Raw genomic sequence first — 104,976 nt, 5'->3', positions numbered from 1 at the left:
CTCAAGGTCCTTGACACATCTGTCCTCTCTGTTTAACCTCTATTGAGGCATCCCATGACTAATCAAGCAACCTACTTACTATAAGATAGCTTCACTGATCAGCTCCATTAAGATAAAAGGGTTTGCTATTTCTGATACCAGGAAATCCTAGATTAACATCTTATCAACCTCTGCTTTTATAACCTCTCTATAATCTTCTGGTGGTACACTATCAAATTTCTGGAGCCAGGAACCCTAATATTCATAATCACAATTTTGGTTCAGTCACCTACCCATGGTTTTCCCTTGGTCAAATCACTTAACCTCAAGCTTCCTCATCTATGAAGATAAGGACGAAAATCCCTTTCTGACAAGGCTGTTGTAAGCATTAAATGAGATACCTGTGCTTAGCATAACGACTGGCACACAGTGAGTGTTCCAAAATACAAGATATCACTTTTATTAGCATAAGCTCATTACACAAAACCCTAATAAAAGAACTATCAAAGAGCTGATGTGAATAGCTTAATTAATAGTTTTATTTTTATCATCATGTGTGGTTAACCTATGCCCCTGGCATTACATGACTCGACAGTTTCATTTTATCCTCAATTATATTCTTCAGTTGCCCTCTTTTTAATTTATAATTTCAAGAGATATTGGTGGATAAGTAAACTTCTTTCACACAACATCTTAACAGAAGAAAATTAAACAGGGAAGAGGATATAGAACAATGGTAGATATAGCAAAGATAGAAAAATAGTGACAAAACTCAGTTTTGCCCAAAGTAAAACTTGAACTTACATGTCTTGTTGGTGGGAGTGTTAAGTTGGATAAAACTTGAAATTTCAACAATAAGAGTATTAATGAAATTACAGTTACTTCAACAGTGGTATAATGCTATCATCAAAACTATGAAATAAATCTGTATTTAACGACAAAGATATCTACGATATATTTGTTGAATGTGCAGACTGAAAGACAACACGTATGGTATGACACTATTTATGTAAAATTATGTTTGCACAGGTTGATAAGTGATATATTCACCAAATATTAACAGTGGTTTATACTGTAAGATCTGAGGTAGTATTACTTCTTAAGTACTTACATATTTACTTTTGCAATTGTCTCAAAGATTTTATTTTTTTATTCCACCAGGTATTTTTAAATTGAAGTATAGTTAATTTACAAGGTTGTGTTAGTTTCTGGTGTACAGCAAAGTGATTCAGTTTATGTATATATATATAAAACTGTCTTCCATAGTGGCTGTACGAATTTACATTCCCAACAACAGTGTTGGAGGGTTCCCTTTCCTCCACACCCTCTCCAGCATTTGTTATTTATAGACTTTTTAATGATGGCCATCCTGACTGGTGTGAGGTGATACCTCACTGTAGTTTTGATTTGCATTTCTCTCCTAATTTGGGAAGTTGAACATCTTTTCATGTGCCTATTGGCCATTTGTATGTCTTCTTTGGAGGAATGTCTATTTAGGTCTTCTGCCCATTTTTTGATGGGACTGTGTTGGTTTTTTGTTTGGTTATTGAACTGTATGAGCTGTATTTGTATTTTGGGAATTAAGCCCTTGTCGGTTGCATCATTTGCAAATATTTTCTCCCAGTCTGTAGGTTGCCTTTTCGTTTTATGGTTTCTTTTGCTGTGCAAAGGAAGCCTGTAAGTTTGATTAGGTCCCATTTGTTCATTTTTGCTTTTATTTCTATTTCCTTGGGAGACTGACTTAAAACACTGCTACAATTTATGTTTTGCCTATGTTCTCTTCTAGGAGTTGTATGGCGTTATGTCTTCTATTTAAGTCTTTAAGCCATTTTGAGTTTATTTTTGTGTAGCGTATGAGGGAGACTTCTAACTTCATTGATTTACATGCGGCTGTCCATCTTTCCCAACACCACTTGCTGAAGAGACTGTCTTTTCTCCATTGTATATTCTTGCCTCCTCTGTCGAAAACTAATTGACCTTAGGTGTGTGGGTTTATTTTGAGGCTCTCTATTCTGTTCCATTGATCCATATGTCTGTTTTTGTGCCAATACCATGCTGTTTTGATTACTTCAGCTGTGTAGTATTTTCTTAAGTCTGGGAGGGTTATGCCTCCACCTTTGTTCTTTTTCCTCAGGATTCCTTTGGCAATTCTGGGTCTTTTATGGTTCCGCATAAATTTTAGGATTACTTGTTCTAGTTCTGTGAAAAATGACATGGGTAATTTGATAGGGATCACATTAAATCTGTAGACTGCTTTGGGTAGTAGGGCCATTTTAAAAATGTTAATTCTTCCAATCCAAGAGCATGGGATATCTTCAAAGGAAGATTTTTTAAAAGCTGTCCTGACTTGACTGTCAGCTAACAAATCAAATACCAGCAACCATCAACATGGTTTGAGGTATCACCTTGCTAGACAAGGTAAAGTACAGTATAATATTTATGAAAATACTATCAAGCCAAAATTCGTCAACTCTAATAGTGGAAGAGTGCCCAATCAAGGATCTTCCTACCATTTGGATTACATCATCATTTACTGTGTACAAAAATGTAAAGCTATGCTAATACTTACAAACCAGTATCACCTTATCTTTAGGTCAAGTGCCATGGAAAACTTCCTACATTTCTAAGCCAAGAACACTTCCCAGCTTCAAAACATATTACAAACATATAGTGATCAGGACTGTGTGATACTGGCGTAAGGACAGACATAGATCAATGGAATAAAACTGAGTTGAGAAATTAATCCATACATTTATAGTCAACTGATTTTCAAAAAAGGAAGATGGGGGAAAGAATAGTCTTTTCAGTAAATAGTGCTGGAACAACTGGATACTTACATGCAAAAGAATGAACTTGGACCCCGATACCTCATACTATACATAAAAATTAACTTCAAATGGATCAAAGACCTTACCTAAATGTAAGGGCTTAAATTATAAAATTCTTAGAAGAAAACATAGGTGTAAATCTTTCTAACATTGGATTAGGCAATGGTTTCACAGATGACACCTAAACACAAGAAGCCAAAGAAAAAAATAGATAAAAGTGAACTTCATCAAAATTAAAATCTTTTGTGTTACAAAAGTCACTTATCAAAAATGTGAAAAGACAACCCAGAAAATATTTAAATATTTGCAAATCATATATCTGATAAGGGTCTAAGAATCCAGAACATATTAAAAAGAATTCTTGAAACTCAACAATAAAAAGACAAATAATTTAAAGATGGGGAAAGGATCTGAAGACATTTTCCCAAAGATATACAATAAGCCAATAAACACATGAAAAGATGCTGAACATCGTCATGGAAATGCAAATCAAAGCCACAATGAAGCACCACTTCACAAAGTCACTAGGATGGCTATATTAAAAAAGATGAACAACATGTGTTGGTGAGGATGTGGAGAAATCGGAACCTCTATGCATTGCTGGTGGGAATGTAAATTGATGCAGCCATTTTGGAGAAAGTTTGGTAGTTCGCAGAAAGTTAATCACAGAGTTGCCATATATATGACCCAGCAATTCTACTACTAGGTACATACCAAAGGTAATTGAAAACATACTTTTACAAAAAGACTTGTACACAAATGATCGCAGTAACACTATTTAAGATAGTAAAAAATGGAAACAACCCAATGTCCATCAAAAAAATGTGGTATATCCATACAATGGAATATTATTCAACCATAAAAAGAAATGAAGTACTACTATGTGTTACAGCATGGATAAACCTTGAGAACATCATGCTAAGTGAAAGAAACCAAATACCAAAGAACACATATTCTATGATTCCATTTGATGAAATGTCCAGAACAGGTAGATCCATAGAGAGAGAAAGTAGTTTAGCAGTTACCAGGGGCAACGGGGAAGGGGACAACAGGGTGGGACTACTAATGGGCATGGGGTTTCCTTCTGGAGTAGTGTAAATGTTTTGGAATTAGAGAGTCGTGGTGGTTGCATAACCTTGTGAATATACCAAAAACACTGAATAGTACACTTCAAAATGGTGAATTTTATGGTATACTAATATTACGTCTCAATTAAAAAATTAAAAAAAAAGAATGATGGCAAACCTCTTGCCTGAAGCTATGTAAGAGAAAAGACGATGAAGCAGTATCTTTAAAGTACTGAAGGAAAAAAAATTACAATGTAGAATTCTATGCCCAGCAAATTTTTTTTCAAAACTGAAGGCAATGATTTAAGACTATAAATCTACAATAATCAAGACAATGTAACATTGGCATAAGTAAAGACGTATAGTTCAATGGAACAAAATAGATCCCAGAAACAGATCCACACATATCATTTGATTTTCAACAAAATGCCAAGTTAATTTCAACAAAATGCCAAGTTAATTCAACAGGGAAAAGAGAATCATTTCAACAAATGATCTAAATCAGCTGGAGAGTCATATGGATAAACATAAACCTCAATACTTACCTTCACACCATATACAACAAGTATCTCGAATTGTATCACAGATCTAAATGTAAGAGCTATGGAGAAAGATCTCTGTATTAGGCAAGGATTTCTTAGGACACAAAAAGCATAAACAGGAAAAAAATAAGGAAATTGAACTTCATCAAAATTGAAAACTTTTGCTCTTTCAAAGACACTGTTAAGAAAATGAAAAGGCAAGCCACAGACTGAAAGTATTTGCAAATCATATATCTGATTACAGATTTGTGTGCAGAACATATAAAGAACTCTTGCAACTCAATAATGAAATGATGCACAACCCAATTTAAAAATAAGCAGCCCTGTGAGACTTTAGGAATAACTGGGTAAGAAGTATGGCAAATTTCATCCCCACAAAATAATGATAAAATTTGACAAAACTATCAAAACTATCATTTCAAAACTGGAAACTGACCAAAGGCATGCAACAAACAGGCGACATTTACTTAAGAAAACCTACTGAATCTTGGCAAAATCAGTGGGAACCCAGCACTTCAGCCTGGAGCAGCTCCACCTCTCCCCAGAAATCTCCCAAGTTGGTGGCACTGTAATTCTACCAGAGTGGGCAGGCTGTATCTGCAGCCTTCCTGCTGCAGGGGTTGGACTGATTTGGAGCAAAATGTAAGAAAACTCATGCTCAGGGGTATTGTTGGAAAAAGTATCATCTTGGGGGCAACCAGATTAGGCCAAACATTACAGCTAGCCTGAGGATGAGACACTACTTGTGCCAAGCAACAGGTGAACAGAACAGCAGAAACTTAACATAGTGATATGGGGAGGAGATAATAGTGAGCCTCCAACATATCCTCAGGCTGGGATGGGATGACGGCTGCATGCATATAACCCAACAATTCTACTTCTAGGTACTTACCTAAGACAAATGAAAAATATATATCCACACAAAGACTTGAAGGCGAATGTTTCTAACAGCATTATTCATAACAAAAAAGAGTGGGAACAATCCAAATTTTATCAATCAGTAAATGAACAAATGTGGTATATATCAATACATACAACAGAATACTATTCAGCAAAACTAGGTAAAGAATTATTAATACATGCTAAACATGGGTGAACCTCAGAAACACGTTAGGTGAAAGAAGCTAGATGCAAAAGACCATATTTTGTATTATTCCCTTTATATGAAATATCCAGAAAAGGGAAATTATGGAGACAGAATATAGACTAGTGGTTGCCTAAGTGCTGAGAAGGGGGAAATGAGGAGTGATTGTTAATGGGTATAAAGTTTCTTTATGGTGATGAAAATATTATAGAATTAGACATGCTGAGGATTGCACAACTTTGTAAATATACTAAAAGCCATGGAATTGTGCACTTTAAATGGTTGGATTTTATGGTTATGTAAATTATACCTCAACAAAACTGTTAAAAGTAATAGGATAAATATTTGAACAGACCTTTCACTAAAAAAATATGAGTGGCAAATGAGCACATAAAAAGATGCTTAACATTATTAGTGGTTAGGTCAATTCAAACGAAACCAGACGATACCACAACATACCCACTAGAATGGTCAAAATTAAAAAGACACTGATGTGGCAAAATCCTCATGCATTGCTGGTGGAAATGTAAAATGGTACAGCCAACTCTGGAAACAGTCTGGTGGTATCTTATAAAGTTAAACAAATATTTACCATACAATTCAGTCATTCCACTCCTAGGTATTTATTAAAGAGAAATTAAATCACATGTTCACATAAAGATTTATATATAAATGTTCATAGCCACTTTATTCATAATAGCCCCAAACTAGAAATAGCTCAGGTGTCCACCAACAGGAGAATGGATAACACACTATATGATATTCACATTCATATACTACTACTCAGCAATAAAAAAGAACTGATTCAAGCAACAACACTGATGCCCTCACAAATATGCTGAGCCAAACAAGCCTGACACAAACAAAGTACACACTGAATGTTTTTCGTCTAATCCATAGTGGCACAAAGCAGATCAACGGCTGTCCAGGCCTGAGGGTGGATGGGTGGAAACTGACTGTAAAGGGGCTTGAGGTAACTTTTGAGGGGGGATGGAAATGTACTCATCTTGGTTGTAGTGATAGTTTCACAAGTATATGTGTGTGTCCAAACTCATCAGAGTGTATACTTACAATGGATGTTACTGCCCTATGTAAATTATAAAGTATTAGTTGCTTTTAATACGCTGAGAAGAAAAAAATTTGATTAGAAATATGACACTGTTCTCATTGAGGAAACAGGCCTCTAAAAATGGAAATGAGTTAACAAATCTGTCTGGTTGTCTTTACTGTAATCCTAGTGTTTGGAGCACTTTCATCTGTTTTCACCTTTGTTTTAGCAGTATTGACACATATCCAGGTCTGGCACAAGGTACACAACTGTTACCAGATGCACAAATATTTTCTGATGACTTTAATAATCTTATGCCTTGAAAGATCTGACACAAATGCTTATTCAAGAACCAGGCTAGAAGGTGGTCAAAAGGCACAAACTTTCGGTTATAAGATAAATAATTATTAGGGATGTAATATTCAACATGATAAATATAATTAATACTGATGTATTATATATGAAAGTTAAGTCAGTAAATCCTAAGAATTTTCAGCACAAAGAAAATTTTTTTCTTTTTCTTTTATTCTGTATCTACATGAGATGATAGATGTTTAATGAGCTTATTGTGGTAATCATTTCAGGATGTATGTAAGTCAAATCATTACGCTGTACACCTTAAACTTACACGTGCTTGATAAAACTGGAAAGAAAGAAAAAGAGCTAGATTTCATGCATCCATCCATGTTACTTATATATCTGCTGTGCCATAGCTGATTACCAACTTCTGCTAGGAATACTGAACCATAAGCTCCCTAAAGGCAGGATCTATCTTTTTTCCTGATCAGTGTTCACAAAGTGTCTCACACAGTATCTTCCATCTCTCAAATGTTCAATCAATATGTGCTAAATGAATGAACCACTTCAGTTAACCCTGCATTCTAGTTCAAGTAACTCCCACACATTCTTCTTCATGGTGAGAAGACTTCTGAAGATTACCAACATTAAGAATGAAAACTATACGAGACTATAGCTACTCACATGCCCACACAGTTACCACAGTGCTTTCTAGTGATTGATGTGAGTGTAATAAAACACTATCTTTGAATTATTAACTGGTACATTTTTCATTCCGTGCATTCCTGGTTGCTTATGGCAGCTTACTCAGTGACTCACTGGCAGCTGCTGCTTCAGTAGGGAGAGACAATATGGATTAAAACAAAGACAATTTCAAGTGTCAAAGCTGAGTTTTTGAAAGCCAAAGGAAGAGACGGGAGCCTGAAAGCCAAAGGGCTTTTGATTTATCAGAGCCGTGTTCTGGAGGCAGAAAGGGCTTTTAAGAATCTATAAACTTTGCTGGGCAAATCAAGGATGTGAGCCTGGCTGAATAAAGTAGTTTATTCTACGAACCACAGAGCTGGGAAGAATGCATAATAATACAGGAGCAGTTTTCTCATTCAAAAAGATCCAAGAGTTCGATCAAGCAGGAAAGAGAATTGGAGGGGATGAAGCTACAGCTTAGTTGCAGAGGTCTGAAAACATGTTTGGCACTCTCCTCAACGGCTGATACCCTATTTTGGGGGTGTGAGGAAACCCTAGATAAGGGCTGTACACTGGCTACACAACAGGATCACACCAGAACAATCAACTCAAGAATCTCTGGGGTGGGATCTTTAATATCTTTAAAAAGCTGCCTCTGCCTTCCCTTCCTACCTTCTGAGTTGATCTAATGTTTAGCCAAGTGCTGAGAATCACTGGCTTATGAGGATCCCAAAGCAGAAGAGTATAATATCTGTCTTCCCTCGGTGTAGTCCATTCTTGCAGACAAACTCCCTGGCAATCCCACCCCGACTCCTTTCAACAGCTCACTTGAGCACAGAATCGCACACAAACTAGAGAACATCTTACTGAAGAGAGCTTAGAATTGACTACTGGTGACTCTCAAGCTGGATTTTGAAGAGTCTCAGTTTTGTGAATGAGGGTCAGGTGAACAAGTTTAGAAGTTTAAGCATGGATGTGGTAAAAAAGTGAACTACTGGCTAGAAGGCCTGAAACTCATGAAACTGCCCCCACAGAGCTCAACACAGGGGACAACTTAGACTAGTGCTATCATCAGCACTGCTCACAATTCCTACTCATTTGGCTAAAACTTCATACACTAATTCCTAACTATCAAACTGACCAGTTATTCAGAGCCTGTGTGTGCTCACCAAAAAAACTGATGATGACAAAGGCCAGTGACATCTATGAGAGCACACAAAGAGGATTCATTAGACCATCAACCTTTTCAAGATATCTCCAGCCCTTTTCATTGAAAAAAATCTGGCAACTCTGCCTCAATTTAGTAACAACATAGGACCAGCTCTGCTCATGCGTAGTAGCTACATTAACTTTGAGAAACTCAGGTCTTCACAAAGTTGGAATTACAAGGCTTTCAAAAATATTCAGGTTAAGGACAGAGTAGAAAAACAACCTCCCAGTCATCTAGACCTGTGCGTCCAACACGGTAGCCACTGGTCTCATATGGTTCTTGAGCACTTAAAATCTGGCTAGTTCTGAATACAGATGTGCTATAAATATAAAATATATACCAGATTTCAAAGACTGAAAAACAAAAAGAATGTAAAATATTTCATTGATAGTTTTTAAACTGATTATATACTAAAATGATAATAGTTTGGATACTGAAATACCTCAGGAAGGCCTTTATAGCCTTTGCAATGTTTGAGTTCCAGCAATGGTTGAACCATATACCGTTTGACTTCCTTGACGGCTATCCTCTGAATACCTGGACATGAATATCCTTAACATTTACAGATTTAATAACATTTCAAATATTAATGAGTTACTCTGAAAGGCTCATGACATACAGTAACTTGATATTTTCCCAAAATACAAATTTACATTGCTAATACTGTACAGTTTGCTTTCAGTTATCCAGCTACTAAATGATCAAGACAATTCAAAAGCATTTAAATCTCAAACTGATTTTGTTGGGAGGATATTTTTTGGTCAGGTACTTTTAGAAATCTCACAAAATAATGAACACTGAATTCATAAGTTTACAGGAAAGAACCACAGAAATAAGGCACTGTATGGTATAACAACTCTGTCATTAAGGTACTTACTGCAGAAAAACTGTTTTCACTCTATGTGGGAAACCAAATTTTAAATCATGTGGTAATATTTATGAATATAAGCATTTTTGACATTTTAGAACAATTCCCTTTCAGGTGTTAAGTTTCTATTATTCTCACAGGCCTTCCTTGTAGAAACTCCTAGTCTAGGAAGTTCCAAGTTGTCTTCAGGAGCACCTTTGAAACAATTTGGAGATTTTGTGAAAGTTCCCATGGATATGCTGTTATTAGATTAGTGAATGGCGGCGGGGGGTGGGGGGCTTGACTCTTTGACCTAATCTAATACAAGGATATCCCAAGGTCTTTCAGGAACTAATAAACCTCTTCTGGCCCTCCTCTTGCATAGCCTAACCCTCTCATCCCAACAGCAATATCCATCAGGAAAACAGGATTCATCCTTCCTATTACTAAAAAGACTCTGCTTCCAAGAGTAGTAGAAGACTGGTACAACAGACAGGGTATGGGACAAATGAATCAAAGAGAAAACCTCAAGAATGCTTCAGAAAAAAAAAAAAAGAATGCTTCAGAGTACATCTTGGCATTTCACTAAGCAAACCTACTTAGTGAATGGCTCTACTCCAACAGGTATCTGAGGTTAAGGGGGAGATTAGTGGTGGAGGAGTCCAAGTCACCCAACCCAGATGTCGTTTAACTAGTTCAGTGTAGCCCACTTACCATGAACTTCTAACAGTGTTGGCCACATTTTTGTCTAGACACCCCTTGAACTCTAATACACACACACACACACACAGAGCAAGCAATTCCTGTCTGGCTTCTCTCTCAAGGCTCTGCCTCCCATTTAAGATCTTTCATGTTAGAATTGTTGTTCTTTATCTCTAGTTCTCCCTCCAGCAGATACTTCTGGCATAATTGGCTTTTCCCAGGGAGAGACATTCTGTCCTTAAGATTCCACCCTTCAGGGACTTCCCCTGGTGGCGCAGTGGTTAAGAATCCGCCTGCCAATGCAAGGGACGTGGGTTCGAGCCCTGGTCCGGGAAGATCCCACATGCCATGGAGCAACTAAGCCCATGCGCCACAACTGGGCCTGTGCTCTGGAGCCCGCGAGCCGCAACTACTGAGCCCACGTGCCTACAGCCCGTGCTCCTCACAAGAGAAGCCACCACAATGAGAGAAGCCCACGCACCGCAACTAAGAGTAGCCCCTACTCACCGCAACTAGAGAAAGCCCGCACGCAGCAATGAAGACTTAACACAGCCCAAAAAATAAATTAATTAAATAAATAAATTTATTAAAAAAAAAAAGATTCCACCCTTCAAGATGTGGAAAAAGTACAGCTGGGAGTTGTCTTGGTCTTATCTGTCATCCCTTACATCTAAATGACTACCAAGATGAGTTAAGTTCTTCCATCTTTGCTTTCCCTATTGTCATTGCTTTAGTTTTGCCCCTCATCATCTTGCCTGAATTACTATAAATTTTCTACAGGTCTCTCTGCCTCTAGTCCCATTCGTCTTGAACCTGAAGGGTAAATCTGATTGTCTTTTTCCTGCTTAAAATCCTTCAATCATAGTTTGGCACATACATCTCTTCATGATTTGTCACCTGCTTACCTCTCTAGACATAGCAATCCTCCAAGAGTGCCATGCTTGTATGTGCTAAGCTTTCTGCCTGGGAATCCCATTCCCAGCCTCCTGCTCCACATGTCCTTTTATCCATATCCCTTAGAGCTATGATTATTCTTAAAGACTTAGTCATTCTCTTGCCTAGTCTGAGTTTAATGACCCTTCTCATTACCTCCACAACAGCCTTTGTGTGTACTAATGGCTATCACGGCATTTATTACTCCTTATTTGCTTCACCCACTAAAGATTAAATTCCTAGAGGTCAGTTTTCCTTGATTTCTGTATTCTTGGCTCCCTAACAGCCCACAGAACCAAGCAGTGCTTAATATATAACTGCTGAAATAATAAATCTCTAGATTTCAGCAAGAGCAAGATCAGAATCCGCACTGTCCCCTGGAATACTTAGGTTTCTTCAACATGTCAGTTAAGGTTTATGAATTACTCCTACATATCATGAATGAAGAGAATAACAAAACTTATTCACAGATGGGCACAAATACTTTTATTGTTTATAAAAACTACTAACATTATTAAGTGCTTACTCTGTGCCTGGTGCATACACGTTACTTTCCCATTTAATCCTCACAACAACCCTCTTTTTATTACCTCTTTTTATAGGCAGAAGTATTACCTCTTTTTATAGGCGAAAGCGAGGCACAGAGAAGTATCTCGTCCAATGTCAAGGAGATGGCAAAACTAGGCAGTCTGGCTCCAGAACTCATGTGGTTAACCATTATGCTACAAAATTCAATACCTCTTCCATCATGAAAATTGTGCTTCAAAAGATTAATAACTCTCCTTTTAAAAACATAATGAAATGTTACTAAAATACAATCTAAATTTTAAAAGTTATGATTGTGCACTGGCAGACCATCCCTCCCCAAAACTTAATAGCTCTCCAGTAATATTTCAATTACAAATTTACAAAATAGGTTTTACATTAGAAATTTCACAGTACATCTTTCCTAACGGTTACGATAAAAAGGCCTCTTTGTCCATTACCACTACAAACAGTCGTTTATTAAGCTATTGCAGAATTTCAACTAATATTTTTAGATCCAATTTTTGTGGTAATGGGCTGAATTGTAAAAATTCAATTTTTTCTGTATACAAAAATAAAGAAACTGTGACATCAGTTAATTCATGGTAACCTTTCAGCATTCAGGTAATTCTGTTTTATTGTAATGCACTGTCAACTTCTAGACATAAGGGTGGATATGATAAACTTCCTTGAAAACATTCTTCTCTTATTTTCTACTTCTAAATAATGGGATAATTTGGCAAGATCATTTGGAAGTCTTATTTATTAAAATATCAATAATGAATTGTTCCATTTTAGTTTAGAACACACTAATACAAGTTGTTCCTAACACGTTTTCTATATTTCTTGTGATTGATGCTTTCGATACCTTATTTAACAGGAAAATATTTTCTAATAGAGGAAATTATAAAGTATTACAGAAGAGTTGAGGAAACCATGAACAGAGCAGTAGAGGTAAATATCTATCATTATCATGATTTTCAAATAAGGAAACTCATATAGTCATTGCAAAGCAATAAAATGTAACGCACTGCTATAATACAGATCAATATCATCATCAAGTTCCAAAATCTCTTTTGTATCTCTCTATAGGGTCTGCTAACTGTATTACATGCACACAGATGCTCAAAATGCTTTTGACTAATAATGAAAGCTTTTCAAGACGCTGGCACCAGATTCACTGGTAACAGGATACTGATAGAACTCTAAGTTTATAAATATAAATCATCAGTATTTATCAATCTCAGCATACCAAATCAAAAAGGAAGTCATGAGAATTTAGTAATAGAAGAAATTAATAATCACTTCTGATTCTAACACTCGGGGTCCTGAAAGGTGCCTCACAGTCCAGGGCAGAGTTAAGAAGTACAAGGTTGGTTAACAGATACTATAATATCACTTTTTAAAATTTCATTTATTTCTGGGATGTGAGTTTATGCCATGCCTCTCTTTACCTCTCTATAAACAAGCAGCCAACAATCTATCTTATTATTAGCTATTGGTCTAAAATTAATGATGGCTTAAATATCTGAAAATATGTCAACTCCCCTAAGTATAGTAATGTTGCATTTTCAATAAAACTCAACATTAACGTATCTGGTTTTCTTTGATGCCTTTTACTTTCCATAGAGAATCAGATAACTTAAAAAACGAGGTATTTCCCATTCATATAATACAGGGATTCTGTGATTTGAAAAGAACATCCAGTTTCTTAGCTTAAGCACAGCATTCACAGAATATGGTATTTGAAGTATTGTCTGGGTAAGTTATTACCAAAAAAATTTTACCAGCTGTTCCTGAATAAGGATCACTACTAGGAGTATACCAAGTAGCAATTTCCTGTAAAGAAAACCAAGTAACAATTTAGTTTCAGAATGAAAAGACCTGGGTAGAGAAGGAAAGTGGACAACACAGATAATGTAACTACCATAATGTTCCTTACAGTATGTTGTAGCAAAGAAAAAGATCAGAAGTTACATACTTCAGAAACAAAGGGGAATGGGCCAAAGACAAAATATTGGCATGCTAGAATTTTTTTTACCTTAGAAAATATCTAAGAAAGAACAAGGGGCACTTCACATTTAACCACCCACTGTCAATATGTTCTGAGTTTACCTCAGGATAAATCAAAATGCAAGAAAATGGCCCAAATGAATTAGAAAACTTCCTGTAACTAACAAACTGTACTCATATTTAAAGCAATATTTACCTCTATGTAGTTTTATAAAATTCTTAATAATCTGATTTATATGGAAACTTTCTCTTTGAAAACATAAGATGATTGGATATTAATATCAACATATAATGTGGATGTCAATCAGATGGTAAGTTCAATTATTCTTTAATTTTAAAAAAGAGTTTCATGCTTTGTTCAAATGTAGCTTATTGTTAGAAAATTTCCCTTCTTTAACTCTCTTTTAGTAAATAAAATTAGGTAATATTTACATTAAATTTACAGTCTCTTTTCATTTAAAGGAATACCCCTGTGACTTGCTATAATATGTTAAATAATTGCTCTTAAACTTCACTAAACCCAAATTTGGCAAGCGAACTAAGCTTTGAAAAAAATCTGGTATTTTCGTTAACTCATTTAAACTGGAATCTTTTTGAAATACATACTGCAAGTATGCTCCTCAGGCATTTGGGGGCTACATTCTAGTAGACTGTTTAGTAGGTGAAAACTGAAATAACTGTGTAACATTTAAAAGAAATAGAAGACTTGCACTAAGAAACTAAAACCTACCCAGTACCCAACAGTTAACAACATGACTTTTTTAGTTGTTTTGGCTACCACAAAATAATGAGTTATAGAAACCATTATTTATATTTCAATCAGACACTGCTCTTAAAACACAATCTATATCTGATTTATAACCAGATCTGAAAAACACAGATTAAGACTATTCTTAGTTTATTTCTCTGGGAAAGAGCCAAAAGAAGACAATAATTGTACTCATATACATTCTTACACTCTCTTACACATTTAGGGGGAAAAAAAGCCAGATCACCGTAAGATGAGTCAAAATTGGCAATAAACCCATTATGAAGAAAAGAGCGGCACTGAAGTGAAATTTCAGAACACATTGCTTTCTATATACCCAACTGTGATCTTATTTGAAAACAAGTATTTACAAAGATTCTAGAAAACTATAACCAACTTGATAACTAGGCTTTCATTCTTTGTCTCCATAATATTCAGTTGTCAGTAGTTTCAGCTACACATTTAAACATGTAACGTGATTTTATGTCCTACTTACACTATTCAGTGTCTGTATATAAATTTACAAATATTATAAGTGACATTATATACAATATTACTTATAATATTTTCCAGATTAGCAATTTTGAATTTAAATAAAAACTGGAGCATCTGGGCTTTAAAAAAATTTCAATTTCTAAATTCTTCTTTTTAGGAAGTCACTGATGGAGACTGAATTTAAAGTAAAAAAAAAAAAAAAGCTAACTTTTGTAAATTTTAACAAAAAAGGGATCACTATAAACAGATTTAAGTAGATACTGTTCTAGACAAATAATCAAGTAGCACTTGACACTGACAAACACTGAACTTTCTCTTAAACCACAGGAGCTTCTACTGTAGGAGCTGCAGCACAGAACCATATGACAAACAAAGGCTAAGTGAATACGACTGTGAGTGTATGGTACAGGATAAAGAAGGAAAAGGGAATTTAGGCCAATAAACTTTAAAAGTCAATGAGTAAATTATATCAGAAAATCAACTTCCAAGAGAATATCAATAGTTAACTACCACAGCTATAGTAAATCTTTTCCTTTAAGAATGGAAGACAACAAAATAATTCTTACCATAACAATATACCAGTAGAAAAAAAATTATTCACATTCTAAGAGGTTTTTCTTGGTGTGTGTGTGTGAGAGAGAGAGAAGGAGGGAGAGTGAGAGGGAGAGAAAGCTTACAAAATTGAAAATGTGAACTAAAGTGTATTCATATTAAGATTTTGTGATAACAGAAAAAATTTAAGGAAAGAACATTTTCTTTGAGGGAAGAATATTTTCCATAACTGGTTAAAAAAAGCACCTATGAAACTGTGCTGTCAGCTGTCACAATGGAGGTTTTGGACTCTTCTATCAACTGCAGCATAACAAAAGACATTTCACAGTATAACTTTAGGGAAAACATTACCTGGTTTAGGATCACACTGAAAGCAATGAAAAACTCTTTTAATTGTTTATAATATACATATTTTTCTGGGTAGCAGCAGTTGCTCCTGTACGTGCCCTTTTAAAAAATATGAAACAGAAGCAATAGAGTAGAAAAAAAATTGAGAAGGATAAGAATAGCAGCAATAAACAGAAAAGCAAACACTTAAATACATTAGAGTAAAGAAAAGCTTAAAATAAGGAAACAGTACTGTGTAACTCTCAATTATACTGAGTAAAGTACACTGCTTAAATTGTTCACTGATAATATTTTCCCTATGTTGAAAACATGAAATCTATTTATTGGTATTTTTGATATTAAAAAAAAAAAAAAGACATTCACTGTTGCAGCCCTGATAGCTCTCTTCCAGTATTTTTTAACCATTCAGATGTATTTTGTGGGAATATTTATTCACATAATTTTGCTTAATACATTTCTTTCTAAACAAGACTGAATTTAAAAGTCTCTAACATTTTCAATTATAGTAATAACACATTAATAAATTATAAATTAACAAAATCTTCATGTTTGCTTTAAAAAATCATTTATCAAATGCTAAACCCCAGATTATCTGGAAAATTAAAGATGCAAATTGCTATAAATCTGGCATCCCAATTAAATTCTGATTTTTAAAAGTATATAAAAATGTCCCTCAAATTATTCCAAGTTCCACTCAAGAAAATTTTATTTTACCCTTTTCATAAGTTATTAAGTTTACAACCTGCTAAACATTTTACCCAAATGTAGGAAAACTGCCTGGAGATGCAAAGCACAATAAAATAATTACATGAAAAGAACAAACAAAAATACCCATCAAAACAAAGTTACTGTAGCTGGAAGCACTTAAAATTGGTAATTAGTATTTTTTTAAAGTTGCATAGCTGCAAGATGATTCATTGCTGATTAACTGTTGAGCAGTTTTATTTAAAAAGTAAACAACATATTTAATAAACTGCAATTCTGTAGACAATCCAAATTTAATTAATTAAAATGTAATTATGTAACTTGATTTTTTTACTCTTTGGACTGCGTTCTGATAATGTTAAACCTTTAATTTAAAGTATTAACATACTTTAGCTTTCCTATGTAGAAGTCTATTTTCCACTCTTGGGGGAAAAAAAAGAAAATCAAAGAACTTGAGATCATGGTCTACATTCAGAGAATGTTTTACTGCTTGATTACATTTCTTGGTTTCACATTCAAGACTTTAATTTTTAAGAAGTAAATTACGTGGTCTTCAATTTAAGAATAGATGAATGCAGGAACATCATGTTGGGGAAAATAAAGGGACCCCAAACTAAAAACCAAAACAAATTAAAAACAACTAGTTGCGCAGCTCTAGAGAACTTAATAAAAAGTAAATCAACTTTTAAATCAGTTAACTTTGGTGTCTGAATATAAAATGTTCATCAGTATTACCTATGTAGATGACTATTAAGGGATGTGCAGCATTTTCAAAATCCCTGTGTGTCCTTTATATGCATGTTTGGTACACTGAGTTCTGTGACAATTGTCCTCTCCTCAGCAGGATTTTTTTTCCTGTATGATTGTCCATCTCTGCATTACTGAGTCTCACAGAACTTAGATTTCTGGCTGAGTGTGCCTGCATTTTTGTTTTTGCTTTTCCAGAGATAAATCTTCGTATCCTCTCAGTTTTTCAAGCATCTTGAAAAGACAAGGAAACCTGTGTAAAAGTGGATACATTTAGTTTAAGCAATGGTCCATGATAGTAATACAAATCAAAATACAACATCCATTTCCCCATGAACATTGCTTTAGACTGTAAATTTTTCATACACTTACTTAGTATTTTAAAAACATAAAATTTGTTTTCTGCAAAAGAACAAATCAAGGACACAGAAGGACCAATTAAAGCTTAAAATAGTTACCAAAAATAGCCACTAAGTAACGTTCATTCCCCCTCCACAATAAAGACTACACCAAACTACAGAAAACACACACACACAAACACACACAATTTACTAAGCCCTCTCCAAGTAACTAAAAACCTCGAATTACAAATAGTGAACAATTTCCTAACTAATCAAGACCTTAGATACTCATGTATCTCTGTTTTGGGCTGACTACTAAATTCATATGCTGAAGAGTATCAGAAGTGCTACTTACATGTTGCCTTTAAAAAAAAAAAAAAAGTTTTAACAACACTGAATCCTCTTCAAACCCACACATTTTTTTTTTTACATTTTTATTGGCGTATAATTGCTTTACAATGTTGTGTTAGCTTCTGCTGTACAACAAAGTGAATCAGCTATACATATACATATATCCCCACATCCCCTCCCTCTTGAGCCTCCCTCCCACCCAAACCCATACACTTTTAATCTAGGACAGCAAAAGGGATAGGAAGAATTTATCATTTGACAAATAAGGGCAATCAGAACAAAAGCAAAAACGTGAAAGAGTTGAGATATTCCATGTCTACACATTCTCAGAAATGACTCTTCAAGACCCATAGAGAAAGATTCCATTGGTTCACATTTCTGAGGGCAGCTGCCACTGAACTCAGGTTCCACAATGAAAAAAAAAATGAATAAGAAGATAACATTGATATATAGGGTAAGGAAACTGAAATGCTGTTTAAAACCAACAGACATGCATATTGACCATGAGATGAGATGAGATGCATGTTCCACATATCCCATAACCTCATTGTGACACTAAAAGAAAAATTTAGCTGATTAGACCATGTAATAAAATATTTTATATCATAAAATTCCATTTTCACACAAAAAAGTTTATTGACTAAAAAGATAAATTTTATCTACGGGTGAAAGATTTAGACATATTATTTTGATATGTGGAATACTAAGGTAAAAATTTCATTTTATTAGCATTGGTTTTTAGTACTTAAAAAGCTTCTAAAATTTTAGCTATAGCTTTACTTTATTGGCCCAGATGTAAGGTGACCCTGAAGACATTCCAAAGCATCCTCCTCTTCAAAAAACCCTTTACACAGTAAAATAAAAACACATACATGCATGTATCCTCAAAATACCACTCCATCACCACACTTCTCTCATACAGCAACCAAATCCCAATTCATACCTCAAATGTGTCAAGGTATGATGATCTGAATCATCTCACAGTAAAAGGTTCAAAAGCTGATACAGTTTACCCAGGCCTTCACATTTCACAGGCATAACCCGAATGTTATTAAGACAGAGGTCTCTCTCAATGTTGCAGCTCTTATTTCAGCTGCTATAGCTGCTATTAAGTTATATCAAATATATTTTGCCAATATTCTAATCTGCCGCTATTAAATGACCCTCATTAAGAGGGAACAGAATTCCTTGAATGTGTTTATTATCTCAACACCTCAAATTTAAGACCAGGAGTTACTGAAATAAAAGGAAATGGGGGAACAGCACAGGACTAGATCTCAGGTATTATCTGCTCTAGTTTCCTGCCTCCAGTCTTAGACATTGAGAAAAGATTGTTGTCTGTGACTATCTTGAGTCTCTCAACACAGAGGTTCTAACTCCTTCCAAAACAATTCCAAGATTGGCTAAAATATTCTGCCTTCACATAAAACACAATGTTTTATATCATTTTTGAAATGATAAAAATAAGAAGCTTTTCATATACACGAAGATAGCAATTAAGTTAACTATTTTTTCAAAGCTAAATGATGGACTATGAAGAAAAGCAATACCCAAGTGAGGTTTTCATTTCAATTCGCTAAACATTTTCAGAAAATGCAGAGTCATGAATAAGCTACATCAATAGTGGAAAACAAATTCTGTATTTGGTTTAAAATTCAATTTTTTTTTTTGTCTACTGTATAGGTAGGATACAAAAGTGAAAGATTAAATTGAACGAATGAATACAAATGCAACTTTCTGAAGAAACTGTTCCTACCTAATAATAGCAAAATAGCAAAGAACACAATCTTTTGATTCAATTCCCAGCTCTACTAAGGAACTAGCTATGTGACCTTGACAAGTCAAGTTTCCCTCTCTAAAACTTAATCTCCTCATCATCTGCATAATGGGAGTAGTTAAGAGTACTGAGCTCAAAGGGTTGTTATACCAATTAGATGAATTATAAATAGATGTAAAATGCTTAGACCAATCCCTGGCACATAATAATGCAATATAAATGCTAACTAATTATTATGATTAGAATTATATTATATTGCATTACCTAACAACACACCTGGGAACTTATGGATAAGAGTATGGAATTTGATTCTGTTGCTAACTACATGTCCTTGGACTGTTGGTGCAACGTGCTTCTTAATGTCATAGAACTTAATTACTCTGACCCTCAGGTTTCTCATTGGTAAAATGGGGTCATGATATTTACTTCATGGGGTTTTTTAACGTATTAAACTAAAATTAAATAAGCTAAAGTGTTCTAAAATACCAAAAATGTAGAGTTTACTTAATATATGACTCTCTTCGGGAAATCAAGAAAGTTGTTTTTATGTATCTTTTAATGTGAGTTTTCTATACAGTAGCCTAATACAATGTCTGGAACACATATATACACACACACACCTTAATTAATAAATGAGTGAATAAAAACGGTGGTTGAGAATGTATAACTCAGGTAACAGTTTAAAAAGCAATTAAAACAGAAAAAGGGAGAATTACCTATAAAACAGGAAGCTGATGCTTAATCTGAAGGGTGCTCAGGGCAAGACCTATTTACTTCAAACCATTCATCTATGCAGCTAGAAAAGAAATAAACCAGAAAAATTGAAACACTTATGTTTAATTATTTATATCATAACAGTCATGATAAAAATGCTTACTTCTTGACATTAATATATCTCTGTGGAAAAAAATTCAATATTTTTAACGACCATATTTGGCATATAGAAATAAAAGATAAGAATATGTTTATTACATTCTGATTATTCTAAGCAGTTAGGGAAATGAATCTTTGCAAAATTATCCTATAAAGTACTTTAAAGTTTAAACAGAACAACCATTCCCAAAAGAGAACCTAAAGAACTACCACTTTACCAATATTCAAAATTAAAGGACAAATCTGGACAGATATTTCTCTCTTCAAACTAGTTGTTCATTTATGCAAATGTCAACCAGTTCATGCCATAGATCAAACTTTTAAGCTTTAATTCTTGACAATACTGCATTACATTTTAAAAGACCATATTTATGTGATGTGAGTATTGAAAACTTAATTCTATCCCTTCCTTCCTGCAATACATATACATACACAAATAAATATACCATCATCCATTTGTATTTATAAACTATTTCATGATTTTATAGGAAGTTAAATATTAGGAAGTTAAATATTAGTTAAATATTTTATAGGAAGTTAAAGTTAAATAATACTATTTCATGATTTTATAGGAAGTTAAATATAGGAAGTTAAATATGCCCCAAGTTATATTAGGGCAGCAGAGCCTTTTAATTTTAGTTTTATAGATCTGCACTGTCCAGTGCAGTAAGCCACAAGCCACACGTGGCTATTTAAATTTAAATTAATTAAAATTAAATAAAAGAAAAATGCACTTCCTCAGTCACACTAGCCACATTTCAAGTGCTCAACAGCCACATGGCTAGTGGCTACTCTACTAGATAGCACAGATATATAACATTTCCATCACTGCAGAAAGTTCTAATGATAAACTCAAGGCCTTAAGAAGGTTAAGTAACTTGCTCAACAGCTAGGAAGCTACCCAAGCAGATTTTATACTGTTCAACATTCTCACTGTTGACACATTGCAAATTTGCATATGCCACAAAGCTAGAAGGCTTGGCTAATATGTTGAAGGGTAAAATTAATATTTATCCAACCTCATATCCTGACAGGTTGGTTTGATAGGTAAAAATGATGGATAAATTTAAAAGGAAAGAAGGTAAAAGATCTCAACCATATGACATTCTTTCAATATCTAAAACAATTTCTGTTGTCATTAAGACTTTTGCTGTCTTAAATAAACATGCCCAATTTGGCTTATGACACTGTTTTCATTCAGTCTGCTCTCTATTCGACTCACTTGGCTCTAGACGTCCTCTGGTCTACCAGAATACCTCTTACAACAAAGTACTGAGAAATGAACAAAATACTCCAGATGTGTTAACAATTCCCAGTACATCTGAATAGTACACCTCTGTGATCTAAAATGGGTACTTCTTATTTTACAATCATATGATTTCGGCTTATCTAGGCAAAGAAACCATTTAAAATCCCAGGTCCATCTTACATAAATTGCTATCAACCCACGTTATTTAAAATATTATATTCCTCTCTCCAAAATCCAGCAGAAAATCACTCTCCTGATTTTGGTGCTTTACTTTCTTAGGCATTTTCTTACTCTAAAACTATATATATGCGTATTCCAAAACAATGTATAGTGCTGTTTCCATGTTTTAAATTTTATTTGAATACTACTATAAGGTATGCTTTTTTTTTTAAACATCTTTATTGAAGTATAATTGCTTTACAATGGTGTGTTACTTTCTGCTTTATAACAAAGTGAATCAGTTATACATATACATATGTTCCCATATCTCTTCCCTCTTGCATCTCCCTCCCTCCCACCCTCCCTATCCCCATCCCTCTAGGTGGTCACAAAGCACCGAGCTGATCTCCCTGTGCTATGCGGCTGCTTCCCACTAGCTATCTATTTTACATTTGGTAGTGTATATATGTCCATGACACTCTCTCACTCTGTCACATCTCACCCCTCCCCCTCCCCATATCCTCAAGTCCATTCTCTAGTAGGTCTGTGTCTTTATTCCCGTCTTGCCACTAGGTTCTTCATGACCTTTTTTTTTTCCCTTAGATTCCATATATATGTGTTAGCATACTGTATTTCTTTTTCTCTTTCTGACTTACTTCACTCTGTATGACAGACTCTAACTCCATCCACCTCATTACAAATACCTCCATTTCATTTCTTTTTATGGCTGAGTAATATTCCATTGTATATATGTGCCACATCTTCTTTACCCATTCATCCGATGATGGACACCTAGGTTGCTTCCATGTCCTGGCTATTGTAAACAGAGCTGCAATGAATATTTTGGTACATGACTCTTTCTGAATTATGGTTTTCTCAGGGTATATGCCCAGTAGTGGAATTGCTGGGTCGTATGGTAGTTCTATTTTTAGTTTTTTAAGGAACCTCCATACTGTTCTCCATAGTGGCTGTATCAATTTACATTCCCACCAACAGTAAAGCTATTGTTTTTTAAGAAATGGGGAAAGGGAGTTTCAATGAAGAAGAAATCTTTTCAGCCCTAACTACAAAAGTGTGAAACTTGAGAAAGGTCTTTTAGTCTAATATCAATTTGGTTAACATAAAAATAAACTTACCCTTTATGATATATGCATAGACAAGGCAGTCGTGCTATAGTATCTCCCTGCTGCAATTCTTCAAGGCATATTGCACATTCCCCAGCATCTTTACTCAGCACATCCTCTGAGAAAAAAGAAAATGAGTTCAGGACAATAAAACTGAAAGAATTATGTGAATGCTAATTTATAAAGAGTGGTGACTGGCATATTTTGTCAGAAATACATAAAACTCAGCACCTATATTTGAAATGCTATTCACAAATCAGTGAATAATGTTTACCTTTACTTATGGACAGTGTCTCTCATTTCCATTTAGATTTCATTGAGGCACTGCAGTCAGTAATTAAGAACAGTATGGAATCCTCCAACTTGCAAAAGACTTTGCTATAAAACTTTATCAGTAAGTCAGTTATTTGGAATTTGGAATTTATTGTCCTTATCCTACTAATCAATATTAATTTGGTGCCCAAGCTAGTTCAAAAAAGTGTATAGAGTATAACATGGCAGAAAGACATGAAAATACTATTGTAATTTTTAAAATTATAAAATAACAAAATTGCATAAGTTAAAGAAATCATCTTGAATATAGGACTTTAAAAAAAATCTGCTTAATTCAAGAAAATACAAAGGTAAATCAAAGCTTTTGTGTAGATTCTGAAAGGGATTTTTGGAAACTTGAGGATTTCAGGCATTAGGCTCAACAATTCTTCTTAATCCTTTTTTATTTTAACATTAAATTTCCCAACTTTAATAACTGTACTATATTTAGGTCTTAATCCTTTCCCATGACAATGCCAAGTCTACTCCAGGCAGCAATTAGACTAACTTGCACGGTATTTTAATCACTTTGTTTAAAATATTCCTATGGTGAAAGCCTTTATAAAGCAAAAATTCCTTTCGGGGAAAAAAAAAAAAAGCTTCTCTCAATTTATGTTTTATACTGAAAATTTAATTTAAATTACATTTTATGAACGTTAAATTTTAATTTTAAAAGGATCTTGCCTAAAATAGAGTATATTAGCCAGACATACTTTGTGACTCTTTTTAAATGAGGAATAACTAAAACATGCCATTAAAACTGTTGAAGAATACACATTCTTAGTAAGTTTAGAGAACAAAAAGCAAAAGCAGGAACATGCAATATAAATTTATATCACAAATAGATAAATTACTGGTTTTGGAAATAAAAACCAAACAAGCTAAAGGGGAAAGGCTGCATTAATCTCTACCTAAGTGCTTAAACACAGAGCAAGGTAGGAAAGTTTCCTAAAATTAAGTACTTATCTGCTAGTCCCATACCTCTTATAAACACCAACAAATTTAATTGTGCACATATCTGTAATAGTTCCTTCTAGAAAAATCCAATCTATAAGTAGTTCCCCCTTTAGTTATTCATTTTGAAATAGCACATTAAGATGAAATACAGACTCTATTTGGTCTACAGAAAGTAAGGTACCAGCAGATGATTTACCCATAAGGCTAGAGGGGGTAAGAGGGCAACTTCCACAGAAAAAGGAAAGGCCTTAGCAAGAAGGCTTATGCTTTCAGAATCTAGGGAATATGGTTGAAGTAATTTTAGCTAACTATTGGGTAGCTCACAAGCTAATATATCACATCAAAGACTTAACCAGAAAAAGATTTTTGGGCAAGTGGAACTGGGTAAACGAAAAATGATGCCTATTAACACTCCCCTCAAGAGTCCTCTCCCCATTTTTCTTTTCTTGATCCTGGAGGTCCCAACCGCAACCCCGACCCCACCTGTAACCCCAAGTCTTTCCTCCTTCTCTTGATCTCCATGTTCCTCTTATTGTTCTGGATAGCTTTCCACAGATAGGGAACCAGTTTAATGTAAAGCACCTAACTAGTGTTAAAGTTAATTGGTATACTGGAACCCACAAAATGGAAGTCATCTCAGTGGCTCTGACCACGTCCCAAACCTATACCTAAGTCAGCCTGCACTACAGAAAATACCTCACTCTCAAGGAAACCCAACACCAATCACAATCCTCCAACTCAGCTTTAGCTAGCCTACCTTGCCCTAGAAAATAGAACCTGTAAGCCTTATAAGGAAACCCCCAGCCTCCTAGCCAATCATGTCCTGTTTTCACAGTGCCTCTTCTAAGGCCCCATAAAACTCACTCTTGCCCAAAATCCCCTGGGGAGGTGCTTATTAGGCACTGTAGTCCCCCAATCTATGGATTGTTTTTCCCTTGAATAAAGGACATCAAACTTGTTACCAAATTTTTTAGTTTTATCATTTAACACTAGGATGATAGCAATGAAAAAAAGAGGAAAAGACCTGAAGGAAACACTAAAGGATCAAAGTACAGGTATAATTCCAAATAATGTGGAATTTTTTGTGGTATGTTCTCACCACTTAGATTTTTTTCACCACAAAGATATACCACATCATAACATAAATCTAAGTCCCACAACTAACTTCAAAAATTTAACCATCACTTTTTGTCAAGCCTAAGACATCAATAATTATAAGATGCACCATGAGTTTTATATTTCACCAAGAAAAAAATTCTTCCATTAAACTATGACACAAATCAATTTTAAGACACGTCTCATTTTTCAGAGTTGTTAAAATTTATAAAAAGAAGTGTGTCTTAGAATTGATGGACTAGGGTATCAAATTTTCTACCTTTTGGAATACAGTAACAATGCATCTAGATTTAAGTATAAAGGAACCAAAAAATCTCTATTAACATAAATTAGATAGACCAGCTTTTAGAAAATAAAAAGTATTGTCACATTTTTGCCATATAAATCTATGTAACAGATTCTCAACACAAAATAAAAATAGGTAGAAATCCACGAAGTAAAAGCTTCTGAATTCATTGTTCACAGAAATGTAAGTGTCCTACAATGTTTTTATGTTGACCTATAACTACCAACTCTCATTTCTTTATTACAATAAGTTTTAAAAATCTTTGCGTTGGGAAAATTTTAATATTTTAAAAGGCCTTGGTTATCCTGTTTATAAGAAAATTTATTTACAGTACAACAAAGACAAATCCAATCTGCATATAATTAACAGAATAATATATATTTTAAGAATATAATGATATGCTTTGCAGGTACTAATTTAAAAAAATCTTTTTAGTTTAATATAGAATGACATATTAATGTCAGTCATTTTAATCAGAAGGTCCTAAAGCCCAAGTAATAAAAAATATGCAGAACTGTACTTTCTATGTTAAGATATATATATATATATATATGTACACATACATATATATGTGTGTGTGTGTGTGTATATATATATATACACACACACACACACACATATATAAGAACATTCCAAACACATTAATTTCAGTGCAGAAGCAGCCCAATATCCAATGTAAACAGTTTCTAATGAAATGATCTCTGCTCAGAAAATTAAAAGTTAACATTAACATATTACAGCCACTGCTCAACTGCATTTTGATAAGCAACTCTGAGTTAAAAGACAGTTCGTTCTCAACAGTTACTGCCCCAAGTAGCAAATGCTTAATTTTCAAATTTGAAAGTCTTATTTCCAATAGAATCTGTCTTTGTATGTTTGAAGGTATTTTTTATTTTTGAAAAGTTACTATGCAACGTGATTAACTTTTGACTGGAGGTTTTCTAGAGTATGCCCCTCCCCTACCCCATTGTGACATTGTACTTTCTTTCAAAGGGAAGTTTTCAGCTTAGTAATGAGATACATGCAGAGTTAAATAGGGCCTAGAAATACCACTAAATCCAGGACATTGAAGCATCTTTAAGACAGCTGAGAAAAGATTATTAAAAGTCTTTAGCTAATCAATTGAAAACATTCATGAAGAAACCATCTCAGGCAATAAGGAGTCAATGTTTTAGGACTAGAATACCTTAAGGGTAGACTACTAACTAGCCAAAATTAATATGAGAAAAGCAGAGAAGGGAACACAAATAGATTTAACTACCATGGTTGGCTAGTATGGAATTCCCGCTCTCCACAAGCACTGATTAGTGGAGAGATACTCAAGACTGTGAACAGGAAACTAAACTTGTGTTGCTTTTTCAAAAGTGTTGATGTCCCACCTAACAGCTGGAATCAGTGTATTCCTTATCAGTCTAATTCTTTGATTTATTCACATGGTCTATGCATTAATTTAGAGGTACTGATACAGGAAAAGAAGAATTAAACCTGGAATAGAACAATGATTTTATCAAGAAGTAGGCACCAGAATCACTTGGGTATGTATTCTGCTCAACAGAGAAACAAAACAAAACAAAACAAAAAAACATATACCTGGGCCCCATCCCTAGAGATTCTGAAATATACACCTGCTTCAGAAAACAACTGCTATCAAGGAAAGAGCATGCTGAAATAGAAAGAGCATAATAAGATTTAAAGTTGCAAGCGATATATGAATTTCCATGCTCACTATTAGTTAGGTACATAACCTCCAAAATGTTGGTCACCCTTGAGTTTCCTTTTACTCTTCTTTAATACTAGCATTAATAAAGGTATTCAAAATATTATAGAGATGAAATTTTAAAGACTCTTGTGTGAAATTTCATGTTATAAAAACACTATACAAAATATTAGTTTCTATCATTATTATCAGAAAAACCTTTATGACTTCTTGAAAAACAAAGTTGGTCATTTTTCTCTTTCCTCTTCTCCCCATTCTGGTTATTCTAGTTGTTGCAATTTTATAAAATGTCATAAATAATCCCATGGCCAACAGAAACTTCTATAGGATACTCTTGACCCAGCCATTTCTAGAGACCTATTATAATTGCCAGACTGGGAACAACTCCATACAAATGATACTGCCTAATTAACTTTTAAACATTTTGGCTTCATTCTATATTTAAAAGTATTATAAATGTCCACTTTGCTACATGCTTTTAGAAGTACTTAAGTCTTTTATTAATCCTATGAGGTAACTAAGGTTACCTCCATTTTACAGATAAAGAAACTGAGGCTCAAATAAATTAAGTAACTTACCAGAAGTTACTAAACTAGTAAGTTCTAGGGTCAGGATTCAAATTTAGGGTGAGTCTTTGGCCTTTCTACAACTTCATGAATTTTGCTACAAAACAATTTCACTTTAAGAGTATAAATACAGAAGCAAACTGTTTTAGGCAACGTTAGATTTGAAATATTAAAGGTGAGGATGGCTACCTATTTAGAGGAAGTATGCTTAAGACTGGTCATATGCTTTATCTTCTGGAGTTATTAAACTGCTATAAAAACTGGTATCAGAAATGAACTCACACTTTACCGCTTACTTCCTTCTATGGAACAGGAAAACAGCCCTGTCCAACAGAACTTTCTATGATGACAGAAATAATCTTTTATCTGTGTTGTCCAAGCAGTAGCTACTAGCCACATATGGCCTGAAAATAGCACTTGAAATGTGTGCAACTGAGGAACTGAATTGTAAATTTAATTTTTGAAAAAAAGTGAAATCTATATATTTCAATATAGTAGATAAGAAACATACATTTATAAACTAAAAACTTCTGTAAATTGTTATTTTACTTATAGCCTCAAGCTCTTAATTTGCATCACCCAAAGAAATTACTTAAAATTCAAGCAGCCAAATATGCAAAATTAAAATATTTAGCAAGTACAAGCACATATCCATATAGTTACTGCAGATCAAGACAACATGAACAAAAGCAGACAGCCAAAATCCTTTGGGGTGGTGGGGGAGAAAAACAACAAATAAGACCAAATTTGTTAGAGGCAGCCAACAAAACTCCATGCGAAAATTTCATAATCATCACAACCTTATTTTCAGATCAAGCATCCAAAGGTATATGATCTTTTCAGCAAAATACAATGCCAAGCACTATTATGGGTCAGGCATTTTACCTGAAGACTTATTTTTTGTTCTTGAACCCTCAATGATAGCAGTAGAAAACAAAAGCAGCTGAAATGTGAAATAATTCCTAGAAAAATCAAGAATTAAAAAAATTCACAACATTAGTAAGAAGCAATTACTCAAAGAATGAAAAATTGTGGCTCACAAGGTTTATTAATAAATACTTTCAGATATAAAGTTATATCTAATGGACTTAAGAGAAGTTAACATTAATATTCTAGATTATAGATCCGTGAGATGTTACTGTACTCAAGTATCATTAAGGGGAGTTAGAAATGATATTTAACAAAGGAAAACAGTCATTTTCACTGTAAGATTAATATATCAATAAAAACATGGGGATAACCTTTACTAAACTGTCTAAAACTCAAAGTTCATGGTCAGGGTCAAATTTTACCCTGTTTGGCAACTTCTTATTCTGGTTCCACGAGAAATTGCGGGCTTCCTCTGCCTAGATGCTACTGACATTTACTGCATCAATGCTTTCTTTAGTTTAAATATAATTGAGAATTGGCTAAACACATAGCCACTTTTCATTTGCATTGTTAGAAACTTACTTTAAAATTAAGACTATTCTTCAAGAGGAGACAGAAGTTGTGACTCTTCTGATGACTTTTAGGGAAAGATGTGTACTCTTGGGAACATTTTGTAAATTGACATTTGGCACCTTCTCCAAGAAAATGTAAGTAAAATAAAATGGAACCCAAAGTATATACTCTAAAAGGTAAAATATACAAAAACAACACTAACTAAATACTTATAGATTTAGCTTTCTTGGACCTTTTTGTTTCTAACTCGCCTAAAAAAACAGCTCAGGATTAAGTATTTTATGAAACCAGCTACCGGGACTTCCCTGGTGGCGCAGTGGTTAAGAATCCGCCTGCCAATGCAGGGAACATGGTTCAATCCCTGGTCCATGAAGATCCCACATGTCACGGAGCAACTAAGCCTGTGCGCCACAACTACTGAGCCTGCGTTCTAGAGCTGGCGAGCTACACTACTGAGCCCATGCGCCACAACTACTGAAGCCCGCACGCTTAGAGCCATGCTCCGCAAGAGAAGCCACTGCAATGAGAAGCCCGTGCACAGCAATGAAGACCCAACGCAGCCAAAAATTAATTAATTAATTTTTTAAAAAAAGGTACCTAATAAGCTGCAAGAAGTTATACAAGTCATCTAAGAAATTTTTAAATTACCAAATTACTCCCCAATCTTCATACCAAATTAAGATGACTTTCCTTTACTCCCTCCCTGTTACAAATCGCTGATTTGCTAAACCCTGAACAAGTGTTTACCTAAATGAATTGTCCACATTAAAAAGTTAAAAAAAAAAACCCCAAAACCAAACAAAAAAATACCCCAAAACACAAACAGAAAAGAAAAAAAAAAAGAAAAGAAACTGCTGAATATATACAAAAATAAAATAAAATATACTTTGAATTAAAAAGTTTCAGGTCCATTTTTGTTTTGAATCAATGCAGAGAGAAAAACATCAGTCCTAAAAAAAACAAAAAAGCTGATTTTCAAACTTAATTTATGATTGTATACTTTTAGAATTAGATTAATGTATTAAATTATAATGTAGGCTTTAATGGCAATAACAAAAGAGTCAAACAATCTGGGTAATATAATGTAGCAAATTTTAAAAAAGTGTTACTTATAGAGAGTTCTAGGTTCAAATTCCAACTCTGCAACGGGTTTAGGAATATAATGGGGCAACAATACCTACTTCATAGGGCAGTGGTAAGAATTAAATAATATCTGTTAAATACCTACCACTGTACCTGGCAAGGAGCAGGTATGTTCTGAATACTAGCTATGTGATGACTGGCAAGAAAGGACACTTCCTCTGAGTTTGTTTTCTCCAATCTAAAGAAATGATGAAACCTGCTAGACTTGTCTCTTAAAAGTGTTATGAAGATCTAATGAGATAACGCAAATGGAATGCAGTCTTACAGAAAAGAACATGTCTGAATTTTGGACAATGCACAAAATTCTGAGTCTCGTTTTCTTCAAATAAATTGCAAGTCATAATACCTGCATCTCACAGTCTTTCATATTGATGATTAAAAACAAAAGAACTAATGAATGTAAAAACGCTTAAGGCTCTAAATGTTAGCTAAATTAAACAAAATTCTATCGTATTGAAACTGAAAAATGTCAATACAATGGTATTGTATTATAGCATACAACAAAACATATTATGTCAGAACTATTATCAGATTTATGAACTACGATTCTATCCTTCTGTTAGAATGAATCTGAGAAGGCGTATTACAATGTGTATGTATACATACTGAGGCTAAAGCGTGATGGTCTTTCCCTGCTGCTTCCCCCTGAGGCTACAAGGTAATTAGCAGGCTGACTGGTAGATAATGTACAGGGTCAAAACTCAAAATGCCTAAAGGGGGATAAGCCAGAAAACGTTCAAAAAGTAGCTCATCTTTTAAACTACTTCATAAGAAAAAAGAACAGCACAGTTGTGACAATAAATGTCAACTGAATTTGGCCTTAGTTTTAGGGGTTAACAGGTAATTGTGACAAACTGGTGCCCACAGTCCTATCTAAAGGGGCGGTTGCTACTATAGCAGAATGCCATGTGGGAATAAAGAGCCAGTGTGGCTAGGTATATATAAAGCAGCTGCAAATTTAGGTTTTTAGATGAAATTTCTTAATTTTCAAAATATTGACTCAAAAACATCTTTGATACTGTGTAAGCAAACAAAAAAAGTCTGTGAGCCTGATGTAGCCATTACTTTGCAACCTCTGTATTCAAGAAACAGTAAATTCCATGAGGGCAGGGAACCTTGTAGTTTCTGCTTACTCCAGCACGTAGCATAGTGTTTTGTACACAGTAACTGCTTGATAAATATTTTCTGAACAGCTAATGAAGCAAAAGATCTCCGAAGACTAAAGAAAGCACCAAGCAACAAATGAACCAATGGCAGAGAAAATGCCCCAAAGCCAGGGCGTTGGTGTTTCAGTGACTTGGGCACTGCACTTGCAGTCTGGTGACTCAGCTGAGCTCAGACCTATTTTTTTTTTTAAGTGTACTGACTTCTTCTTTATCCAGTGGTTCATATCAGCCAATCAACCAGAAAGCACTGAATATATGCGGAGTTTGCCAATAAATAATTATAGGTTGATTAGCATGTATGCGTAAAGAATTAAAAGCACTATGTATGCACAGGAGAGAGATTTTAAATGTCCACTCCTAAGATAAGAGAGCGAAGAGTGAAACTCAAATGTACCTGAAGGAAAAAGCAGGAAGGTGAGAACCAGTAGCTCTGACAACAGTCATGTAACATTAACAACTCAGAGTTCTTTCTTGATCCCTCTTCACCCTGCTACTAAATGACTAAATACTGTGACTAAATTACTAAAATAACTGTAACTAATTGCTGGATCCTGGAGAATCTAAATCTAGATTCATCTGAAACTTCAGATAATGAAACCTCATGAAAAATCAAGAGAGAGCAAGTGTAAAATGGGTTTATAAAAAAAATTGTTTTAAGAAGAGGGGAAACACAGTGATTTTGAAACAGGTTTATTTCTTTCTGCTCAAAGTTTACCAATCCTTCAGTTGCCCAGGCAACTTCAGTACCTGAGTGAATCCCACTGGAACAAGGGAAGAAGGCTGCTCTGACAGTGAAAGCACTACTGAAAAAAAGAAGCTACTGAGTTGGCCTGAGGACAGAACTCTCTCTGCACCCAAGAACAGGGAAACTTCTTTACTCACACTTTTAAACAAAAAGGGCTAGTGTGTGCCAAGCTAATGACCACAAGGCTCACAAGAGAAGAATATCCTACATTCTATCCACTTCTATTTGAGAAAGAAATAATAGTATGATCTACATGTGTGCTAACATTATGGAACAGAGAAAGGTCATAAACCAAGTATACACAACAATGTGAATGAAGGTGAAGCAAGCTGAAAAACTGAAATAGACACCTACTATAATATCAGAACAAATGAATGAATGGAAGAAAGGGAGGGAGGAAAGGGATGATGACTTTACAAGTAGAAATTCCTAGAACCAAAACCCATTATTTTTTAATTTAGTATTTCAGAAGGGAAAAAGGAAGGCCAATGCAGAAAACTAAGTTAGTAATCTAGAATAAATATCATGTAACTAAAAAAAAAAAAAAAAAAAATTAACAAAAACATAAGACACAGAGGATAAATCCAGGAGCTCTAATGTTGAAATTATAGGAATCACAGGAAGAGAAAAAGGAACAGAGAAAGAAATAATAATCAAAGAAATACTAGAAGAAAATAATCCCTGAGCTGACTAAACATTTGAGTTGCTAGACTGAAAAGGTTTATAGAGTCTCAAGCAGGATTAATAAAGATGGGAGTCGAGTGAAAAAACACTTAAATAGATGCATCCTGGGAAAAAAAGAGGATTTCCAACATTCAAAAAAAAATTAACCTGTAAGCTTCCAAATGGAAAGAACAGGTAAATTAAGATGAAAAAACAATGAGACCCAGCAAGACTTCACATCTATAATAATGGGAGTAAGACAGTACACAATTTTACAGACTTAAAGGGAAAAAAAAAAGAAAAAGAAAAATATCCTATATTCAGCAAAAGATAGTAATCATATATGAAGGTGAACAAGAAACACTTGGGAATCCAACAGCTCATTAAGTATACCATCCATGAAAGGCTTTCTAAGGAAATTATTCATGAAAATGCTTTTAACAAAAAAGAAAATTAAAATAAGAACAAAACCCTCAATATACAGAAGGAGAAAATTAAAGAGTACAGAAAACAGCAGTGAGCAATGAAATATGTGTAAGTGAAATTTAAATCTAAATAGATAATACTGTGATTGAAACTGTAATATAACTAAGGATTTTTGAAACAAAAGTAACATCCTGCCAGTGCAAACTTAATATGTAATGTAGAATGTAAAGTCTAAATTATTTCATAATATCCAGGACTTGGAGATAGAGGGGGAGGGGAGTAGGAGACAGGAAAGTGAGCAAGAATAATATATTAGGGGGATGAGCACAAAGAAAACTCCTAATTTTGATAGAATAAAACAGAAGTATATGTTTAAAAATATATATTAAAGTAAGGTAACCAACGAAGGAATGAAAGATGTATAGTAAAAGTTCTGAATTAATCTGGCGGAAAGGGAAAGTAACTTGATCAATCCAGAGAAGGCTGGGAAGAACAAAGTAAAATAGACAATAAATATAAAATAAGGGAAAGAACAACACTAAATTTACCAGCTATAATGTAAATGTATGTGTGTTGAACAGTATAACAGGACATCATATAACTACTATCTAGCCTCAACAAATCAACTTATTTACTATGAATTAAAAAGAAAAAAATAAACAAAACAGGGAAACATAGAGAAGCAACTGTCCTAGAACACATGCCAAAATATAAGAGCTCAGGAGTGAAGATGAAAAAGAAGAGGGAAAAAAGCCTATTACAAAATGAAGGTGAAACTAGAAGGAGAACAAGAAAGAATAGACATACCTGATATCACAGTTAGGAACACAAGGGGTCAAAAGTGAGAATAGTAAACTGGAAATGAAAAAAGCTTTAATAATTACAGAAAAAAATGTTACCTAAGGAAGACAAGAAAGGGAGATCCTATTACACACCTACAGTATTGTAAAAAATAAAATTACATCACAGAAACAAAAATAGATCTAGATCTATATACTTAAATCCTAGAATTGAATTGAATCCTAGAGAAAACTAATCATGAAAAATCAACACTATTTAAAATATATGCTGGTAGATATTGGTCATAAAAAATAGAGTTCTTTGGGCACCTTGGCAAAAAGACTGTCAATTCTAAAAGGAGGTGAAATCAGGTTGGTCTCAGACATCTCCAGAGAAGCATTTTACACTGTAAGACTGGAAGAAAGCTTATAATATCCTCAAGTAAAGGAAGCGTAACCCAAAGATTTTACACCCAAACTGTTATTCAAAAACAAAAACAAAAAACACAGACAACCAATATTAAACATGCAAGCAGTCTAGTGAACAGTTTCCCATGAGCCCTTCTCACAGGATTTATATGAGGATAAACCTAAGCTAACCAAGAGATGCCTGGAATAGCTAAAGCAAAAGGATTTGCAGTGAGAACTGAATCTACTTAACTGTAAGATTAAAACAAATGTGGGAATTATGATTAGATAATATATAACTTATATACCTAAAAAATTAAAAGTTCATTATGAATGAACTTTTCATGGTACATCCTTTGTACCTCTCTGCTTTGGCAAACATATTACCTATTCAAAAATAAAATTTAAGTTGATTAAAGAAAAAAAGGAATAAGCAAAGATAGGCAAGTACAAATAAAAACAAACTGTTGGGTAACAATTCTCCATGGGTCTCTCCTGTTCAAGTCTTGGACTATCTTTTCAAGGATCTTTGTAGAGCAAACAGCCTTGAAAGATACAGTGTCCCCTCCAGTGCGAGGGTGGACCTGCTTACTTCCCTAAGCTCAGGGTTCCTCTTGTGTAATGCAAATCGCTGAGCATGCAGATATCCCCTTGCCCTCTTCACCATCACCCTGTGGGAATAGGGACTTTAGGAAGTGGCACAAGAAAATGCTGATACTCTGGCTGCTGTTATTATTAATAATAATAGAAGTCCTTTGATTCTCTTTTCTGCCAGAATTCATGAAACTGTGGCAGGCTGATATGTTAGCTTACAAGTAGGGTAAAATCTCAGACCCTTCGCAGTTTCTGGTAAACATAAGTCAAAATAATCTTGGAGAAAGCAGAACAGAGAGAAGTGTACTCCAAAACATAAAAAGATTCAACCCAAATGGAAAATAAGTCATAAATAGTTTTTCAAATAACACAGCTATGAAATATATAAAGCCAGAAGACTGTTGCAAGGACACTATCACCAAAAGGAACTTTAAAAAAAAATAAGAAAAAATTAGTAAAACTATGGCCACAGAGGAGATAGATATTTGAACAAACTTCTTCCCAAATTTGTCAGACTATGTAAACCAAACATAAGCAAGGATACAGAATATTTCAATAATAAAACCAAACTCAATTTACTTGAAGTACTTATATACCTATGAATTAAAAAGAATAATAGTAGAAGTAAATTTTTTACTCTACAGAAAACATATATGCTTCTCTTATATTCATGATTTACAGAGGTCAGTGAAGTATGTGGTCACAAAGAAAACATCAATGAATTTCAAAAACATAGCTATTATGGGCAGCATTCTCTAATATCAAGATCAAAAAGACTTCCCATCACACATACCCTTCCCCTCATAAAAAAATTTATCTTCAAAATTCAGAAGGATTTTTTTCTAGTTAACCTTTGAATCAAAATAAGATTAAAAACTGAAATGAGAAATTATCTAGACATTAACAAAAATAATATTTCATATTAAAACCTCAGATACAAATAAAGCTCTTATAAGAAAATATTTCTATTTCTAAAATGCTTTTATTAAAATTTAAAAATTGAAAAGAAATAAGCTTTATTCAGTACACAGTACTAATAAATTAGTAGCTTTATTTACAACTCTAAAGTAGCTTCTTTGAAAATATCAATTAAACATAAGCCCTTTTAACTAGCCTAAGGTTCAAAAGTACAAAAATATATAACATTAGAATGAAAAGGGCAATATAATAAAAAATATTGTAAAAATTAAAATATTTGTAAGAAAATGTTAATGCAATGCTATGGCAATTAATTAGGATATTTAGAAGAAAACAATTATTTTCTAACAAAATATAAATTCCCAAAATTGACTGAGGAAGTAGAAGAACATGAATATACTAATAATCACAGAAGTTAAAAGGACTGTCAAAGATCTACCTTAAAAAAAGGGGCAGATGGTCTTACAGTCAAATTCTATCTGATATGAAAAGAACAGTCCTTCCTGGGTTTTTCAAATTATTCCAGAGAAGAGAAAAGATGGAAAGCTTTCCCACTTACTTTACTAGCATAATCTTTAGCTAGCACAAACTTGGTAGCATTGTTTTAAAAGAGTAATAATCCATGATCAAACAGTTAAATCCAGCAACATTAGAAATCAACACAATTCAACTAAAACATTAGAAAATCTACCAATGTAATTTATCAACAAATAAAAAGGGGAAAAAGCATTTACTAAAATTAGGCTGTTTCTTGCCCTAAGTAAAAGAGAATGAGACAAGAATGACATACATACAATAAAGATGATTTACCAAAATTCTAAGCAAGCATCTATGAAACCATGAAACACTACAGACACATAAGATGGGCATGTCCACTGGCACCACTATTATCAACATCATTTGTAAGCTTCAAACTAATGCAGTAAGACAAAGAAACAAAACGTGTGCATAAACACTTGAAAATATTATCTTCATTTGCAGATGAAGTCATAAATCTAGAAAATCCAAAGACTCGCCTACAACCAGGCTTCTTTTCATACCAGCAAAACCAATTTGATATTCAAATGGTAAGCAAATGCCATCCATAACAGTAGCAAAACTATACAATACTAGACAAAAATTTAACAAGTTTAACACTAAAGATATAGGTTCTCAATGAATCAAAACAAATGTAGAGACAAATCATGTTCCTTAATAGATAAACTGAAAATCTTAAAAAAAAAAAAAAAAAGCATTGAGCAAGACAGTGAACATCTTTCTTAGTAAGATTTAATAAAGTGTAAAACATGTGGAGTCCAGTTGAGTCTTATGTTAATGAATAATAGGCTATACTTTATATTCACTCATCTGTATTCTGTATATAATAAACATAAAATGTCTGAAGCTAGAAAGTAAGACTTCATAATAGGAGCCCTTCACTATGAGAATTCCACAATATAAAACTTAAGAAAATTAACTCGCATTTTCCCTCTAAAACCTGAGGAAGAGAAAATTATAAAGTCTTTTGTTGCCGGGGCTTACAACAGTAGCTCTCATCCCCCTAAAAATCCCTTTCATCCACTACTGAAATGGTGATAATAAACTAAGATTACGTATTTCAAGTTATATCTGTGCCACATACAATATGTCTTAGTGTGTCTTGGGGATACTTAAGATCAGAGAGCACATATGGCCCATTAAAAAATTCTTTTAAATCACCACAAATAGGAACGTTAAAATTTTTTTTTTAAAAACTTTTTTTTTTTTTAAAGAAATGTCTCTTAGGCTTAATCTCCAAGTTAAACTTTTACTCTTCTGTATGAATTTACTGACTGATTGATGGAACCAGATATATTTATTTTATACTTTGAGTTATAATCCAATACCATGCTATATTAATTTTCTTGCTCAAGTTATTCACTGGGAGCTCATTCAGGTTGGCTCCTATGCCCTCATCTTTTTGATTTTTGAGCACTTCTTTGCTTTCAGACAACACAAGATCTCCAGGCTTTTATTTTCTCTGCTCCAGCCCTCGAATCAGCCATTTCTCCAAGAAGCCCTGTTTTCTTTTTACAGGAGAAAGGTATTTAGAAACCAAGATTTGGGTACTGGGTGTCAAAGATTTTTCAGCTACAGAAAGGTCTCTCATACCAAAAAGCATTACAAGGAAAGGTCTAAGAACTAAATACCAAGAAATACAGTTTAAAGCAATCAAGATAAAAGGAATCCTAAGTAACAATAATCTAGGAGGTATTGAGAGGTCAAGAAGCCTAGAGATCCCAAATCAGTCCAGCAAAAGATGGAAGAAATCAAGCAAATCATAAATATTATAAATATTTAAATAGCAAAGGAGTGAAACTACCTAAAATATTTTTATTATTTTTATTGTTCTATTACCTTAATACACTGTTAAAATGTTAAGAGTTAAATACAATTCACCAAAAAAGGCAAAGCCACTCTGTTAATACTGCCTTCCCTGAAACCAAACCACTCGGTAGCTGGGAAGATATTTCTCAAGGCCATCTCTGAGGCAAATGCAGGGCAGTGTTTTGAATTATCAGGGCCAAGATGACTTAAAGGAGAGAGAAAAACCATTAAAAAAAAAAAGTTATACAAGTAATAAATGGTCATGGAAAAAATATTCACAAGCCATTCCTTCAATAGTCCTCTGGAAAATCTTTCTTGAAAGCAACAAAATACTCAGTGACCTTAACCCTAACCCTTACTCATTTTGGAAAAATCCTTTGAAAAAAATCACATTTCACAACTTTCACATTTTGCAAAGACCAACATCCCTGGCACAAAGTTTAGAGCAGCTAGGTACTCCCTTACAATCTCTTTACCCGAAATTGAGTCCTCCACTGACAATCCTCAAGTCACCTGTGACACCTCCCTCCCCATTTCCAGCACTCACTAAACCCAATTCATTTTCTTCATCTGTCTCTTTCTCCTGTAATGTATCATCTAACCACTTCCTACATAAAATACCACACCACTCTCCAAACTGGTCTTTAAAGAAATTACTTTCCTTACAAACATTTCTGCACATGAACGCAAGATTAATCTTCCAAATTCCACATAATTTATTTAAAAACTGCACTAAATTTATCTTCTCACCTACAATTCCCTTTTATCATGCTCTGCTCCCCCAAACTATACCTACCTAGTTGTTATTTCTGAGCTCACCTGCATTTCTCTCCAAATCTTATTAACCCTTTCAAGGTCTAGATTAAATATCTAAATAGACTACTTTACCTTTTACTATGTACATACATATAAAATATTTTATGAAGGGGCAAAACTGTTGATAGACTTGAGCTGAGTCCTATGTTTGCTCTAATATAGAAGAAACTTAAAAATGAGATAAATTTGGAAATGCATTTTATTAATTTACATTAGAATTTCTTTAAGATGAGAGTCTGCCAATACCACATCCCAACCAAAGTAAGAACTGGGACCAGAGGAAAAAATCATTTCCCTCTGAGGACAGCTCTAAAGGTTTACTGGGTTTTATTGCACTCCAAAAGTCTTTTCAATGTCTCTGTGTTGTTTCCTCTGATTTCTTATGATCAGGAAAACTTGCCTTGAATGTTGGAATGATTAAAAAAAAATTATGAAAGTAATATGATAAGAAAACAAAAGGCAAGACATAAAGATTTACGAAGTGGAACTACAATCCTGCAGCCTGTGGAACAAAAACCACATTCACAGAAAGACAGACGAAATGAAAAGACAGAGGACTATGTATCAGATGATGGAACAAGATAAAACCCCAGAAAAACAACTAAATGAAGTGGAGATAGGCAACCTTCCAGAAAAAGAATTCAGAAAAATGATAGTGAAGATGATCCAGGACCTCAGAAAAAGAATGGAGGCAAAGATCGAGAAGATGCAAGAAATGTTTAACAAAGACCTAGAAGAATTAAAGAACAAACAAACAGAGATGAACGATACAATAACTGAAATGAAAAATACACTAGAAGGAATCAATAGCAGAATAACTGAGGCAGAAGAACGGATAAGTGACCTGGAAGGCAGAATGGTGGAATTCACTGCCACAGAACAGAATAAAGAAAAAAGAATGAAAAGAAATGAAGACAGCCTAAGAGACCTCTGGGACAACATCAAATGAACCAACATTCACATTATAGTGGTTCCAGAAGGAGAAGAGAGAGAGAAAGGACCTGAGAAAATATCTGAAGAGATTATAGTCGAAAACTTCCCTAACATGGGAAAGGAAACAGCCACCCAAGTCCAGGAAGCGCAGAGTCCCAGGCAGGATAAACCCAAGGAGAAACATGCTGAGACACATGGTAATCAAACTGACAAAAATTAAAGACAAAGAAAAATTATTAAAAGCAACAAGGGCAAAACAACAAATAACTAACAAGGGAACTCCCATAAGGTTAACAGCTGATTTCTCAGCAGAAACTCTGCAAGCCAGAAGGGAGTGGCATGATATACTTAAAGTGATGAAAGGGAAGAACCTACAACCAAGATTACTCTACCCAGCAAGGATCTCATTCAGATTCGATGGAGAAATCAAAAGCTTTAAAGACAAGCAAAAGCTAAGAGAATTCAGCACCACCAAAACAGCTCTACAACAAATGCTAAAGGAACTTCTTTAAGTGGGAAACACAAGAGAAGAAAAGGACCTACAGAAACAAACCCAAAACAATTAAGAAAATGGTCATAGGAACATACATATCAATAATTACCTTAATGTGAATGGATTAAATGCTCCAACCAAAAGATGCAGGCTCACTGAATGGATACAAAAACAAGACCCATATATATGCTGTCTACAAGAGACCCACTTCAGACCTAGAGACACATACAGATTGAAAGTGAGGGGATGGAAGAAGGTATTCTACGCAAATGGAAATCAAAAGAAAACTGTAGTAGCAATACTCATATCAGATAGAATAGACTTTAAAATAAAGAATCCTACAAGAGACACGGAAGGACACTACATAATGATCAAGGGATCGATCCAAGAAGAAGATATAACAATTATAAATATATATGCACCTGACACAGGAGCACCTCAATACATAAGGCAAATGCTAACAGCTATAACAGAGGAAATGGACAGTAACACAATAATGGGGGGGCACTTTAACACCCCACTTACACCAATGGACAAATCATCCACACAGAAAACTAATAAGGAAACACAAGCTTTAAATGACACAATAGACCAGATAGATTTCACTGATATTTCTAGGACATTCCACCCGAAAACAGCAGATTACACTTTCTTCTCAAGTGCTCACAGAACATTCTCCAGGACAGATCATATCTTGGGTCACAAATCAAGCCTCAGTAAATTTAAGAAAACTGAAATCATATCAAGCATCTTTTCTGACCACAACGCTATGAGATTAGAAATCAATTACAGGGAAAAAAACGTAAAAAACACAAACACATGGAGGCTAAACAAAATGTTACTAAATAACCAAGAGATCACCGAAGAAATCAAAGAGGAAATCAAAAAATACCTAGAGACAAATGACAACAAAAACACGGTGATACAAAACCTATGGGATGCAGCAAAAGCAGTTCTAAGAGGGAAGTTCATAGCAATACAATCCTACCTCAAGAAACAAGAAAAATCTCAAATAAACAATCTAACCTTACACCTAAAGGAACTAGAGAAAGAAGAACAAACAAAACCCAAAGTTAGCAGAAGGAAAGAAATCATAAAAATCAGAGGAGAAATAAATGAAATAGAAACAAAGAAAACAATATCAAAGATCAATAAAACTAAAAGCTGGTTCTTTGAGAAGATAAACAGAATTGATAAACCATTAGCCAGACTCATCAAGAAAAAGAGGGGGAGGACTCAAATCAATAAAATTAGAAATGAAAAAGGAGACATTACAATGGACACTGCAGAAATACAAAGCATCCTAAGAGACTACAACAAGCAACTGTATGCCAATAAAATGGACAACCTGGAAGAAATGGACAAATTCTTAGAAAGGTATAACCTTCCAAGACCGAACCAGGAAGAAACAGAAAATACGAACAGACCAATCACAAGTAATGAAACTGAAACTGTGATTAAAAATCTTCCAAAAAACAAAAGGACCAGATGGCTTCACAGGTGAATTCTATGAAACATTTAGAGAAGAGCTAACACCCATCCTTCTCAAACTCTTCCAAAAAATTGCAGAGGAAGAAACACACCGAAACTCACTCTACAAGGCCACCATCACCCTGATACCAAAACCAGACAAAGATACTACAAAAAAAGAAAATTACAGACCAATATCACTGATGAATATAGATGCAAAAATCCTCAACAAACTACCAGCAAGCAGAATCCAACAACACGTTAAAAGGATCATACACCATGATCAAGTGGGATTTATCCCAGGAAGGCAAGGATTCTTCAATATATGCAAATCAATCAATGTGATACACCATATTAACAAACTGAAGAATAAAAATCACATGATCATCTCAATAAGTGCAGAAAAAGCTTTTGACAAAATTCAACACCCATTTATGATAAAAACTCTCCAGAAAGTGGGCACAGAGGGAACCTACCTCAACATAATAAAGGCCATATATGACAAACCCACAGCAAACATCATTCTCAATGGTGAAAAACAAAGCATTTCCTCTAAGATCAGGAACAAGACAAGGATGTCCACTCTCGCCACTCTTATTCAACATAGTTTTGGAAGTCCTAGCCATGGCAATCAGAGAAGAAAAAGAAATAAAAGGAATACAAATTGGAAAAGAAAAAGTGTAACTGTCACTGTTTGCAGATGACATGACACTATACATAGAGAATCCTAAAAATGCCACCAGAAAACTACTAGAGCTAATCAATGAATTTGGTAAAGGTTCAGGATACAAAATTAATGCACACAAATCTCTTGCATTCCTATACACTAGCAATGAAAGATCAGAAAGAGAAATTAAGGAAACAATCTCATTCACCACTGCAACAAAAAGAATAAAATACCTAGGAATAAACCTACCTAAGGAGGTAAAAGACCTGTACTCAGAAAACTGTAAGACACTGATGAAAGAAATCAAAGATGACACAAACAGATGGAGAGATACACCATGTTCTTGGATTGGAAGAATCAATATTGTGAGAATGCCTATACTACCTAAAGCAATCTACAGATTCAATGCAATCCCTATCAAATTACCAATAGCAATTTTTATAGAACGAGAACAAAAATTCTTAAAATTTGTATGGAGACACAAAAGACCCTGAATAGCCAAAGCAATCTTGAGGGAGAAAAATGGAGCTGGAGGAATCAGACTCCCTGACTTCAGACTATACTACAAACCTACAGTAATCAAAGACAATATCGTACTGGCACAAAAACAGAAAGATAGATCAATGGAACAGGACAGAAAGCCCAGAGATAAACCCATGCACATATGGTCAGCTCATCTATGACAAAGGAGGCAAGGATATACAATGGAGAAGAAAGTCTCTTCAATAAGTGGTGCTGGGAAAACTGGACAGCTACATGTAAAAGAATGAAATTAGAACACTCCCTAACACCATACACAAAAACAAACTCAAAATGGATTAGACACCTAAATTTAAGACTGGACACTATAAAACTCTTAGAGGAAAACACAGGAAGAACACTCTTTGACACGAATCACAGCAAGATCTTTTTTAACCCACCTCCTAGAGTAATGGAAATAAAAACAAAAATAAACAAATGGGACCTAATGAAACTTAAAAGCTTTTGCACAGCAAAGGAAACTATAAACAAGACGAAAAGACAACCCTCAGAATGGGAGAAAATATTCGCAAACGAATCAACGGACAAAGGATTAACCTCCAAAATATATAAACAGCTCATGCAGCTCAATATTAAAAACAGCAAACAACCCAATCAAAAAATGGGCAGAAGACCTAACTAGACATCTCTCCAAAGAAGACATACAGATGGCCAAAAAGCACATGAATAGATGCTCAACATCACTTATTATTAGGGAAATGCAAATCAAAACTGCAATGAGGTATCACCTCACATCAGTCAGAATGGCCATCATCAAAAAAACCTACAAACAATAAATGCTGAAGAGGGTGTGGAGAAAAGGGACCCCTCTTACACTGTTGGTGGGAATGTAAACTGGTACAGCCACTACAGAGAACAGTATGGGGTTCCTTAAAAAACTAGAAACAGAACTACCATGTGACCCAGTAATCCCACTCCTCAGCATATACCTGGAGAAAATCATAATTTGAAAAGATACATGCATGCACCCCAATGTTCACTGCAGCACTATTTACAATAGCCAGGACATGGAAGCAACCTAAATGTTCAAGAACAGAGGAAGGAATAAAGAAGATGTGGTACATATATACAATGGAATATTACTCAGCCATAAAAAAAGACCAAAATAATGCCATTTGCTGCAACATGGATGGACCTAGAGATTGTCATACTGAGTGAAGTCAGACAGAGAAAGACAAGTATCATATGATATCGCTTATATGTGGAATCTAAAAAATGCGTACAAACGAACTTACTTACAAAACAGAAATAGAGTCGTAGATGTAGAATACAAACTTATGGCTACCAGGGGGTAAGGGGATAAATCGGGAGACTGGGACTGACAAATACACACTACCATATATAAAATAGATAACTAACAAGGACCTACTGTGTAGCACAGGGAACTCTACTCAATACTCTGTAATGACCTGTACGGGAAAAGAATCTAAAAAAAAGAGTGGATATATGTATAACTGATTCAGTTTGCTGTACACCTGAAACTAACACAACATTATAAATCAACTATACTCCAATAAAAATTTAAGAAAACAAAAAAACCAAACAAACAAAAAAACAAGTGTTTCTCAGGATTTCTTCTCCCCCATTAGGTAGAACAGGATGGCCAGAGTGGGCCCAAGTTGAGTATTACCCTTCTCCCAGGTCAGTTAGGCTCTGGTTAACTAGTTTCCCTTGAGGCAAACCTTTTTAAGAGTCCTTTGGCATATTTCAAGATAGTTCATTTTCCCTTCCCCCTGCCAGAAGGAGAAGGGTATTTTTCTCTGACATTTACCATGGGAACCTGGTTCAGCTCCTAGTGGTAAATCTTAAAATATTGTGGGGATCTCCCTGAAGTTTTTAAACTCTCAGATATGTCCACGCTGAGCCCCCAGCAATTCAACAATTTACAGTCCAGGTTTTCCTTACCCTGGCACTGGTTCCCACTGAGTCTGCTGCAGTAAGCTGAAACCCGTGACTCTCTGTATTTGCCTGTCTCCACAATCTGCGGGGGCGGTGGTTTGCCCTGTGTCTTCCCATCTCTTATGGATCTAAGAAGAGTTGTTGATTTTTCAGTCTGTTTGGCTTTTTACTTGTTTTTAGGACTGAGTGGCTACTTCCAGACTTCTTACATGTGGAACTGGAAACCAGAAGTCAATTCCATCTCTTTTTAGGAGATTACTGTATGTATGGTGGATCTTTTGTTACAGGCTCCATGCCACGTACCCCTCTATTACACTCTGTGTAATTTCCTCAGATCCATCTTATACTTTACTAATTCTCCTTGCAGCTCTGTCTAATCTGCTGCTTAACCTATCAGTTGAGATTTTAATTTCAGTGACTAATGTCTAAAGAGTTCAATTTTCATCTTATTCACAATTTATCTTACTTTTTACTTACTTCCTATTCATTTTTTAATGATTTTTAATGATTTAAAAACAAACATTTTGGGCTTCCCTGGTGGCTCAGTAGTTAGGAATCCGCCTGCCAATGCAGGGGACACGGGTTCAAGCCCTGGTCCGGGAAGATCCCACATGCCGCAGAGCAACTAAGCCCGTGAGCTACAACTACTGAGCCTGCGCTCTAGAGCCCGTGAGCCACGACTACTGAGCCCATGAGCCACAACTACTGAAGCCCACGCGCCTAGAGCCCATTTTCTGAAACAAGAGAAGTCACTGCAATAAGTCCACACACCGCAACGACCCCACTCGCCACAACTAGAGAAAGCCCGCGTGCAGCAACAAAGACCCAACGCAACCATAAATAAATAAATAAATAAATAAATTTATTTATTTAAAAAAATAAATAAAACCACTATTAGGAATCCACATTTTGTGGTTAAAACTCAACCACAAAAATTAATGCAAATAGATGAACGGAGTCATCAAATCAGACAGTAGATATCTTCCACAGAAGGCAAAGGTCACACAAACTCAGGCAATGATAACTACCTCCTTATTTAAAATTCTGCTCCGTAATTGACAAATATATTTTTTAACCTTAATTATAAGAGACATGCCAATTTCAGAAAGCCTCCTGAATTCAGAAAGATTAAAATGTGTGTGTTGGAGTGCCGGGGGCGTGGGTGGGTGGTCTTAAAACCAAGAAAATGTAGTATGTAAGGCAGAAAGCAAGTTTATAACTTAAAATGAGACCCACAACTGCCTGGAAAGCCAGACAGTAATTACAGAGGGAGAAAATACGTACTTTCTTGCAAACATGCTACACGGAGGAAAGCCAGGTCATTAGAAGACTACCTGTACGCATTGGAATCAAGCACTGACTGTCTGTTGCAACTTTTCTTCAACATCCAAGTAAGCAGATAAGATACACTCTCCCACCGACAGCACAAAAGATGAGGTCCTTTTCCCTCACTTTTATTACAGCACAAGTTCGCTTCGAAATTGACTCAATCTTAGGGATTGACATGTACACACTGCTGTATTTAAAGTAGATAACCAACAAGGCCCTATGTATAGCATAGGGAACTCTACTCGATATTCTGTAATAAGCTAAATGGTAAAAGAATCTGAAAAATAGATACATGTATATGTATAACGGAATCACTTTGCTGTACACCTGAAACTAACACAACATTGTTAATCAACTATACTCCAATATAAAATAAAAATTAAAAAAAAAAAAAAGAAATTGGGGCTTCCCTGGTGGCGCAGTGGTTAAGAATCTGCCTGCCAATGCAGGGGACACGGGTTTGGAGCTCTGCTCTGGGAAGATCCCGCATGCAGCAGAGCAACTAAGCCCATGCGCCACAACTACTGAGCCTGCACTCTAGAGCCCGTGTGCCGCAACTACTGAAGCCTGCACACCTAGAGCCCGTGCTCCGCAACAAGAGAAGCCACTGCAAGCCTGCGCACCACAACGAAGAGTAGCCCCTGCTCGCCGCAACTAGAGAAAGCTGCGCGCAGCAACAAAGACCCAACACAGCCAAAAATAAATAAATTTATAAAAAAAGAAATCGACTCAATCTTTCTTCAAAAATGATTACTTTAAAAGAGTAATATTCATCTTACTCTGTCCATAAAGTCAGTCTTCTTTCTGATGATTTTGAAAAGCTCTCTTTTGATTCACTATATAGGTTTATAATTAACTCTCAGAAGACAAACTTATTTCAAGTTACACCTCCTTTGGGTGCACATGCACACACAGAGTACTAACTACAAATAAAACACAAAGATTTCTTAAATACAGAGTTCAATCACAGAAGTCTAAAATGAAAACTGAACTTTATATGATGCAAAACATGCTATGATCCAGTAAAGTTTAAAGACCAAGAAAATCAAGAGTAAAAATTTGCTATCAATATTTATTTCACTTTTGTTTGTTCTGAAATACTGTAGAAGATGAGGAACAAGGAAATAGAGACTCTATGCTTGCAACATGTATATTATGTTCATAAGACCATACATCAAATTACTAGGTCCATGAACTAAACAATGAAGCCCATGAAAGAGGGGTAAGTATATGAAGCAGGCAGTCTCTGACTTAAGGGCTATCTATCTACGAACACTCATTGTGTCATTCTGAACTTTTTTCCCATTCTGCCAAAAATACCACCTGCAAATACATAACCACTCACATCACTCTGAATCATTCCCTGCCATGATTGCTTTGGGCCTCCTACCTGAACTTCTGCTGAGCCAGTTGCCTAAATCCTGAGAGCTTCCACCTGGCGAGTCAATTTTCTTCTTCAGTTGCCAGGACTTGGGTATTTGAATATATTACAGACTAAAAAACAATAAGAAAGCTTCTGTGGGCTAGCCTGGTAAGTCAAACCAACATTCAGAATATCATCTCTGTGAATATGAATTTGAAACTCCGAATCACCAAGTTATATTCAAATTTCTGGAATTCATCCTATTCAGGAGTTTGACTATAAATAATATCCAGCCTGAAAAATAAGCCCAACTATTCTCCTTGCTAACTGTGAATGTCTGTAGACAGTTCAATTAATATACATTTAACAAATTTAAAAATTATAGATCTAGCTACTTTAGGAAAGGCTGCAAAAGGTTTTAGTTAATAAGCACTACACTGAATAAAATTCTTGTTTGAGTATTAACACAATTTAGAGACCCAATCTCTCTAATGCATCTCTCTCTACAAAATCAACTTTTAGGAATTAAAATATGAAGCTGTGAGGAGTCCAGCTGACTAAAAAGATTCCATTTCAGGATTCTCCAACTCACCTTGCTCTAAACTTCATAATAATCCTAGATTATTGCTTAGGTGTTAAAGGGGCTGGTTCTCACACAGGCTCATATCCTTGACAGATCAGATTTTGGTGACTGAAGGGTAGCAGAATATGCTACCCTAAAATATGCTTCTTTGGCATAAGGATTATTTTTTAAATGGCTGAGAAATAGCAGACTCAAGAGAAGCTCTGAAAGTAGAAGTTACCCTTCAGTAAGGGAAATTTACATTTTTAAAAAACTCTTTATTTTATATTGGAGCATAGTTGATTAACCATGTCATGATAGTTTCAGGTGTACAGCAAAGTGATTCAGTTATACATATACATGTGTCTATTTTTTTCCCATTTAGGTTGTTACATAATATTGAACAGAAGAACTCTCCATTTGCAAGGGTGTCTTCCTTCTCTCTACCAGGAAGACAAGGAGGGCTGCTCTAAATCACAAAGTTTACTCCAAGAGAATCTTCTCAGTGGAGCAGGCACTAACCTATATCCCTGTAACAGACCTCTTGTTTGTCATGATTTTCCTGGTGACCCCCCACAACTGGCCTCCCCACCCTCACTTTCTTCTTTGTCTTTAGCTGAAGATGCTATTTAAGCCCACACTCTAAACCACCTTGGAGATCAGCTCATTTTTCCCCTGGGTACCTCCTATGTACACCAGGAGGTACACTTGTTAATAAACTTGTATTTGTTTTCCTCTTGTTAATCTGTCTTTTATTACAGGGATCTCAGCCAAGAACTCAGAAGGGTAAAGGGATTATTTTTCCTCCCCTATAGGGCTCTGCCTTCAAAACCTTAGAATTCTCCTAGCCTGTGATGGGAAAGTACATTACCAATCTGCCACCTCTATCTAACCTAAACCCGTCAATCACAGCTCCTCCTTCTTTTAACTCACAGTTGGCCACTGTCCACATTTAAAAAATTCAAGAATCATATATGTTTATAAAGAAGCTGTTTTTGCTTCTTGTTGTGAATGTTTATAGACGTTAATCTATAGGTAACAAATTTAAAAATTTCAGGTCTAACTACCTTAAAGTAGGTAGCCATTCTTAAAAATGGCTGCAACTTTATTTACTTTTTGCATTAAGTTTACTAACTTCTAAATTGGAATACTGTCAAATATTTAAAACCTGAATTCTTGGAGCACAGTATCCCCAAGCAGAAGGTTACATATTGCTTTTTAAGCCACCAAACAAGTGATCTAGTAGAAAACTTTAATGACTTGAGCACAGTTAAATCAGGAAATTAAAAACTGCCAAATATCAACACATAAAAAGACTATACCCAAATACACTACACAAAAAGTAAATAAACAGAATACTAAGATTATATGCAAATATATTATATGGTAAAAGGAAATACACTTGGCTTTTAAAATTCAAGGCCAGAGTCTTAAGATTTAAGGATATTTATTTTAAAAACACTTGTAATAAACATAATAATTATGGAGGGTAATGATAAGATAATAGAGTAAGTATAAGAAACAAGCCCAATCAATTTTACCTCAAATTTTGAACCTGAATAAAAATGTCTTTTCTTAAGTAACTAAATCTCAATTAGATTATGAAAAGTAGCCAATTCAATTTCCTAATGCAGAAAGGTTTATATATAATAACAGGTACATTTACTATTCAAAGGGAATGCTAAAAGCTACTTTTACTTATACACTGGAAAATGGGAAAAAGTGCTCAATTATTACTATAATAGTGTGGCTGAAGCACTACCTTATCAAGACAGAGATTCCTAAATCATTTTGCAAAAAAGCTACTCAAAATAACGTGTTCACTTCAGTGTTAAATTTTACCCCGACAAGATTTCTGTAATCTGAGGAGAAATCTCAGATTATTGACTAAGTGTTACTACATTGATTAACCTTTGGTTGATCCTAGGCTGTAGGATCCATCTGTTTTATTCATTGCTATATTCCAAGTTCCTAACACTATATACCTCATACCTGACAGGTACTCAAAAAACATTTGCTGATCAAGAAGTCAATCTTTCAATTGGCTTCATTGTTTACTGGTACTCTTCTTACTCATTCTATTTCAAACCAAATTTTACATTTGAAAAATCTAAAATTTCTCCACGGATTTTGAAGTTTGTCTTTTTATCTATAAAATTCTGAAAAAAGCTCTCATTTTTCCTTTATTTCATTCTATTCATCTAAAGTCACGAATGAACTATTCCTTTTTTTTTTTTTTAAGTCTGTTTCAAAATGTACCAGGACTACATTGAAAATCTCTCCTACGGTTTTGAGTATCTGGAGACTGTGGTCAGGTAAGAATGGCACAGCCAAAGCACCACACCTAATTAGGAAACCAGTTAGCTCAGGGCTCATAGATAGTCCTTCCCGGCCTTTTAACTTTTACCTGAAACATGAAATTCATGAAATCTAAGATAATTCTAATTTAAAGTATTATTTTAAAGCACTGGACTTACCATTATAGGTTATTCTTGGCTTTGTCAAACACATCACAAGATGCAAATCCATTTCATCTGAGGGTACAAATTTTGAGCATACAGGACACTTAAATCCTGAAAAGTAAAAGAAATCCATGTTACTTCACTATTTTGAATATCCAACTATGCTTTTTAAGAAAGCAGGGAAGAAGAAGAATTTCAAACTTCAATATTACACTTACACTAATACACTACCTATGTGCAACTTAAGTTGGGAAAACAGTTTGTGACTATAATATCTGACTTAAATCAGTTTATAAACAGCATCCGATTGCAAATAAAACAAGCTTAAATGAGGAGAATTTAGTTCACTACAAAACTCTCACACCCTTTTCTAATGTATGGGTCCAATCATTCTGGTTTCTAATTTTTTACATTAATCTGAACTTATGATTTCATTATAATAGTTGTGTATTCTGACCATCCTTGCGGAAAGTACCTTTCCCAGCTTGGTTATAGTACACTTTGAGTCGCAAGGTTTTATAGCTAGGTAGTACCTTAGAAACTATTCTACTCCACTGACCTTTTAAAAATTTATCTGATGAAGAAAGTGAAGCCTTTCACAGAACAGCAAAATCAGGTCTAGAATCTATCCTGACTCCTAGTATAGTGGTCTTACGGCCATACCATGCTACTAAAGTCACAATGCAAACAGAAAATAGCACCAAACAGCAGATTTCTCAGTCAATTTTGACACAAATATTAGCTAGTTTCCTATAATATTCAATCTGTACTAAGAATTTGCCTGAAGTACTCTATTAAAAGTAAACTGGTAGACTGAAGGAGGAAATGTTATGCATTCAGCTATATCCTGCTCCCTCACTTACCAAGGGTAACTGTCCATCCATGGTTCCTTGCTGCTTCCCTGCTGACCTACTGCTCCCTTCTCCAACATCCCCAACCTGCTTGAGCAGTGAACTGATCCAAGAAAGTCCATTTATGGTTTGGTTAGGAACAACAAACCAGGGTGGCACAAAAAGATGGTCTGGGCCAATTTGTTTTTATTGGAAATATGACTTAAGAACAGCAAGAGAGTACATTGGTCAGCTGTAGACAGCTGAAGCAGAAAGGTCACATGTAGGTAAAGGTAAGAGAGACTGGGGTGGGGTGTCTATTCTGTAGGCTGAATTTGTAAGAGAACAGAAACTATCAGTAAGCACAGGAAAATGGTTCACATGGAGATCTTAGAGCAGATGTGCAGAGAGGAGCAAAGTGCTGTGAAAGACAACAACTAATAAGAAGGGTGGTGAAAAAAAAAAAAACAACCAAAAAAAAAAAAACCAGTCCCTAAAGCTGCCTCAGATTCTGGTAGCTCTACTTCTAGTACATGTGTGTTCTTACAGACACTCTCCTACCTTTGTAGTGACATGAAACTCACTGCAACCCAACATGTCAGACTAGAGTCATACCTCGTGCAAAGCTTTACTGAATACGAAAAGGTTTTGGCATGGGTACTTAATCCAGTTATTCGACTTCTTAAATGAAATACATGTTTTTGAGCACTGTTTTTCACACTGTATTAAATACATTTTAAAAGAAAGGAAAAAAGGTATGTTTACTTCCCACTTCTTCAAAACCACTAAAATGAAAAAGAAGAAAAAGCAAAGGGGATTAATCTAAAATTAAACTACAAAATAGCTATAATCCCCAAACACAGACTATAGCAATACTGCAAAATATGGATCAAATGGGGAGAAGACAAAGAAACTCTCAAGCAGCATTCCTATTTCCAGGACCAATAACAATCTTTTGCTTAAAACTGTAAAAATTTTCTTCCCTTGAAGTTACACAGGACTTAAAAAAAAAAAAAAAAAAAAAAGGTAACCAATTTTCCAACTGCTGATCAAAATCATCTGAGTACTGGCACATAAACTCTAAATTATCAAACAAAAGTGCAATACCATGAACCACTGAGAGCCATCCAACTGCCCACAAAGTACAGCCTAAGGAGAGAAACTGTATGTATAAAGAACCACTGCATTTCTAATTAAATACAATAAATTGATGTGTTTCTTTCTCCTTACGCCTAAAACCTACTAAAAGTGAGAATAAATATAACAAGATAAAGAACTTGAAAGGAGACAGCAGCAGATGAGAACAGATGAAGGAATTAACAGGACTGAGAAAACACATCCTAAGTGTCTGCAGAAGTAAGCCAATTCTCACTACATAATTCTCGAAGGACTCAGGAATCTATACCTCCAATAACTTCCCAAGACAATGGTGAGGCATGAGGTTAAAATCTAGACTGACTGAAAGACTTAATAAAAAAGATCCCCAAGTCTCCAACCCATGACATATAGCCAAGCAACTACAGTTCCCCAAATAGAGCAGGAGAATGAAGGTCTACTACAGGAAAATAAAGACCCAAAATAGATTGGCTTGAGGACACCAGGCACAGCAAGGGGAAGGGAAAAAAACAAGGGAATAAATAAATATCTATGTATGGAAAAGGGCCCTTCCCAACAATCTCCTTTTCTCTATCTCTACCAAGAAATTGGTAGAGTCTTCTCTTAAATCAAAAGTTCCACAGAATGAAACAGCAAGAGATCCTTATCTGTTGACAAGTCTTAGTCTTACATATAAAGCTTCCAAATAGCTTTTCAGGGCTTCTCTCATAAACATAATGCAATAAAAGAAAAAAATTTGCACATGAAAACACAGCAGAAACAAATTCAAAAGACTAATGAAAATATTTACAACTCTTATCACAAAAGGACAATATCCTTAATATACAAAGAACTCTTAAGAAAATGAGGAAAACCAAACACCTGTTAGAAAAATGGGCAAATGTTTTAAACAGACATCTCAACAAAAAGAAAGATATGCAGCTAACCCTTAAACACATGAAAAACTGCACAGTGTCATAATGAAAGAAGCACTTTCCTCTCAAGTTCTTCTGTTTATTTCTTTACTCTCATTTTAGTGTGTTGAGGAGGGAGGAAAGAAACACATGTGTTTAATTCACTCTTTTTAACTAAAAATCCAGGTGGTTCTTTGTACATACTGTTTTCTCTCCTTGGGCTTTACTTTATCTCTACATTAAGATATCATTACTCATCCCAGATTGGCAAGAACTCAAAAGTTTGACAACACATGGTTGGTGAGGCTGTGGAGAAACAGGTACTTTCATATGTTGCTAGTAGGAGTGCAAAATTGTACAACCTCTACAGAGGGTAATTTCACAACATCTAACTAGATTACATGTGTATTTACCTTCTGATCCTGCAATCCCACTTCTAGGATCTCTCCTTGAAGGTATGCCCCCAACAATACCAGAAAACACATGCACAGATAGAGGATTATGGGAAGATGGCAAAGTAGGAAGCACTGAGGGAATCTACCTTCCCACCTAGACAAAAATTGAATGGGCGGAATTTGTTTGAAGGAACTATTTTGGAAGTCTGGAATCTGTTGAAGGCTTGCAACTTCCAAGGGAAGGAAGCCTTGGACAATACATTGCAGTTAATTTCAGCTCTTAGTACAGAGGCAGTTATCCTTCCCCCCATCCCAGCCACATGGCAGGCAGTGGTGCACTTGTTCCTGGAGCACCTTGCACACAGATTATAGGAGTGAGGGTAGGCAAAAAGGACCCTGTGCTCCAAATGCTGGGAATCTGTGCTCTGATTGCTGATTGCTGCTTCTGATCCAGGAGGTACAGACAAAGAAAAAGACAGTCACTGTTGTTGGACCTCCCTCTATTGTTGTAAGCCCCTTCCCCTCTAGCTGAAGAGACTTCAAGGGGATTTAAAGGGATTGTGCCTCTCTGCCCCTCTTCATTTTTCTCTTTTTCCCCTTTGGAGAGCCAGACATTAAAGACTAGCACATTTCAAAACAACTGGTTATATGAGGAAAATTAGAAAGTGACTACGCAGATTCAGGAAAGAGTCTGAAAAGACCTGAGAAGTTTATACCTCAGGCTGATGATCCTTAGCACAGAGACAGCCTACAACACCCAAAAAAACAATAATAAAAAAACAGCAGACCCCAGGGAAGGGGCAGAATCTGATTTCCAGAGTTACATTATTAGATTTAAATATCCAGTTTTCAGAAAAAAACAAAAAATAAGGCATACAAATGAACAAGAAAGTACGGCCCATTCAAAGAAAAAAAAATCAGAAACTGTCCATGAAAAAGAACTGATGGCAGATATACTAGAAAAAGACTTTAAAATGCCTGTCTTAGAGATGCTCAAAGAACTAAACAAAGGTGTGGAGAAACTCAAGAAAATGATGTATGAACAAAATATCAATAGATAGAAAACTTAAATAGAAACAAAGAAGAAATTCTAGAGCTGAAAAGTATAATAACTGAAATGAAAAACTCACTAGAGGGATTCAAAGGCAGATTTGAACAAGGCGAAGAAAGAATCAGTGAACGTTAAGATAGGACGATAGAAGTTATCATGTCTGAGGAACAGAAAGAAAAAAGTTTGAAAAAAGTGAACAAAGTCTAAGAGAGACCTCTGGGACACCATCAAGCAGACCAAAATATGCATTTGGGAGTCTCAGAAGGAGAACAGAGAAGACAGTAGAGAAAATATTTGAATAATAGCTGAAAACTTCCCAAATTTGATGAAAGACATGAATATAAACATCTGAGAAGCTCAACAACCTCCATGTAAGATGAGGCCACATCAGGATACATTATAATCAAACTTTCAAAAGACAAACAGAAAATATTGAAAACAGCAAGAGAGAAGTGAGTCATTACATACAAGGGATCCTCAATAAGATTACAAGCAGATTTCTCATGATACACTTTGGACTCCAGAAGGCAGTTGGCGGATATATTTAAAAGTGCTCAAAGGAAAAAACCGTCAACTAAGAATCTTATATCCAGCAAAACTTCTTCGAAAGTGAGGGAGAAATTATGAAATTCCCAGATAAACAAAAGCTGAGGGAGTTTGTTAACACTAGCCCTGCCCTACAAGATATGTTCAATGGAGTCCTACAAGGTGAAATGAAAGGATACTAGATAATAACTCAAAGCCATATGGAGAAATAAAGATCTCTGTAAAGGTCTTCAGGTCAAGAGAAACTGTTTACAAGGTGCTGTACTGGAGGAACTGCACCTAAGAAGCTTCAACCATATCTGGACCTGACTTAGGTAACAAGATCCTGGACTTCAAATTGATCCCTTAATGGGATGAGACTGTCTGGGTCTTAGGAACAAAGTGAGTACGCTTTACATGTGGAAGGGATGTGAGTTATGGTTGCTAGAAACCTCACTAGCAACCTACCTATATAGAAAAAATATATACATACACACACACACACACACACACACACACAAACATTTAGCTCAGTCCACTAAAAGAGCCTAGAAGCAATGACACTTCAGTAGCAAAAAGGATCCACCCCCAGATCTTGGGTTCTAAATATCATTCCCCCTACAAAAAGCTATCCAGAGATAGCTGCTGTCAATTTCATGTATCCTGTTCCTCCCATTAAGGAGTCTAATTCTCCTCCCCTTGAATCTGGGTCAGCCTTAATAACTTGCTTGATCAATGGAATGCATAACTGATACTCTGGGATTTCTGAGATAAATCTTAAGATGGCTTGCAGCTCCCATTTGGGCCTTTTGGGATGCTCACTTTGGGGACATTCCCTCTCAAACCCAGCTGACATGCTCTGGGAAGTCCCAGGCACACAGAGAGGTCATGGGTAGGCATTCCAGCTGACAGCCCAAGCTGAACTCTGAGCTAACAACCAATATCATTAAGTTCCAGGCATACTGAGTGAGCTACCTTGAATGTTGAGTTACTCTGACTTTCAGATGACTCCAATCCCAACTTCCAACTGCAACTGCCTGAGAGATCCCAAGTGGGAAGCCCATCTACTGGTCCTACCTTACTCACAGAACCTCAAGACATAATACATTTATGTTTTAATTAAAACACACACACACACACACACACACACACACACACAGTAATTTACTGTGGCACTCTTTGAAATAGCATAATACTGGAAACACATAAGAGATTCGGTGAATAAACAATTATGCATCTATGTAACGGAGTTACTACACAACTATAAAAAAGAAGTGAGAACAGTCTCTATAAACTGGTATGAAGAGATACCCAGACTATATTAAGCGGAAAAAACGTGAAAAAGCAGGCATATGTTATGCTTGCTACTAGGCAAGAAAGAAGAGTATCTAAGAATACATGTGTATGTGTATACTTGCAAAAAGAAAAACAAGGAAGGATAAATTTCAAATTAAGGTTTACAGGGGGCTTCCCTGGTGGCGCAGTGGTTGGCAGTGGGAATCCGCCTGCCAATGCAGGGGACACGGGTTCAAGCCCTGGTCTGGGAAGATCCCATATGCCACGGAGCACCTAAGCCCGTGTGCCACAACTACTGAGCCTGCGCTCTAGAGCCCACGAGCCACAACTACTGAGCCCATGCGCCTAGAGCCCGTGCTCTGCAACAAGAGAAGCCACCACAATGAGAAGCCCTCGCACCGCAATGAAGAGTAGCCCTCGCTCGCCACAATCAGAGAAAAGCCTGTGCGCAGCAACGAAGACCCAACGCAGCCAAAAACAATAAATAAATAAAATAAATAAATTTAAAAAAACAAACAAACGAAAAAGGTTTACATACATGTTACCTACAGGTGGTAAATGAGAATGTAGTGAAAGAAAAACTTAAAGAAGGTACTCCTGAGTCCATCTTTTAATAAAGTTTTTAAAAAAATATTTATTTATTTATTTGGCTGCACCAAGTAATAAAGTTTTTGACTTTTGAACAATGTTAATAATATATGTAGTCAAAAATTAAAAATAAAAAAGGATGAGGAAAGTCCCTATTAAAAGTAAATATAAATGGAAACAAATGAACTTAACTATACATCGAATAGATAAAAAGAAAAATATATACATACACACACACACACACACACACACAAACTTATTTAGCTCAGTCCACTAAAAGAACCTAGAAGCAATGACACTTCAGTAGCAAAAAGGATCCACCCCCCAGATCTTGGGTTCTAAATATCATTCCCCCCACAAAAAGGAACCAGGGATCCTTGAAAAAATGGCTGGTTCTAAGTCTGTGGCAGGGAGTAAAAGGTGAGCCTTGAATATCTTGTTGTGCCAGATTAAGGAAGTGCTCAAAAACTGATATGGACACACAAAAAGGCACAGAAGTCAGTTTCAAAGGGCTTCTCCCTGTCAAATCTGGACAATCTAAACATCAAAATGGATAACATAATAAATTAAATATTTTAAATTTAATAAGAATGCGAAAGTACAAATGGATAATTACACATTCTGAAATATCAACCCCAAATCACTTAATTAACAAAGATTAAAAGGTACTTTTAAAATGGAGAAACTAGCTGACATTACCTTAAACAAATGTCTAAACTTAGTATCACCAACAAAAGGGCAAGCTGACTATCTGTGCTCCCTGATATGACACACTGAGAACATGATACTTAAGTATATTACTGCCAAATATAAGTTGAACCTAAGTATGAGGAAATTTAGAAAAAACCTCCAACATATAAGATGTACACCAAAACAAATTAATAGAAAAGGGAAACTATGATAAAACAGTCAATGCAGAAAACAAAAAAACTTCAACACTGCTGACACCCCAAAAATCTTATAACTAATTAAAAGATTTCTATTTATTTTTGTTTCTATTTATTTAATTTTGTTTCTATATATTTGTTTTGGTGTCCACCTTATATGTCGGAGGTTTTTTCCAAATTGCCTCAATTGTCCCAATAATTCAAGATGATACTACATCCATGAAATAAGAACAGGAGGCTATAAAACTAGGAACAGAGAAGCAAACAAAAGCTCTGGAAAATTAAACTTTTGGTAGAAATTAAGAATTCGAATAGGTGGTTAAAGTATTAACTTTGAGGTAATAATGATGCCAAACGATAATAACAATTAACATTTACTATGTACCAGGAAATTATCTAAGCACTTTGGATGAATTAACTTATTTATCCTCACATCCTTTGAGTTAGGCACTGCTATTCAATATTAACCCTATTTTACAGATAAGAAAGAGAAAGGGTAATTAACTTATATAAGATCACACAGTTAGAAATTGGCAATGCGGAATTCAATCAGGCCTTCTAGATCCAGAGCCTAATTCTTAGCCTAATCCATTACTCATCTTTTTTAATCTCCCAGGAAGTAAAACCAAAAGTCAAACAGGAGAGTAAATAATAAAATAAGAAGATCAATCCAGGTGGTCTAACATCTAATCAGCTAGAAACAGAATTGAAAAAAGAGGAAGAAACTATCAGACATAATTTCCCAAACTGAAGCTCATGAGCATACAGATTGAAAGAATGTACCCATACAACAACTGAAAATAAAGAGCCATACCAAAGTACATTACCAGGAAATAACAGAGCATTAGGGAATAAAGAACAAAATCTAAAAGTTTTCAAAAAGAAAAAAGATCAATGTAAAGTATCTAAAACAGTTTCCCAGACTTTTATAATGTCTTTCAAGATAGTAATATTTTTGGAGAGTCTAGTCCAATTGTTTTTCAAAATCAGAATGGCATTAAGTGTTCTCAACAGCAACACTTGAAAGAAGATGTGAAGCAATAACTTCAGAATTCTAAAAAAACTATTTCACTTAGACTATATATACAAACTATTACATATTCACACTTGATTGATAAAAACATATTTTCCTGATTAAAAAAGCATCAAAAACTTTCCTTCCCATGTGTACTCTTGAGAAATTTCTAAGAACATGTGATCCACTAAAACAAGGGAGCAAACACAGCAGAGGAAAACAAGACAAAGACACCAAGATCAAGGAAACAAGATCTCTCATAGGAGAAAGGTGAAGGAAAGTCCTTGGATAGTTGTATAGCAGGTCTGGAAGGTTATTAGTCCAGATTGTAAGGAGAGTAGACTGCTCAACAAGGGCGAGAAGGCAGAGGAGAGGAGGACAGAGAAGGGGAAAGGAGGGGAAGGGAGGGGAAGGGAGGGGAAGGGAGGGGAAGGGAGGGGAAGGGAGGGGAAGGGAGGGGAAGGGAGGGGAAGGGAGGAGAGGGAAATGCGCGGGAGGAGGGGATGGGGGAGGAGTAGGGAGTGAACTGATAAGGTTTCTTGATGTGTTTAATCATGTGGAAAACAGTACTGTACTTAGTTTTATAATTCTTTGGGCAAGTTTGGGAAAAACTGATAGGAACTTAGAAAATTAAGTAAGCAAATAGATGAGGCAATTATTAACTATGAGACAAACACATAAAAGGAAATGTAATCCATAGTCATAAACAATGAGCATCAATTTAAGCAAACTGTCATTTAAAACGACATTCAAAAGGTGGAAGGATAAAAATAAAGCCAGGTGAGGTATGTAAATCCTCATCTTCCATAATAGGCAGTTAATAGTTAGCATCTAAAGTAAATTAAAAACAGGAATATAGGCACATTATTTATAAATAGTAATATTCAGTAAATATAAATAGTAATATTTATAACCAACCAAAGTAAATGTTATAACCAACACCTACAAGTGTTGAAAATAGGTGTCCCCAGAAATTAAAAACTCGGAGTTGGGGAAGGTTGATGCAAGAGAACGATGATTTTTATTATAAGACTATTTTATATTTTCAAAATATATACATATATTACATTAGTTTACTTTTTTAAACTATTTTAAAGGAAGAAAAGCATAGAACATATTAGCCAAGTGAAAATGTTTCTGTAGGAACATGTCTCAACTGAAGCTGTAGGCTGCCCCAGATCACTTCCTCTGCCCCCTCTCCCCCACCCACACACAATGTCTTCACTTACAACAGGCCCAACTAGAATTGGCTCCATTCTTTGATGAATAATAAGAAAGAATTCATTATGGGACCTAACCATTGAATCTACTATTTAAAGAAAACAAAAACATTTAAAAAGCAGATAAATTAGACAACTCAGAAAATTAACTCAAGAAACAGCTGTCATAGTTCAGGAAATAAATTAAATATAACAATATACCGGTAACAGAAATAAAAACTACAGAAGAATCAGAAGGAAGTAGAAATAGCTAAGGATAACATCACTGACATGGACTGCAGACTTATGAAAAACAAAACAGAGATGACAGTGATTTGAAGAAAGATGAAATGTATGGAAAACAAAAGGCTAATTGGTTCTCTCAAAGAAGAGACTTGAATCCAAAGCACAGAACAAAATTACCAAAGATAGTAAAAGAAAGAATCCTAGTGAATATCTAGACAGAAAATGTAAGATGTCTACAATTGACAGTGAGGATGGCAGAAATAATACTGGTCTCAGAATTATCCACAGAATAATATACAGATTTTACTTGGGACACATTTTATGTGTGAGGGGATGGAGGTGTCTTCAGAACTCTTAAAAAGGGGGAAAAAATTAGGACTCAAGTAATCTATATCCTCAAAAGTTCAAAGACTCAAGACCCAATCAAGATCAGAAAGAGAAAAACAAATATCGTATATTAACACACATATGTGGAACCTAGAAAAATGGTACAGATGAACCAGTTTGCAGGGCAGAAACAGAGACACAGATGTAGAGAACAAACGTATGGACACCAAGGGGGGAAAGCGGTGGTGGGTTGGGGGGGTGGTGGTGGGATGAATTGGGAGATTGGGATTGACATGTATACACTGATGTGTATAAAACTGATGACTAATAAGAACCTGCTGTATAAAAAATAAAATAAAATTCAAAAATTCTAAAAAAAAAAGATTCCACATAAAAGTGAAAGAAAAAAAAAGACCCAATCAAGAGATTAAACAAAATAAAGCATTCAGGAATGGACAAGCTGTGGTGTTTTATATATATATATATATACACACACACATACATACATACACACACTTATATGTACATATAGACACAAACATACACACATACACTGGTACTACACTAGACACATTATTACTTATTTAATTGAATAGGTATAAAGAATGGTAGGAATTATTGCTACAGTATATAAATATTAGGAATGTCAACAATGTAAAAATGATATAACTAACAAAAATTGAGAAGAGAATGGCATGATCTTGTTGTGTATAAAAGGAACAAGAAAGACTGGGATGCAAGAAGAGAATGAACAGTAGAAATGAGCTACATCACCCTGTTCTTTTAAAGCTAAGTACGGAGGTACTGAAACACTAATGTTATTATTCTCTCTCTTCTACCCTAGAGAACTTCTAGGTTGTCATCAAAACCCCACACAGGAGTCACCTTTCTCCAAGAGTCTTTCTCTAAAGGATATAGAATGCTCCACCTCAATGCTGATTTAATCATCCCCTCCCTTTGTATCTCTTCTGTACTTTGATGATACTTCCAATACTGCAATATAGCACATGGCACACTAATTACTTACTTGTATGTCTATCTTCCTTACTAGCTTTAATGGTCTAGTGAAAATACAGTCTTTGAAGTCCAAAAGACCTGGGTACAGACGTGGATATGTAGTTTCTACTACACACAAACTATGTGACCCCAGGGAAGGCAAGTACTTAAGTCCTCCAGGTCTGATTTTTTCCCTATAAAACATTGATAATATCACTTACATACTGGCAATCTGATGAGGATTAAAGATTACAATAATGTATATAAAGTGCCTAAAACATAGTAGGCATTCAATAAACAGTGGCTATTATTTATTGAAATTGTCCCTTTTTCAACTTTTAGACAATTCACTTACTCTTCGTTAAGTTCTTAAAACAGTACTGTTCTAAAACGACATTCTTTAATGGTAAAATCCAGATTCTTTGGACTGAAGGAAAACTTCCTGTAACAATTCAATGAGATGTACCTGCGATATCAAAGTTACTTTATACAGTAAAATAAACACCAGTAGCACCAGTAACTGCGAATACCTATCGCTTTCCACTTTGATGACTAAGGCAAAAAGATTCTTTATATTTCCTGTGACCCAACCCTACATTTACTTAGTATTTGTACATTTCCTCCTTCCACAAGCAAAAAGGATTGCTCCTACACCCAAGTCTGGTAAATACAGTAGGCCCTCTGTATGAGCAGGTTCCATAGCTGCAGATCCAACCAACTGGGATCAAAATACTGAGGAGGAAAAAATATTCCAGAAAATAAAACTTGAATCTGCCATACCCTGGCAACTATTTACACAGCATTTGTATTGTATTAGGTATTACAAGTCATCTAGAGATGATTTAAACTGTGCATAGGTTATATGCAAATGCTACATCATTTTTTATATAAGGGACTTGAGCATGGGTGGATTTTGGTACCCATGGGGGTCCTGGAACCAATTCCCCTGTAGTCACCAAGGGACACTGTACACCAATCAACAGGAAAAATCTGCTACCACAGTCAGAATTTGTTGGGTAAGACCAAAGATGAAAGAATCAGGTCCTATTATGAGATTTAAATATCAAATCGTCACTCTACAACTGCAAACAAGTCATCTAAATGCACTTGCTTAGTTGATAGTTATAAAAATACGAAATAAAGAAACCAGCCAGAAAGGGTCATACTGGAAAAGCTATCCTCTCAACCACTACCAGAATTCAGGGGGAAAGAATAGGAAGATAAACTGTGCTGGCTGCTGTGGAGATAAAATAGATGCCTGATTTTAATACTCTTCTACTTCAACCTTTATTAAAAATCCAAATATTCTGCCCCTCCCCAGGTGTGCTCACCCTTCTATTACCCCCAGTGGGTATCGATGTTCTCTACCCAAAGCTGGCACTCCACGTTACCCAAAATCAAAACTATTCATCTACACTTTCCCTTAAACAAAGCTCTATTCCTTCTAATCTCAATTAGGTGATTTAACTGACTAATATAATTTCTAAAGAAAACTATAGGCTTAAAACTCCCTTAGGTATATGTGCACTGAAAGTGACAGACAATGGAATGAATCAATGACAGAGGACTGTATTCTGGAGATTTTTACAGCAGGTGACCTCAATTTGCTACACCAATCTCTCCAAGTAATACAAAACAGTAGTTGCCATTTTCTATCTTCAATATCGGAAATGAAGAATATTAAGCTAAAGGAGTCTACAGACTGTCTTGGTCTAAACTGCTCATTTAAAGAGAAGAGCAGTCTAAGTGCAAAGAAATCAAGTGACAGAACTCAGCTCTTCTGATTCCTAAGCTATCAAGCTTTCTACCACAGCATCCTGACTTGTGATCATCTTTTACATTACTGCACACACACACATGCATACCGTGTTTTCCCCTACACTAGACTTTTTGCATAATCACTATTACCTTAATACAAACTTGGTGCAGGCAATTTAATCCTCTTCTTCCAAAAGAATACACCCATTCATACCTCTAGGCCTTTGCTCTTAAGTCCATATGCCTTTTCTCTTATGTATTAAAAATCTACTCCCATCCCTTCAAGCCCAGATTGTCTTACTACCTCAATAAAACCTTTTAAAAGAATTCAAAACCATGTCCTTCTCTGTCCTACTATATTCCATTTACTGATAACACTCATTTGATATATATCAGCAGCTACTACATTTCTTCTGTGTAGATTTTATCTCCCAAGTTTGATAATACCTGTGAGACAGAAACTGTATATTCTTCTAAGTATTCTATACAACCACCCTGCCCCAGCATCCAGGTAGACCTATAGTCAAGACTCGATAAATATATCTAAATGCATGTATGAATGAATTGCATAGCTGACCTGAGTTCTACACAGGCAAGAGTGGTACAATTAAAGGCAGATTAAGAAATTCTAATTACTGGTAATTCTAACTGCAATTTAATAGTCCTAAGCATTGTCTGCAGGAATAAACTGCACTTCTTTTTTTTAGAAATTTAGTTTAAAGGTAAAATTCTAAACATGCCAATAAAAAGAAAGGTAAATAAAGCAACTTCCATAAGCAAAGTTTCATACAGTATATGACATACGCAAAAGGTCTGGAGTGTAAACCGAGATCTCATTTGCCAGTAGGACATGTTCAGAGCTTGGCAAATATAGAATCATCTGATTTGAAAAATTTCCTCAGAAAATGTAAGCCAGTTTACCTAAAAAAAACCAAGATGAGCTGTAGACTCTTTTCTCTCTATCATGGTTTTCTAATTGGTAAAACTTCTGCTACAAGAGAAAAGATGCTCAAAAAGTCAAAGGGAAACACTTAGGTAAAATCTATATTGTTTAAAAATGACAGCTACTTAATAAAAGACAAAAATATCTCTAACAAAACTAAAATGGCAGGATAGTAAATGTTTCCACAAGATAGTAGAATACATTTTTTTACCTTGCTCAATAGGCATATTTCCCAGAGTAAATGTTTAAATATCTAATTCTATAAATCATCGAAAACAATCCTTGAGAACCTACAAAATAACATCAGTGTATATAAATTTGCATAATGAACGTTACTGAAGAACTTAGTTTATGTCAGGATCAGAGTTTAAGTCCATTAGGGAAAGTCATTATTTTCTACCATGTACCCACTTGTGATCATTGTTACTTTATTATTTTTTCATATACTATCTTTTTAAAAAGAACTATTTCCAATGAGAATGGAAAAAGGAAATGGAGCAATTTTAAGTGAAAATTATGATCTATTTTTTGTAGTCCCAAAGCCATCAGTATGCCTATTATGACACTAGCAGACATTCAAATACTGGATTGAATGAAAGGCTATCCAAAGAAGTTTTATTTTTTCATGTTAAATATGAGCACACTGAAATGTTTCATAAAATATTCTACAAAGGTACCTTAAATATGTCCTGAAGGTTTCTTTGTAGTTTAAAAAGGGGGGGAGGGTATAATTTCTTTTCCCTCTTTTGGTTCCTGATTTTAAAACAACAAAAATACTTATGATTTGGACATTTTTATATGCTTTATGCTGAGTTCACCTAACAATGACCTAAGTGTTGTTTAAAAAGAGCCACTTCTCCATACTCACTATAGTACTCCCACGTCATTTAGATACAACTTTATGAGAATGTGACTGGGTCCGAAGGGAGCATCTACTCTAATCTTCTATAGATACGAAAATCCAGAGAAGTAAAAAAATGTTGCCAAAAGTTGTAAAACAAGTCAGCAGTAGGGCCAGAACTAGGGCTCTTTTCATTACACTCCCCAGTCTATTCATCTACCAGACCTCTCCCATAAGTATCTATAACCAGTTAAACTAACAATTTACAATACCTTATACATAAAAATGTTATAACAACCATTCAACCATTGTAGGGGATCTATTTTGAACTTGTTTGTTTTCAAGAAGAGGTGATATTCCTTGTGTACAGTGGCAAAATTCTACAAAATGAATGGCTAGGATTAAGAACATACACCAGGAACCACAAGCAAATCAAAACCCATACTGGGACCAATTACTGGACATCTTAAAAAATGTACTTCCCATATTTGGGAAACTGTTCAGAAACCCAGAAAAATTACTGGAGATTCAATAATTTTCCTCCACCAACTGAAAAAAATTTTGTAGTCATAAAATGAAAGAAAAACGTGTCTTTGGCATGTTTATGTCTTTGGCATAACCACAATCCTAAACAACACTGCGAAGATGCCCATCTTTTTACTTTTGTTTCCTATTATTTATTTTTCAGTATTTTATTATTCTTTTTATTGTCTTCTAGCTTATCAATCAACTCTCCGTCAACTTTTTTCTCTTCCCCCACCCCACTTCCCCAAAATATCCCATTACCTTTATTTCTCATCCTATATTTTGTCTTTTTTATTGTCTAGACTATTTTAAATACATATAACCTACAAATGTGATAGATTAGAGTAACTATATAAGATCTTAATGGAGGGCCACAACTGACAGAGAACGCTTCTCTGTCACTGTAATTTGTGTGAGCCCTATATTACAATATACATAGAAAGATAATTCTGTTATGGAAAATTACAGCTTTATTAGAAAATAAAGATCTTCAGCAACATGGATGTTTTCTCTGGGAAAACTAACAATTAAATCTTTCTCTTTTAAACTTGTATGACTGAATTAAGAAATTAATCTACCTTACATAAGAATGCCAAATAAGATACAATTGTCTGCTCTTTTTAAACACCTGGAAAGGGGAACAGAAGAACCAAACGATATTCAGAATGGTAGAAAAGTAAACAAACTACGGTAGTATGCAGCAAGTCTGCTCCTGTGGAAAATTAAATAAATTCCATGTGGCAATATAAACAAGGTGTCCTTAATTTATGAGTATGAGTAGTATGCCAATAACAGTATAAGGACCTAGGGATCAGTGGTTTAACTAGTACAAATGAGTCTTGTAAAATTCAATATATTGAACATCTTTCATCAGTGAACCTCAAAATGGCCACATACTCCCACTGGGGGAGGAGGGTAGTGAGACAGGGCACTGAATGACCAAAACACAGACAAAGGCCAAAGGGAGGTAATTAGTTTTTATCTTTCATTGATGGAAACAAGTTCACTATCAGAATAGGAGGAGGATGCCTCAGTGCCAAGGGTAACTTAGTCTCTGAATTCTCAGTTTCAGAAACTTTACTAGATACATGTCTTAGTGCAATCAGGCTGCTATAACAAAATATCAGAGACTAGGTAGCTTATAAATAACAGAAATTTATTTCTCACAGTTCTGGAGACCAGGGTGCCAACATGGTCGAGCGAGGACCCTCTTCCTGATTGCAGGCTTCTCACTGCATCTTCTCATAGTGGAAGGGGCTAGGGAGCTCTCTGGAGCCTCTTTTACGAGGGCACCAATCCTTTCCATGAAGCCTCCATTCCCATGACCAAATCATCCCCCAAAGGCCCCATCTCCTAATACCATCATCATTAGGTTTTCAACATATTAATTTCAGAGGTGGGGGCCCAAATATTCAGATCCCAGCAGTATGCATGGCACTTTTGGAACCGAGCTTCAACAGTAGTCAGAGTTTATTCATTTTTATAAATAGGGCAATAACCTCTGCTCTGGAATTCTTCTCTCAGTTAGGGGAAGAGGGGAGGCAGGGGATAGAGTAATGGCATTTGCTCTGGGAATTCACATACTAGATGGAGAAATGCACCTCTGAGCCACAGCTTCTCATCCAAGACACAGTACCACTGCATAATGCCCACTAGCCTATGGCATCACATGTAACATATAAGCCACATGTTAGTTTTGTCATGGCTCTAGATTAACAAAGAAATCAAATGAAGGGAAAAAATTTAAATAACTATAGATTTCAGAATAATTATTACAATGAACTCTAACCACCACAGTTGCAACTTTTTACACTCGTTGCCTTGAAGCAAAATACTATGAAAAATCTGTACAACTAAAATTCTCAATAAGCTCAATGTCCCAAAATAGTTTGCTTCTAAACAGACATGTTTCCAGTTCCCCTGAGTTGCAGAAATCATATGACCAAAGCTCTAGAAACAGAGTATCAACTTGGGTACAGCCCACATGGCTTATAATTGTTTATCACCTGTTTCATTTTAGGTTCTGCAAGATACACATATTGTTCCTATCATATTTATATGTTGTCTTACCATGTGTTAGCTATTCCAAAACTGATTTACTAAAGGTTCAGTTGAATTTACTGAGGCTCTTTAGGTCTTTTCAAAATGTAAATGAGACCAAAATTACTACTAGCATAGTAACCAGACTTCATTAGACTTAAAATCTTTTCAAGAACTACAAGCAGTTAATTATATTACAGTCTTAATGAAAGTCAAATGTCTTTAGAACTTTCAAATACAGATATAAAATATACAAAATATTCTGAACTAAAAAAATAAGGAATGATTTTAAAATATATCTTCTTGTTTCATATCAAGATATGTACCTCTCAGCACCACGCCAAAGTACAGTAGACACTCAATAAATATTTATTGGATGAATGAACAGCAAAGTACTCCCTCTAATGTATCCTTCCTCTTGCCCAAATTTGACGATGAAGTGTGGAATTTTTTCTCTCTCCACAATTCTCTCCTTAGTGTTCAAGTTAACAATGGCAGCTCTGAAGAGCTAGCTAGATGACATTTTTAAAGCATGGCTCACTTATGTTTCTCTCTTTCTCTCCCACCCCCCCAATTCCTCCCTCCTCCTTCTGCTGCTCTCTCTCCCTCCCACCCACCCTCTCTCCCTCCCACCCTCTCTCCCTCTCTCACACACAGAGGAACACCCACACACAACATGGATGTTTTACCATGCTGTCAACTATCAGAATTAAACCTAAATTAAAGACAAAAAAATATGTGACACTTAATTTTCTAGAAAGTAGGAGAAGATGGAATGAACAACAGTTCACTGAATAACTATACAATAGTTATTTGGTGAACAATACCTGGCGTCTTTCTGTTTCTGTTTCAGGTAAAACATACATTTAAGTGGTTTAATGTTCCACTCAGCCACGAAACATGAGGGAGAAGCGGACATAATGAGGTACATATTCTTCTGATAAGTAATCATAGTATAAATTCTCCCTCATCGACCATAAAAACATGTTTTTCAAAAAAGATCAGGGAATGATATACACATTACATTCTTAGAGGACTTACTTTTTAATAAAATCCTAAAATTTTTAGTGCGCACTTTATTTCTAAGGGAGATAATCTTTTATCACTCATCCTGATCAACTAAATTTAAAAATCTTTAATGATTCCATTCACTCACATGGAATTAGAGACTTAAAGAATTCCCCAAGAATAGCTACTTAAAACAAAGAAGCAAAAGAAGAAAGGTTAAGATCCAACTGGGAAGGCTTAAAGAGCAAGAGAAAGTATAAGAACCTGGTGCACTGGCTAAAGCAGAGCTGTTAGAACACAGGTGAGAAAATATGAAGATAGAGTGAAGAATAAAAATAATATATCCTCTCTTCTCACTGTACTCTATACTGTCCAAAAATGAAAAAAGAAAAAAAATACTTTAATTGGAAATGCAAAAAAAATGTTGAAAGAAAAAATACTGGGGCACACATTATATACAGTGACAAAGTATTCAAAATATTTACATTTTTTAAGCTTCTAGAATTAGAGTTAAATTATATTTGTGCCATCACAGTTATATCTTACACTTGAATGAGTAAACCTACTTTTCCCCATGTACTAATGTACTAATTTGAAATGTGAGACAAAAATAATAATTAAAACAAAAATTATAATTTAAATAGTAGCAGATATTTTAAAATATTATTTTAAATATTATATTGTTTTCTGTTAAAAGTAACATGGCTTTGATGTTTAGAGATTTTTTATCAACAATAAATATTAATAAAGTAATTCACAAGCATGTGAAAATTTAACATAAATCTATTTATCACTTTCTTTACCAAATAACTGTTTTTAGATACCCAACTGAATACAAAATGTAGCTAACAAAATTTGACAGGATTTTAAAAAATACTCTTTTGGCAATTGGGGCTTTAAAATCTTACACGTGTTTGGTTAAAAGTATTTTCTGTTATTGTCAATAATTTAATTTTTTTATGGCCACCAGGACAAAGAGGTAATTACGAAGAGGTAATTGTTAACATACATTAACAATTTAGTATTGGGAGTTCCCTGGTTGCCCAGTGGTTAAGATTCCGGGCGTTCACTGCCATGACCCAGGTTCAATCCCTGGTTGGGGAACTGAGATCCCGCAAGCCACAACCAAAAAAAAAAAAAAAAAAAAGAAAGTTTAGTATCACAATTAAAATCAAATGTTAATTACAGCAGTTGGGCACCTAACTGTAATCAGTATTGCTTTTTCATAGGTAAAACTCTGCCCATTATGTTTGTACTCAAAAAATCGGACTCAATGTTGCCAGTATTTCCTAATACCATGCATACATAAATTAAGTCTCATGATTTACCATGTCGAATTTGATTTACAATTAAAGGCTGATTCTATAAGCATTTTCAAGTTTAGCAGAGGATGTGAAATCACTAGTCTATGGTATTCCAAGAGAAGAGCAAAGGCTAAAAGAAATGCCAACTCCCAAGTACAAATCAGGTTCCTTACTACTACAATATAACCCAACTCCACTTTCTTAACACATCTGCAATTAGTCTGACAAAGTTACTGACTTTCCTTCCCATAAGGGCTGACCTCTGGAAACTACTTCTCATTGGTATGGCGTTAATTACCTCCTTAAAGATACACTTCTTCAGGGAATTCACTCTGCATTAAATATTTCCCCAGCTATACTGAGTTTGCTGGGAGTTCCCTTGTTGCTATGTGTATTCCCTGTCTCTTGGATCCCCCCAACCCACAATGAAAGGATCAAATAGTAGCATTACAGACTTAAGGATTTATGTATCCTCAGGAATGAAAGGAATTAACATCTTACAGAAACCGCACCTGGAGTAACTGGCAAACTATGGGCCTACGAGGTAAATGCAGTCTGCTTTCACACAGCCCTTGAATCAAAAAGAGTTTTACATTTTTAAATGCCTGAGGAAAAAACCAGAAGAATATTTTGTGACACATGAAAATTATATGAAATTCCAATTTCAGTGTCCACTAATAAAGTTTTATTGGAACACAGCCATGTGCGTGCGTTTAGATATATTCTATGGCTGGCTTCACACTACAAAAGTGACAGAGATCAAATGGCCTGCAAAGCCTAAAATATTTATTATCTGTCCCTTTACTGAAAGCTTGCTGATCCCTGGAATAAGTCATTAAAAATTGTTCAAAATGCCTGAGTATTTGTTTCAAAGAGGGAGCTAGGAAAACCACTTCAAAAATTTTGGGTTATGACAAAAACTGTTTGTAAGCTGCCAGTGAACTTGATTAAAAAGTTTAGACTATGAAAGAGTTGAGGAATAATGATGATATTCCAGGCAGGCCAATATTATTACTGCTTCCCTGAAGCCAAACCTATTTATCCTCAATCCATCACAAACCTGTAGATTTTACCCCCCAAGTATCTGTCAAATTCAACCACTTCTTTAGACATCACTGCTCTGTATCTAGCTACTATATTTCCTGGACAACCGCAGTAACCTCTATACACATCTCTGCTCTAGCCCTCCCCTTCCCCAAACTGTTTTTATAGCCCATCTTCATAACGCAGACCCAATCTTGTCACTCTCCTGTTTAAAACACAGAGAGAAGGAATTCCCTGGTGGTCCAGTGGTTAGGACTCCACGCTTTCACTCAATGGGCCTGGGTTCCATCCCTGGTCAGGAACTAAGGTCCTGCAAGCCAAGTGGTGTGGCAAATAAAAAAAAAAAAAATACAGAGAGAAACTTTTTATTCATTACACAATGCCTGTCCCCTCCCAACCTCAGCCTCATTTCTCTCCCAACCATTAACTGACACTTTTTAAAATAACATATATTATTACATACTATGAATCTGTAGTTTCCTGATCAGCATGATTCAGTATTTAACTGAATCACAATAATGCAAAAATCAACCAAATATTACTGAGCATTTTTTGTACTGAGTAATAACATACAGTGATAGAGTATCTAATTTTTGCCTTCCCATCTACCCTGAAAGTTACCTATACTTTCACTTTTATTCAACAATGACCAACAAACTAGACCCACTCAAAAAATACTCACTGCTGATTCATTATAAAACCATGCATGTGTTCTTAATTCTGCTGTAAGTTTAGACTGGGCTATGCAGATTCAGGGTACTAAACTCAGCACACCTCAACAGTAAGCCAGTAGCAAATGTGGAAGATTGTATGTCTAGGCTCTTAAAGGGTTGTTTTTAAGAATAAAGAGTCAAAATATTAATAAAATCTCTTCTAGCAGCCTACTCTGGTCACCTACTAGGACACCATTACACACGTTGAGTTTTATCAGAGAAGTAATACATTTCTAAGCACTCAAAAGATTTTCTTATCCCTAAAAGTAAAACCTAGTTAATCATTTTAAGAAAGCTAAATTTCTGACTTTATTGGTGAAAGAGACAATATTCAGGAAGATTATCTAATTGAATACATTAGAAGAGTGTAGAGAATTGTTGAAAGACTGTAATTCATTCAAAATCTCTCACTCATAATATCCCAAATAATAACAGTTTATAAACTGTGCTTTGTCATTATTTTAGAATTTGTACATGTTTTTAATATGTTGTCTAACTTTTTAAAATAAAAAAAAGGCCCTCTAAAGATAGTCTCATCATGTAAAGAAAATGGTATGTATTTCAGATATGCACATTTGAGTATATGGGGTGAAATGATACAGCATCTGGGATCTGGTTTAAAATATTTCAGAGAAAAGAGATAGATAAAGCAAATATGGAAAAACATAATTAACTGGTAAATGTGGATGATGAGTATATAAAGCTTATTATTAGTTCACTGTACTATTTCTACTTCTGAGAATGTTTGAAAACTTTTCTAATAATATTTTTAGAAAGTCTTCAGTAAATCTAAGAAGTAATTTTTTCGATAAATCTGAAAAGGCAAAATTCAACTGCAATTAAAAGTGAACTCAGAAAATACTGAAATTTTAAAAAAAGCAAAAAACAAAACCCCAAAAGTTTGACAATATTCTTACAGAGCAACAACAGGAGTTCTCAAACACCATAGGCCTAAGTAAAAACTGATACAACTACCCTGGAAAACTGTTAAATAAAGCTGAAGGTATACATAGTCTCTAATTCAGCAATCCACTTCAAGGTATAAATCTCAGAGCAGTGATTCTCACTCTAATGGGCATAAGATTCACCTGAAGAGCCTGTTTCAGTTCGCTGGATACCAGAGATTCTGATGCAGTAGGTGAGGGTGTGGCCCATGAATTTGCATTTCTAGTAAGCTCACAGGTGATAACACCAATGCTGCTGGTTGGAGGACCACACTTTAATACTGTCCTACAGAAATCTGTGCACATGTGCACCAGAATGCATGTTAACAAAATATTCACAGCAGCAGTGTTCATAATAATGAAATGGAAACAAATATCCAACAATGGAATGGTTACATAAATTGTGGTATATTTATAAAACGGAATGATGAAATTAACCAGCTACTGAAGGGTAGCAGAATATGCCACCCTGAAATATGCCACTTTGGCATATACTGATTTTTGAGCTGTAGGCACTTGAAAAACAACCAATCCATGGAGAGACTCCCTCCGAACTCCTTTCATCTGTCTAAAGATGTATCCTCCAGAAGGAACTCAACTGGGGAGTTCTTCCTCCCTGCCCCAGGAATTTCATCAACCAGAGAAGACTGACTCACAGGAGAGAAGACTAGAAGTTGACACCACATCCAGACAAACTCTGTCACAAACTATCGTATCTTCCATCTATTCTTCTAAAAGCCCATTCATTTTTCTTAAAAATCATTTCTCTCCCCTGAGAGACCTACAATCCCTCTCCCCTTTCCCTATAAAGATGACACTTAAGCCTCAATTCTAAGCCATCTTGGAGAGTTATTCATTTTTCCCTGGGTTCCTCCCATGTATACATAAAGCATACATGTTAATAAACTTGTTTGTTTTTCTCATGTTAATCTGTCTTTTATTACCAGAGTCTCAGCTAAAAACTCAGAAGGGTAGAGGGAAAATTATTATTCCCTCCATATACTACACACAATATAAATGAATCTTACAAAAATAATACTGAAGAAAAAAGATCCAAAATAAGAATATGATTCCACTTATACCAAGCCAGCAAAATTAAAGATATTCTTTAGATTGCATATGTAAATGATTAAAACAGACAAAAGGAAATGGTTATCAAAAAAATGATTATTCTAGGAGAAAGAAAAAGTTTCATAATCAGGAAGACACAGGGGAGGGTTTCTGGGGTACTGGCAATGCTCTATCTACTTCGGGACATTGGCGATAGCTGCATTGGTATTCATTTTGTAAATATGAATTACTCTACTTTATGCATCTTTCTTATGTATAACAAAAAAATTAAGATATTTTCTTTGATAGGATTTTATGAAAATTACTTCCCAAAGTTTACTACTTGAAGCTCAGTGCTCTAAGTCTAGCCTCATCCTTTTAATCAATTAAATTATATTTCATAATCTAAGTTCAAAGAAATAAGTATCAGTTTTGGTGGTAAATGCAATGGTAATTTATCGTTAAAGTACAAAGCTTTGAGGGAACAGCATAACAAATAGATACTGCTATGATAAATCCTAAAAAACCTATTTCTACCTTTTAAAAATACTTAAAAGGCTCAAATACCTTGAAACTTGAAATGAGAAATAAAGCAACACAAAATCTGATTGCAAATTTAGCAGTGAAGAGTCAACAGATGAAAGCAGTATCACTTAATGGATATTGCTCAATGGATATTGAGCAGAATCACTCAATCTATAACTCTGCCCAAAGATAATAGTAATTATGTTTTTAATTTGTATAGAACAAACATCTTACAGATATCTAACTGGCAAGATTTGTAAAGATTCCAAATACTGTAGGAGGAATAAAAGTGCAGGTGTGAGAAAGATTTTTCTTCTTCCCACCCCAAAAGCCCCCCTCCTGCTCCCCCCCAAAAAAACAGAAGAAGGGGAAAAGGAAAGTGCAAGCTCCAAGAGAAACATCACTATGAAACACACAAACAATGGACGCCATTTGACACAGCATGCAAGGACAGGAGTACCTCAAAACTAAAGTTCATCAGTCTACACACACACAAGGCAACAATGAAAACCTGGGAAACCACAGAGACCATCTGGAGTCTACAAAGTTTTCACCAACATAGGTGAGGGTAAAAAATTCCTCACTAGGTCAAAAACTTTGTAAATCTTATTTAAATACTTACCATTAACCTACTGGTTCCAGAAGGAATAGAGGTAGCAGAGCAGAAAAAAGAGGGAAAACCCAATCAATACTAAGAATACAAAGTGGCAACACAATATCAACTCTAGGCACCTAGAATAAAATAGCAAATAAATAGAAAATATGAGGTTAAGCAGCCAACTTCCTAAAAGTATTGAGAGGTGGGTTATTGGTGCCCCCTTCTGCTTCTTACTCCTGTTTTGCTTGTTATTTGGACACTTCCTTAGCAGCTATACTAAAGAGCAGACTTGGGAGGGCAAAGAAGGTAAAGTCTGTAATTTTCATTACGGCCAACAAGTCAATATGAAACTTAAATTACTAAGGGAACCAAGAATCCTTAAATTCTATTCTATAGCAATTGGACTACCTAATATTTTTGGAAAATCACCTAAGTTTATCCAGAATGTATCTATACAACTAAAGTAGTGGTTTAACATTTCAGTGACTAAAATAGATGGTTTTCTTATTTGTTGGTATGGTTCATATCTAACCATTACTCTGAACAAATGAAAGGTGACAACACTTAATCACCTTACTTACATGCACGTAATGTGCAATAAGACTGAATTTTACTCACAACTTTGCTTCAATAGCTTTTTTTATTTTATAAAGTATATCATATAATCTTTTACTTACTACTAGTTTTCATACCCACCATTCAAGGCAACTTGTAGATAGGAGGATTTATTATTTTGGTAATAAGGATGTTAGCTCACATTGGCAGAGCACTTTACTATAAGCCAAGCAATATGCTGAATGTTACATTACCTCATCTAATCTTCAAAACCACCACATGAGGCAGGTACTATTCATTATCACCACTTTAACTGAAGAAATAGAGGCTTAGAGTATTTAAATGATTTGGCCAAAGTCGAAAAGGCCCAACTACAGATCCAAAACTGTAAACGACTATGCTACAGAATAATAAGTAAGCAACTTAGCATAGTATTTTCACAATATTTCAATGTTATTTTCTTATTCCTCTGAGTGCTGAAAATATGTATGACAGATCAATGTAACATGAATCAAAAGTTTTATGGAGAATTTTCTAATTCATTGATTTTCTAAAGTACCTGAACATAAAGACACCAAATATACAAGTAGGAAATAACTAAACAATACTACTTTAATCTTATTTAAAAAAATCAAACTCTAGTCATAAATAAAAATACTAGAGAAAAAAAGTTTCTTAGTGTTAACTGGCCAACTTCATCAATAACACTGCTATAAGAATTAAATCTCCCAATCTCTCTCTCTCTCACACACACCCCCATGTTAAAAAGGACAAAAAGTATATTCTTGCTACAAGGAACTCAATAAATGAAACTAATGGCTTACAAGAAAGACAAAGATTTATCAAGATACCTTTAAACAACGATGTTTTAAAAGACTAGGAGAACAAGTTTGCAAAAATACAGTCTACATACAAGTAAAAGCTAAATAAAAGAAGGCGTACCTTCCTTTAAATTTAAGATACTTCTAAAACAATTGAGTATTTCCCTAAGAACAGTTAAAGCTTTACACATAATATTGGAAGGCCTAAAACTTCAGAAAGTAAGTACATTTACAGAGATTAAAAGCAATCGGTATCTCAAACAGCAAAATGTTATACCCAATGGTGTCCTGGTGAATGTGTAACAAATGCTTTCCACAGGGAAAAAAAAGTCCTGACTTTTGCTATTTGCTGATTTACATGATTTCTATGTCTGATTTTAAGCCACTGAAGTGTCATCACTGAACACAGAATTGGGAAGAGATGAGCAGTAGCACATCGTTATATAGTATTTCCACCATACAGGTACAATCAATAGATGTCAATAACCTCAAGAACACATTAATAGTAAAATGTAATAAAATAACTAGGAAGTGATGAGTTTTGATTATTTATTATCTTTCTCCAAAATGTAATTTATCTAATTGTAAGTTTATATAATTTTAATGATGGCTACCAAAATCCTGAATTTCACTATCAACTCCACGAAGAGCTGGTTCCAGCACACCACTGGCATACAGTTCCCTTTTTAATTCACCCCAGTCCTTCGTTCATTTCCCTCACTTTCCTATTATACTTTTTGATGGATTAGTAAGGAAGACATAACAGTTTAATCCATCAGTGCTTTCAATTACTTCTTCCGAGCCTATGAAAATGTCCCCTAAGTCCACCTACTCTTTTTGTTCAGTTAAGCAAACCCCACCCCTAGGCCCTAAACATAAGACAAACCATTCATTTCCAGTCCTCACCAACGAAAAATGAAAGCAGTGGTCAGTTGCATTTGCTGGAAACATACTTCCCCCCAACCTATTCCTTCGACATGATGGTTTTTGCCTGACACGAGCTGTTTTTAGGTCTAAAACACCAGAACAATTTACATTCACACCAGTATCACTTACAACCCCTGTCACCTGCAATGTGTCTTGCTACCACTTTCCCTTCTGCCAATCTGACAGGAATAAAGTGCTATCACATTACTACTTTAGTTTGCATTTCCCTAGAAAGCAATCCGGCAAAATCTATTGCATTTAATAGGGAATGCTGTTCCAGGAATATAGTAGAATAGGTACTTGGGCCAACCCTAACACCCACAAAAAATCAAAATCCAGGATTAAAAAAAAATCTTAAAGACATTAACAAGCTGGCAAGAAAGATACAAATTCCTAGGCCAGAATATGAGAGAAGGCTGAAAACCCAAAACAGTACAGTGAACAGCCATAGGCTTTTGCCTTGAGTCAGGATACCCTCGAATGGCTGCAACTTCACTATTACAGTAAATTAGAAATAACCTTCGTCTCCTTACCACCATCTCCCAAGCAACTTCAAGGAAAATCCACTGAACCTTGACACTGGGTGGGGAGGAGATGGCAAAGTCACCACTGAGAATTTAGAACCACAAATAGAACTCTTGCTGCATTTGCTGTCTGAATTCATAATTCCTGGGTGATCTAAAAACACTACATTGAAATTCTCACACTTTAACATGCATCAGAATCACCTAGATGGCCTATTTAAACAGATTGCTGCTGCCCCCCCTCCAACAGATAAATATATATATAAAATTGGTGTAATTTCCATGTTATTTTTGACCAATTGTCTATTATTATCAACTGCAATGTTTAATATCTAGAGCTTGATGGCAACATAAAATTTTTAATGAAATTTACAGTATATTTAAAATATATTAAGTTTTATGTATAAGTACTACATAATATACACATATGTGTATATAAATACATGAAGAGGAGTATGATAAAGTGATCAATGAAGACTCAAACATAAAAGTATGCTCCTCTGGGGTAAAATTCTGTGGGGGGAAATAAAATACAAATATGATTTCAAGGTGAAAAAGGAACAATGTAAAATATCCAGCAATTATAGACTAGCTTGTTCATGGATGTTTTAAAGGATGCAAGCAAATCTCCAGACACTAGAGTATTTATATTTATATTCCATTGGATACATTTAGGAGTGATATTAATATTTTAAAACATCAATTTTTTAATATTCCTGAACTTACATCCCTAGCAACTATTTAAACATGATGATAAAAAAATTAGATGCCAACTTAAAAACATAAAAGGAGGTAGATAGTTTAAAAAATTATTTGGGCATCAAAAAATGGGCAGAAGACCTAAATAGACATTTCTCCAAAGAAGACATATAAATGGTCAATAGGCACATGAAATGATGCACATCGCTAATTATTAAAGAAATGCAAATCAAAAATACAATGAGGTACCACCTCACATCAGTCAGAATGGCATTCATTAAAAAGTCTACAGATAATAAATGCTGGAGAGGGTGTGGAGAAAAAGGAACCCCCCTACACTGTTGGTGGGAATGTAAATTGGTGCAGCCACTATGGAAAACAGTATGAAGGTTCCTTAAAAAACTAAAAATAGAGTTACCACAGGATCCAGCTACCCCACTCCTAGGTATATATCCAGAAAAAACTCTAACTTGAAAAGACAGATGCACCCCAATGTTCACAGCAGCACTATTTACAATAGCTAAGTCATGGAAGCAACCTAAATGTCCATCAACAGATGACTGGATAAAGAAGATATGGTATATATATACGAGGGAATATTACTCAGCTATAAAAAAGAATGAAATAATACCATTTGCAGCAACATGGATGGACCTAGAGATTAGCATACTAAGTGAAGTCAGACAAATACACATCACTTACATGTGGAATCTAAAATATGATACAAATGAATTTATTTACAAAACAGAAACAGACTCACAGACATAGAAAATAAATTCTGGTTACCAAAGGGGAAAGGGGGGAGGAGGGATAAATTAGGAGTTCCAGGGAAGCAGATACGAACTACTATATATAAAATAGATAAACAACAAGCTCCTATTGTATAGACAGGGAACTATATCCAATATCTTGTAGTAAACGATGATGGAAAATAATCTGAAAAAGAATATATACGTATATATAACTGAATCACTTTGCTGTACACGAGAAACTAACACAACACTGGAAATCAACTATACTTCAATTTTTAAAAAATTATTTGGGGGATAAAAAAGCAAAAGGGTTTAAAGATCACTGCCCCAAAGTACTTTTGAACATGTGCAGTAGGAATCATGAATAAAAATGTTCACAGCAGCATTGTTTATAATAATGCAAAATCAGAAACACCACCAATTCCATCAACAATAAAAATGGATAAATTGTGGTATATTCATTCAACGAATACAATGTATCAATGAAGATGACTAAGCTACAGCTAGAAACAATAACATGGATGAAATGTACAAATAATGTCATATATTTAGAATGAACCCTATAATATTCATAACCAAGCCTATTATTTGAGGATGCTTACGGTTTAGAGATGCATAACTGAGTGGTGAAGCTATAAAGAAAGATAAGGGGACTTCCCTGGTGGCACAGTGGTTAAGAATCTGCCTGCCAATACAGGGAACATGGATTCAAGCCCTGATCCGGGAAGATCCCACATGCCGTGGAGCAACTAAGCCCGTGCGCCACAACTACTGAGCCCGTGAGCCTAGAGCCCGTGCTCTCCCGACAAGAGAAGCCACCGCAATGAGAAGCCCGCGCACCGCAACGAAGAGGAGCCCTCGCTCGACACAACTAGAGAAAGCATGCACGCAGCAACGAAGACCCAATGCAGCCAAAAATAAATTAATTTTAAAAAAAAGTAACACACCTTAAAAAAAAAAAAAAAAAGGTAAGGAAAATATTTGTTTTTCCCAGAAGCAAGGATAATACAATAGAAGGGCACAGAGGAAGATTCTAAAAAACACCCATGCTATTTCTTAGAATGGGTGATGGTATGAAAGGATTCACTTTCTTAGTCTTTAAAGATGTATATATGTTTTATATACTTTTCTGCATGTAAAATATATTTCATAATAAAAATTATTTTTAAAAATTACCCTTTGATCCAGCAATCTCCACCTGGTAATTTATCCTAGGGATAACATCAGTATACAAAGAACATATGCACAATAATTTTTATTTGTTTGTAGTAGTAAAAAAAAATTGACCGTCAATAAAAACAGCTTAATAGTTTGTCCGACATCCCTACTATGGAATATCTTGCAGTCATTAAAAAGAACCTGAAGTATATTCCCTGAGGATTTTCAAAATGTTTTAAGTGAAAAGAGCAAGATGCAGACAAGTATTCATAATACAATCCACTTTTATAAAACAACCACAAAATCCCTATATATGTGTATATATTATTATACCCATGCATAGCACAAAGGTTTAGAAGATAAACACCAGATTAGTTTATCTGGCAGGTAAAGGTGTGGGGGATAAAAAGAAGAAAAAGAAAACAAACAAACTGGTGTGCACATATATACATGAATAAAGAGATGTACCAACTAGTGTACCAAAGTGTCAGTGGTGTTTATCTTAGTGGATTTTCAAGTAATTTTTCAGGTAATTTATCTTAGTGGATTTTCAGGTAATTTTTATTTTCTTTGTTATACTTTTATGTGTTGTTTCAAGATTTTAACAATAGAATTCAAGATTTATAAATAGCATACATTACTTCACAGACAGGAAACACTAAAGTAGATATCATTTGAGACAAAGTATTTCTAAGCTCTAGAATAAATAATATTCCAATTGGTAACATCTATACAGAAACAGCCCTGGATGGTCAGTTTATAAAGCGGAGAATAAGTCACATACTGCACTAGGGAAGCTTTTTTCAAGGTGTATGCTACCATCGGTGCCTCCCATGTGGTAATGTGCATACAAATCACCTGGGCATTTTTAAAATGCAGATTCTGTTTCAGTACGTCTGGGATGGGGCCCGATATACTGCATTTCTAATAAGCTCCCGAGTGTAATGTCATTGGTCCACAGACCATACTTTGATTAGCAAGGTGGTGAGCACTTGGAATGTGAGCACTAGGTGGTGAGTACTAGGCACTTTTGCAAATATTACATCATTTAATCCTTACTACAACTTTCTGAGGTAGGTTTAATCATTTCCATCTACAGATGGCTAAACTGAAGCTCACACAGTATCAGAAGAATACTGATGATAAAAGGGAAATAATGCCCCTTGGGTAATTTAGTTAATGAAACCCCCTTTGAGGGCTCTTTCCATGCTAAACACAATTATTTCCAATTTTTAGATACCTTCTTTCATCAGGAAAACACGAGCATCATAACCTAACATAAAAGTTCTACAAGTTTACATCTCAAGGCAAAATGGGATTGCAAATCACCTAACAAAGACGGTACTAGGTGTGATTCTCGGACCAGCAGCCTCAGCAGCACCTCGAAACTTGTCAGAAACACAAATTCTCAGACCCCATTGCAAACTTACTGAATCAAAAACTCTGGGGGTGGGGGTGATTCTCATGCCCACTAAAGTTTGAGAGCCAGAGAACATCAATAAAGGACTAATGAAAAAAAGAGTCAAACGACTGTTAAACTAATTTGGTAAATACTGAATTAAAATGAGTTAACCAGATTTTTTTTTTACTGCAGAACTTGTTATAAAACATGCTTGGGGGGCTTCCCTGGTGGCCAAGTGGTTAAGAATCCGCCTGCCAATGCAGGGGACATGGGTTCAAACCCTGGTCTGGGAAGATCCCACATACCGCAGAGCAACTAAGCCCGTGCGTCACAACTACTGAGCCTGCGCTCTAGAGCCCACGAGCCACAACTACTGAAGCCCTCACGCCTAGAGCCCGTGCTCCGCAACAAGAGAAGCCACAGCAATGAGAAGCCCACGCACCACAACGAAGAGTAGCCCCCGCTCGCTGCAACTAGAGAAAGCTCGCGCGCAGAAATGACGACATAATGCAGCCAAAAAAAACCCCAAAACTTGCTTGGCTACAGGACTCTCTCTTCCAGGAGAATCTTATGGGACCAGTGTTTAATAGGATTAAACTCTCAATGATACTGTCCCAAAGCAGATTTTGCTCCATGGGGCCTGAGGGCTAAAGGCACACACCTGAAGTCAGATAAACTTAAGTATGAAAATGAGCTCTGAAAGTATGAGTAATGGTAGTACAGGAGTAGTAATAGTAAGAATAGCAATGATGATGATACTACTAACAATACTACTACCAGTTCTTTTCTGTTTATAAAAGGTATACAGGCATTACTATAAGAAAACATATGACAAAACCTAAGAAGAAAATATAATAGCAGTATTCCTACCAGCCAGATAACCAATATTTAGTATATGGATATTACCTTCTGGTCTTCTTTTCTTATGGACACAGATATACATGAATTTGGTAACAAAATTACCAAAACAAAACCCATACTACTTTACACTTATTTTCATAGTGTTATATTTTTGTTTCCAAACAATCTGTCCACTAGACCTCTTGAGGACAAAGGTTGTTTTCACCTTTGCATTCTCAGTACCAGAAAGCCTACCAAGCCTATTGCAGCTGGTACTGAATATTTTTTGACTGAGTGAATAAGAAACAAAGAAAAATCAGATGCACAGACTGTGTATGATAATGAGAACAGTTCAAGTTTCCTCCATATTCAATTTTAAAGCCAGCTAAAATACAAAAGAATATCTAAGTGCTGTGCTTTGGCTTATAAAAGTCCACTGTCACATTTTCATATATAGTATAAGAAATATTTTTTTTTCTAGTCCTTGCCACTTTATAAAACTACTTTCTTAAAAAAACTCTTAAGACATTAAGTATGTGGATACATAGCAAAAGCAAGAATAACGTCTATGGAGTGATAGACAATTTGGTCCCCAACGGACCTCAACTTTCTGTGGCGGAAGCCTGTCAGATTTCTCAAATTCCTCTAGGGCTCTTGACTCTCCGACAGAGGAAGATCGCTTTCAGAACACCAAGGAATAATGCTGACAGAACTAGTTCACCACCCCCTCTGAAAAAAGTGAAACCACCTCCTTCTCTGAACAAGCAACAACATGCCCCTTTCTACAAGTATCATTATGACTCTCTTTAGTGAACTAACCTACAAGAGGATATGCCTTTAGGCTGCTGTCCTAATCATTTGTTCTTATACAGCAAATTTAATTACCTTTTTGGAGTTTGTAATAATGGGAACTGTCTGCACTAGTATATTCAAATCCAAGACATGGACATAGTTGTAGTTGTTTTTTTAAGCCTCATTATTCTTTAGTCTATCCTGGAAATTGAAGCCCAAGAGAATGAAAGATGAAGGTCATAAAACAAGTTTTATTGACCTCAAAGTAGACTTTTCCCACCATAACCAATGACCCTTCCAAAAATATTTAATATATAAAAAGTGAATGCAGCTAACCGTGCCCCAGATTGCTTTTAGGAATTTTAGTCAGGCCCTTTTACTAGCTTTTTAAGAATACTCTTCTCCATAGGTACTAAAGGAATCCCTAGGCAGAGGTTCTGCCATCTTAATCACCTTTCTCAATCCATGTAGCTTAATACATGCATCATATAAAAAATAAGCAGATCCTCCTGTTCTCATCCTTGGTGAATATGGAATCCATATTCAAGACTTGGTACATCTGTCTCATTGTCACAACAGCCATAAGAACTCCTTTTTCTGGTTCTTCTTGCATAAGACTGGAATTTCTACAACCGAGCTGTTATTTTAGATTACAGTTAAGTTGTACACAAAACTTAATACGATCTTTGGCTCATTTATACTTCCTGGACTCATATATGAAAATGAAATACACAGGCAGAAAGAAAAGTATGTGTCTAGCCACTGTCTACTTGATTTTTAAAAGATTTAGACTAAACCAAAAACATAATAAATTCCCAACTCCTGCATCTTTGTTCAACCACTTCCCTACATTCCTTGGACAAGTTAAATTTCTCCCATCCTTAGAAATACTGACCCTAAAAAAACAAAGTTTCCTGAATTTTGTCCTTTTCCTGAGAATTGACAATCTGCAAATAAATAAACCACTATATCCCACTTTGATATAGTGAATACCATCTAAAACATTTAGTATCATTCAAAAACTTTGCCAATGGACAAAGTATAAGGATAAATAAATTTAAGCATTAATTTTAAAATTAAGTTTCTCTTTGCGATATTTATACACTCAAGTGTTCTATTATAAATCCATCATTAGTTAAACACTTTGGGTATTCTTAGGCTTAGTGTCCACATATTACAGTGTTACTGTACAGTATCTGATTAGGGAGGGAGTGGCGTGAAAGGGATAGAGAAAATGTGAGTGGAAAGAGAGAATTTTATTAACCTTTACAATGTCTCCCATTTTTAACTTACTTTACAATTACCCCAAACCCTCAACATGAAAAAGTACGTGTTATATGACTCCATTTATATGAAGTTAAAGTACAGGCAAAACTAATCTATGATGATAGAAATAGATAGTACTAATCAGCCTCTTGGAAGTAGTGTGGAAATGACTGAGAAGGAGCATAAGAGAACTTTTGGGGATGAAGAGAGTGCTCCCTACTTTGACAGTGTGTTGGTTACACAGTGTATTGTCAAAATATTTGTCAAAACTCTTCAAATGTACACTTAGGATCTGTGCATTCCAACATATGCAAAATAATCCTAAATTTTAAAAAAGGGGGAAAAGTAGTTGCTTCCTTTCCACAAAGAGGTCAGTTCCCAACAATAATAAAATTAGAGAAGGCTCGGGGTGGGGGGGAAGAAAGAAAAAATACTGAGAAAAGAACATGACAATTACCCAGCTTGATGAAAACAGGGTCCATGTTACAATTACTACTATCAGCACCTAGTATATAACAGAAGCTCAATAATTTGTTTTACACATAAAATTTCAAGTATAATAATAGAACTATACAAAAACATCAGAGAGCTTTACAAAAAAAGTCAAGAATTTAATCAGAGATGAAAAAAATTCACAGACCAATGGTTCTTCAATCAATTTAGGATGATAGACCCCTTTGAGAATCTGATGAAATCTATGGTTTATTCCTACTGAAAGATGAACATAAACCACAAAATTCTGTATGTAATTTCAAAAGCTTTATGGGCCACCTGAAGTTTACCCATGAAATACTCTGGGACCTACTGACTGTAAGCAAAGAATCTCTTTCTTTAACTAGACAATTTCAATATTTAATTTAATACGAATAAATATTGTTCAATAGACTACAGCAGATGATCACTGCATTTTTTTCCTTTGTTCGTAGGTTTTTAAAATTTTACCAGCTAATTTTTATTGTTTCACAGAAGATTTCAAAAATACTCATTTAACCATCTTTTAGATAAAGAATTCTTTATAACTTTCTTTTAGGTACAATAGCTATCTCAAAATACTTTCTTTACAGTTCTAGCTCAATCATTTTTCTTTCTCTCCTATTGGTAACATATTATATAACTAAAAATACTGCATTTTCCTTAAACAATAAGGATATTCAAGAGTTATCATAGTGTGGTAGGCAGAATAATGGCCCTCCAAAGATGTCTACAGCCTTATCTCTGGAACCATGCTAGGTTACATGGCAAAGTAGAATTAAGGTTGCAGATGGAATAAAGGTTGCTAATCATGTTCTTAAAATAGGGAGATTATTCTAGATTATCTAGCTAGGCCTAACTTAATCACAAGGGTCCTTAAAATGTGGAAGAGTGACGCAGAAGAGTCAAAACCAGGGAGCTGGCAGTATGAGAAAGACTTGGCCCAATGTTGCTCACTTTGAAGGTGGAGGAAGGGGTCATAAGCCAAAAAATGAAGGTGGTCTCTAGAAGCCAGAGAAGGCAAGTAACAGGTTCTCCCTTAGAACCTCCAGAATCAACCTGCTAACACTTTGCTTTGAGCCCCGTGAGACCTATTGTGTACCTCTGACCTCCATAACTATAAGATAATAAATGTGTGGTTTTAAGTCACCATGCAGTCCCTGGTGGTCCAGTGGCTAAGACTCCACGCTCCCAATGCAGGGGGCCTGGGTTCGATCCCGGTCAGGGAGCTAAATCCCACATACAGCAACTAAAGATCCCGCATGCTGCAACTAAGACCCAACGCAGCCAAATAAATAAATACTAAGTCACCATGCTTATGGTAACTTGTTACAGCATCCATAGGAAAATAACACACATGGTGAAATGAAAAAAAGCACTGAACTGATTCAGAGTCATTATGAACTAACTAATGACTTTTAAGTCATTATACCACTTAAAAGCCAAATTTCTTAACATCTCAGAGCTTCAGCCTTCTCATTTATAAAAGGAGGAGGGCTTCCCTGGTGGTGCAGTGGTTGAGAATCTGCCTGCCAATGCAAGGGACACGGGTTTGAGCCCTGGTCTGGGAGGATCCCACATGCCGCGGAGCGGCTGGGCCCGTGAGCCACAACTACTGAGTCTGCGCGTCTGGAGCCTGTGCCCCGCAGCAGGAGAGGCCGCGGCGGTGAGAAGCCAGCGCACCGCGATGAAGAGTGGCCCCCGCTTGCCACAACTAGAGAAAGCCCTCGCACAGAAACGAAGACCCAACACAGCCAAAAAATTAAATAAATAAATAAATAAATATAAAAGGAGGAAATTATGTGATCTGACTCTTGCAAAGTGTTACTCAAAGATATAGAGTATGTAAATATGCTTTTATAAACTATAAAATATCTACAGATACAACAGCAAAATTACACAAGATCAATATGAATACGATAACATTCATGCTATCATATTAAGATATATTCAATACATACACAACTAAGAGTTCTAGAAATAAAGCTTGATTAATATTTATTGGGGCTATTTATAATATGCGTTTTTCAAAGTTTTATGCCAAAAAAAATCAGCATTTAAACTTCTAAAATATCTCTTCAGTGGTAAAATTTTAAATGGGAAGAACTAAGTCTTCTACTACATACTTCTATATTCCCTAAAGAACATACCACATAGCAATTTATAAAGCTGTTATACATATAATAAATTATTATAATAGAGAAATTAATATTTATAGAATTATGTCACTTGGAGTTATGGACATTTCTAAATCACCTTTAATAAAACAGAAGAGGGATGATGTGGATAAATACCATCCACAGAATTTTTAAGAATTAGTTATTACTTTTGGACTTCTCCCATCATACTGCCACAATAAATATTCTCCTCTTCTTCTTACTCTTAATTACTCTTTAAAGGAGTTCAAGTGTTCCAAAAAATGGGAAAGAGACAGCCAAGGGCCTATATAATTTAAATCTCTATTAAATTAGACCCAATAGCTAAGATATTTAAAAATCACCAAAAAATCTTGCCATTAATAAAGACCCTTTCTTCTTCATTTATAGGAAGCAGTAAACTTTTAAGTACCATTTTAATAATTTAAATTCATAACCCTGCACCATTAGAATTGACACAATAAATCTAATTCAGAAAAATTTAATCTTGGAAGTCAACAACCTGGGAGGAAATATTTAAAACATATAAACAGCCAAAGACTAATCTGTAGAATATATAGTAAACTACAAATCAATATAAAATAGATGAACAACCCAACAGAAAAATGGGCAGTCACTGAGTAGGCAAGTCAAAAAATATACATGGCTAGTAATAAACACATGGAAAAATGCTCATTTTCACCAGCAATCAGGAAATGCAAATCAAAATTTTTCAAGTGAAATGGAAGAAAAAATAATAACATCTAACACCAGCAGAGCTATAGAAAATTTAGTATTGTCATATACTGGTGCAGAATATATTACTAATGCCTTTGAGGGGAGTTTCAATATCTATTAAAAATTTTCAACCAGAAAATTCTACTTCTGGGAATCTGTTGTATAATAAAGAACCTGTCTGGTCTTCGTTCCTGGGTTCCTGACACAGAGCTTCTAAAACCCTTGGAATTTTCCCAGTGATAAGAGTGTTTTCATTATTCATTAGCCCCTTGGATGGCACCTGACTTTATGCTAATGAGATTATTCAGAATGGAGTTAATCATCAGAAAGACCAACCACTAGAGAAAAGGGATGGGGGCTTTGAGCCAGGCCAACCTCTGCAGAGGAGAAATGCAGGTGGCCTAGGGACCCTCAAAGAGTGGCTGACATCTGAAGTGAGGGCAGTCTTCTCAGGTCAGTGCCCTTAAATCTGTTGAGACTGACACTAACTCCAGATGGTTGGTGTCATTATACTATCCACCTGAGAAACATCTGTACATATGTACATATTCATAAAGATGTTTATCCCAACACTGGAAAAGTATAAACATCCTAAATGCTTACCAATAGAAGAATGGTTAAATAAGCTACGGTACGTGCATATTACAGAACAGTAAGTAGGTAGCAGTTAAAAAAAAAAGTTACATTTCCATATCCTCCCACATAAAAACCTCTTAAACACATTAAAGAGAAAAAAGCAGGTTTTAGAAGAATATAGTATGACCACATATTGTTATTCTTAACAATAACAACCTCCCTTGCAAAATCACATACAAAACTGGTTTTCTCTGTACTTATAAGTAAGTGAATGTGTTAAAAAGTTAGGAAGTATACATATAAAAAATGATAACAGTGACATCTGGGGGGAGAATGAGATCACCAGAGGAGGACTGAAAGGGATTTACATTTCATCTGCACTGTCTAAATTTCATAGAAATGGATTCATATTTCTTCTGCAATTAAAAAAGAGAACTTGCAGTTAATGGCTAAGACTCTGCGCTCCCAACGCAGGGGGCCTGGGTTCTATCCCTGGTCAGGGAACTAGATCCCGCATGCCGCAACTAAGAGTTAGCATACCACACTAAGAGTTTGCATGCGGCAACTAAAGAACCCACATGCCGCAACTAAAAAGATGCCACGTCCTGCAATTAAGACCCGGCGCAGCCAAATAAATAAATAAATAAATATTTTTTTAAAAAAAAGGATGACTGCCTGAACATGTTTATCAGCCTCTGTTCAGTCCAAACATCCTAACTAAAATCATTATAAATGTATTTTTTAAGGGAATAAGCCTGTAAAAGGATGGAGTAAATAAATTAAAAAAAAAAAAAAAAGCAATGCCATCCATTAGACTATAGAAAGAAAATAAATGAGTGGTAACTTTCACTGCAGAACCAGGAAAGCAGAGTAGCAACCTGATTTACACCATGCACAAGAATTTGCAGGCAGGCAGAAGAGGACAAAAAAGAGAAAGATTCACTGCAAGTCCATGTAAGAAGCAGTGAGAGCCCCCCAGTTGTCCTCCCTGACTTCAAACAACTAGGCAACTGTTCCTTCTCAACCCTAGCACTAGAGGTTTGAAGAGGGAAGTTTCTGGACTTGGGGACAACAGGAATAGCTAAAGGCAGAGGTACCTACTGATACTGAATATGAAGATTAAATGAAAGTACCATATTGAGCATTAAGTCTCCCAACTTTCTTCTCAATCTGCTCCTAGAACACTGGTATAAAAAAGAATGTCCTCCAGGTAAGAAAAGAGAAAAGCCATTCTGGAAAATATGAGCAGCCAAGAGAAAAGACAGTAATTTAGTATTCCTAAGAAAATGGCCCAGATAGATCACCTTACCTGCAGAGACAGCTTCCAATCAGCTTTTCAGTGCCTTGAAGAATGAGTAACCAGCCAAAGATGATCAAACATTCGAAGAAAGAACCTAATGAAAGACTGAAGCTAAACAAAGGGAAAATGCAACTGGGAAGAAACTGACCAATCAAGAAGGAAAAAAAAAAAAGCATATGCACACACGCGTACACAAAAACACATTTTAATATTCTTAGAAAAAGATATTGTACCCACAAAACAAAAACGGAATGTATGAAAAAATTCATTATAAAAAGAAAGCTTTTGGAAAGTTAAAAAGATTACAGAAACAAAAATTCACTAAAAGGTTAGAAATAAAGTTGGGGGAAAAAATCCCCCCAAAAAGAGATCGAAAGAGATTTTTTTAAAAAAAAGAGAAAAGATAAAGCAAAAGATCACTCTAGGGCTTCCCTGGTGGCGCAGTGGTTAAGAATCTGCCTGCCAATTCAGGGGGCACGCGTTTGATCCCTGGTCCGGGAAGATCCCACATGCCACAGAGCAACTAAGCCCGTGCGCCACAACTACTGAGCCTGTGCTCTAGAGCCCGTGAGGCACAACTACTGAGCCCACGTGCCACAATTACTGAAGCCCACGCGCCTAGAGCCCGTGCTCTGCAACAAGAGAAGCCACCGCAATGAGAAGTCCGCGCACCGCAACAAAGACCCAACACAGCCATAAATAAATAAATAAATAAACAAATAAATTAAAAAAAAAAAAAAGATCACTCTAAGTGTCCAACACTGAAATAATGAGAAAAGAAATTGGAAGAAGACATAATCACAGAAATAATTTTCTAAAAACTACCCAAAATGAAAGACAAGATTGAAAGGGGCTGCCAGTATGCAGTGCAATGGATGAACACAGACGTATCTTAAGATACACAATAATGAAATTTTATAACCCTAGGGCTAAAGAAGATCTGAAATGCTTCGGGTGGGGGGTAGGGGGAGGAGATGTTTCACACAAAGGATCAAAAACCAGAATGACATGGGTGTGCTCAACAGCAACACCAGAAGCCAGAAAACAACAGAGCAAATTTTAAAACTTTAAATTCTGAGGAAAAATAATTTCCAACCTAGAATTCTATATCAAGTCAAACTGTCAGTCAAGAGTGAGGGCAGAAATAAAATATTTTCTTTCAGACACTGAAGTCTCGATGTCTTTTACTTTACACACATTTTTTCTCAGTAAGACATAGAACAGTGTGTTCTACTAAAAACAGTGTAGTACATGAAGAAAGAAAAGACATGAGACCAAGGAACTAGGAGATTTAACCTGAGAGAAAAATGAAACTCCCAGAATGATAATGAACAGAGACCTTGCCCAATAACTAATTCAGAATGGGGTTGGTCAGAAGGCCCCAGAAGAGATTTAACAAGAACATGAAATTCACAGAATACATAGCTTATGAACAAATGTAAATATACAACTGAGGGAGGGTTTGGCGACTACATGCAAAACTAAACAAAAAATTTTTTTAATTGTACAGGAAAAGAAAAGCAGCCAACTGTGAACAGGATGCTGAATTAGTAGAAGTTAATTACACTTTACAACTAAGATACAGAATAAGTAACATTTAAAATACAACAAATGCAGGTAGTTCATCTAACTTCTGATTCATATCTCCAAATAACCAAGGAAATTATCTACCCTACACACTTCTTATGAGACGCAAATGAGTTAGTGCTTGTGAAGTCACTTTCCAAATCCATAAATTACTACATAAAAGTAATAGTATTAGTTCTATATTTAAAAAGACACTAAAAGTGGTCTATAATATTAAGTATTCTTCATTTATGTTTTTTCTTAAGGAAACTAACGACATTCCTCTGAAGAACTCTTTAAGTGGCAAGATGGTGGAAAGAGTGAAACATGGGAGTTACTAAGGAACTGAGATTTCAAGGTGACCAGATGTACTTTTTGAAGACATGTTATAATAGACAGGAAATCTGAAAAATTCCAAATCAAGACCTTAGAGATCTCAGACCAGAGTGTGTCTAAACACCAGCAAAGCAGTATATTCCTTTATCAAATGCCATGTCAACCAGGTTGCCTGAGATGCAGTAAATCATACAATATAAAAATGCTAAGTTTCTCAGATACTTCCCTGGAGAAGTAGCATACCCTTAACAAAAGGACTGACCTGCCTTAACTTCTCACCAACCATCTCCCCCAACCATCTCCAACCACCCACAATACATATTCAGACTGATTAAGAATGTTTTGTAGCACAGTCAAATGGTTATGAAAAAAAGAGCTATTATTAAGCACAGCATAATTTTATTTCTAAGACAACTTTATGATTGTCCCCATTTGTATAGTCCACATTATACCTATTTTCTTTGGCTCAAAAATTCAGTTTACATATACCTACTTTACACAAATAAAAACATAACACTTCTCTCTGGAGAAATAAGTTTTTATATATGATGTAAATAAACAATAATTTTGGTGATCATTAGCCTTGTTATCAAATACAAAATGTATCTGAAGAACACTGAATAATTACAAAGTTTTTACCGTCTAACACAGTAAATGCACTGTAAAACCTAATTCAAACATTCAGGGGAGATTCATGGAAACAGAGACATATAGAAAAACTAAAACTAAAATTTTGGATTTTTTTTGCAAAATCTGAGAAGTTGAGAAGAGTAAAGGACATGGTCTTCCTGAAGAGGGTGAGAATGAGAAGAGGGATGTGAGTCTTGAATGTTTTCATTTTTGATGGAGGTTCAAATGTTAGTTTAAAATAATGATATAACATACCTTATACAGATTACTTTAAGCCTCACAATACCACAAAACAAGATTTTTATCCCCATTTTAGAGATGAAAAAACTAAGGTAAGGAGGGATTAAATAACTTGCTTAAGGTCACACAGTATGGATGGACTTAATCCAGGCAGCCTGACTTGAAAACCCAAACTCTTCCCCATAATAACAGAATATCGCCTGCACATACAGAGAGAGCATTCCATCTCCTTCACTTCGGTGACTGATTTATGGATAGGCACAGAAGTCAAATCAGAGTCCTTCTGCTGGAGCTGGAGGGAAATATACCCTTCAGGCCACTCAGATAACATGTGGATGGAAGTAAGGGTGAGCCTTCAGGCCATCAGCTTAAAGAAGGCCTAATAATCAATACAAGAGGATAAAACTAGGTAACAAGCAAAAGGAAACCAGGGTGTGGATGTGCACGCACACACAGAGAACTGCTCAATTTCAGCTCCACGGACCCTGGTTCCCGAACTTGTTCCTTTGATTCTGTGGGCTATTTTCGGACTCTTTCTAATAATTTGAGACAATATATTGTTTTTCCATTTAACGCTATTTTGCATTGTATATCTATCATGTGCAGTTGAAAAAGTCTTCAGATTCTCTGACTACAATGTAATATTCCTAGTTAATACTAGAGCTGTGCAGCATTGGTGATATAGTGGTGTGCATAGCTGCCTTCCTAGTTGACACTAGAAATAACAAAAGGGTAGCAAGAACAACAACAGTAAATTTACCACCTAAAAATTTACCACAGCTACACTTTAAAATAACTCCCAGGTTAAAGAAAAAAATCTAAATGTAGTTAATAAAATTATTCCTCAATAGAGTTGATTTAAAATGAAAAAAGTATACTTAATGACAATGAAAATACTAAATGTCTAAAGCTGTGGGAAGTAACTATATGTACTGAAGAGTAATCATAGCCTTAAATGCTTTTATTATTTAAAAAAAAGAAAAATAAATGAACTAAGAAGCTAGGAGAAAATAAAATTAACTACAAAATGAGAAAGAAACTAAAAGATAAAACAACTAATGAAATAAAAATCAATAATAAAAATAGTAACATTTATTGTTCAAACCAAGACCTGGCTCTTTCAAACAAATTACATGTAACAACCCATTTATATATATATATATATATACACATATATATATATATACACACACACACACACACAGATATATATGGTTTCTTTGTTCTTTTTCTCAGCTCACATGTATACAAATAGGATAAATTAATGAACTATCATGGACTAATCACAATTCAAACAAAAATTAGGAATTTATTAAATTCCTAATGGTCAGAATTTATTAAATTCAAATGACGCAACGTACTTACTTTTTTTTGATATACTAAATTTATTGTAAAAAAAAAAAAAGAGAGAGAGAGAGGGAGCACGCACACACTGAATAAAATAATGATTCTGACAGCTACTACTCGAAATGCACCTACCAATATGCACTTGTTAAGCACCAAAAACCTCATTTGAGTTTTCATGGGGAGAAAAAAAAAAAGATATGGATAGTCCTAAAAATTATACCTTGCTTGAAGAAGTTGCCCCTTCTAAAGGGCAATTTCAGCAATAAAGATCAAATGCCTTGAACAAATGCATATCTTTGGTTCTAATGATTCCTTGTCTCTGATAAATTTCTAAGAACTGGAGAAATATAAAAATTTGCATGCCAGGATTTTGACAGCAATAGTATGTTTAATAGTACCACCAAACTGCAAACAAACTGCAGTTGACCACTGAACAACACAAGTTTGAACTGTGGGAGTCAAATTATCCGTGGACTTTCCTCAATATAGTAAATACTGCAGTACACCATCTGCAGTTGGTTGACCCCCCCACACCTAACCGTGGATGTGGAGGAATGGCGATTTCAGAGGGGGGTACAAATGAAAATGGACTGCCCAGAGCACCTGCACCCCTAACCCCCCCGTTGTTCAAGGGTTGGCTAATCCTTCACTCCTCTACATCTAATCCAGTTGGCTCCATCTTCAAAGAACCGGATATCTAGAGTCTGGCAACTCTTCACCTACGCCAGTGCCGCCACCCTGCCCAAGCCACTGTTATCTCTTGCCAAGAGTTTTTGCGTCTTTGCTTGACTCTTGGTCTCTAGGGTCTACTCCCACACAGCGGCCAGAGCAATCCTTTAAGAGCCTAAGTCAGGTTACGTCAATCTTCTCAAAAAAACTCTCTAATGCTTCCCCATCTCCCTCTAAAACGAAACTCTAAAAACCAGGTCAGTGGTTATGAGACATTTCATGAGACTGCCCTACCCCACTCCTCTCATCTTCTACCACCCTCTGCACTCCAACTACACTGGTTTCATAGCTGTCCCCAGAACACATCAGGTACATTCATTACAATCACACCTTTGCACCTTTCTAGTTACTGTTCTTCTGCCTGGGTTTGCTTCTCCCCTAGAGATCCTTCATGGCTTACTCCCTAAGTCTCTGCTTGAATGTCACCTTATCAGAGAGGTTATCCCTAAAACCCTATTTAAAATAGAGACAAATTTCCACCCCACAATCTCCATCTACCTTTCCACTCCATTTTCTCCATCACATTCTACGCCCTCTGACACACTATATATTTTACTTGTTTGTTTACTGTCTCCCCCAAGTAGAATATAAGGCCCATGAAAGCAGGGAGCTTTCTTCACTTCTATATTCTCAGGACAAGGCAAAGTAGGTCTTCATTAAATATTTATTGAATGAATTCTGGAGTAGCAGGCAGTCATTAAAAATAATGCTGTAAAAAAAAAAAAAACATGATAGAAGAAAACTGATGAAGTACAAAGAGCATTTTATCAAGGAATATGTAACCCATGGATCAAAGAAGAAATCAAAAGGGAAATTAGAAAATATTTTTAACTGAATGTTAACAAAACGCTTCAAAATTTGTGGCATTCAGCTAAAGCCAATTCTTGGAGGGAAATCTGTAGCTTTAAAATCTTTTATTAGAACATCAGAAAGGTTTAAAATCAAAAGAATATACAAGAATGACTTTCAAATTTTCTATCTAAGACATATATATGGAAAAAATAGACATCAACATTTTATTCTGGTTATTTCTCGTGGTAATATTACAAATGATTTGCAATTGCTTATATGTGCCTTTCTGTATTTTCCACATTTTAGTTTTCTCTAATGAACACATATTATTTTAATAAAAAACATTTTAAACAACTTTTCCTTGTGCTTTAATTGTAATCGTTGGCCTCCTACTCTGCCTGTATCTTAAAATTCTTGCTCCCCGGGATTCCATGCTTGCTCCTCAATTTATATCCATCCCTCAGTATCTTAACCACTGTTCAGCTTCACTTATAATCTGTAAACTGACAACTTCTCAATTTTTTGTAATGTCCTAAATTAGAGACTTATAGTTCCAAATGTTTAAAAGATGCTTCTAGATGGAAATCCTCAAACATTAACAAGCCTAAAAGGACTCATTATCATTTCCTAAAACTTGTTCTTTTCTTCTTTATTTTTAATATTGGTTAATGACAACACTACACAGCCCCGTTCTCAATTCTATCAGTTGTATCTTAGAAATCTCAATCAAATCCTCTTCCTCACCTACGCCATGATCTCAATTTAGGCATCTTCCACCAATTATATTCTAATAGAGTCCTAGCTTAGCTTCCTGCTACCACTCTCCCGCTCCTAACAAGCAATTTAATCATGATCAGGGCAATTGTATACAGCTTTGAAGGCTGCCATCATATAAACTATGATTGTAATGGTGCCTCTGGCCTGATCATGATACCACCCTGCTTTAAAACTTGGTTAAGTAAAACAAACTTGTAGCACTGTAAAATCCTTCAACAACTGGTTCAAGTCTATTCTTCTAGCTTCATGTTCTCATCTGTCATTCCTCCTTGCACCCTACAATCCAGACACACAAGTTTTCAAGATTCCCCATCAAAGCCAAGGCTTTTGTGGATTCTTCTTTAGTCTCTACTGTCCTCCCTGCAGAAAACTTCTAAATCCTTCAAAACACAGTTCAAATGTTATCTTCCTCTGTGAGGTATTCTTAGACTGCCCTACTATTGATACCTCAACAAAGTATTTGGTTAACAGTCCTATTTATTATAGCACCTGTTACAAGTGTATAATCATCTCAAATTCAACTGAGAGCTGAGCAAGAACAGCAAGAAGCCCCATGTTTGTACCCCTGACAACTACAATGCCCAGCCCCTAGGAGGGACTCAATTCATGTTTACTAAAACAACCCTTAGCACCTACAATATTACAACTTCTTCAAAGTAAATAAATAATGAGTTCAAAAATATGGTTAGAACAATTGTATGTTTAGCTGGTCAACCTAAGTCTATAATCAGTGTGGCCACACTTGATCCCTGCCTCCTGATATTTACACCTTTCTGTCATTCCCTCCCCCTTGAGTATGAGCAGGACCTGTGACTTGTTTACAACCAATGGAATGCAGCAAAGGCGATGGGCTGTGTGTGATTACAGGTACATATTTACATAAGAGTGTAGCACCAGCCCATCTTGCTAGTCTCTCCTTTGCTGGCTTTGAAGAAGCAAGTTGGCAAGAGCTTAACAACCATGATGAAATGAATTCTGCCAACCACCTGAGGGAGGGAGCTTGAAAGCATACCCTTCCCCAGCCCAGCCTCTAGATAACAACCCAGTCCTGGCCAATACCTTGATTGCAGTCTTGCCGAGGACCCAAGCTAAGCTGCACCCAGACTCCTAACCCATAGAAACTGTGAGATCATAAAGATGTGTTGCTTTAGGCAGCTAAATTTGTAGTAATTTAATAAGCAGCATAGAAAACTATCCGCAACTGAATACTATCAAACCTAAGGTATTTCTGAACACTTTTTTCATACAAAGGGCATGTTTGCCCCAATTTCTAAACACTTAAATAAGCGTAGAACAAATTTAATTCATTAATAACACCAGTCAAGTACATACATGCAAAATTAAAACATTTAGGAGGTACTGTGCTACAAAAAGCAGTTCCTATACTTCTTTTTTAACTCATTTGCTAAAATACCTGGTTGTACATATACCCAGTATATACAATAAGTATAACATTAAGGCAATTCTTACAAAAACAAGATAAATAATAAACTGAAAAAACCTGGTATCTAATTAGTGGTACTGGCAACCAGAAAATAAATAAGAACCTACTTACTTGTTGCCAGGCAAAGCAATCAAATTGGAGGCAGCTGGAGGACTTGCTGTAGACGCTACCTGTTGGTAAAACAACGGAGCTCTTTCTGGCTACGCGGACAGCAAGGCATCAAAAGTACTCAGGTCAGGCAGCTCTCATATCAGATGATGCCCAGTGCAACACAAACCACTCCTCCCTCTGGCACACCTTCCACCTTGCAGTCAAGAAAACTCAAAATACTCCCAAAGCAAAGACTTCCATGGCAGAGTCCACACCTTAGCATAACAAAGCATACAACACAAGGTATCTCCCTTGAGTGTTTAAAGATTATGTGAGATTACAAGTGAGAAACATTAACCACCAGAGTTCTTGTGGGCTGCTTTTTTTTGGGGGGGCGGGGGGGTGTTGGTGATGGGATAGTGGTTAGAAGAGTCATTTTTCTTAAGAAGCAGCAGACATTTCTCTTCAACCACCCCATAAAAGCCTTCAATTGAATAAAAGAACATTCAGGAATAGAAAGTAGATGAATCACAATATCCCCAGTTCAAACATTTTGGCACTAGATACTAGTAAGAAGTAGTGACTGAGTACAATTCAATACAGTTAATTAATGGAGATAATCTAACACCTTAAAACCCACATCCATCTTGAAGATTAAGAGAAGTAAGTCTGCCAGAAGTACAAATTTTATTTAACATATTGTTTTAAGTGATAACCTAAACGCCTTCAATAAAAGGAAGCATGTTTCCTAAGCAACAGGAGGCACCTGAATTACAATCAGACGACTGAAATACTCACAGACACAACACACCCAAAGATACTCAAGCCAATCAATTAGGAGGAGGCCAAAAGCAACACAGTACCATCAATAAATTGTCTAGATTAATTCATTTTACCTTTTCACTTCCAAACTCATGGATGTAAGAGAAGCCCACATGGTTTCTCTAGAAATGAACTCCATTGACTGGTATAATTTTATAGTCCAATTTACCTCTGCCATCCTTGCTGGATCATTAAACACTATTTTACCACCCATATAATTGATTTTATAAACATTAGCAACTTGATAGTGGAAAAAATGTAGACACACAATAAAGCCAAAAAAATCCTCTCTAAGATACCACCAAGTCTTTTAAATATTAGACTATTCCCTTAAAGACCTGTTTTAGAACAAACGTGATAAACAAGAAAAGGCTTTTGTTCACTGTAATAGTATTAAACTCAGCACTCTGAAAAGAATAACAAAAAGAAGAAAAACCTACTTGACCTAAAAACTCCTACATGTTTTATAATCATATTCTGATATACAATAATTCAGTTCTAAGAAGTTCTAAGAAATCTCTGTAAACTGAAATATGTGAATTAAGCACCTCTCTTCTGGTTCTCTAGAGGGAACTAAATAAGAGCGAATATAGCCAAAATGCATGTCCCAAAGAGAGAAAAACATAAACTAACAAAGAAAACCTCATTTAATTTGGTAATTCATTATGACGGAACTAGTAACAATTCAACTTGTCAGACTTATAAATTTTTTTTTTAGAAAGCGGTATTGTTTAGGTTTTCCTTTTCTATAAATTACATGACGCCCTATAAAGGAAAGATAATTTTGAATCTTATTAGCACTATATTTCCCTATTAGGAGACAGTAACAATACAAACATCAATTAAAAAAAGTTTTATAAACTTACAGAAATAACTTTCCACTAATTTAGAAATATTCCTTTTCTCAATTTTCAGATGGAGTTACTTTATAATGCCCAAACATCTGTACAATTTGTAACTTAATAAACACATTAACACTATAATAGATACTAAAAAATTAACTCAACACGGAGGATAATAAAGCCCAGGTTTTAAAATAATAAGATTCATCACCTGGTTCCCTAAATCTCAGGATGATGACAGACATGCTTCTATTAAGTTTCCCTAATGAGCCCATCCACTGAAATACAGGTAAAAATCTCATTAAAGCAAATGCCGCTAGAAAGATGCTTTTTCACCTAAGTGTATTCCATCTTTTGGTCTTAACTAGGATTTAAGGTACTGGCACTTTGATCTGTTCCCATCATTTAATAAGAACAAGTAATTTGTGATCCTCTTCCAAACTTTCTCAACTGGGGTTCCTCATCTGAATTACCAAACACAAGATTATTTGAATGACTGTTTTCTTAAATTTCCTAAGAAAGATATATAATTAGAAACATTCTAAATGCACAGGAGAAAAGTTAATTGCATACAATAGATGCCTTAAGACATTAGGGCTCCATTCTCTACAGAGGCTTGGTTAAGAAAGGCTGCCACAGTTCTCAGTGTCACTGTGCTTCCACTAGGCCCCAGTCATCCTAACCCCCAAAATACTAAAAGGACTAAGTGCACAAATCTAGGAATTTAGATAAGAAAAAAGATAAACGCTTTACTTCTCCAACTTTCAGCAACTAGGTCTTCTTCATTTGCTCTTTTACTATGAATTAATAGCACAGGTGTCAACTATTTGCCTCTGCTCTGAATGGAACATATTTAAGAAAATAAACCCATACAAATACTCTTCGTTAAAAGAAATTATCAGCCCTATAAAAAAACTGAAGACACTCCATCAGTATACCAGAGATAAAAACTACTAATTTAACAAACCTTTTCCTATTCCCCCTTCTTTAGCAAGCTTCTAAATATACATAACTGCTAAATGCAAATTTTAATCTTAAAAAGATAATCATTTTTTAAAAACCAGCTTATTAGCCTTTATTCTTGCACTAATCTGCCATTCTCAAGAAACTGTCTTTCGTTATTCTTCGATGTGGTGACTACAGTACCTTCAGCTGTGTTAATTATGAATCACAAATCACAGTACGGTCAGCACTAGTTCTTTTTCTCAAAAACAAAAGTTTTTTTTAAGGGCCAATCTTAGTAAAAGTCAATATTTTTAGTTAAATAGCAGAAATCACTTTATAACAAGTAATTAAAGTAAGGTGACTAGAAAATTGTTCTATATTTTGAATATACAAACCAGTATTAAGAAGATGGAAAAAACTAGACATGTCATTCCCATTTTTAATTTATGCTAAAGGGAATGCTGATAGTACAGAACAGAGCAGATAAATTACATTATTGAATATTCCACTTTACCAACCACCTACTCAAATTTCTCACATTTATAAGCACATGAGTAAAAGGGGTACAGAAATGGAAATGATGTTTTCACTATTCATCTGTGCTCAACTGTGAACGTAGGTAATATCATGATGCATAACGCGATGATATGGAAACGTTTATCTTCTATAGTATGCATCTCTAACCAGAGTTAACTTCTACTTCTTTTCATGAACTGGGAAGGGAGAGTGTCTTAATTCATTTATCCTTAACCGTTTTGACAAAAAGTTCATAAGCATAAAACATAATTGAAGAGGTAGAATTTGTTTTCCTCAGATCAGGGGCACCCTTACCCCTCTGTTTCTACATAAACACATATCGTTTAACTGCTAAAATTTCCATTTTTCAGTGTCTTTCCCTGAACTCTAGTGAACATGGCTTTTCAAAAGCACCTAGGGCTTTTACTGCATCTTGTAGGCAGAGTTATGATAATTAGTTTATCTCCTTAAGAAACTGTTTTCAATTTTTTAATGCTCTGTCCAAATTAAGCAGGACTCACATTAACCATTATCTAAAGTAGCAGTTTACTGGGGTTAAAAATATACTTTTCATTAACATATTCATCCAATTAAGGTGTACGCAATAGGTGGGACTATTTACACAGACATAAGAATTACAGTTTTATATATTAACAGTCACTCCAAAGGCGATAACTCCCTTCTTCAAATACTCATCTGTTCATTTCAGACTCTCACTTTTGGCCTTTAAAAACTGCTCACCACTCGAGTCACCAGATAGAACTACATTTAGCAACGGGTCTCCTCCTGACTTCCTGCTACTAAAACCCACAAGCACCAGGGCTGTTGCGTCGGTTTGTTTTTAAACCAATATTTGCTCCCTTCACCTCCGGGGGGCAAACAAGGTCCTTCTGGACTAAGGAGCCGCGAAGAGGTGACGGTGCACGCTGTGTTAAAAAAAAACCAAACACAAGGGTCGCGCGGCAGCGGCGCTGCAGGGGTTAAGAGGCGATCTCTCTCTCTCTCTCTCTCTCTCTCTCTCTCTCTCTCTCTCTCTCTCTCTCCCCCCCCCCTCCCCCCCTCAAGAGGGGTGACCCGGCCCGGCAGCGCGGCGAACCCCCGGCGCCCAAGCTGAAGAAGAAAACGAGAAGGGTAAAAATAAGCGCAGCCGCGGCCCACGTGCCGCCCGCGGGAGCCAAGGAGGGAAGGGGCCATACCTCCAAACATGTGCGGCGAGAGGTGAGCTGGTAAGGAGCCGATCACCAGGCGTGGCCCGCCGGGACCCCCGCCCGCCGGCCGGTCCCTGCCGCCGCCGCCGTCCTCGGGACTGCTGTGAACCGAGTCCTGGGAGCCGTACGGGCCGCTGCTGCTGTTGGGGATGCTGAAGGTGGACTGCGCCGCGCGGGCCCCCGACGCCACGGTCCCCACGGCCCCGCCGAGGGAGCGGCTGCGCGGGGCCGCCGAGGCCGCCGCGGCGCCACCGGAGGCGCTGGGCTGGTGCGCGCCGGGCACCTGAGCCGGAAACCTCCCGGCGGCCGCGGCTCGCGCCCCGCCGCCCGCGGTCCCGTTGGCCCCTCCGCTGCTGCTGGAAGGTAAATCCGAGCCCGAGTACGCGCGGGTGCGGCCGTTAGCAGTGGCCGGGCCGCTCTGCTTGGCGCCCATGTCCGCCCTGTCCCGGGCCGGGTCCGCGCGTAGCGCCCGGAGCGCCGGGAGGGGGGGAGCGAGCGCGTGAGCGAGAGGGCAGGGTCGAGGCGCCGAGGCCGGCGCAGACAGAAGCCCGCACGTCCAGGGCCGCAGCCCGGCGCCCCGAGGGGCGGTCTGCGCCCGGCGCGCTCTTCTCGGGGTTGGCGGGCGAGACCTGCTGCCTGACAGGGGGCGCGGGAGACGAGGAGAGGCGGAGAGGAAGGAGGTATCGGCTCCCGTGGGCGCCGCTCGCTGGCTCCGGCGGGAGGGGCGGCTCAGGTGGCTGCGCGGCTGCCGCTGCTTTCGGTTCTGGTGCGCCGCGACGGGCCGCTGCCGCTCTCTGCCGCCGCCGCGCTCTGCGCCGGGAGCCTCGGCACCGCCTCCTCCCGGGCGGCCGCCGCTACCGCCGCCATTCTCCTGCTCCCACGGCGGCTCGCGGGTGAGTGGGAGGCGCCCGCCCAGACTCAGCCGAGGCCACCTTCCCTCCTCCCCCAGCCACCCAGCTGTTATTAACGGAGAAGGAGGAAAAACGGGTGGCGCGTGAGGGGAGGACGCATGGAGGGGAGGGAGGGGCGGCGCGTGCTTCCCGGCAACCGTCACCGCGCTCCCCCGGTGAGGGAGGGGCGGGGGTGGGGGGGAGGTGGGCCACGAAGGTAGGGGTGCCCAGGAGGGGAGGAGGTTCTGCAGCCCTCTCACCGGAAGGCGGAGAAGCTGCGCTGCTCCGGGATGCGCCAGGGCCCGAGTGTTTGGGTCGCGCGCGGTGACCCCGCCCCCTGGCGCCGCCCAGCGGATTGGCTCCCGCCAGCCTGGCCCCGCCTCCCCCAGCCGCGGCCTTCCCGCTTTGGCCTTGTCTCGCCTAGGTGCCTTGGTGTGGTAGGTGCTGCCAGCCGCGGAATCGGTGATGGACAGGTCGCTGGCCCCGCCCTCTCATGCAGGGAGCGCGCCCCCTCTCCAGCGCAGGGCCTACGCCGATTGGAGGGACCGAGCTCCTCAGAGCGCCAACCAGAAGGCGGCCCCTCCTGCCGCACGTGGCCCTCGGACGCCGGACGTGACCGTGGGTCTACTTCACCTTTTTCCAGCTTGGGGCTGGGAATGGCTCGGTCCTGCGTCCCGAGTCATTTAGTTTGGGTGGGTGTCAACTTCCTCCTTGGTGTTACTCCGAGTGTGTCGTTTAAATAAAACAGAAGCTCACCAATGCTGATGATAAAAGACTGAAAACAAAAGAAAGAACCGAGGAGGCAGAAGCCAACTTGATCTGAATTAGATCTATCCCATTTA

The 104,976-nt window shown here is 35.9% G+C and overlaps 1 protein-coding gene across 2 annotated transcripts; it reads right to left on the bottom strand.

Annotated features, from left to right (window-relative positions):
- Window positions 1-16,192: 16,192 nt before the first annotated feature.
- On the bottom strand, window positions 16,193-104,441 carry ZNRF2 (zinc and ring finger 2). Of its 2 annotated transcripts, none has more exons than XM_061198646.1 (5): window positions 103,233-104,441; window positions 51,363-51,458; window positions 23,241-23,346; window positions 20,540-20,619; window positions 16,193-17,607 (listed from the first exon to the last, which is right to left on the bottom strand). In XM_061198646.1, the coding sequence occupies exons 1-4, from the start codon at window positions 103,675-103,677 to the stop codon at window positions 20,562-20,564; spliced, it is 705 nt and encodes a 234-aa protein (XP_061054629.1). In that variant the 5' UTR covers window positions 103,678-104,441; the 3' UTR covers window positions 16,193-17,607; window positions 20,540-20,561. The 2 variants fall into 2 exon arrangements, with proteins under 2 accessions (XP_061054629.1, XP_061054630.1); XM_061198647.1 differs by lacking the exon at window positions 16,193-17,607 and adding an exon at window positions 18,566-18,601.
- Between the last annotated feature and the right edge of the window lie 535 nt (window positions 104,442-104,976).

This window comes from Eubalaena glacialis, chromosome 8 (assembly GCF_028564815.1).
Source record: "Eubalaena glacialis isolate mEubGla1 chromosome 8, mEubGla1.1.hap2.+ XY, whole genome shotgun sequence".
Taxonomy (NCBI): domain Eukaryota; kingdom Metazoa; phylum Chordata; class Mammalia; order Artiodactyla; family Balaenidae; genus Eubalaena; species Eubalaena glacialis.
The sequence above is the reverse complement of the archived record's forward strand: the minus strand, read 5'-3'. Positions and strand labels throughout refer to the sequence as shown.

Coding starts and splice junctions, on each gene's coding strand:
- ZNRF2 (XM_061198646.1), bottom strand. CDS start 103,677: ATGGGCGCCAAGCAGAGCGGCCCGGCCACTGCTAACGGCCGCACCCGC. Junction 51,459..103,232: donor CTCGCCGCACATGTTTGGAG/GTATGGCCCCTT, acceptor TTTACTTTTCAG/GATTTAAGTGTCCTGTATGC. Junction 20,620..23,240: donor CTATGCATATATCATAAAGG/GTAAGTTTATTT, acceptor TTTCTTTTCTAG/CTGCATAGATGAATGGTTTG.